Source organism: Tachyglossus aculeatus, chromosome 17, assembly GCF_015852505.1.
Source record: "Tachyglossus aculeatus isolate mTacAcu1 chromosome 17, mTacAcu1.pri, whole genome shotgun sequence".
In the NCBI taxonomy this organism is placed as follows: Eukaryota; Metazoa; Chordata; class Mammalia; order Monotremata; family Tachyglossidae; genus Tachyglossus; species Tachyglossus aculeatus.
In genome coordinates, this window is record NC_052082.1 from 35,517,864 (window position 1) to 35,627,218 (window position 109,355).

Below are 109,355 nucleotides of genomic sequence, written 5' to 3' on the forward strand. Positions count from 1 at the left end.
GCTCTGCACACAGTAAGTGCTCAATAAATACGATTGATTGATTGATTGATTGCGCTGCACCTAGTGAGCGCTCAATAAATACCACTAATCGATTGATCACTGAACAGGAGCCAACGATCCTATTCCCTTCTGAAGACTTGGGAAAATAAATTATAGGCGTGTAAATTGACTTTTGCTCCTTGAACAAAAAAAAGTAAGTGATTACTCGAGGGAGTAGTAATAATAATAATTATGACGGTATTTGTTAAGCGCTTACTGTGTGCCAAGCACTGTTCTAAGCGCTGAGGAAGATACAAGGTAATTAGGTGGTCCCACGGGGGGCTCACAGTCTTAATCCCCATTTGACCGACGAGGGAACTGAGGCCCAGAGAAGTCAAGTGACTTGCCCAAGGTCACACAGCTGACAAGGGGTGGAGCCGGGATTTGAACCCACGACCTCTGACTCCCAAGCCCGGGCTCTCTCCACCGAGCCACGCTGACTACGGAGTCGGTATCGGGAGAATTAATTTCCCAAGTGTCATCCCAGCGCTTAGGACAGTGCTTTGCACATAGTAAGCGCTTAATAAATAATAATAATAATAATGATGGCGTTTATTAAGCGCTTACTATGTGCAAAGCACCGTTCTAAGCGCTGGATGCCATCGTCACTATTATTATTATTATCTTCAGCTGCGATGGTGACTATTCCCATCTATGATCCATCTTCATTCTCTGGAAGCAGGGATCCCTTTTAGACTGGGAGCCCACTGTTGGGTAGGGACTGTCTCTATATGTTGCCAATTTGTACTTCCCAAGCGCTTAGTACAGTGCTCTGCACATAGTAGGTGCTCAATAAATACGATTGATGATGATCCCCCACTCTCCCAGATATTCGGTGAATTAATTAATGGTATTTACTGAGCACTTACTGTGGGCAGAACACTGTACTAAGCGCTTGGGAGAGTACGAGTTCCTCTACTGCGAGCTTACTCACTGTGCCCTGTGTGAACCCGCTGTTGGGTAGGGACCGTCTCTCTATGTTGCCAACTTGTCCTTCCCAAGCGCTTAGTACAGTGCTCTGCACATAGTAAGCGCTCAATAAATACGATTGAATGACTCATCGGTCTCGCCGCTGACCCCTTTCCCACATTCTCTCCTTAGCCTGTGACTCCCTCCCGCTCCATATCAATCAATCGTATTTATTGAGCGCTTACTGTGTGCAGAGCACTGTACTAAGCTCCATATATGCCAGACCACCACTCTCTTCACCTTCAAAGTATTATTAAGGTCCCATGTCTATTCTATTTATTTCATTTTGTTAATATGTTTGGTTTTGTTCTCTGTCCCCCCCTTCTAGACTGTTGGGTAGGGACTGTCTCTATATGTTGCCAACTTGGACTTCCCAAGCGCTTAGTACAGTGCTCTGCACACAGTAAGCGCTCAATAAATACGATTGATTGATTGATTGATTGATCTCCTCCAAGCGACCCGGATTAAGCATTTTTCCCCGGCTCGCTCTCCCTTCCGCGTCACCTATGCACTTCGATCTGTGACTTTTGCAAATTTGATATTCCCCCCAACCCCAACCCCACTGCACTTATTAGATATCTTTAAAATATATAAGTATATAAAATATATATCTTTAAAATATATACTATAAATTACATTTATTCATACTAATGTCAGTCTCCCCCTCCAGGCCGTAAGCCCGTTATGGGCAGGGAACATGTCTGCTAATTCGGCTGTATGGTACTCTCCCAGATGCCTAGTACAGTGCTCTGCACAGAGTAAGCGCTCAATAAATACCACTGATTGATTGATTACGATAGAGAAGCAGCGTGGCTCAGTGGAAAGAGACCGGGCTTTGGAGTCCGAGGTCCTGGGTTCAAATCCCGGCTCTGCCAATTGTCAGCTGTGTGACTTTGGGCAAGTCACTTCTCTGGGCCTCAGTTCCCTCATCTGTCAAATGGGGATGAAGACTGTGAGCCCCCCGTGGGACAACCTGATCACCTTGTAACCTCTCCAGCGCTTAGAACAGTGCTTTGCACAGAGTAAGTGCTTAATAAATGCTACCATTATTATACAACAAGCACCGATCCCGGCGCTGTGGTAGATACAATTAAAACCGGGTTGGACACAGCCCCCATCCCCCATGGGGCTCACAGTCTAAGGAAGGGGGACAACAGGTATCGAATCCCCATTTTGCAGGGAGGAAACTGAGGCCCAGAGGGGTTAAGTGACTCGCCCAGGATTATGCAACGGGTACTATGAGCCTGCCGTCGGGTAGGGACCGCCTCTATATGTTGCAAACCTGTACTTCCCAAGCGCTTAGTCCAGTGCTCTGCACACAGTGAGCGCTCAGTAAATACGATTGAATGAATGAATGAATGAAAGTGGCGGAGTCAGGATTTGAATCCAGGCCCTTGGATCCCAGGGCCGTGCTTTATCCACTAGGCCACGCAGCTTGAAAACAACATCTTGTTGGACAGCACATTCCTAGACCCGATTTCTTGCGGTTTCTGTTGCCGGATCCTGAACTAAGGAGCCCACGTTGATCATGTGAAGCAGCAGGAGAAGCAGCGTGGCTCAGTGGAAAGAGCCCGGGCTTTGGAGTCAGAGGTCCTGGGTTCAAATCCCGGCTCCGCCACTTGTCAGCTGGGTGACTTTGGGCAAGTCGCTTCACTTCTCTGGGCCTCAGTTATCTGTAAAATGGGGATTAAGACTATGAGCCCCATGTGGGACAACCTGATCACCTTGTAACCTCCCCAGCGCTTAGAACAGTGCTTTGCACATAGTAGGTGCTTAATAAATACCATTATTATTATTATTATTCTCTGGGCTTCAGTTATCCCATCTGTAAAATGGGGATTAAGACTGTGAACCCCATGTGGGACAACCTGATCACCTTGTAACCTCCCCAGCGCTTAGAACAGTGCTTTGCACATAGTAAGTGCTTAATACCATTATTATTATTATTGTTCTCTGGGCCTCAGTTATCTCATCTGTAAAATGGGGATTAAGACTGTGAGCCCCATGTGGGACAACCTGATCACCTTGTAACCTCCCCAGCGCTTAGAACAGTGCTTTGCACATAGTAAGTGCTTAATAAATACCATCATTATTATTATTATTATTATTCTCTGGGCCTCAGTTATCCCATCTGTAAAATGGGGATTAAGACTGTGAGCCCCATGTGGGACAACCTGATCACCTTGTAACCTCTCCAGCGCTTAGAACAGTGCTTTGCACATAGTAAGCGCTTAATAAATACCATTATTATTATTATTTCTACAAAGCTGGGCGGGACCAGGCTGCGGAGCAAATACCAAAATTAAAATATAAACTGGGGCTCACTTTAGCGGCCACCACGCATTCATTCATTCGGTCGTACTTATTGAGCGCTTACTGTGTGCAGAGCACTGTACTAAACGCTTGGGAAGTGCAAGTCGGCAACATATAGAGACGGTCTCTTCGCAACAGCGGGCTCACAGTCGAGAAGGGGGAGACAAAAGATGAAATGCCGAAACCCGGGATCGAATCAGGGACCTTTAGATCTTCAGTCTAACGCTCTTTCAGCTGAGTTATTTCGGCCCCGCGCCACCCCATTTTACAGCCTTCATCTCACCTTCCCGTGGCGTTCCTTGCCAACGCCGGCACGGGAACGAAATTTCAAATGAGCTAATCTGCGGTTCTCATATCATTGTGTTCCTTCAGGCGCTCACCAGAAATTCACCTATTGTGTGGCACTAATACGACCTCCCACCCGGTTCAAATTCCCGAAGTTTTTCTCCGGTAGCTTGGGAAATGAGGTCCTTTCAGCTGCTGAACAAAAAAAAACTCGGCGTCTAATCCAATTCCTTTGGCCGGAGTACAAACGCCAACGCGCTTGGATTCATTTGGGCCTCTCCTGTAGTCCGTCACAGGGGCGAGAGACATCAGCAGGCTTTTTGAACTACGCTTCGAAGAGAAAGCCGTTCAGGGATCTCCGATGGACTAAACCTCTTGGAGATTTCACAGCCTGATGCTTCTAATTGAGCTCACGATTTACCGTCTCGTGACGTGAACGCCGGCCAAAGGAGTTCCACCGGCAAAGAACCTTTTCCAGAAAAATGGTAATTAATCCCACAAGAGAGTGGCTTAGTGGAAAGAGCCCGGGCTTGGGAGTCAGAGGTCATGGGTTCTGTGACTTCGGGCAAGTCACCATCTCTGTGCCTCAGTTCCCTCATCGGGAAAATGGGGATGAAGACTGCGAGCCCCACGTGGGACAACCTGATTGCCCTGTATCTACCCCAGCGCTTAGAACAGTGCTTCCCACGTCGTAAGCGTTTAACAAATACCATCATCATCATTATTATTATTATTCACGTTACCGGTCAGATTCAGGAAACGTTTCGCCTTCAAATCCCATTAAATTGTACTTTCCCCAGCGCTTAGTAGAGTGCTCCGGTAAGTGCCCTGACTTGCATAAACTAGGCCTATGAGCCGAAGAGCGGCGTGACACTCCAGCTGCTCAAACGTTGGAACTCCGCGGCCTGCTCCGGGAAAAGGTGGCTGTCCATCATCATCATCATCAATCGTATTTATTGAGCGCTTACTATGTGCAGAGCACTGTACTAAGTACAAATTGGCAATATATAGAGATAGTCCCTACCCAACAGTGGGCTCCAGCCCTCGTGGCATCCAGGGATCCCGACCGGCGAACATGCCAGCGGCACGAGGCTCCGGGCTCCCTAGCATCCTGAGCTCCCGCTCCATCGGGGCGGGACGAAGTCCCGAAAGCAGCAGCAACTTTTTAGAGCATTGGCCTGCAGTCCTGGGTTCGGCCCGGGCTCAGACTTACCTTCCCCAAGCACCTCAGGAAGCCGCCGCGCTCTGGAAGCTCCGTCCCCCGCGGAGGCAGGCGGCGGACTGGACTTCATCAGCATCATCATCATCAATCGTATTTATTGAGCGCTTACTATGTGCAGAGCACTGGACTAAGCGCTTGGAAAGTACAAATTGGCAACATATAGAGACAGTCCCTACCCGTCTGGCTCAGATCCCCTTTCCACCGGGGCCTGGGGTCGGCCGGTGCCGCCCTGTGATGGGACCCGTCTCCCCATCACCCCCCGACCCAACAACCTACCTCTCAGACCCCGGGGCCGGGGTGATGGGGACGGGCAAGGTCGCTTCCTCTCCTTGACGGTGCCGTCGCCGTTAGAAGACTCTGCTCCTGTTAGCAACCTACTGTCGGCGTTCCTCCATCCAAGCCCGACCCAGATTGCGAGCCCCCACATGTTGTCCCCCATGGGGCTCACAGTCTTCATCCCCGTTTTACAGATGAGGGAACTGAGGCTCGGAGAAGTGAAGCGACTTGCCCGAGGACGGTGGGACGGCCGCCGTCTTGTTATAGTTTGGAGAAGCAGCGTGGCTCAGTGGAAAGAGCCCGGGCTTCGGAGTCAGAGGTCATGGGTTCAAATCCCAGCTCTGCCGACTGTCAGCAAGTCACTTAACTTCTCTGTGCCTCAGTGACCTCATCTGTAAAACGGGGATTAAAACTGTGAACCCCCCAGGACAACCTGATCACCTTTGCACATAGTAAGCGCTTAACAAATACCATCATCATTATTATTATTAATGCACATAGTAAGCACTTAAATACTATCATTATTATTACTATTATTTATGCACATAGTAAGCGCTTAACAAATACCGTCATTATTATTATTTAACTATTCCAGTGCTTAGCACACAGTGAAGGCATCAGAAATAATCTACCCCAGCACCTAATATAATGCTTGGCACATTTTTTAGACTGTGAGCCCACTGTTGGGTAGGGACTGTCTCTATATGTTGCCAATTTGTACTTCCCAAGCGCTTAGTACAGTGCTCTGCACATAGTAAGCGCTCAATAAATACGACCGATGATGATTTTAAGTGCTTAACACATACCACTTGCATCATTATTATTATTGCTATTATTATTATGCTGCCCCGATGCCCTGCTGTTGGTCCAGAGAACAAAGGCCGGCCCTGGGAACCAGGACACCTAGGTCTGGGACCAATTCTGCTCATGAGTGCTGGGACCAGGCCATTGGGAGGGAAGGAAGAACCACCTCGGGCGCTCCACGGGGATGGGCCCGGGGAATTCCGGACCCGTCACGGGCTGACGAGGGCGGCCAGCCAGAGGGTCGCTTAGCCAGAGACGGATCCTGAAGGCGATAAGCTTCTGAGGGGCCCTCTGCGATGCGCTGCATTCGTTCATTCAATTTGAGCACTTACTGTGTGCCGAGCACCGTACTAAGCGCTTGGGAAGTCCAGGTTGGCACCGTATAGAGACGGTCCCTACCCAACAGTGGGGCCGACTCGCCGCCTGAACTCCGCGGCTCAGGCGGAGTCATCCCGGCCGTGATTCTCCCCGGCCCGGGAGCCCGCTCCACGGACGCGCTCGGCCCCGTGAGGGCAACCCCGTGGCATTCTCCCGCGCAGAGTACTGGGCAGGGGAGAGCTCGCCTTTCCACCCCTTTGAGCCAGCGAGGGCCTGAGGGGAAGGCAAGATGTCAGCCCTTCCTTGGCCTGTGCCGGCAGGATTCATTCATTCATTCAATCGCATTTATTGAGTGCTTACTTGTGGTCTGGCCTGGGGGATGGCGGGGTCCCCACCGTTCTCACTGAACGGCAGAACGAGCCGGACTTGCCCTGGCCCTCCCCGCGGCTCCTGAGAGCCTGGCTGGGCCGCGGCGGCACCAGGGCACGCTGACAGCGGAAAAGGACAGCCCCACGCTGGGCCCTGGGCGCTCCCCGGATGTGCTGATGGAAAACAGTCCCCCCAGACGCGAGCCGGGTCTAGAGTGGCACAGAAGCGGGTGGAGGAGGAGGAGGGGGGGGGGAGAGGGTGGGGGAGAGGCAGCAACAGCACTTGGCGCTTAGAACAGTGCTTTGCACATAATAAGCGCTTAATAAATGCCATCATTATTATTAACAACAGGACTGATAGTTTGCCACTCCGGCACCTCCCCTCCCCGCTTCCCAAAGGGACCAGGACTGAGTTTGCCCTGCCTCTTTCCATCCCCTCCCTTCTCTCCCCACTCATCTGTTTAAATTGTACAACTTGCACACCATCTTGAAGGCGCACACAGCCCGGCTCTTTCCATCCCCTCCCTTCTCTCCCCGCTCATCTGTTTAAATTGTACAACTCGCACACCAACGTCTCGAAGGCGCACGCAGCCCGGCTCTCTTTTGCACGAAAAGGTTGCGGACCCACCCAATCGGCAGGGACCGGAGCGCGGATCGGAACCACTATCACTGCATTCGATTCCTTTCCGCAGATTCCCAGCCCCGACTGCGACTCCCCCATTGCCCTTGACCGGCGCCTCCGCCTCCGTCGGACTAACGGGGCCCTCTTGGCGATTCCCTGCATTTATAAAATCCTACACGGGGTGTCTTATTTTCATTTTATCCGCCCGTCCTCCCCAGAACCTTGGCACCGGGGTTAATAATACCGACCCACTTTACAGCCGAAAGAATGGAGATGTGGTGGAGAAAATGGCTTGTCGCAAGTGCCACAGGGAGAGTTAAAAGACACCGATAGTGGGAGGAATCAAAGCACTGACGACTCTGCCAGGGTCACGCAGCCCCCCGCCCTGTGCTGATCCTCTTTCTTGCCTTATCCGCACCTGCGGCAGAATACGGATCCGGGTTTTGAGCGGTTCTTCCAAAGCCCGGTCAGAATCGATACGCTAGAATTCGGGAATGTTCCTTCCATCCAAAAGGCTTCTCCTCAGCTCCCGCTCCTCCTCCTCGACCTCAGCCGGAGAACTATTCAGACGCAAGGGGCCGTCCCGTTCTAGCCAAACACAGCTGCTAGATGAAGCTCTCCGAAGAACAGTTTTAATGGGTCATTTTTCTATAAAGTCATGTGTAAAGTGAAAAGCGAAAAGACTTTAAAACGGGAAGATTTTATGTACAGAAATGGGCCGCTGTTTAAAAACGGAATAAGCGAGTCACACCAAAGATTATTTTCTACAGGAGAGGAGAGTCACCGGGGCAACCGGAGCTTCCCCACACTGCTTGATCTGCTTGATCTTCCTGAGGTTCGGGATTAATAGGGGCCCGTTCCTCTTCGTGGTTCCCCCATAGCGTTCGGTGATGATCTCAAAGCAGAGAGAAAAGTTGCATTCAAGCAGAAAGCCAAACTCGCCCCTGAATCACTTGTGGAGAAGCTGGGGCAGAGAGAAGACAGACCACGGCAGGCCGCTCAAATGCCTCCAAGGGAGAAATTTCCTACTTGATCTAGACGGGCCGTTAGGCTGACGCCTTCGCGGTGGAGGATCAATCCCCTTGCATCACGCGAACGTCGGACAGGTCCTCTACCCCCTCCAGCTTCAAATTCTGAGAAGGAAATACAAACACCAAACAGTCGGCAGCTAATCGTGACCCCACGGCAACAGCACGCACGACCCTGGCTAAAGTCAAGGGAAAGGAGGCGCTTTGGTTCCAGTAGGAGAGCGCGCAGGCCTGCGAGAGAGGAGGACCTGGGTTCCAATCCCGACACTTGTGACCTTGGACAAGTCATTTCGCTGCTCGAGGCATCAGTACTTTCATCTGCAACACGGGGATTCAATGCCTGTTCTCCCTCCTCCTCAGTCCGGGAGCCCCATGGGGGACCAGATGACCTTTAATCTACCCCAGCACTTAATATAATGCTTGGCACATTTTAAGCGCTTAACAAATACCACTTGTGTCATTATTATTATTGCTATTATTATTATGAGAGAGGTCAGTACCACTTGTGGTTAAACCTCACGACTATAAAATGGAATTTCATTCATTCATTCATTCATTCAATCATATTTATTGAGCGCTTACTGTGTGCAGAGCACTGTACTAAGCGCTTGGGAAGTACAAGTTGGCAACATAATAATGATGGCATTTATTAAGCACTTACTATGTGCAAAGCACTGTTCTAAGCGCTGGGGGGGATACAAGCTGTCCCACGGGGGGCTCAACATATATGACAGTGATAATAATAATAATAATGACGGCATTTGTTAAGTGCTTACTATGTGCAAAGCACTGTTCTAAGCGCTGGGGGGGATACAAGGTGATCAAGTTGTCCCACGGGGGGCTCACAGTCTTAATCCCCGTTTTATAGATGAGGCAACTGAGGCCCAGAGAAGTGAAGTGACTTGCCCCAAGTCACACAGCTGAGAAGTGGCGGAGCCGGGATTTGAACCCATGACCTCTGACGCCCGGGCTCTTTCCACTGAGCCACGCTGCTTCTCACTGTGATACGCTTCCCTATGTTATCCCTCTGGGGGTGACAGGAAAGGACACCTGACGACTAAGAAAAATAACCATGGATGCCAACTCAAAGTGATGTTTAAGGAAGCCAGTCGCGGCAAATCCACCAAAGACAGGAGAACAAAGGCGGGACAATATTCCTGATGGCCCACCCTTTTCTAGCAGTTTAAAAAACAATCCGACAACTGACTTGCTTTTAAAGTAGCTAGCTGGCATACTCTCCCGCCGACCAAATTATCTTAAACTGGACGGGTTCCCGTTTTCTCCTGATTTTAGAAAGGAGCCGAGTATTTAATCTGTTGCCGCTTATTTCTTTGTCGCAAAAGCGCTTCCCGGAGAAAGGCATCCTAAACAGGAGCCTTCTGCATCCCTGGAAATTACGGCCAACAGAATTCCCAGCCAAAAGCACCCAGCCCTTGGAGAGGGAAGGCCGAGAGAGGATGATCTTCAGGGATAAAGTTCCGGCGGACATTCGGGGGGGACAAGTAGATTTCCCCGGGTTCTGTGCTCTCAGGACCGTTTCGGGTAAATTACGGCAAAATCCCAGAGCAAACCCCCAAGCCCCTCTGGTTGTGCTTAAAGTTAAACTGTGACAAAAGCCTCACTGCTCTACCCAGGCTGGTTAGTGTGCAATTTGTCTCCCTTTCGTCAAATGCTGACTTTTCTCTGGGCCTATTTACCAAAGACAGCGGTATGGTCAGGTACTCTTGGACAGGCAGAAACAATTTGGCAGGCAGACAGTGTCTCCGCTCAGTCCAAACTTGTCATCACATATTTTAGGGCATCGTCACCCTCCGAGGGAAATTATTTCTGGTCAAACCACCGAGCGCCCCCGACGCTATGAGATTGCTACTCCCTTTCAGTGAAGCTGTGTTGGTTGTGATCCACGGGAGAGGTCTGAAAGACCTCCAGGAGAAAATGAACACTTCCACTTTAAGGGCAGCAACCTGGACTTGTACTGCCCAAGCGCTTAGTACAGTGCTCTGCACACAGTAAGCGCTCAATAAATACGATTGACTGTTTGGACAACTTGAATGCCAACGTCCCAGACGTTGTGATTTCAATGGCAGTTAATTCAATCGTTGGCACTGCTAAAACCAGGATGATGATGCGCTTACTATGTGCAAAGCGCTGTTCTAAGCGTTGGGGAGGTTACCAGGTGATCGGGTTGTCCCCCGGGGGGGCTCACAGTCTTAATCCCCATTTTACAGGTGAGGTAACTGAGGCACAGAGAAGTCGAGTGACTTGTCCAAAGTCACACAGCTGACAATTGGCGGAGCTGGGATTTCATTCATTCATTCAATCGTATTCATTGAGCGCTTACTGTGTGCTGAGCACTGTACAAAGCGCTTGGGAAGTACAAGTTGGCAACATGTAGAGACGGTCCCTACCCAACAGTGGGCTCACAGTCTAGAAGGGGGAGAAAGAGAACAAAACAAAACATATTAACAGAATAAAATAAATAGAATATGTACAAATAAAATAGAGTAATAAATACATACAAACATATATACATATATACTTTTGAACCCATGACCTCTGACTCCAAAGCCCGGGCTCTTTCCACTGAGCCACGCTGCTTCTCGGGCATTGTGTTGAGGATACAGGCATTGTGTTGGGGAGCAGAAACTACAGTGCATTTTAATGTGCTACTTTCCAAGGACAATTTGCACAGTTCCCAAAATATCACTCCGCACTCGTTTTTTATTAAAGGATGGGAGGCATCCAAGCATTTTCAGGGCATGCAATCGCCATAATAAGCAATCCAATGCTGCTTAAATTGAAGTACGTAGGTTTAGGGATAGGTTCTTCTTCTGACTGAGACTGTGAGCCCCGTGAGGGCCAGAGACTGCGTCTCACCTAATCAACAGGAGTCTACCCCAGCACCCTGCTTGACACGTGATAAGTGCTTAGAGAAGCAGCGTGACTCAGTGGAAAGAGCCCGGGCTTTGGAGTCAGAGGTCAGGGGTTCAAATCCTGGCTCCGCCAATTATCAGCTATGTCACTTCGCTTCTCTGGGCCTCAGTTCCCTCATCTGGAAAATGGGGATTAAGCCTGTGAGCCCCATGTGGGACAACCGGATCACCTTGCATCTCCCCAGCGCTTAGAACGGTGCTTTGCGCATAGTAAGCGCTTACCAAATACTATCATTACTATTATTAAAACACCACTGTTATTATCACCATTCTTCCATCACGGGCGGAATAATCCTGGAATTCGGCTTTCTCCCTTACGCACCTTTTCGTTCGCCAAATGCAAGAGGCAGGCAAATGCCAGGGGTACGGAGAGGTTCTGAGCCATCACGGAAGGAAGGCTGCAAAAAGGAGAGCAAATTCAGTACCCGAATAACAAGCCCTAAGGAGATGAAGACAGGGTTTTTTTTTTTGGTATACGGCATGCAGAAGTCCATAAACAAGGGCTGATTTTGCGGGAAGCTTACAGAAACATTTCAGATGTTTGTCACGGGCAGGTTTTTCCTGTTTCGTACAATGAAATTCCAAGTCCTTTATGTCAGTTGATACGCTTAGGGGGGAGGAAGAGAGTGAGTGAGTGAGTGTGTGTCTGTGTGTTTTGTTTGGGGGGAGATAATGCTGCTGTGGAAACATAAAATAGATGGTCCAGATGAACGGGGCAGGAAAGAAAGCTCTCAACGCAGCCCATCGCCCTGTCAGTTCAGGGACTAGCTACGCGGGTAGCAGGAGCATTTTTGAGCTGGTGTGATCAACGGGTTGAAGGAGAAGGACAGAGAAGTAGTGACGTCTCTAGATGTTGCCAACTTGTACTTCCCAAACGCTTAGTACAGTGCTCTGCACACAGTAAGCGCCAAATAAATACGATTGAACAAATGACTCTGAGCAAGTGCAGGAACTCGATACTGCAGTTGTAACATCATGCAGCTACTCGACTGGGGCTCCGTGAAGATTTCGACTTACTTGTGTTTCAGGTCCTTTGTAATGCCACTGAACACCTTCTCTCCTGCAACTGCCAATTCCTCTTCTCTCTCAATTCCTTCACTCTAGTTTAGGAAAAGAAGGGAGAAAGCGAAAGATCAAGGCCAGGCCCAAATTCCCAACTTTGTCTTAGTGGAGCTCTCCCGATTAAGCCTGCAAGACGCTAAACTGGACCTCCCAGCTGATTTTCTAACCGCGCTACACCGACGAGCCCTTCGGGTCTGGAGTTTGGAATTCGCTCTCCGGAGCGAAAAAGGTCAGGGTGGTGACCTCGTAAGCTTTTATTTCCACGGAGCCGACGAACAGGATGAGAGCTGTGAAGAGGAGGGTCGGAGCCGGTGATTTTGAAAACATAAAGGCTTCCTTGGAGAAGCAGCCAGCGTCCCCACCCAAAACAGGCCGACAGCTCCGTCTCCGCTGGGTTTTCTGGCTCAGTCTTCATCCCCATTATACAGATGAGGGAACTGAGGCCCAGAGAAGTGAAGTGACTTGCCCAAAGTCACCCAGCTGGCAATTGGCAGAGCTGGGATTGGAACCCATGACCTCGGACTCCAAAGCCCGGGCTCTTTCCACTGAGCCACGTTGCTTCTCTGATGTCTGTCTCCCTGCTTCTAGGCTGTAAGCCCAGAGTGTGGGGAGGGATTGTCTCTCTTTTTTCCTGACTTGTACTTTCGAAGCGCTTAGTACAGTGCACTGCACAAAGTAAGCGCTTAATAAATACGATTGAATGGATGAATAAGAACAGTTTAGGCTTAAATCAGATGCTCTTACTTTAAGCTGGGCTCAGCACAGGGCATATCCCTACCCGTAACGTCTCACCTCAGTAAAAATGTTGGCCCTCTGTAGATTTAATGCAAAGCATCTATTTGGAAAGGGAGCAGAAAAGAGGGAGTGAACGTGGAATGGAGTGAGGATAAGTAGGGCAGGAGGCCAGAAAGCCAATAAGTTCCATAACAAAATTCCCGCCTTATCAGAAGGATGACTGAGAGGGTGCCTCCAGTCCCTCTTATCCAGACTCCCAGAAACCTCTCCTCTATTGCCGAGGAGGGAGGACCAGGCAACAGTTGAGAAAACTGGGGAACCCGGGGCACCTGAGTCAGTCAAGGCAGTGAGTCAATCGTATTTACTGAGTGCTTACTGTGTGCAGAGCGCTGTACTAAGCGCTTGGGAGGGTACAATGCAACAATAAACGGACACATTCCCTTCCCACAGCGAGCTTGCAGTCTAGAGGGGGAGACAGATATTAATATAAATAACTACAGATAAGTGCTGTGGGGCTGGAAGGGGTGGGGGATGAATAAAGGGAGCAAGTCAGGACGACACAGAGGGAGAGGGAGAAGCGGAAAGGAGGGCTTAGTCGGGGAAGGTCTCTTGGAGGAGATGTGTTTTCAAGAAGGCTTTGAAGCGGTGGGGGGAGAGTCATTGCCTGTCAGATATGAGGGCTTGGTTGTAATAGGAGAGTTAGCGAGGTGAGGTAGGAGGGGGCAAGGTGATTGAGTGCTTAAAGCCAATGGTGAGGAGTTACTGTTTGATGCGGAGGTGGACGGGCAACCCCTGGAGTCTCTGGAGGAGTAGGGAAGCTCCTACTTTCCGACTAGAGCCGGGCTCAGGGCTGCCCAAACCAGCCTCCCCCAGGGCAAAGGACACCCCAGAGTCGGAAGTCAACCTCTACAGTTTTAAAATCCTGGGAGTGCTGTGATCGATGCTCTCGTACAGTTTTTCTGGGACTGTGCAGGGGGGAAAGGAGGGGTGTCAGAGGACTCCCACGTCCATTCTTTTCTTCCTCCTGACATACTGCTTGACACTGAGGTTAGGAAGGTGGCGGCTCCGTTCTGTTTGTAGCTACCCGGGGCTCAGTCCCAAGGCGGCATTAAATAAATACCATCACTGACCAAACACACGCTTGGATCACGAAGCGTGGCAATCCAGAGCGGAGCGTATTCGTTCGGAGAATTAGGCAACCCAGTCTTGGGTGAGATCGCATACCTCTTTAGCAGCTGGGTTTTTCTGGGTTTTGGTCAGCAGACTCCACATGCTCTGCTTTAATCTCTTCATATCCATCTTTTTGGCGGTCTTGGCGTAATGAATCTCGATTTTATTGACCTGCAACGGAGGAGGAGGACACGTGAGGAGGTGGAGCTGGGCCACGGTAGAAACGAATGCCCAGCAGAATGAAGAAATCCACTTACTCTAAACCACTGAGCCAATTGCATCCTGCTAGACAAGCTGTTCACTGCCCTGGTCCCTAGTTACAAACCCATTTTTCATGGCCTTGTCTTTCACAGCAGCCCAAAGACCCGAGAAGAAGCAGGCCTCAACAGCCGACCCGTTCCATGGATGAAACGGCTAAATGAAGAGGAACTTTCAGGCCTTATTCCCAAGCAATGAGTGGTAAGGCACCCTGGCTTCCCTGGCCATGCCTACGGCTCCTCTGACTATCCTGTATACTATCATCATCATCATCATCAATCGTATTTATTGAGCGCTTACTATGTGCAGAGCACTGTACTAAGCGCTTGGGAAGTACAACTTGGCAACATATAGAGACAGTCCCTACCCAACAGTGGGCTCACAGTCTAAAAGGGGAGACAGAGAACAAAACTAAACATACTAACAAAATAAAATAGAATAGATATGTACAAATAAAATAAATAAATAAATAGAGTAATAAATATGTGCAAACATATATACATATATATACTAGTATAGTATATATACTATACTATATACTATAGTATACTATATACTATATACTACTGTATACTACTATATACTATACTATATACTAGTATAGTATATATATATACATATATATGCATATATATATACATGTATGTATATATATATACTAATATTCAATTCATTCATTCAATCGTATTTATTGAGTGTTTATTATTATTAAAAGTAATAATGATAATAATAGTATTTGTTAAGCGATTACTATGTGCCAGGCGCCGTTCTAAGTACTGGGGTAGATACACGGTAATTGGGTTGGACACATTGGGCTCCCAGTCTTAATCCCCATTTTACAGATGAGGGCACTGAGGACCAGAGAAGTGAAGTGACTTGCCCGAGGTCCCACAGAAGACAAGTGGTGGAGCCGGGATTAGAACCCAGGTCCTTCTGACCCCAAGGCCCGTGCTCTAGCCACTAGGCCGTGCTGCTTTCGCTACTGCGTGCACTGCATTGAACTAGGGGCTTGGGAAGATACAATACAAAAATAAACAGACACGTTCCCTGCCCGCAATGAGCTTGCAGTCTAGAGGGGGCTAATAATAGCATTGGTATTTGGCAAGCGCTTACTACGTGTAGAACACTTTATTAATAATAATAATAATAATGATAATGATGGCACTTGTTAAGCGCTTACTATGTGCAAAACACTTTATTAATAATAATAATAATAATGATAATGATGGCATTTGTTAAGCGCTTACTATGTGCAAAGCACTGTTCTAAGCGCTGGGGAGGCTACAAGGTGATCAGATTGTCCCACGTGGGGCTCACCATTTTCATCCCCATTTTCCAGAGGGCCCAGAGAAGTGAAGTGACTTGCCCAAAGTCACACAGCTGACAGTTGGCGGAGCCGGGATTTGAACCCATGACCTCTTATTCCCAAGCCCGGGCTCTTCCCACTGAAACAAGTTAAGCGAGTCCCGTCCCACAGGGGACTCCCATTCTAAATAAGAGGGAACACAGGTATTGAAGCCCCGTTTTACAGGTGAGGAGACTAAGGCCCAGAGAAATGAGGTGACTTGCCCAGGGCCACACAGCATGCAAGCGCTCCGACTCCAAGGCCTGTGCTCTTTCCATTAGGCTACGTTGTTGTAGGGAGATAAGGACCCCCTCGAAATGCAGTCTCAATCTCTCTTTCTCTCTCCATCCTTCCTTCCTTTACTCCCTCCTTTCCTCCCTCTCTCTTCCCGGTCCCCCGACCCATCTCCATGGATTCTGGACCTCGGCTCTGAGCCCAGGCCAGGAGGTAGAACCTATTCCCTATCCCCTGCTAGAAGCTAGGAAAGGCCAGGCCCTCGACTTTGCAATCTGGGGCAAAAGAGGAAGACGGACGGGCTGGGGGGCAACGAGGAGGAGGAGGAGAAGGCTGCCACGGGAGCTCAAATCCATCCACAGAGTGGGAGCCCAGCAAGCCCCAGCCACAGTGTAGGTAAAGGCGAGGCAGCTGGCTCTGGAGCCAGGAAGCACGGTGAACATAAGGGAGACGCCACAACGGCAGACACCGAAGCCAGAACTGGGATTTGACCTCATCCAGTAAGGCCCCGAGACCACAGCGGCGGGGGCAAGGTCACGGAACCGGGGCCGAACCTGGCGGAAACCTTCGATGGTTAACCATCTGGGGTAGATCCTGCTCTTAATCGATAGGAACAAAAGCAGAATCTAAAGCACGGAGGTCGACCCAAAGGAGTCCTGCCTTTCCTATGTGTAGTAAGGACCGTGAGCCCCCCGTGGGACAACCTGATCACCTTGCAACCTCCCCAGCGCTTAGAACAGTGCTCTGCACACAGTAAGAGCTCAATAAATACGATTGATTGATTCTTGGCACATAGTAAGCGCTTAAAAAATGTTATTATTATTATTATTATTATACAAGTAGTAAAGCATTACTAATTTGAACAGTTCTGCCCCAAATCTGCTGCCTCCGTAGCCAGATTTTTTTATGGTATTTGTTCATTCAGTCAATCGTATTTATTGAGTGTTTACGGTGTGCAGAGCACTCTACTGAGCATTCACTCATTCAATCGCATTTATTGAGTGTTTACGGTGTGCAGAGCACTCTACTGAGCATTCACTCATTCAATCGTATTTATTGAGCGCTTACTGTGTGCAGAGCACTGTACGAAGAGCTTGGGAAGTCCAAGTTGGCAACATATAGAGACGGTCCCTAACCAACAATCAATCAATCGTATTTATTGAGCGCTTACTGTGTGCAGAGCACTGTACGAAGCGCTTGGGAAGTCCAAGTTGGCAACATATAGAGATGGTCCCTACCCAACAGCGGACTCACAGTGTAGAAGGGGGAGACAGGCGACAAAACAGAACATATTAACAAAATAAAATACATAGAATAAATATGTACAATTAAAATAAATAAGTAGCGTAATAAATATGTACAAACATATATACATATATACAGGTGCTGTGGGGAGGGGAAGGGGGGGAGGAGGGGGCTCAGTCTGGGACTTCCTATGAGCCAGGAACTGTACTAAGTGCTGGGGCAGATACCAGCTAACCAGGTTGAACACAGTCCTTGCCCCACGTGGGGCTCACAGCCTTAATCCCCATTTTCCAGATGTGGTGACTAAGGCACAGACAAATGAAGTGACTTGCCCAAGGCCACACAGCGGATAAGCGGCGGAGCCGGGATGAAACCCCAGGTCCTTCTGACCCCCAGGCCTGTGTTCTACCCAGTAGGCTCACAGATTCTCCTCAGCTGCAGTCGATAAGTGGTATTTATTGAGCGCTTACTTTGTGGCGCACTTGACACTTCAGCTACAATATGACAGAAGGCAAGCGGGAGTGATCGACGACGTGTCCCTCTCTTACCTGTCACGCGGGGGAGAAGTTAGAGGCGTCCTTCTTACCTAGCCATCTGGTTTCATGCCCCAAACTCACCGACCCGCTCAGAGCAGCAGGCAAGGAGAGAGCATGGCAGAATTCGGTCTCGAGCTAACTGATCCCCGCGCTGAAAGAGATCTCCCTCTCAGCTGTTCCTTACCTTCTGCGGCTCGGCTACCAGATTCAGCTCCCCGTACGTCACGATGTCAGCTCCGTTGCCGTCAGCGTGCCCTCCGTTTTCTTGTCCGTTCTCCTGTCCACAGCTGGGACGAGCCGTCCGGTCAAAGGGCCCGCTGGGGTCCGCACAGCCATCGGGTTCATCGTTCTCACTGTCAGCAGCCTGAGTAAAGAGACGGCTGGATTGGCCCCGGGCCTCGAAACGGCCAAAGCGCCGAGATTCCCGGCAGAAACCGCGTCCGCCTCATGAAGAGGATCACAGAACTGGAAGGGATCTTACAAGACGGTGCAGTTCTTCTCGTTCCCGTCCAACGGGACCCGGCCCTGTTTTTAAGGCCTTCAGCGGTGGAGGGGAAGCTGTCACAGTTCAAAATAAATGGAATTCCTCAAATGCCGCACGGCACTTGGTGGCTTAGAGATGCACTGCATCTCTGGATCAAAACACGCTGCCCACTTTCAAAAATCTCCCCGAGATATGGCAAGAGAACCAGCGCCTTGAGCAGCCCGGGGAAAAGGGGGATTGCCAAAGAGATTCTCCTCAGCTGCAATCAAATTGAGCGCTGACTCTGTGGCGCACTTGACACTTCAGACACAATACGACAGGAGGCAAGCGGGAGGGATCGACAATCTCTTACCTGTAACGCGGGGCAGAAGTTAGAGGCGTCGTTAGGATTGTCGTAATCGTAGTCCCCAACGTCCTCCTCCTCGTGTTCTGAGGAGGCACTCTGCATAACCATCTTCCTCAGCTACAACGGAGAAGGTTAGAAAGGCAGGGAGCGCTTTCTAGATCTGTTTCGAGGAACCATTAGTTCCTTATCTCGCCACGTCTCAAGAGCCTCCAGGGGTTGCCCGTCCACCTCCACATCAGACAGTCTTAACCATTGCCTTTAAAAGCGCTCATTCAGCTCACCCCCTCCTACCTCACCTCACCAAACTCATTCTTTCAGTCGTATTTATTGAGCGCTTACTGTGTGCAGAGCACTGTACTTAGCGCTTGGGAAGTCCAAGTTGGCAACATATAGAGACGGGCCCTACCCAACAGCGGGCTCACAGTCTAGAAGGGGGAGATGGACAACAAAACAAAACATATTAACAAAATAAAATAAATGGAATAGTAAATATGTACAACTCCTACTACAGCCCAGCCCACCCGCTCCACTCTAGCTGGCTCACTGTACCCCTACCGCGTCTATCTTGCCGCCGACCCCTTTGTCACGTCCTCCCTCTGGCCTGGACCTCCCTCGCCCTCCACAATCTCACCAGACCGGCACTCTCCCCCTTAAATGGTGGCATTTAAGTGCTTACTACGTGCCGAGCACTGTTCTAAGCGCCGGGGTAGATACGAGGTAATGAGGTGGTCCCACGTGGGGCTCCCGGTCTTCACCCCCATTTTACAGATGAGGGAACTGAGGCCCGGAGAAGTCAAGTGACAGGCCCAGGGTCACACAGCTGATCGGTGGCGGAGCTGGGATTAATGTCCCATCTCCAGGATGCCTTCCCTGATTAAGGCCTCTTTTCCTTGCCTTCTCCCTTCTGCATCACCCATGCACTTGGATCTGTGACCTCTGGACATTTGGCATTCACCCAACCTTCAGCCCTACAGCACTTATTCATTCAATCGTATTTATTGACAACTTGAACAATTGACAACTGTTCACTGTTCACAATGAACAACTCGTTCATTTCTATTACTGTCTGCTTCCCCCTCTAGACTTTACTGCGGGCGGAGGTGTCTACTAATTCCGCAGCAAGCGCTTAGTACAATTCTCCACGCACAGTAAACACTCAATGAATGCCATTGATTGGCTAAAAAGAAACGACTACTCCTAGTCAGAGAGAAAAACCTCATTCTCCAGGATCACTACCATTGTTGCTTAATTAATGGTATTTATTGAGCACTGCCTCTGTGCACTGTATTATGTGCTGTACTTAATCTATCTGCAGTTCCAAATGGACACACGTGTCATCTCCTGATAATCTTCCTTCCCTTCCTCACTGGCACTAGCTGACCAGAAGCACCATACACTAGGGAGTCCTTCATAAAACTGGATTTCTTCTGGAAATTCCCCAACTTCATCACCGCACGGCAAACCTCAGCCCTGAACTGACACTACAGGGAAGGTGACTTTTAAAGTGCCGAGCACGGGCCCGGGAATCAGAGGACCACCATCTGTCTGCTGTGTGACCTTGGGCAAGGCACTTCACTTCTCTGGGCTTCGGTTACCTCATCTGAGAAATGGGGATGAAGACTGTGAGCCTCCTGTGGGACGGGGACCGGGACCGACACGATGAGCTCGTGTCGACCCCACCGCTTAGTACAGAGCCTGGCAGGCGCGTGCTAAGCGCTTAACAAGTTCCAGGAAAAAAAATTTATAATAAAAACAATCAAAATATTATATCTATAATATATGTAATATATTATAATATATAAATATATAATATATGCAATATATTATAATATATAAATATATAATATATGTAATATATTATAATATATAAATATATAATATATGTAATATATTATAATATATAAATATGTAATATGTGTAATATATTATAATATATAAATATGTAATATATGTAATATGTTATAATATATAAATATATAATTTTATCTATAAATCGAAATATTATATAATGTATGTAATATATTATAATATATATAAATATATAATTCAAAATAACCCTGCCCCCAAAGCAACATATCAGCCACCTTACCCTGTTGCCTGGTTTGAGGTTCAGCTGAATTATGTTATCTGGCTCATAGTGAAAATCTGCCGGGAGCGTGGTGGCTTTCTGATTTTGATTCTCCAGTGTTCCTTTGGAGAGAGTGGTGGCAACCTGCTGAAAATAAGGAATAGCCGTAAGATCGCAGGGACCCTTAGCAGGAGCTGAGGGAGAGCCAACTATTTGGCGAGAGTGAAGAGTTTAAAGTGAAATCAAGCAGCAGGGTGACTATGCCTGCCATAGAGGAAGATGCGATTCAGCTCATTAGGAATCAACTGCCCGGTTGAAAAAGACGGCCTCATCTCGGAGACGCCGAAGTTCATACAGGGAAAGAAAGATATAGAAATACGCTATCCAAAATTCGGCATAAACCTTGGTTTTTCGGAAATACACATCAAAGCCAATGTCCTCTTCGAAGTTGAGTTCAAATGTCTTCTTTGCGCTCTTCTTCTTATTCTCTCGGGCATTTTGTTCCGCTGTAGAGAAAAGCCACAGTGAACATTCTGTGCTTTTGTGGACAGAAGTTGTTTAATTAATTAATTAATGATGGCATTTATAAAGCATTAATAAAGTTTATTTAAAAAGTTTACTCTTCATTATTACTCTATTTATTTTACTTGTACATATTTATTCTATTTATTTTATTCTGTTAATATGTTTTGTTCTCTGTCTCCCCCTTCTAGACTGTGAGCCCACTGTTGGGTAGGGACCGTCTCTATATGTTGCCAGCTTGTCCTTCCCAAGCGCTTAGTCCAGTGCTCTGCACACAGTAAGCGCTCAATAAATACGATTGAATGAATGAATGGATATGGGATTTTTTTTAGCCCTACTGACGTCAAGAAATCACTTGCTTTCAAAATACGCTGGATGAATTAGGAAGACGAGTCTGGCCTACCCGCAGACCGTCCTGGTAGGCATCCCGACTGGATTACCGCGTCAGTATCCGTTCTGATTTCCCAACTCCACCCCCCTCCCCGCCCCACAGAACTTGTGTGTATATATGTACTATAATTACCTATAGAATTACAATTCTATAGTACTAATTCTATAGTATAATTCTATAGAATTATATATATTATATATATTATATAGAATTATATATAAATATATATTATTATTATATAGAATTATAGCTATAATTCTATTCAATGTGATGCTACTGATGCCCGTTTACTTGTTTTAATGTCTGTCTCCCCCCTTCTAGACCGTGAGCCCATCGTGGGCAGGGACTGTCTCTGTTGCTGAATTGCACAGTGCTCGGCACGCGGTAAGCGCTCAATAAACATGATTGAGTGAATTTGCAAGGACAATTCGTCTTGCTACCCGAATTCAAGGCAGTCTACTCTAAAAACAGGCACTTCCCCGGCTTTTCAGGAAGACGGGATTAAAACAGAAGGGGAAGTTTTGACTCCGACCGACCCTCCGCTCAAGATTCAAGTCAACTCTCCGTCCGAGGACAGATCCGGTTCCTGATAGAGCTGTTTCTCTCCAACACACACGTACTCACGCACGCTTCCTCCCTTAAAATGCTCCCTGGCTGGACCGGCAAGCTGACGAGAGGCGTCGGTCACGCCTTCTCCCCCGTCCCTAAAGCCATCACACGGAAATACGTACGTTTGTGGCGGGGTTTAAAGCGCCAGTGGTCTGGGCCAGCCCACATTGACATGATCCGGGGACTGAAGTAGGAATATTCTCCGGGCTTCAGGGAAAGATGGAGGCACAGGGTCCCAATGTCTCCGTCACCGAGGGGTATCACATCTTTCCTGTAACACACGGAACGAGTTTCAATCTTATATGCTACGATTGGAACAGGGCTCCAGGACTCTGGATTCAGTAAGCGCTTGACGACCACTGTTACTGCTACTCCTCTTAATGATAATAATAATAAAAATGGCATTTATTAAGCACTTCCTATGTGCAAAGCACTGTTCTAAGCGTTAGGGAGGTTACAAGGTGATCAGGTCCCACGGGGGGCTCACAGTCTTAATCCCCATTTTACAGATAATAATAATAATGATGCTGGCATTTCTTAAGCGCTTACTATGTGCAAAGCACTGTTCTAAGCGCTGGGGAATTTACAAAGTGATCAGGTTGGCCCACGGGGGGGGGTCGCAGTATTAATCCCCATTTTACAGATGAGATAACTGAGGCCCATCATCATCATCATCATCAATCGTATTTATTGAGCGCTTACTATGTGCAGAGCACTGTACTAAGCGCTTGGGAAGTACAAATTGGCAACATATAGAGACGGTCCCTACCCAACAGTGGGCTCACAGTCTAAAAGGGGGAGACAGAGAACAAAACCAAACATACTAACAAAATAAAATCAATAGAATAGATATGGACAAGTAGAATAAATAGAGTAATAAATATGTACAACCATATATACATATATACAGGTGCTGTGGGGAAGGGAAGGAGGTAAGATGAGGGGGTGGATAGGGGGACAAGGGGGAGTACAAACAGTGCTCTGCACACAGTAAGTGCTCAATACGATTGATTGATTGATTGATTGACGGTGGTATCCGTGAAGTGCTCACTACGCGCCAGGCAGTGTACTAAGCGCTGGAGAGGACACGAGCCAATTGAGTCAGACACCGTCTCTGTCCCACGTGGGGCTCGTTTTACAGATTCGCTCAATCGTACTTATTGAGCGCCTACTGTGTGCTGAGCGCTGTACTAAGCAGATGAGGGAACTGGGGCCCAGAGAAGAGAAGTGGCTTGTCCAGGGTCACACGGCATTCATTCATTCATTCAATCGTATTTATTGAGCGCTTACTGGGTGCAGAGCACTGGACTAAGCGCTTGGAAAGTACAATTCGGCAACAAATAGAGACAATCCCTACCCAACAACAAGCTTACAGTCTAGAGGAGGGAGACAGACAACAAAACAAGTAGACAGGTGTCAATACCATCAGAATAGATAGAATTATAGATATATACACATCATTAATAAAATAGAGTAAATGGAGCACTGTACTAAATGCTTGGGAGAAGACAGTTGAACAATAAACAGACATATTCCCTGCCCACAGTGAGCTTACAGTCTAGAGGGGGGAGACGGACAACAAAACAAAACAAGTAGACAGGTGTCAATACCATCAGAATAGATAAATAGAATTATAGATATATACACAACATTAATAAAATCAATAGAATAAATGGAGCACTGTACTAAATGCTTGGGAGAAGACAGTTGAACAATAAACAGACATATTCCCTGCCCACAGTGAGCTTACAGTCTGGGGGGGGAGACAGACAACAAAACAAAACAAGTAGACAGGTGTCAATACCATCAGAAAATTATAGATATATACACATCATTAATAAAATCAATAGAATAAATGGAGCACTGTACTAAATGCTTGGGAGAAGACAGTTGAACAATAAACAGACATATTCCCTGCCCACAGTGAGCTTACAATCTGGGGGGGGAGACAGACAACAAAACAAAACAAGTAGACAGGTGTCAATACCATCAGAAAATTATAGATATATACACATCATTAATAAAATAAATAGAATAAATGGAGCACTGTACTAAATGCTTGGGAGAAGACAGTTGAACAATAAACAGGCATATTCCCTGCCCACAGTGAGCTTACAGTTTGGGGGGGAGACAGACAACAAAACAAAACAAGTAGACAGGAGTCAATACCATCAGAGTAGATAAATAGAATTATAGATATATACACATCATTAATAAAATAAATAGAATAAATGGAGCCCTGTACTAAATGCTTGGGAGAAGACAGTTGTACAATAAACAGACATGTTCCCTGCCCACAGTGAGCTTACAGTCTAGAGGGGGGAGACAGACAACAAAACAAGTAGACAGGTGTCAATACCATCAGAAAATTATAGCTATATACACATCATTAATAAAATAAATAGAATAAATGGAGCACTGTACTAAATGCTTGGGAGAAGACAGTTGAACAATAAACAGACACATCCCCTGCCCACAACGAGCTTACAGTCTACAGGAGGGAGACAGACAATAAAACAAAACAAGTGGTGGAGCCAGGAACAGAACCCACGACCTCCTGACTCCCGGGCGGTTATGGGATGTGTTTTAAAAATCTCCCACCCGGAGCTGAAAAGCTGGCAAGGGAAGTGCAGAGGAGGAAAGGACAAAAACCACACGCCCCAGGAAGCAAAGGGGGTGGTCTGCCTCGGTTTCCCAGGGGCCAACTTTTAGCACTCTGTCTAGCTTTAATGGCCCTTCCCGTCAACCCCCTGTTCCTTCCCCCTCCCTATCGGACGGACCATCTTCCCTCTCTCCCCATCTTCAAAGCCCTCCTAAAATCCCCTCTCCCGCAGGAAGTTTTCCCTAAGCGCTTGGGAAGTCCAGGTTGGCGACCTATAGAGACGGCCCCTACCCAACAGTGGGCTCACAGTCTAAAAATGTCCCCTGCCCACAACGAGCTTACAGTCCCGAGGGCTGTAGCCAGGGTCCATGGACTATTCTCAGTTACATGTATTCTATTTATTTTATTTTGTTAGCATGTTTGGTTTTGGTCTCTGTCTCCCCCTTTTAGACCGTGAGCCCGCTGTCGGGTAGGGACCGTCTCTAGATGCTGCCAACTTGGACTTCCCAAGCGCTTAGTCCAGTGCTCTGCGCCCAGTAAGCGCTCAATAAATACGATTGATTGATTGACAGTCAAATCCCCTTCTCGATCCAGATACATTCGTCAACTGCGCCGTCTTAATGGGCGTCCTCCGGGATCAGTCAACAAGCCGAACGACTTGTCCAAATCGAAGAGACTCCTCTGGTCTTTGTGTTATTTTTTTCCCCTCCTCTTTAAAAGCCTGTCTCTCTATGTTGCCAGTTTGTACTTCCCAAGAGCTTAGTCCAGTGCTCTGCACATAGTAAGCGCTCAATAAATACGATTGATGATGATGATGATGATGACGATGAAAAGCCACCCATTTCTAAAAGCCTTTCCCCCGTGACCCCTGTCCACGTGAGCGGAACCGAACTCTTCGTCTTCCCTCCTAAAGTCTCTCCTCCCGCAGCTTTCCCCTCACTGTTGACAACACTGCCAACTTGTACTTCCCAAGCGCTTAGTCCAGTGCTCTGCACGCAGTAAGCGCTCAATAAATACGATTGATTGATTCCCTGACTAATCCCTTCCACCTCCCCACGCTTTCTCCCTCTGTCCTGAGTCAACTCCGCACTTGGTTTTCCCATCCCTTCTAAGCCCATAGAACCGGCCCCGGGATCGCGGCTCAGCAAGTCCGTCCTAAGGGACGGGATACTCCTCCCTACCCGTTTCGGGGGCGCGTCCCCCATTGCAAGTGAAACTCAGGTGGAGTCTCACCCCAAAAGATAACAAGCCACAGTTCCTGCTCACGGCCATGAATCATCCGAGAGCTGATAGGGATCGGGGTGTTTTTTTCCCAGGCGGCAAGCCGAGACGGCCCAAAGACCGACAGAGGTGATTCGCGACCTAAGACGCTAAAAACGCCGAGATCGAGCTCGTCGAAACACGGGAAGATTTGGTCTCTGCGCTCCGGAGGGGATTAATCCAACGGAAGAAATGAGGTAGACTGCGGCAGAGGCCCACGGCAAACGAGAAGAGCTCCTTTGGGGAGCGGGCGGACTGAGGCTCTCTCGTGGACATCAATCAATTGTATTTATTGAGCACTTATTGGGTGCAGAGCACTGGACTAAGCGCTTGGGAAGTCCAAGTTGGCAACATATAGAGACAGTCCCTACCCAACAGTGGGCTCACGGTCTAAAAGGACATCGCCACATCCTCAGAGGTGGGATAGGAGGGAGGCATTCCCACCCCGATCTGGCCCGTGGGAATAATTGGGCCTGTCTCCACCGCAGGGTAGGAATTCTACTTGACTCCCTCAGAGGGCCAGGAGCAAATTATCGTTGGGACAATAGGGAGGGAAAGGAGAGACAAAGCTGCAAACTCTGCATTTGAACCAGATTCTGGGCCTTCTGGGGGGGCACTAGGAAGCCAGAGACCCTTTAAGTCCCTTAACCTCTCTGGACCTTTGTAAAATGTAAAATGAGGATAAAATCTCTGTTCCCTCTTTCTCAGGCCACGAGCCCCGTTTCGGCCCGATTATCTAGCACCGCAGCTTGGCGCCTGGCACACGATATGCATTTAATACTCGAATCTGTTGAAGCGTACTCTCCCAAGCATTGAGTACACCGAATAAGCGCTCAGTAAATACCCCTGATTGATTGATAAATAAATACCATCGTTATTATCCATGCCCCTGAATTCCAAAGACTTCCACATCGTGGCCCAAGAGAGGGGAAGCAGGCATCACGTCTAAAATCCGTCCTTTCTTCCCCATCCAAACCGCCCGAGGACTTATCCTATCCCGCCTTTATTACCGCATCAGCCGTGATGCCGCCCTCCTCCCCGCTTCCCGTCTCTCCCCACTGCAGTCCTAACTTCATCCTGCTGCCCGGATCATTATTCCGGAAAACCGTTCAGTCCGTCTCTCCCCACTCCACAAGAACTTCCAGGATACGGATGTGCCCATCCATCTCCACGTCAAATTCCTTACCGACGGCTTTAAAATACTGAAAGTCGCCTTGCCCCTTCTCATCTTACCTCACTGAGTTAGCGCGGCTCGGTGGAAAAGAGCCCGGGCTTTGGAGTCGGAGGTCACGGGTTCAAATCCCGACTCCGCCAATAATCAGCTGTGTGACTTTGGGCAAATCACTTGACTTCTCTGGGCCTCAGTTCCCTCAGCTGTAAAACGGGGATGAAGACTGTGAGCCCCCCGTGGGACAACCTCATCACCTTGAAACCTCCCCAGCGCTTAGAACAGTGCTTTGCACATAGTAAGCACTTAATAAATGCCATTATTATTATTATTATTATTATTATTATTATTATTATTATTATTACTGCAGCCTAGCAAGCAGATTTCACTCCTCTAACGCACACCTATACTCAATCGCACTCGATCGCTTCCGTCTCGCCACCAAGGTGAGCCTGGGAGCCACAGGGTTGTGGGTTCTAATCCTGCCTCTGCACTTGTCCGCTGTGTGACCTTGGGCAGGTCACTTTACTTCTCTGCGCCTCAGTCACCTCATCTGTCAAATGGGGATTGGGACCGTGAGCCCCACCTTGGACGGGGACTGTGTCCAACCCGATTCACTTGTATCTACCCCAGGGCTTAGTACAGTGCCTGGCACATAGTAAGCGCTTAACAAATACCATAATTATTATTTATTATTATTATTATTATTATTATTATCATCATCATCCTATTGGCTTCTTGCAGTTTCTGTTGCCAGATCCTGAACTGAGGAGCCCACACTGATCACGTGAAGCAGCAGGAGAAGCAGCGTGGCTCGGTGGGAAGAGCCCGGGCTTTGGAGTCGGAGGTCATGGGTTCAAATCCCGGCTCCGCCACTTGTCAGCTGGGTGATTTTGGGCAAGTCACTTCGCTTCTCTGGGCCTCAGTTATCTCATCGGGAAAATGGGGATTAAGACTGTGAGCCCCATGTGGGACAACCTGATCACCTTGTCACCTCCCCAGCGCTTAGAACAGTGCTTTGCACATAGGAAGCGCTTAATAAATGCCGTTATTATTATTATTATTCTCTGGGCCTCAGTGACCTCATCTGTAAAATGGGAATTAAGACTGTGAGCCCCCCCATGGGACAACCTGATCACCTTGTAACCTCCCCAGCACTTGGCACAGAGTAAGTGCTTAATAAATGCCATTATTATTATTATTATTCTCTGGGCCTCAGTGACCTCATCTGTAAAATGGGGATGAAGACTGGGAGCCCCCCCGTGGGACAACCTGATCACCTTGTAACCTCCCCAGCGCTTAGAACAGTGCTTTGCACAGAGTAAGCGCTTAATAAATGCCGTTATTATTATTATTATTCTCTGGGCCTCAGTGACCTCATCTGTAAAATGGGGATGAAGACTGTGAGCCCCCCGTGGGACAGCCTGATCACCTTGTAACCTCCCCAGCGCTTAGAACAGTGCTTTGCACAGAGTAAGCGCTTAATAAATGCCATTATTATTATTATTATTCTCTGGGCCTCAGTGACCTCATCTGTAAAATGGGGATGAAGACTGTGAGCCCCCCATGGGACAACCTGCTCACCTTGTAACCTCCCCAGCGCTTAGAACAGTGCTTTGCACAGAGTAAGCGCTTAATAAATGCCATTATTATTATTATTATTATTATTCTCTGGGCCTCAGTGACCTCATCTGTAAAATGGGGATGAAGACTGTGAGCCCCCCGTGGGACAGCCTGATCACCTTGTAACCTCCCCAGCACTTAGAACAGTGCTTTGCACAGAGTAAGCACTTAAGAAATGCCATTATTATTATTATTATTATTATTCTCTGGGCCTCAGTTCCCTCATCTGTAAAACAGGGATTAAGACTGTGAGCCCCCCGTGGGACAACCTGGTCACCTTGTAACCTCCCCAGTGCTTAGAACAGTGCTTTGCACATAGTAAGCGCTTAATAAATGCCATTATTATTATAATTATTCTCTGGGCCTCAGTTCCCTCATCTGTAAAACGGGGATTAAGACTGTGAGCTCCCCGTGGGACAACCTGGTCACCTTGTAACCTCCCCAGCGCTTAGAACAGTGCTTTGCACATAGTAAGCGCTTAATAAATGCCACTATTATCGTAATAATCGTACTCTCCCAAGTGCTTGCTCTGCACTCACAGTTGAGTATTCAATAAATACCACCGACTGAGCGATTGCGGGAGATAAAATCAATGAGTGACTGACTGAATCTGTGAGTTCTGCACTCACAGTTGAATGTTCAATAAATACCACCAATCGAGCGATTGCAGGAGATAAAATCAATACGAGTGACTGACTGACTGAATCTGTGAGCTCTACACTCACAGTTGAGTGTTCAATAAATACCACCGATCGAGCGATTGCGGGAGATAAAATCAATAAGAGTGACTGAATCTGTGAGTTCTGCACTCACAGTTGAGCGTTCAATAAATACCACCGATTGAGTGATTGCGGGAGATAAAATCAATAAGACTGACTGACTGACTGAATCTGTGAGCTCTGCACTCACAGTTGAGTGTTCAATAAACACCACCGATTGAGCGATTGCGGGAGATAAAATCAATAAGAGTGACTGAATCTGTGAGCTCTGCACTCACAGTTGAGCGTTCAATAAATACCACCGATCGAGCGATTGCGGGAGATAAAATCAATATGAGTGACTGAATCTGTGAGCTCTGCACTCACAGTTGAGTGTTCAATAAATACCACCGATTGAGCGATTGCGGGAGATAAAATCAATAAGAGTGACTGAATCTGTGAGTTCTGCACTCACAGTTGAGCGTTCAATAAATACCACCGATTGAGCGATTGCGGGAGATAAAATCAATGAGTGACTGAATCTGTGAGCTCTGCACTCACAGTTGAGTGTTCAATAAATACCACCGATTGAGCGATTGCGGGAGATAAAATCAATAAGAGTGACTGAATCTGTGAGTTCTGCACTCACAGTTGAGCGTTCAATAAATGCCACCGATTGAGCGATTGCGGGAGATAAAAATCAATACGAGTGACTGAATCTGTGAGTTCTGCACTCACAGTTGAGTGTTCAATAAATACCACTGATCGAGTGATTGCGGGAGATAAAATCAATAAGAGTGACTGAATCTGTGAGTTCTGCACTCACAGTTGAGTCTTCAATAAATACCACCAATCGAGCGATTGCGGGAGATAAAATCAATAAGAGTGACTGACTGAATCTGTGAGCTCTGCACTCACAGTTGAGTGTTCAATAAATACCACCAATTGAGCGATTGCGGGAGACAAAATCAATAAGAGTGACTGAATCTGTGAGCTCTGCACTCACAGTTGAGTGTTCAATAAATACCATCAATTGAGCGATTGCGGGAGATAAAATCAATAAGAGTGACTGACTGACTGAATCTGTGAGCTCTGCACTCACAGTTGAGTGTTCAATAAATACCACCGATTGAGCGATTGCGGGAGATAAAATCAATAAGAGTGACTGACTGACTGAATCTGTGAGCTCTGCACTCACAGTTGAGTATTCAATAAATACCACCGATTGAGCGATTGCGGGAGATAAAATCAATAAGAGTGACTGACTGACAATCTGTGAGCTCTGCACTCACAGTTGAGCGTTCAATAAATACCACCAATTGAGCGATTGCGGGAGATAAAATCAATAAGAGTGACTGAATCTGTGAGCTCTGCACTCACAGTTGAGCGTTCAATAAATACCACCGATCGAGCGATTGCGGGAGATAAAATCAATAAGAGTGACTGAATCTGTGAGTTCTGCACTCACAGTTGAGTGTTCAATAAATACCACCGATTGAGCGATTGTGGGAGCTAAAATCAATAAGAGTGACTGACTGAATCTGTGAGCTCTGCACTCAAAGTTGAGTGTTCAATAAATACCACCGATTGAGCGATTGCGGGAGATAAAATCAATAAGAGTGACTGACTGACAGAATCTGTGAGCTCTACACTCAGTTGAGTGTTCAATAAATACCACTGATTGAGCGATTGCGGGAGATAAAATCAATAAGAGTGACTGAATCTGTGAGTTCTGCACTCACAGTTGAGTGTTCAATAAATACCACCGATTGAGCGATTGCGGGAGATAAAATCAATGAGTGACTGAATATGTGAGCTCTGCACTCACAGTTGAGCGTTCAATAAATACCACCAATTGAGCGACTGCGGGAGATAAAATCAATAAGAGTGACTGAATCTGTGAGATCTGCACTCACAGTTGAGTGTTCAATAAATACCACCGATTGAGCGATTGCGGGAGATAAAAATCAATAAGAGTGACTGAATCTGTGAGTTCTGCACTCACAGTTGAGTGTTCAATAAATACCACCGATCGAGCGATTGTGGGAGATAAAATCAATAAGAGTGACTGACTGAATCTGTGAGCTCTGCACTCACAGTTGAGCGTTCAATAAATACCACCGATTGAGGGATTGCGGGAGATAAAATCAATAAGAGTGACTGAATCTGTGAGTTCTGCACTCACAGTTGAGCGTTCAATAAATACCACCGATTGAGCGATTGCGGGAGATAAAATCAATAAGAGTGACTGACTGAATCTGTGAGTTGAAGGAGAGAGATTGAAGGGGAGAGGTGAGCTGAGTACGCAGGCTTGCGAGACGGGAAGGATCAATCAATCAATCAATCGTATTTATTGAGCGCTTACTGTGTGCCGAGCACTGTACTAAGCGCTTGGGAAGTACAAGTTGGTAGTGTTGTCAACAGTGAGGGGAAAGCTGCGGGACTTTTGGAGGGAAGACGAAGAGTTCAGTTCCGCTCACGTGGACAGTGGTCACGGGGGGAAGGCTTTTAGAAATGGGTGGCTTTTCATCATCATCATCATCATCAATCGTATTTATTGAGCACTTACTATGTGCAGAGCACTGTACTAAGCGCTTGGGAAGTACAAATTGGCAACATATAGAGACAGGCTTTTAAAGAGGAGGGGACCCCTTCCTTCCTCTCCCCCTCGTCCCCCTCTCCATCCCCCCCATCTTACCTCCTTCCCTTCCCCACAGCACCTGTATATATGTATATATGTTTGTACATATTTATTACTCTATTTATTTATTTATTTTGCTTGTACCTATCTATTCTATTTATTTTATTTTGTTAGTATGTTTGGTTTTGTTCTCTGTCTCCCCCTTTTAGACTGTGAGCCCACTGTTGGGTAGGGACTGTCTCTATATGTTGCCAATGTGTACTTCCCAAGCGCTTAGTACAGTGCTCTGCACATAGTAAGCGCTCAATAAATACGATTGATGATGATGACCCTATGTAGTGGGGGAAAAAATAACACAAAGACCAGAGGAGTCTCTTCGATTTGGACAAGTCGTTCGGCTTGTTGACTGATCCCGGAGGACGCCCATTAAGACGGCGCAGTTGACAAACGCATCTGGATCGAGAAGGGGATTTGACTATCAATCAATCAATTGTATTTATTGAGTGCTTACTGTGTGCAGAGCACTGTACTAAGCGCTTGGGAAGTCCAAGTTGGCAGCATCTAGAGACGGTCCCTACCCGACAGCGGGCTCACGGTCTAAAAGGGGGAGACAGAGAACAAAACCAAACATACTAACAAAATAAAATAAATAGAATAGATATGTACAAGTAAAACAAATGGAGTAATAAATATGTACAAACATATATACATATATACAGGTGTATATATGCATATATATATATATATATACATATATACTATAGGAATAGTATTCCTATAATAGAATTCCTATGTATATACTATATATACATAGGAATGAACAATTCCTAGTTCATTCATTCCATTGTATTTATTGAGCGATTACTGTGTGCAGTGCACTGTAGTAAGTGCTGAATAATAATGGTATTTGTTAAGCGCTTCTTTTGTGCCAGACACTTTACTAAGCGCTGGGGTGGCTACAAGAAAATGGAGTTGGACACAGTCCCTGTCCCATGTGGGGCTCACATTTCGCCAACTTGTACTTCCCAAGCGCTTAGTACAGTGCTCTGCACACAGTGAGCGCTCAATAAATACGATTGAACGAATGAATGAGCCTGTTTACCAAATGGCTGTCCCCAAAAGGGCTCAGTGGGGGATGATCAGACGGTTGACATCCTCATCAAGGCAACTGGGTCCTTGCACGTGTTCCGCCATCTTTCTTCCCCTTATTCTTTTAAATGACCATGTCTTCTGAGGAGGGCCGTCCCCCGTTACGGAAGGAAGGCCTGGCCCCCCACTCTGCTGGGGCTGACTGGTGGGATGTTGGTGGCGGGGACAAAAATCTCCTCAAAACTCTCCAGTGGCTACCAATCAATCTGCGCATCAGGCAGAAACTCCTCACCCTGGGCTTCCAGGCTCCCCATCCCCTCGCCCCCTCCTACCTCACCTCCCTTCTCTCCTTCTCCAGCCCAGCCCGCACCCTCCGCTCCTCCACCGCTGATCTCCTCACCGTCCCTCGCTCTCGCCTGTCCCGCCATCGACCCCTGGCCCACGTCCTCCCCCGGGCCTGGAATGCCCTCCCTCTGCCCCTCCGCCAAGCTAGCTCTCTTCCTCCCTTCAAGGCCCTGCTGAGAGCTCACCTCCTCCAGGAGGCCTTCCCAGACTGAGCCCCTTCCTTCCTCTCCCCCTCATCTCCCTCTCCATCCCCCCCCCATCTTACCTCCTTCCCTTCCCCACAGCACCTGTATATGTGTATACATGGTTGTACATATTTATTACTCTATTTATTTATTTATCTTACTTGTACATTTCTATCCTATTTATTTTATTTTGTTGGTATGTTTGGTTCTGTTCTCTGTCTCCCCCTTTTAGACTGTGAGCCCACTGTTGGGTAGGGACTGTCTCTATGTGTTGCCAATTTGTACTTCCCAAGCGCTTAGTACAGTGCTCTGCACATAGTAAGCGCTCAATAAATACGATTGATTGATTGATTACTCTATTTGTTTATTTATTTATTCATTTTACTTGTACATATCTATTCTATTTATTTTATTTTGTTAGTATGTTTGGTTTTGTTCTCTGTCTCCCCCTTTTAGACTGTGAGCCCACTGTTGGGTAGGGACTGTCTCTATGTGTTGCCAATTTGTACTTCCCAAGCGCTTAGTACAGTGCTCTGCACATAGTAAGCGCTCAATACGATTGATTGATTGATTGATTACTCTATTTATTTATTCATTTTACTTGTACATATCTATTCTATTTATTTTATTTTGTTAGTATGTTTGGTTTTGTTCTCTGTCTCCCCCTTCTAGACTGTGAGCCCACTGTTGGGTAGGGACTGTCTCTATGTGATGCCAATTTGTACTTCCCAAGCGCTTAGTACAGTGCTCTGCACACAGTCAGCACTCAGTAAATACGATTGATCGATTGATTGATGGATTGACAACCCTTCGGATGTGGAAGGGAGTCCCTCCAAGGACCGCGCCGGCCAGGGACCGCGGGAGCCTCCACTAAGCAGCTCTCGTGGACAACTCTGGCGAGCCAAGGTGGAGGGGTGCCCGTTAGTGGTTGCCAACTTGTACTTCCCAAGCGCTTAGTACAGTGCTCTGCACACAGTAAGCGCTCAATAAATACGATTGATGATGATGACAATGGTGGACGCTCTAAAAGCCGCCACGCCGGTCTGGTTGAAAGCTGGCAAGGGAACCGCGGTGACAGAATGGTCAAAAACTACGTGGCCCTGAGAACAAAGGGGGTGGTTTGCCGCCATTTCCCAGAGGTCCCTGGGGAATTGTTGCCAACTTGCCCTTCCCAAGCGCTTAGTACAGTGCTCTGCACACAGGAAGTGCTCAATAAATACGATTGATTGATTGATTGATTGAATTCTGGGAGGGATTTGCCTCCTCTGCCAGAGGTTGAGAGGTTAGGAAGCAGCGTGGCCCAGTGGAAAGAGCCCGGGCTTGGGAGTCGGAGGTCGTGGGTTCTAATCCCGTCCCCTCCACCTGTCTGCTACGAGACCTTGGGAAAGTCACTTAACTTTTCTTTGCCTCAGTTACCTCATCTGTAAAATGGGGATTAATAATAATGACACAAGTGCTCACTATGTGCCAAGCACTGTTCTAAGCGCTGGGAGGCATACAAGGTGATCAGGTTGTCCCACGTGGGGCTCACAGTCTTAATCCCCATTTTACAAATTAGGCAACTGAGGCTCAGAGAAGTTAAGTGACTTGCCCAAGGTCACACAGCAGACATGTGGCGGAGCCGGGATTCGAACCCATGACTTCTAGACTGTTGGGTAGGGACCGTCTCTATATGTCGCCAACTTGTACTTCCCAAGCGCTTAGTACAGTGCTCTGCACACTGTAAGCGCTCAATAAATACGACTGATTGATTGATTGGCTTCTGACTCCAAAGCCCGGGCTCTTTCCACTGAGCCACGCTGCTTCTCTATTATTCATAGTAACACCAGAAACAATAATAATGACGGTATGATTAATTATTAATAATAACGATGGAGAAGCAACGTTGTTTTGTTGTCTGTCTCCCCCTTCTAGACTGGGAGCCCGTTGTTGGTCAGGGACCGTCTCTACCTGTTGCCCACTTGGACTTCCCAAGCGCTTAGTCCAATGCTCTGCACACAGTAAGCGCTCAATAAATAATAATGGTATTTGTTAAGTCCTTACTATGTGCAAAGCACTGCTTTAAGCGCTGGGGAGGATACAAGGTGATCAGGTTGTCCTACATGGGGCTCACAATCTTAATCCCCATTTTCCAGATGAGGTAATAATAATAATAATGATGGTATTTGTTAAGCGCTTACTATGTGCAAAACACTGTTCTAAGCGCAGGGGGGATACAAGGTGATCAGGTTGTCCCACGTGGGGCTCACAGTCTTAATCCCCATTTTCCAGATGAGGTAATAATAATAATGATGACGGTATTTGTTAAGCGCTTACTATGTGCAAAGCACTGTTCTAAGCGCTGGGGAGGAATAAGAGTCTCTTCTAGACTGTGAGCCCACTGTTGGGTAGGGACCGTCTCTATATGTTGCCAACTTGTACTTCCCAAGCGCTTAGTACAGTGCTCTGCACACAGTAAGCGCTCAATAAATACGATTGATTGATTGAGCCTCATGTGTGTCCAACCTGATTACTCTGTATCTATCGCAGCGCTTAGAACGGCGCTTGGCACACAGTAAGCACTTAAATACCGTAATTATTATTATCAATCAATCAATCAATCAATCGTATTTATTGAGCGCTTACTGGGTGCAGAGCACTGTACTAAGCGCTTGGGAAGTACAAGCTGGCAACATCTAGAGACGGTCCCTACCCGACAGTGGGCTCACAGTCTAGAAGGGGGAGACAGAATATTACACGGCCAAAGTCAATCAATCAACAGTATTTCTCGAGCACTAGCTGGGTGCAGAACACTGTACTAAGCGCTTGGGACAGCAGAATACGAAAGAGTAGGTCTAGACGGTCTCTGTCCACGAGGAGCTTGCAATCTAGAGGGGGAGATGGTCAAATTACGTCATCATCATCAATCATATTTATTGAGCGCTTACTATGTGCAGAGCACTGTACTAAGCGCTTGGGAAGTACAAATTGGCAACATCTAGAGACAGTCCCTACCCAACAGTGGGCTCACAGTCTAAAAATTACAGATAGGTAAGCGTTGCGGGGCGACTATCAAAGCGCTCGAGGGGAGTGGCTTCAAGTGCGCAGGTGATCCAACCGAGAGGGCTTAGTCCTGCCCGCTGGACGGAGCTCAGTGTTCGTAAGGAATTGTCCCACGGGAAAAGCCTTCTTTCCCAGCTCCGCCCTCATCCAAGCCAGCCTTGGATCCTGCCGGATGATTTCCACGTGGCGAGAGATCTCTCTCTTAATTTCCAGGTGGTGAGAGATCTCTCTCTCTCTCTCACTCTCTCCCCGTCTCTCTCCGGTACCTGTGGTCAAAAGGGTGAGGGAGATCTAATTTGGTGTTATTTCGATTTTAAACCATTTCCTCTCCCTTCCCCAAGGAAAATCCTTAGAGGGAGCGGGGGCCGTGTGTCCTGGAGTTTGGCCCCCAGCAATCAATCAATCAATCAATCGTATTTATTGAGCGCTTACTGTGTGCAGAGCACCGTACTAAGCGCTTGGGAAGTACAAGTTGGCAACATGTAGAGACAGTCCCTACCCAACAGTGGGCTCGCAGTCTAAAAGACGCTAAAAGCTGTCTGTACCTCTTCGCTAATCCCCGGGATTACAGTTTGACGTCTCAGCCTTCAGGACCCTCTGTTTCCTTTCCAATCGGCTCGAATCCCTTTATCTGCCAGTTTGTACTTCCCAAGCGCTTAGTACAGTGCTCTGCACATAGTAAGCGCTCAATAAATACGATTGATGATGATGATGATGATTAAAGCATCGATTCGGCCAGTTTGGAAGCCTAGTTCAGCCACGAATAGTAATAATGACGATGGCATTTGTTAAGCGCTTACTATGCGAAGCACCGTTCTAAGCGCTGGGGAGGATACAAGGCGATCAGGTTGTCCCACGTGGGGCTCCCGGTCTTCATCCCCATTTGACAGATGAAGTAACTGAGGCCCAGAGAAGGGCAGTGACTTGCTCAAAGTCACCCAGCTGACAGTTGGCGGAGGCGGGATTTGAACCCATGACCACTGACTCCAAAGCCCGGGCTCTTCCCACTGAGCCACGCTGCTTCTCTACACACCGCTCCTCTAACACCAACCTACTCTTTGAACCCCAATCCTGTCTATCCCTTGCTCATGTTATCCCCCGTCACACCCAACAGTCCACCTTCCAAACCCTGCTCCATTCACATCTCCTCCAAGAGGCCTTCCCTGATTGAGTCCTCATTTCCCCTATTCGTTCAATCGTATTTATTGAGCACTTACTGTGTGCGTAGCACTGTACTAAGCGCTTGGGAAGTCCAAGTGGGCAACATCTAGAGACAGCCCCTACCCAACAGTGGGCTCACAGTCTATGTTGCCGACTTGTGCTTCCCAACAGGGCTCCGCACACAGTAAGTGCTCAATAAATACGACTGATTGAATGGATTACATCTGAAGTTTCCCTAGGCTCAAATTTTTCATTTCCTTCTTAAATAGCATTCCCTGCGAAGCCGTTCTATTAAGTCAACGATCCCTTGAAAACCATCTTTTATGTACCGAACTTTAGAGCGGCCGAAGAATCCCGGCCAGTTAAACGGAGTCCGAGATGAACCCGATTGGCTTGATCCCAGTTTACCGTTAATTCAAACTTTTTGCCCCTCATCCCAAATTCCCTCAGCTGTTGAGGTATTTAGAGTGGAGACGGTCCTGAGGGTCCCACCGCCCCCCCGCCCCCGTGGACAGCGAGCCCCCACGCTGATCTGATCTCCGGGAGCGTTTGGTGTAACGGCCTCACGTAAACAATTTCTTCTATTGATCCATCCAGGGAGATTGACGCACGGTGACGGGGCAGATGGGAGGGTGTTTTTACCACTGGATTGGGAAGCCTCTTTCCCGGGGGGAATTTCCAGGGCCAATACGGCGATCGGGATCAGCAGGGGAAGCGGGTCTCCCTCTCTGCATTCAGGGGAGAAGGGTCAGTCATGGCGCGGGCCGGACCCACTACCATTATCCACAGGACGGGAAACTCGGTTTATCCTTTCTCCCTGTCACACTTGGCCACCTCCCGTAGTGGCCAAGTGGGACCGTATTAACCCAGGACAGGGAGCGTGGAGCGGCGCTTCAGCGGATGGAAACGCGTCCGCCGTGCCCGGGTGTACCTGGGGCTTCGGTAGACGCAGGCCTCCTGACTCCTGAAGGCCCCGTGATCCCCTGCCATCGTCTGCTCGGCCGCATCGGCATCGAAGTCATCCTCCCCCGGGGCACCCACGTAGCCTTCGGGATCGCTGTCGTCCACCTCCGCGTCAACGTCAAAAACCTGGTCGCTCTTCTTAAACTTGTCCAACAGGGCTGACACAGACTGGAGAGAACAAAGGGAAGTTAGGCCCCTGGGAATGGTGGCTCTCTCCTTGACATCAGAGTCTCGGGATTCACGCTTCCCAACCACACAGCCTTATAGGTCGGGCCTTTCCGTAGCGCATCGCGTTTCAAATCTCTGCTCCGAGCCCTGGGCCCATTCCTCATCCCTCTCTCTCCCCTCCAAGGGATCGCTCAATAAGTAGAGCTGAGGAAATCAAGTTTGTAAAGGTCCCGGACAGGGTGAGGTTGTACTGCTGCCAGGCACATACTGCGGCCCGTGAAACAGGAATCTGAATCCATTAGCTACGTGTTTAGAGAAAACAATTTTCCATGGAAACCAGGCTTAATGAGTAGGCTAAAGGCCCCAAGCTAAAAATAATACAGAGGCAAGATTTACACATTGCAATTTCTCAGGAAACGCGGTGCCAAGGGACATAACCTCAAAAAGCAGGAAATTCCTCAAGTCTCAGAGCAGCCTAGAGGACAGAGGCCACTGAAATAACCGCTAGCCAGGAGTTCACCTTTTTAGATTTAACTCCAAATGGCGAGCCTCCCGGAGTCCAATACAGAAGACAGGAGCGAGATGTGTCTTCTCCCGGGGGCAGAGCCCTGCTCTGGGAAACAGGAGGCCTGGGTTCTAATCCTCGTTCTGGGTTAATGTGGGTGAAGGCCGCCCCAGCACTGTGCCTTGGGCTTGCTCTCTTCTTCGCTCGGTGCCCCGGGTGGCGGGGAACAGAGTGCCGGAGTCTGCCCAAGCCGCTCACTAGCCCCGTGAGAGTCCCGATAACTGCGGACCAGGGCTCCGGATAAGGACGGAGACTCCGTCATTATCGTCTTCTAGGCTGTGAGCCCGTCGTTGGGTAGGGACCGTCTCTATATGTTGCCGACTTGTACTTCCCAAGAGCTTAGTCCAGTGCCCTGCACACAGTAAGCGCTCAATAAATACGACTGAATGAATGAATGAATGAATGAATCATCCTCGCTACCGTACTGTGAGGGTCTTTTGGGGTTAAACTCCCAGGTCTAATCCGCCAGAGAAAATATCCCTCTACCTAATCGATGAATAGGATTAGCATCGAGCTAATCCTTAGCCTTAGGAGGCCTTCCCAGACTGAGCCCCTTCCTTCCTCTCCCCCTCGTCCCCCCCCATCCCCCCAATCTTACCTCCTTCCTTTCCCCACAGCACCTGTATATATGTATATATGGTTGTACATATTTATTACTCTATTTATTTATTTATTTTACTTGTACTTATCTATCCTATTTATTTTACTTTGTTAGTATGTTTGATTTTGTTCTCTGTCTCCCCTTTTAGACTGTGAGCCCACTGTTGGGTAGGGACTGTCTCTATATGTTGCCAACTTGTACTTCCCAAGCGCTTAGTAACAGTGCTCTGCACACAGTAAGCGCTCAATACGATGATGATGATGTATATATGTTTGTACATATTTATTACTCTATTTATTTTTTTATTTTGCTTGTGCATATCTGTTCTATTTATTTTATTTTGTTAGCATGTTTGGTTTTGTTCTCTGTCTCCCCCTTTTAGACCGTGAGCCCACTGTTGGGTAGGGACTGTCTCTCTATGTTGCCAACTTGGACTTCCCAGGCACATAGTACAGTGCTCTGCACACAGTAAGCGCTCAATAAATACGATTGATGATGATGAGCCGCAGATCACAGCTCTTATCAGCGAGGAACCGTGGACACGGAGGGCTGGACAGATTCCAGGCGAGAGCCGCCTGAAACCGAAGTCCTCATCTGCAGACTTGGATTTCATCTCTGTTTTCAACTCACACAACAGAGGCACCGCTCTGCCTCAAAGAGGAAAACGCGCCGGGCCCAAAATCCCGAGCAGACACACCACCCCGACAATGGGCAACCATTCTGAGCAGACGGCGCCGTCCGCCGCTCCAGTCACGCGCGCACCCGTAAGTCGAGTTTCCTTGCAATGGCATCAGGTTGGAAGGTGAAGGGAACTCCGTCCGGTTCAACCAGAGAAGCAGCGCGATCTAGTGAGACGTACCATATCATCGAGGGGAAAGAGCACGGGCCTAAGAAGTCAGAGGATCTGCACATAGTAAGCGCTCAATAAATACGATTGATGATGATGATGACGATGATTCCAGCTCTGCCGCTTGCTTGCTGTACGACTTTGGACGCTTTGCAGAGTCCAGGTTTCATCACATGGGGATTCAGAGCCATTTGTCACAGGAACTGTGTCCAACCTGATTAACTTGTATCTACTCCAGTGCTTAGAACGGTGCTTGACACATAATAAGTGCTTAAAAGACGCCATTATCGTTAACCATAAAATGTCTTTCCACCTCAGGTTCTGACGGACTCTGATAGAGACCTTAGGGAATGTTTGTCCGACACCGCGAGAGTCTCTCTGGGTAAAGAGCGACGGGACGATGGTTTCTGCACGAGTGTGGGGCGTTAGACACAATGAGTACCACAGCGTAACTTTTTGCAAGTTTTTTTGCGGTAGGGACCATCGCTATACGTTGCCAACTTGTACTTCCCAAGCTGCACACAGTAAGCGCTCAATAAATACGATTGATTGATTGATTGCAAGAACTCACTTTCCCCCTTATAAGAAAACTGAAAGCAAGGCTGAACATAGAGTCCACTTCATCAGAAAAATCTCCTCTACTGTCTTTTTGATCACTCTGTCGATTCTACTTCCAAGACGTGGTTTTCTCCTCTTCTACCAATACTCTCGATCTTTCAGATTTAGGTCACAAATCAATCTCTTGTCAATTCCTACTTCCAAGACGCGTTTTTTTCCTCTTCTACCGATACTCTCGATCTTTCAGATTTAGGTCACAAATCAATCTCTTGTCAATTCCTACTTCCAAGACGCGGTTTTTTCCTCTTCTACCAATACTCTCGATCTTTCAGATTTAGGTCACAAATCAATCTCTTGTCAATTCCTACTTCCAAGACGCGGTTTTTTCCTCTTCTACCGATACTCTCGATCTTTTAGATTTAGGTCACAAATCAATCTCTTGTCAATTCCAACTTCCAAGACGCGGTTTTCTCCTCTTCTACCGATACTCTCGATCTTTTAGATTTAGGTCACAAATCAATCTCTTGTCAATTCCTATTTCCAAGACGCTGTTTTTTCCTCTTCTACCAATACTCTCCATCTTTTAGATTTAGGTCACAAATCAATCTCTAATCAATTCCTACTTCCAAGATGCGGTTTTTTCCTCTTCTACCAATACTCTCCATCTTTCAGATTTAGGTCACAAATCAATCTCTTGTCAATTCCTACTTCCAAGACGCGGTTTCTTCCTCTTCTACCCATACTCTCAATCTTTTAGATTTAGGTCACAAATCAATCTCTTGTCAATTCCTACTTCCAAGACGCGGTTTTTTCATCTTCTACCAATACCCTCCATCTTTTAGATTTAGGTCACAAATCAATCTCTTGTCAATTCCTACTTCCAAGACGCGGTTTTTTCCTCTTCTACCGATACTCTCGATCTTTCAGATTTAGGTCACAAATCAATCTCTTGTCAATTCCTACTTCCAAGACGCGGTTTCTTCCTCTTCTACCGATACTCTCGATCTTTCAGATTTAGGTCACAAATCAATCTCTTGTCAATTCCTACTTCCAAGACGCGGTTTTTTCCTCTTCTACCGATACTCTCGATCTTTTAGATTTCGGTCACAAATCAATCTCTTGTCAATTCCTACTTCCAAGATGCGGTTTTTTCCTCTTCTACCGATACTCTCGATCTTTTAGATTTAGGTCACAAATCAATCTCTTGTCAATTCCTACTTCCAAGACGCGGTTTTTTCCTCTTCTACCGATACTCTCGATCTCTTAGATTTAGGTCACAAATCAATCTCTTGTCAATTCCTACTTCCAAGACGCGGTTTTTTTCCTCTTCTATCAATACTCTCGATCTTTTAGATTTAGGTCACAAATCAATCTCTTGTCAATTCCTACTTCCAAGATGCGGTTTTTTCCTCTTCTACCAATACTCTCCATCTTTCAGATTTAGGTCACAAATCAATCTCTTGTCAATTCCTATTTCCAAGACGCTGTTTTTTCCTCTTCTACCGATACTCTCGATCTTTTAGATTTAGGTCACAAATCAATCTCTAGTCAATTCCTACTTCCAAGACGTGGTTTTTTCCTCTTCTACCAATACTCTCCATCCTTTAGATTTAGGTCACAAATCAATCTCTTGTCAATTCCTACTTCCAAGACGCGTTTTTTTCCTCTTCTACCGATACTCTCCATCTTTCAGATTTAGGTCACAAATCAATCTCTTGTCAATTCCTACTTCCAAGACGCGGTTTTTTCCTCTTCTACCGATACTCTCCATCTTTTAGATTTAGGTCACAAATCAATCTCTTGTCAATTCCTACGTCCAAGACGCGGTTTTTTCCTCTTCTACCGATACTCTCGATCTCTTAGATTTAGGTCACAAATCAATGGCAGTAAGCTTTTCGTGGGCAGGAAATGTGTCTATTTTTCTGCTGGACTCTCCCAAGCGCTCAGCACAGTGCTCTGCACCCAGTAAGCGCTCAATAAATACGACTGAACGAATGAATGGCGGGACTCTACTCAGAAACCTAACCCCTAAACTGCTGTAATTGTTCCCAAATGCATCTCTTGTTTCTGTTTTCCCTCCCTTCCTGATACACCTTGGTTCTGCCAGAACACCCATGTGTCTCGTGTCCCCGTTTTCACGCGTTTTGGCGAGAACGTGATTAGGGACTAGCCATCCCACACGCCCACCCTGCCTGGGCTTGGCCGGGAGCACCGTCAAAAGCACGCACGCTGCATCGGAACAGGTGCGTCCCGCATCACGGTTTCCCAAAAACCCAGCCTTCGTCTCCCAGGCGAGCCGCGTGGATTTACCAACCTCTTTGCCGGGGACGACTTAACCCACCCCTGTCCCCTTCTCCTTCCACTTCTTCAACTCTTGAACCTTTCGAGAGAGGCCTGGGCTGAATCTGACGAAGGCTAGGCAGTCGGAATGATCGCGGTCAAGGTCGGACTCCCTCTCCCCGTCCCGCCGTCAACCCCCGGCCCACGGTCTGTTTATTTTACCTGTACATATTTACTCTTCTATTTATTCTGTTAATGATGTGCATCTATCTTTAATTCTATTTGTTCTGACGACTTGACACCCGTCCACATGTTTCGTCTTGTGGTCCGTCTCCCCCTTCTAGACTGTGAGCCCGGTGTCGGGTAGGGACCATCTCTAGAGGTTGCCGACTTGTACTTCAATCAATCAATCAATCAATCGTATTTATTGAGCGCTTACTGTGTGCTCTGCACACAGTAAGCGCTCAATAAATACGATTGAATGAATGAGTGAATGAAGGTTGCCAGGGACGGGTGGGCTGGGGCCCGGGAAATGTCCACAAAATACACCCCTCCACTTGTCCCAGAGGTCAAATGCAGAGAGATCTATCCAAAAGGTACACTTAAATAAGACTATCTCAAACGGGATTCATTCATTCATTCAATCGTACTTATTGAGCGCTTACTGTGTGCAGAGCACTGTACTAAGCGCTTGGGAAGTCCAAGTTGGCAACATATAGAGACGGTTCCTACCCGCCAGCGGGCTCACAGTCTAGAAGGCTATCAATCAGTGGTATTTGTTGAGTTCTTATTATGCAGCAAGCACTGAACTAAGCACTTGGGCGAGCACAATACAACCAAGGGAACAGACGTGTCTCCTGCCCACAGTGAGCTTACAGTCTACAGGGAATGATTTGTACTTCCCAAGCGCTTAGTACGGTGCTCTGCACATAGGAAGCGCTCAATAAATACGATTGATGATGATCAGGAGTCCTAATCCTTATACCGTGATGTTGTCTATGTAAATTTTTTTTCAATCGTGTTAAACACTTACCATGTGCCAGGCACTAAGTGCGGAGGTGGATACGAGCTAATCAGGTTGGATACAGTCCATGTCACACTTCCCCTGCCTTCAAAGCCCTGATGATGACGGCATTTGTTAGGCGCTTACTAAGTGCCAAGCACTGTCCTAAGCGCTCCCCCCTGTCTAGACTGCAAGCCCATTTTGGGCAGGGATTGTCTCCATTTGTTGCTGAATGGCACTTTCCAAGTGCTTAGTAGAGTGCTCTGCACACATTCATTCATTCAATCAATCGTATTTATTGGGCGCTTACTGTGTGCAGGGCACTGTACTAAGCGCTTGCGAAGGACAAGTTGGCAACATATAGAGATGGTCCCTACCCAACAACGGACTCGCAGTCTAGAAGTAAGCGCTCAGTAAATGACTGAATGACTGAATGAATGAATGAATGTCCTGCATTCATTTATTCATTCAATCGTATTTATTGAGCGCTTACTGTGTGCAGGGCACTGTACTAAGCGCTTGCGAAGGACAAGTTGGCAACATATAGAGACGGTCCCTACCCAACAACGGACTCGCAGTCTAGAAGTAAGCGCTCAGTAATTGACTGACTGACTGAATGAATGAATGAATGGCCTGCATTCATTTAGTCATTCAATCGTATTTATTGAGCGCTTACTGTGTGCAGGGCACTGTACTAAGCGCTTGGGAAGTACAAGTTGGCAACATATAGAGACGGTCCCTACCCAACAGTGGACTCACAGTCTAGAAATGAGGCTCACAGTCTTACTCCCTGATTTACTGATGAGATCCTGCCATTATTATTATTATTATTATTATTATTATTATTATCCCTGAGGCACAGAGAAGTGAAGTGACTTGCCTGAAGTCACCCAGCAAACAGCCGAGTGAGAATCAGAACCCAGGTCCTTCTAACTCCCGGGGCCCACGTTCTATCCACTAGCCCATGCTGCTTCTCATATTGAATAGGATAGTTTGGATTAAAAAGAAATCTTTAAACAGGTTTTAAAAAGATATCAAGCCAAACAACTTGTGAATTGTCTCCACAGATCACCAGCCTGCCCTCAAAACCCACCCCACTCCACCCGAGCATCTGTCCCCATCCCTTCACACCTTATCAAACCACATTAATCCCAGTGCTTACCCTATACTGCCTTGACTACTGCATTAATCAATCAATCGTATTTATTGAGCGCTTACTGTGTGCAGAGCACTGTACTAAGCGCTTGGGAAGTCCAAGTTGGCAACATAGAGAGACGGTCCCTACCCGACAGTGGGCTCACAGTCTAGAAGCAGCGTGGCTCAGTGGAAAGAGGCCGGGCTTTGGAGTCAGAGGGCACGGGTTCAAATCCCGGCTCTGCCAATTGCCAGCTGTATGACTGTATCACTTCTCCGGGCCTCAGTTCCCTCATCTGTCAAATGGGGATGGAGACTGAGAGCCCCCCGGGGGACAACCTGAGCACCTTGTAACCTCAACAGTTTTTTGCACATAGTAAGCACTTAATAAATGCTAACATTATTATTATTATCAGCCTCCTTGCTGACCTCCCTGCCTCCCGTCTCTCTCCTCACTCCAGTCCATACTTCACTCTGCTGCCCGGATCATTTTTCTACAGAAACGCTCAGCGCAGGTTTCCCCGCTCCTCGAGAACCTCCAGCGGGTTGCCCATCCGCCTCCGCATCAAACAAAAACTCCTCACTGTGGACTTTAAAGCACTCCATCACCTCGCCCCCTCCTTCCTCACCCCGCTGCTCTCCTACTTCCACCCAGTCTGCCCACGTCGCTCCCCCGATGCCGACCGACTCACCGAACTCTTCTCCCAATCCCTTCCCTTCGCAGTCGGATTTGCGCCCTTTATTCACCCGTTCCCCGGCCCCACGGCACTTACGCACCGTACCCATCCGTAGTTTATTTATAGCAATCAATCAATCGTATTTATTGAGCGCTTACTGTGTGCAGAGCACTGTACTAAGCGCTTGGGAAGTACAAGTTGGCAACATATAGAGACAGTCCCTACCCAACAGTGGGCTCACAGTCTAAAAGGGGGAGACATCAATGCCCGTCTTCCTCTCTCGAGCTTCTAAGTTTGTTGTGGACAGGGAACACGTCTACCACCTCTACTATACTGTTAGGTCGTGCTCTCCCAAGCGCTTAGTACAGTGCTCTGCACACACTAAGCACTCAATAAATCCGACTGATTGTTTCCCCCACTAAGAGGATCCCCTAGGACGCAGCCTGGTGAAGAGGATAGAGGCTGGGCCTGAGCGTCACAAAGTCATGGGTTTTTTTGGGTTTTTTTTCATTTGTTAAGCGCTTACTATGTGCAAAGCACTGTTCTAAGCGCTGGGGAGGATACAGGGTGATCAGGTTGTCCCACGTGGGGCTCACAGTCTTAATCCCCATTTTACAGATGAGGTAACTGAGGCCCAGGGAAGTTAAGTGACTTACCCAAAGTCGCACAGTTGACAAGTGGCGGAGCCGAGATTCGAACCCACGACCTCTGACTCCAAAGCCCGGGCTCTTTCCACTGAGCCACTAATCCTGATTCCGCCACTTGTCTGCTGGGAGACCTTGGGCAAGTCGCTTCACTTCTCTGTTCCTCAGTTACCTCACCTGGACAGTGGGGACTGAAACCGAGCCCCACGCGCAACAGGGACTGGGTCCGGCCCGATTAACCTGTATCCGCCCCAGCGCTTAGTACAGTGCTTGGCGCATAGTAAGCGCTTCGCAGGTGCCATAGTTATAATTATGAGGGAACCAACCTCGTGCTTCTGTGGTACTCCCACGCAACTATCACTGGGCACTGCATTTAGTACCCCTGCTCTTATTAGTTTGGCCAAAATGGGGCTCACTCGATTGAAATGTTGAAATGATTTTGGAAAATGAGTTTTATCCGCCTCACCGGATTTCCCTGAAGCAAAAGAGTGGTCCGAAGGCCATGCCCGGGGCCCCAGAAGAGGGGAGCAGAAGGGAACCTTACCTCATTGTGGGTCTCACTGTCCCACTTGGTAAACTGGAACCCGGCCAGCGACGGGCAAATCTGGCTCCCGTTGGCACAGTGCAGCAAGGCGGCTGGAGGGCGGGGAGCAGTCCCCGAGAGGGACAACGGATCAGTTGACGTGCGGTGACGGCTCTCACGACCACGGCCGCTTCCCTCGCCCTTCCCCTCCCCGCTAAGAGGGCCGGGAGGAGAGGGGAGGTATCTGGCAACGTCGTCGGGAGTGTGAAGGAACAAACAGAGAGATCGAAAAAGATGGTGGGGGGGAGAGGGAAAGGAGAGTCCTGTGTGTTTCCCCACCGGTTCCGCTCAGCGGACTTTTTAAATGGGCTGCGTCCTAAGCAAACGAGGGCGCGCTCGCCCCGCATCTGGATTGAAACGTCCAGAAATGCCCCCGAGAGAGGCTGGAGTGGGGTCCACCTTTCGGTCTCCCCGGCAGATCCCTCCGTGGCTCTGCTCTTCCTCCCCTCCCGCCTCCCCCCAAACCCCGCCTGAACCCCGTTTAAAACCAGGGGAGACGGGACAGAGATCCGGGAACCGCGCTTTTGGGTGACCAGAGAGGAAACACTTTCGCTTCGCTACAGATTCCGCCAGGGAACCCCAGGCCAAAACCGTTTTTCCCAGACTATAAACACGGACCGCAAGTCCATCCGACCTCGGTACCCCGCTCGGCGTTGCACGCCGGCCTTAGGATTAAGTTTGTTAGGGAGAAGATTCCCATCTAGGGAAAAAGTGAACTTCCACACAAGAATGGGCACGCTCCCAGATTCTGGATGACCACAAAAAATCACAAAGGGCTACCTGATTCTCCAAGCTGGTGGGGCTGGGAAATGGGAATGTGCAGGGAAGCTTTCTAGCAACTCAGAGGCAGCAGTGGCGTTACTCGAACTTACTTCTTAAATCCTCCGCTTCCACAGAACCGGAGTCCGGCACCCCGGGGGGATCCGAAGCGGAGAGAGGCCGGACGTCTGAGTCGAAGAGGAGTTCGCTCCTGTAGTCGTGACAGTGGAGGGCGGACAGGAAAACCCCTGCGGTGCTGCATTCGTCAAAGGAAGCTGCCATCTTCTGGAACATGGGATCGATCTAGACGCAAGTACAATAAAGATCCACCGCTCAATCGACGATATTTATTGAGCGCTTATTGGGTGCCCTGCCTCCGAGAGTACGACACGGTAGAATCGGTAGAACCGATTCCTGCCCGCAAAGGGTTTACAATCTGGGGTTTGGCCCAAGAGAAGCGACGTTTGTGACGGGGGGCAATCTCCAAGCTCCAGCAATACTCACACATCTTTGCCTCATATCTTAGGATAATGCATTTATAATAATAATAACAATGATTACAGTTGTGGCATTCGTTAAGCGCTTCCTGTGTGTCGAGCACTGTGCTGAGCCCTGGGGTAGATATAAGATAATCAGATCAGAGTCCCCGTTCCACACGGGGTTCACAGCGTGGCTTAGTGAAAAGGACACGGGCTTGGGGGACCAGAGATCCCGCACTTGTCAGCTGCGTGACTTTGGGCAAGTCGCTTCGCTTCTCTGGGCCTCGGTCACCTCATCTGTAAAATGGGGATTAAGACCGCGAGCCCCCCGTGGGACAACCTGATCGCCTTCTATCTACCCCAGCGCTTAGGACCGTGCTTGGCACATAGTAAGCGCTTAAGAAATACTATCATCATTATTATTATTATTCACAGTCCGGGGAAGGGGGGAAGAGGGAGAAGTATGGAATCCCCATTTTATGGATGAGGAAACTGAGGCCCAGAGAAGTGAGGTGACTTGTCCAAGGTCACATAGCAGACAAGGGGCAGAGCGGGGTTAGAATCCAGGCTCTCAACTATGCCACACTGCTTCTCAAACAGAGGATAACAATAAAAGTGATGACAATAGTAATAGTTCAGCGCTTACTACGGATGGGTCAAGCCCCGTTGTAAGTGCTGGGGAAGCTACAGGATGATCAGAGCAGACACGGCGCCTGTCCCACAAGTAGGAGGGAAAAACAGATATTGAATCCCCATTTTACAGAAGGGGTAACCGAGGCCCAGAGAAGGGAAATGGTTAGCCCAAGGTCACACGGCAGAGCCGGGATTAGAACCCAAGTCCTCTGATTCCCAGGACCACGCTCCCTCCGCTGGGCCGCGTCGTTCCTCACCCCGTCTCCAGTCATAAGACCTGGGCGACTGCTTGGAAACCTTCAGACAATACTATAATAATAATAATAATAATAATAATAATAATAATGGCATTTGTTGAGTGCTTACTATACTTTACAGGCACCTCACAGAACTGCGACATGACGTTCAAGAATGGGGCGGACCCCGGCTAAGTGGGCCAGAGGTCTGATCAACGGTGGAGAGGGACCCGCATTCTCCGGGGCCTTGAGCCGACGATCGCTTCCTCACCTCACACTTGCGATCGGCCTCCGAGAGGTTCAGGTTATTTAGATTCTGTTCGATGGTTTTGGAGGAGTGCTTCTTTTTTGGCTTCTGCACTTTTTTGGCCGTCCCAGATTCTACCGGCGTTCCATCTAGGAAGAAGAAGGAGGAGAGAAAATGATGGCCGCGGCGGGTCAAGGCGGCTGAATTCTTTCTCTGCCTCTCTGCGTGTCTCTCTGTCACGGTGTGTCTCTTTTTCTGTCTGTCTCTGCCTCTCAACTGTCATGGTCTCTTTCCCTTTCTATCTCTCCCTTTCCGTGTGTCTCTCAGTGTTTGTCTCTGAGCCCCGTCCTTCCTCTCCCCCTCCTCATCCCCCCCGCCTTGCCTCCTTCCCCTCCCCACAGCACCTGTATATATGTATATATGTTTGTACGGATTTATTACTGTATTTATTTTATTTATTTCTTTTAGTTGTACGTATTTATTCTATTTATTTTACTTTGTTAGTATGTTTGGTTTTGTTCTCTGTCTCCCCCGTCTAGACTGTGAGCCCGCTGTTGGGTAGGGACCGTCCCTATATGTTGCCAACTTGACTTCCCAAGGGCTCAGTACAGTGCTCTGCGCACGGTAAGTGCTCAATAAATACGATTGAATGAATGAATTATCCTAAAATATTTCAGGAGATCAGAGAGAATTCAAGGCCCGAGCTCCCTCCCCTTCCAAACGCCACAATGCCTGGGTCTCCTTTGAGTAGGTGAAATGGTCTAAAAGCTACAGTCTCAAATACTCTGCAGTTTGCTCTCTGGTGATACAGAAGAAGAAGAAAGTTGCCAACTTGTACTTCCCAAGCGCTTAGTCAAGTGCTCTGCACACAGTAAGCGCTCAATAAATACGATCGAATGAATGAATGAATGAATGAAAGCTGCAAAAGTAATTGGATCAATCAATCAATGGTATTTATTGAGCGCTTACTGTGTGCAGAGCACTGTACTAAGCGCTTGGGAAGTACAGGTTGGCAACATATAGAGACAGTCCCTACCCAACAGTGGGCTCACAGTCTGTACAGTAGTTCAGAGGAAATATCTCTTCCCAGGAAGTTTCCAGTTGGCATCCCGCGACGCCTCTCCAAACCAGAGTCTGGATAATCCAAACTTCACCACTATGGCCAACTGTTCCTTGGAATCCTCAGGCAGCCTTTTATTGGTACATAATAGGATAAAAAAAGAATCTTGTGGTCCCTTATTCATGACCGTAATAGCATAAAGCCTTTCTATTACTTCCTACTTTTCCATATTTAATAACTCTAGAATGCGAACATTTTCCTCCCGGGAAAAAACCTCTTCATACTTCTGAATTCATTAGAACCAGCTCCGCTTTTCGCCAAGTGGCTTTAAATGCCTCTAATGAAATTTTGCCCAGCTCCACACCCAAAAAACGCAACCCCCCACAGATCAGTGAGCCCACTGTTGGGTAGGGACCGTCCCTATAAGTTGCCAACTTGTACTTCCCAAGCGCTTAGTACAGTGCTCTGCACACAGTAAGCGCTCAATAAATATCACTGATTGATTGATTGATCCAATTACTTTGGCAGCTTTCTTTCATTCATTCATTCATTCATTCAATCGTATTTATTGAGCGCTTACTGTGTGGAGTGCACCGGACTGGTTGATTGATCCAATTACTTTGGCAGCTTTCATTCATTCATTCAATTGCATTTATTGAGCGCTTACTGTGTGCAGAGCACTGCGCGAAGTGCTTGGGAAGTACAAGTTGGCAATTTTCATCTTCTTCTGCATCACCAGAGAGCAAACTGCAGAGTATTTGAGACCACAGCTTTTAGACCATTTCACCTACTCAAAGGAGACCCAGGCATTGTGAATGAATGAATGAATCAATGGTATTTATTGAGCGCTTACTGTATGCAGAGGAATAATAATGACGGTGTTTGTTAAGCGCTTACTATGTGCAAAGCACTGTTCTCAGCGCTGGGGAGGTTACAAGGTGCTCAGGTTGTCCGGGGGAGGGGGCTTACAGTTTTAATCCCCGTTTCGCCGATGAGGTAACTGAGGCCCAGAGAAGTGAAGTGACTTGCTCAAAGTCACACAACTGACAGTTGGCGGAACCGGGATTTGAACCCATGACCTCTGACTCCAAAGCCCGTGGTCTTTCCACTGATAAGCATTTGGAACAGAGCTGGTAGAAATGGTCCCCGCCAGAAGGATAGTATAGCCTAGAGGGTGAGGCGGATGTTAAAATAAATTAGAGAGGAAACGGCAGAGTTTGAGGGTTGAGGTGAGGGATTTGGGGGGGAGGTGAGTATCGAAGTGCTCGGGGGGGACAGATCCAAGTGATCAGGAAAGGAGGGAGAATAGAGTCGGGGAAAGGAGGGGCAGTCAAGGAAGGTTTCCGTGGAGATCCAATTTTAGCCGGGTTTTGAAGATGGAAGAGCAGTGGTCTGTGAGACACGACGGCGGGTTGGCGATAGTTCCAAGCCAAGAGGGAGGATGTGGGCCAGGGGTGGGCAGCGAGACGGATGAGATCGATTTACGGCACGGAGTTTGGCATTGCCGGGGCCGAGTGTGACTGCTGGGCTTGTAGCACGTGATCAGCGGGGTAAGGTGATAATAATTAAAATAATAATCACGCTATGTGTTAAGCACTTGTTACGTGCCAGGCACTGCACTAAGCGCTGGAGTGGATACGAGCAAAGTCAATCGTATTTATTGAGGGCTTACTGCGTGCGGAGCACACAGAGCGAAGCAGCGTGGCTCAGTGGAAAGAGCCCGGGCTTTGGAGTCAGAGGCCGTGGGTTCGAATCCCGGCTCCGCCACAGGTCTGCTGTGTGACTTTGGGCAAGTCACTTGACTTCTCTGTGCCTCTGTTACCTCAACTGTAAATCAATCAATCGCATTTATTGAGCGCTTACTGTGTGCAGAGCACTGTACTAGGCGCTTGGGAAGTACAAGGTGGCAACATATAGAGACGGTCCCTACCCAACAGTGGGCTCACAGTTGAGAACGAGTTGTCTACACGCGCTGCCTAGAATTCCTCAACAACAACTCTCTCCTCGACCCCCTCCAGTCTGGCTTCCGTCCCCTTCATTCCACGGAAACTGCCCTCTCAAAGGTCACCAGTGACCTCCTGCTTGCCAGATACAACGGCTCCTACTCTATCCTAATCCTCCTCAACCTCTCAGCTGCCTTCGACACTGTGGCCCACCCCCTTCTCCTCAACACGCTATCTGACCTTGGCTTCCCAGACTCCGTCCTCTCCTGGTTCTCCTCTTATCTCTCTGGTCGTTCTTTCTCAGTCTCTTCTGCAGGCTCCTCCTCCCCCTCCCATCCTCTTACTGTGGGGGTTCCCCAAGGTTCAGTGCTTGGTCCCCTTCTGTTCTCAATCTACACTCACTCCCTTGGTGACCTCATTCGCTCCCACGGCTTCAACTATCATCTCTACGCTGATGACACCCAGATCTCCATCTCTGCCCCTGCTCTCTCCCCCTCCCTCCAGGCTCGCATCTCCTCCTGCCTTCAGGACATCTCCATCTGGATGTCCGCCCGCCACCTAAAGCCCAACATGTCGAAGACTGAGCTCCTTGTCTTCCCTCCCAAACCTTGCCCTCTCCCTGACTTTCCCATCTCTGTTGACGGCACTACCATCCTTCCCGTCTCACAAGCCCGCAACCTTGGTGTCATCCTTGACTCCGCTCTCTCATTCACCCCTCACATCCAAGCCGTCACCAAAACCTGCCGGTCTCAGCTCCGCAACATTGCCAAGATCCACCCTTTCCTCCCCATCCCAACCGCTACCCTGCTCATTCAAGCTCTCATCCTATCCCATCTGGACTACTGCATCAGCCTTCTTTCTGATCTCCCATCCTCGTGTCTCTCTCCACTTCAATCCATACTTCATGCTGCTGCCCGGATTATCTTTGTCCAGAAACGCTCTGGGCATGTTACTCCCCTCCTCAAAAATCTCCAGTGGCTACCAATCAATCTGCGCATCAGGCAGAAACTCCTCACCCTGGGCTTCAAGGCTGTCCACCCATCCCCTCGCCCCCTCCTACCTCACCTCCCTTCTCTCCTTCTACTGCCCAGCCCGCAACCTCCGCTCCTCCGCCGCTGATTTCCTCCCCGTACCTCGTTCTCGCCTGTCCCGCCATCGACCCCCGGCCCACGTCATCCCCCGGGCCTGGAATGCCCTCCCTCTGCCCATCCGCCAAGCTCGCTCTCTTCCTCCCTTCAAGGCCCTGCTGAGAGCTCACCTCCTCCAGGAGGCCTTCCCAGACTGAGCCCCTTCCTTCCTCTCCCCCTCGTCCCCCCTCTCCATCCCCCCATCTTACCTCCTTCCCTTCCCCACAGCACCTGTATATATGCATATATGGTTGTACATATTTATTACTCTATTTATTTATTTATTTATTTATTTTACTTGTACATTTCTATCCTATTTATTTTATTTTGTTGGTATGCTTGGTTCTGTTCTCTGTCTCCCCCTTTTAGACTGTGAGCCCACTGTTGGGTAGGGACTGTCTCTATGTGTTGCCAATTTGTACTTCCCAAGCGCTTAGTACAGTGCTCTGCACATAGTAAGCGCTCAATAAATACGATTGATTGATTGATTGATTGAGAAGGGGGAGGCAGAGAACAAAACCAAACATATTAACAAAATAAAATAAATAGAATAGATATGTCCAAGTAAAAAAAAAAAAACAAATAAATAGAGTAATAAATATGTATAAACATATATACAGGTGCTGTGGGGAAGGGAAGGAGGTAAGATGGGGGGGATGGAGAGGGGGGACGAGCGCTTACTGTGTGCAGAACACTGTACTAAGCGCTTGGGAAGTCCAAGTTGGCAACATACAGAGACGGTCCCTACCCAACAGTGGGCTCACAGTCTAGAAATGATGGCATTTATTAAGCGCTTACCATCTCATCCCCATTTTACAGATAATAATAATGAAATGGGGGTGAAGACTGTGAGCCCCACGTAGGACAACCTGATGACCTTGTATCTATCCCAGCGCTTAGAACAGTGCTTGGCACATAGTAAGCGCTTCACAAATCCCATCATTATTATTATTATTCATCGTCAATCGTATTTATTGAGCGCTTACTATGTGCAGAGCACTGTAATAATTATTATTATTACTAAGCGCTTGGGAAGTCCAAGTTGGCAACATATAGAGACGGTCCCTACCCGACAACGGGCTCCCAGTCGAGAAGGGACAGATGGGACAGAGCCCCTGTCCCATGTGGGGCTCCCAGTCTCAATCTCCATCTTCCAGGTGAGCTGACCGAGGCACAGAGAAGTCAGGTGACTTGCCCGAGGTCACACAGCAGAGACAAAGTGGCCGAGCCGGGCCGAGTGCCTTAAAGCCAACGATAGAGAGTTTTTGTTCAGCGGGCGACCTCCAGAGATTCTCAAAGGGTGGGGAGGCGTGGACTGAACGCGTCTGAACTCTTCTAGACTGTGAGCCCACTGTCGGGTAGGGACCGTCTCTATATGTTGCCAACTTGGACCTCCCAAGCGCTTAGTCCAGTGCTCTGCACACAGTAAGCGCTCCATAAATACGATCGATTGATTGATTCTGAACCGAACTCTTCTAGACTGTGAACCCACTGTCGGGTAGGGACCGTCCCTATATGTTGCCAACTTGGACCTCCCAGGCGCTTAGTCCAGTGCTTTGCACACAGTAAGCGCTCCATAAATACGATTGATTGATTCTGAACCGAACTCTTCTAGACTGTGAGCCCACTGTCGGGTAGGGACCGTCTCTCTATGTTGCCAACTTGGACTTTCCAAGCGCTTAGTCCAGTGCTCTGCACACAGTAAGTGCTCAATAAATACGATTGATTGATTGTGAACCGAACTCTTCTAGACGGTGAGCCCACTGTCGGGTAGGGACCGTCTCTCTATGTTGCCAACTTGGACTTCCCAAGCGCTTAGTCCAGTGCTCTGCGCACAGTAAGTGTTCCATAAATACGATCGATTGATTGATTCTGAACGGAACTCTTCTAGACTGTGAGCCCACTGTCGCTATATGTTGCCAACTTGGACTTCCCAAGCGCTTAGTCCAGTGCTCTGCACACAGTAAGCGCTCAATAAATATGACTGATTGATTCTGAACCGAACTCTTCTAGACTGTGAGCCCACTGTCGGGTAGGGACCGTCTCTCTATGTTGCCAACTTGGAGTTCCCAAGCGCTTAGTCCAGTGCTCTGCACACAGTAAGCGCTCCATAAATACGACTGATTGATTCTGAACGGAATTATTCTAGACTGTGAGCCCACTGTCGCTATATGTTGCCAACTTGGACTTCCCAAGCGCTTAGTCCAGTGCTCTGCACACAGTAAGCGCTCCATAAATACGATTGATTGATTCTGAACCGAACTCTTCTAGACGGTGAGCCCACTGTCGCTCTATGTTGCCAACTTGTCCTTCCCAAGCGCTTAGCCCAGTGCTCTGCGCGCAGTAAGCGCTCCGTAAATCCGATCGATCGGTCTGCGCCCGGGCCGCCAAAGGAGGGGAGGGGCGGAGAGGGGCCGGCGAGGAGGCCCGAAGCCGCGGCGCGACGGAGAGCCGTCCCGCCGTCCCGTCCCCGCGTACCTGTCCCGGGGCCGCCCGCCCCGTCGGCGGCGGGGGGGTCTCGGCCCAGCCCTCCGAGGACCCGGTAGACGTCGGCGTGGACGGCGTCCACCCTCACCGCGTAGATCTTCGTGCTGGCGTCCAGGGTGCCGGCCGCCACCTAGTCAATCAATCAATCAATCAATCGTATTTATTGAGCGCTTACTATGTGCAGAGCACTGTACTAAGCGCTTGGGAAGTACAAATTGGCATCACATAGAGACAGTCCCTACCCAACAGTGGGCTCACAGTCTAAAGGGGGGAGACAGAGAACAGAACCAAACATACCAACAAAATAAAATAAGTAGGATAGAAATGTACAAGTAAAATAAATAAATAAATAAATAGAGTAATAAATATGTACAACCATATATACATATATATGTATATATATATACATATATATACATATATATACATATATACATATATATACATATATACCCAACCCAACATGGCTGAGTCGGTTAACGTGAGGAGGGACACCGTTCCTCCGCCAGCGGCCCAACTTTCCATCTCCCGACCGACCCCCCGCCGCTTCCTGTGCCTTCCGGGAGCCTGGAAAGTCCAAGGAAGCTCCAGTCTGACTAGGAATTGTTTCCTTTCCCCGTGAGACGCCGCGTTCGCTACCAGGTTTTGCGGTCCCGGCCCTGCCTCTCCCCAGGCCGGGGTTTCTGCAGGTTTCCCAGACAATGATAAATAATAATGATGGCATCTATTAAGCGCTTACTACGTGCCAAGCACTGTTCTAAGCGCTGGGGAGGTTACGAGGTGATCAGGTGGTCCCATGTGGGGCTCGCAGTCTTCATCCCCATTTTACAGATAACTGAGGCCCAGAGAATAAGAATAATAATAATAATAATAATAATAATAATAATAATAGACTGTGAGCTCACTGTTGGGTAGGGACTGTCTCCCAGAGAATAATAATAGTGGTATTTATTAAGCGCTTACTATGTGCAAAGCACTGTTCTAAGCGCTGGGGAGGTTACGAGGTCCCATATGGGGCTCACAGTCTTCATCCCCATTTTACAGATAACTGAGGCCCAGAGAATAATAATAATAATAATAATAATAATAATGATGATAATGGACTGTGAACCCACTGTTGGGTAGGGACCGTCTCTAGATGTTGCCAACTTGTACTTCCCAAGCACTTAGTACAGTGCTCTGCACACAGTAAGCGCTCAATAAATACGATTGATTGAGTGATTGATTATTAAGCGGTTACTATGTGCAAAGCACTGTTCTAAGCGCTGGGGAGGTTACGAGGTGATCAGGTGGTCCCACGGGGGGCTCACAGTCTTCATCCCCATTTTACAGATAACTGAGGCCCACAGAATAATAATAATAATAATAATAATAATAATGGACTGTGAACCCACTGTTGGGTAGGGACTGCCTCCCAGAGAATAATAATAGTGGTATTTATTAAGCGCTTACTACGTGCAAAGCACTGTTCTAAGCCCTGGGGAGGTTACGAGGTGATCAGGTGGTCCCATATGGGGCTCACAGTCTTCATCCCCATTTTACAGATAACTGAGGCCCAGAGAATAATAATATTAATAATAATAATAATAATAATAATAATGATAATGGACTGTGAACCCACTGTTGGGTAGGGACTGTCTCTATATGTCGCCGACTTGTACTTCCCAAGCACTTAGTACAGTGCTCTGCACACAGTAAGCACTCAAATACGATTGATTGATTGATTGATTGATTGATTATTAAGCGGTTACCATGTGCAAAGCACTGTTCTAAGCGCTGGGGAGGTTACGAGGTGATCAGGTGGTCCCATATGGGGCTCACGGTCAATCCCCATTTTACAGGTGAGATAACTGAGGCCCAGAGAATAATAATAATAATAATAATAATGATAATAATAATAATGGTAATTATTAAGCGCTTACTATGTGCAAAGCACTGTTCTAAGCCCTGGGGAGGTTACAAGGTGATCAGGTTGTCCCACAAGGGGCTCACAGTCTTCATCCCCATTTTACAGATAACTGAGGTCCAGAGAATAATAATAATAATAATAATAATAATAATAATAATAATGATAATGGACTGTGAACCCACTGTTGGGTAGGGACCGTCTCTATATGTTGCCAACTTGGACTTCCCAAGCACTTAGTACAGTGCTCTGCACACAGTAAGCGCTCAATAAATACTATTGATTGAGTGATTGATTATTAAGCGGTTACTATGTGCAAAGCACTGTTCTAAGCGCTGGGGAGGTTACGAGGTGATCAGGTGGTCCCATATGGGGCTCACAGTCTTCATCCCCATTTTACAGATAACTGAGGCCCAGAGAATAATAATAATAATAACAATAATGATAATAATAATAATAATAATGGACTGTGAGCCCACTGTTGGGTAGGGACTGTCTCCCAGAGAATAATAATAGTGGTATTTATTAAGCGCTTACTATGTGCAAAGCACTGTTCTAAGCGCTGGGGAGGTTACAAGGTGACCAGGTGGTCCCATGTGGGGCTCACGGTCAATCCCCATTTTACAGGTGAGATAACTGAGGCCCAGAGAATAATAATAATAATAATAATAATAATAATGGTATTTATTAAGCTCTTACAATGTGCAAAGCACTGTTCTAAGCGCTGGGGAGGTTACAAGGTGATCAGGTTGTCCCATATGGGGCTCACAGTCTTAATCCCCATTTTACAGATGAGATAACTGAGGCCCAGAGAATAATAATAATAATAATAATGGTATTTATTAAGCGCTTACTATGTGCAAAGCACTGTTCTAAGCGCTGGGGAGGTTACAAGGTGATCAGGTTGTCTCACGTGGGACTCACAGTCTTAATCCCCATTTTACAGATGAGATAACTGAGGCCCAGAGAATAATAATAATAATAATAATAATGGACTGCGAGCCCACTGTTGGGTAGGGACTGTCTCTATATGTTGCCAACTTGTACTTCCCAAGCGCTTAGTACAGTGCCCTGCACACCGTAAGCGCTCAAATACGATTGATTGATTGATTGATTGATTATTAAGTGGTTACTATGTGCAAAGCACTGTTCTAAGCGCTGGGGAGGTTACAAGGTGATCAGGTTGTCCCACAGGGGGCTCACAGTCTTAATCCCCATTTTACAGATGAGGGAACTGTGGTCCAGGGAAGAATAATAATAATAATAATAATGGTATGTATTAAGCGCTTACTATGTGCAAAGCACTGTTCTAAGAGCTGGGGAGGTTACAAGGTGATCAGGTTGTCCCACATGGGGCTCACAGTCTTCAGCCCCATTTTCCAGATGAGGGAACTGAGGCCCAGAGAATAATAATAATAATAATAATAATAATAATAATAATAATAATAATAATGGTACTTATTAAACGCTTACTACGTGGAAAGCACTGTTCTAAGCGCTGGGGAGGTTACAAGGTGATCAGGTTGTCCCACATGGGGCTCACAGTCTTCAGCCCCATTTTCCAGATGAGGGAACTGAGGCCCAGAGAATAATAATGATAACAATAATAATAATAATAATAATAATAACAATAATAATAATAATAGACTGTGAGCCCACTGTTGGGTAGGGACTGTCTCTATATGTTGCCAACTTGTACTTCCCAAGCGCTTAGTACAGTGCTCTGCACACAGTAAGCACTCAATAAATACGATTGATTGATTGATTATTAAGCGGTTACTATGTGCAAAGCACTGTTCTAAGCGCTGGGGAGGTTACAAGGTGATCAGGTTGTCCCACATGGGGCTCACAGTCTTAATCCCCATTTTACAGATGAGGTAACTGAGGCCCAGATAATAATAACAATAATAATAATAATAATAATAATAATAATAATGGTATGTATTAAGTGCTTACTATGTGTAAAGCACTGTTCTAAGTGCTGGGGAGGTTACAAGGTGATCAGGTTGTCCCACATGGGGCACACCGTCTTCAGCCCCATTTTCCAGATGAGGGAACTGAGGCCCAGAGAATAATAATAATAATGGTATTTATTAAGCGCTTATTATGTGCAAAGCACTGTTCTAAGCGCTGGGGAGGTTACAAGGTGATCAGGTTGTCCCACATGGGGCTCACAATCTTAATCCCTATTTTACAGATGAGGTAACTGAGGCACAGAGAATAATAATAATAATAATAATGGTAATTATTAAGCGCTTACTATGTGCAAAGCACTGTTCTAAGCGCTGGGGAGGTTACAAGGTGATCAGGTTGTCCCACATGGGGCTCACAGTCTTAATCCCCATTTTACAGATGAGGGAACTGAGGCCCAGAGAAGTGAAGCGACTTGCCCAAAGTCACACAGCTGACAAGTGGCGGAGCCGGGATTTGAACCCAGGACCTCTGACCCCAAAGCCCGGGCTCTTTCCACCGAGCCACGCTGCTTCTCCTGCTGCTCCACGTGATCAGCGTGGGCTCCTCAGTTCAGGATCCCGGCAACGGAAACTGCAGGAAGCCAAGAGAGAATGGGACCCTTCCTCACCTTGAAGTTGGTCAATTCGGAATCTTTCTGTTTCAGGATCTCAGTCATGTAATCGATCAGGTGCAGGCCAAAAGCATTCTTGGTGGTGATTTTCTGGAAACAGAAACGTGGGGAAGGGTATTTATTCGAAGCAATCGGGTTCCTTAGCAGAAAATGTACCCTTTGGAGGGCTTGTTCGATGCCACCGAGGCACAGCATCGACAGAGAGCGCGTTCACCGACAAACTCACTTTCCCGAGTTTGGCGGGGATATCCCAAGCACAGAGACGCCTTCCTTCCCTCCCCATCCCCAGCATTTGGTCGGATTTGCCGCTTACGGACGACCGCCGGTCGGGAACCGGGAGGGACCGCGGCGGGAACCCTTCCCGCGCTGCAGAAACCCGGGAGAGAGTTTCGTGACCCATTTCTCATCCGGGGCTGAAAGGCCGTATCTCGGCGTTCCCCGAAGCGGGGTGGGAAACTGAGGCCCGGGGGAAGGGGCGCCCAAGCCGGATCGGAAGATGCCACCTTCCCCCTGCTGGGAACTCACGTTTTCCGTTGACAGCTTGATGCAGGTGGAATAGTGCTCTGAAATCTGTGTATTTGTGAGTTTGGGGACCGTGGCCGTGGGAGTTTCCGCTCGCCTGCGGGGACAGAACCGTTTAGGGTGCGCTGTGCTCCTCTTTCCCCGTCTCCATCATCAATCGTATTTATTGAGCGCTTACTATATGCAGAGCACTGTACTAAGCGCTTGGGAAGTACAAATTGGCAACATATAGAGACGGTCCCTACCCAACAGTGGGCTCACAGTCTAAAAGGGGGAGACGGAGAACAAAACCAAACATACTAACAAAATAAAATAAATAGAATAGATGTGTACCAGTAAAATAGAGTAATAAATATGTACAAACATATATACAGGTCCTGTGGGGAAGGGAAGGAGGTAAGATGGGGGGGATGGAGAGGGGGACGAGGGGGAGAGGAAGGAAGGGGCTCAGTCTGGGAAGGCCTCCTGGAGGAGGTGAGCTCTCAGCAGGGCCTTGAAGGGAGGAAGAGAGCTAGTTCGGCGGATGGGCAGAGGGAGGCCATTCCAGGCCCGGGGGAGGACGTGGGCCGGGGGTCGATGGCGGGACAGGCGAGAGCGAGGTACGGTGAGGAGATCGGCGGTGGAGGAGCGGAGGGTGCGGGCTGGGCCGGAGAAGGACAGAAGGGAGGTGAGGTAGGAGGGGGCGAGGTGAGGGACAGCCTTGAAGCCCAGGGTGAGGAGTTTCTGCCTGATGCACAGATTGATTGGTAGCCACTGGAGATTTTTGAGGAGGGGAGTGATATGCCCAGAGCGTTTCTGGACAAAGATAATCCGGGCAGCAGCATGAAGTATGGATTGAAGTGGAGAGAGACGCGAGGATGGGAGATCAGAGAGAAGGCTGATGCAGTAGTCCAGACGGGCTAGGAGGAGAGCTTGAATGAGCAGGGTAGCGGTTGGGATGGAGAGGAAAGGGCGGAGCTTGGCAATGTTGTGGAGCTGAGATCGGCAGGTTTTGGTCACGGCTTAGATGTGGATGTCTCCAACTTATGTCGACGACTTCCCAAGAGCTTAGTACAGTGCTCTGCACACAGTAAGCCCTCGGTAAATACGACTGAATGAATGAATCTCCCGCCCGCAAAGCTGGGCCGGAACAGCGGCCCGCCGCCTCACCTGGCAGCCGGGGAGGCCGAGGAGCCGGGGGAGTCGGTGCTGCTGAGCCGCAGGTCCACCACCCTGGACCGCCGCCGCTGCTTCCTCTCCTGCTCGTCATCGTTCTGGAGGAAGCTCCGGAGATCCCGGGCGTTGGAAACGCTGAGAGCGGGATGCCTGATCCTGGGAGACGCGAACGTACCGTCCGGAGGGGTGGTGCCACCGCCAGAAGTCCCGGGGGACGGCGGCGTGCTCGGGGCCGCTAAGGAAAGAAAAGCCAAGCGTGGTCTTTGCTCGGAAAACATCATCAACCTGTATATATGTATGTACATATTTATTACTCTATTTATTTTACTTGTACATATCTATTCAATTTATTTTATTTTGTTAGTATGTTTGGTTTTGTTCTCTGTCTCCCCCTTTTCGACTGGGAGCCCGCTGTTGGGTAGGGACCGTCTCTAGATGTTGCCAACTTGGACTTCCCAAGCGCTTAGTACAGAGCTCTGCACACAGCAAGCGCTCAATAAATATGACAGATTGATTGATTGAATGAATGAAATGAAACACAACGCATACCATTTCGATATATTAATTATATTACACACACACATATATATCATATATACTCATATATGTACATATATGTACGTATGTATACAATTGAATTGTTTGTACATATTTATTACTCTATTTATTTATCTTACTTGTACATATCTATTCAATTTATTTTATTGTGTTAGTATGTTTGGTTTTGTTCTCTGTCTCCCCCTTTTCGACTGTGAGCCCGCTCTTGGGTAGGGACCGTCTCTAGATGTTGCCAACTTGGACTTCCCAAGCGCTTAGTACAGTGCTCTGCACACAGTAAGCGCTCAATAAATACGACAGATTGATTGATTGAATGAATGAAACAAAACACAACGCATACCATTTCAATATATTAATGATATTACACACACACATATATATCAGATATACTCATATATGTACATATGTATATGTTCGTATGTACGTACATGTACATATATGTACGTATGTATACAATTGAATTGTTTGTACATATTTATTACTCTATTTATTTTACTTGTACATATCTATTCTATTTATTTTATTTTGTTAGTATGTTTGGTTTTGTTCTCTGTCTCCCCCTTTTCGACTGGGAGCCCGCTGTTGGGTAGGGACTGTCTCTAGATGTTGCCAACTTGGACTTCCCAAGCGCTTAGTACAGAGCTCTGCACACAGCAAGCGCTCAATAAATACGATAGATTGATTGATTGAATGAATGAAACGAAACACAACGCATACCATTTCGATATATTAATTATATTACACACACACATATATATATCAGATATACTCATATATGTACATATGTATATGTACATATATGTACGTACATGTACATATATGTGCGTATGTATACGATTGAATTGTTTGTACATATTTATTACTCTATTTATTTATTTTACTTGTACATATCTATTCTATTTATTTTATTTGTTAGTATGTTTGGTTTTGTTCTCTGTCTCCCCCTTTTAGACTGTGAGCCCACTGTTGGGTAGGGACTGTCTCTATATGTTGCCAATGTGTACTTCCCAAGCGCTTAGTACAGTGCTCTGCACACAGTAAGGGCTCAATAAATATGATTGAATCGTTTGTACATATTTATTACTCTATTTATTTATTTATCTTACTTGGACATATCTATTCTATTTATTTTATTTTGTTAGTATGTTTGGTTTTGTTCTCTGTCTCCCCCTTTCCGACTGTGAGCCCACTGTTGGGTAGGGACTGTCTCTATATGTTGCCAATGTGTACTTCCCAAGCGCTTAGTACAGTGCTCTGCACATAGTAAGCGCTCAATAAATACGATTGATGAAATACGATTGATCAACCAATCGTATTTATTGAGCGCTTACTGTGTGCAGAGCACTGTACTAAGCGCTTGTACTAAACATCCAACAGGTTAGACAGACGCCGGGGCCGAATGCGATGCTTGGCACAGAGGCAGCACTTTTACACATTTACTATTCTATTTATTTTGTTAATGACGTGCTTGTAGCTTTAAGTCTATTTGTTCTGACGATTTTGACACCCGTCTACGTGTTTTATTTTGTTGCCTGTCTCCCCCGTCTAGACTGTGAGCCCACTGGTGGGTAGGGACGTCTCTATACGTTGCCGACTTGTATTTCCCAAGCGCTTAGTACAGTGCTGTGCACACAGCAAGGGCTCAATAAATACGATAGAATTGTTTGTACATATTTATTACTCTATTTATTTATTTATCTTACTTGTACATATCTATTCTATTTATTTTCTTTTGTTAGTATGTTTGGTTTTGTTCTCTGTCTCCCCCTTTTAGACTGCGAGCCCACTGTTGGGTAGGGACTGTCTCTAGATGTTGCCAACTTGTATTTCCCAAGGGCTTAGTACAGAGCTCTGCACACAGCAAGCGCTCAATAAATACGATTGATTGATTGATTGAATGAATGAAACGAAACACAACGCATACCATTTCGATATATTAATTATATTACAAACACACATATATATATCATATATACTTATATATGTACATATGTATATGTACGTATGTACGTACATGTACATATATGTACGTATCAATCAATCAATCAATCAATCGTATTTATTGAGCGCTTACTATGTGCAGAGCACTGTACTAAGCGCTTGGGAAGTACAAATTGGCATCACATAGAGACAGTCCCTACCCAACAGTGGGCTCACAGTCTAAAATGTATACGATTGAATTGTTTGTACATATTTATTACTCTATTTATTTATTTATTTTACTTGTACATATCATCTATTCTATTCATTTTCTTTTGTTAGTATGTTTGGTTTTGTTCTCTGTCTCCCCCTTTTAGACTGTGAGCCCACTGTTGGGTAGGGACTGTCTCTATCTGTTGCCAACTTGGACTTCCCAAGCGCTTAGTACAGTGCTCTGCACACAGCAAGCGCTCAATAAATACGATTGATTAATTGATTGAATGAATGAATAAAACAAAACAATGCATACCATTTCGATATATTAATTATATTACACACACATATATATCATATATACTTGTATATGTACATATGTATATGTACGTATGTACATGTACGTATATGTACGTATGTATATATGGATATATATACATATATATATGTATATATGGATATATATATATATATATATACATATATATATATATATATATATATATATATATATATATATATATAAAAGAACCTTGTCAAAATCTAATGGGGGAGACAGCCACTAAAATAATTTTCCAGACGAGCAGCAGCATGGCCAAGTGGGAAGAGCATGGATCTGGGAAACTGGAGACCTGAGTTAAAATCCCAGTTCTGTCCCCGGCCTACTGTGTGACAATCTCTCTGGGCCTCAGTTTCCTCACCTGCAAAATGGGGATTAGACAGCATGCTAGCCCCACGGGGAATAGGGTCTGTGCCTAAACTCAATTTTCTATCAACCCCAGGGTTTAGCATGTTGTAAGCACTTACTAAATGGATTATCACAATTAAGAGGAAAAAGGGGATGTGTGCGTGAATTAGCGCTCACATCAAATGGATCAAATTGAATGTAAAATAGAATCATAAGGACCATGGGGTGGTAAGGGCCTAGGTTAATTCATTCATTCAATCGTATTTATGGAACACGTACTGTGTGCAAAGCACTGTACTAAGCACTTAGGAGAGGGCGATTCAACAACAAACAGACACATATCCTGCCCACAACAAGCTCACAGTCTAGAGGGGGGGACTGACCTTAATATATGTAAATAAATACGTAAATTGCAGAAATATACACATGTGTTGTGGGGGTGGGAGAGGGGATGAACGAAGGAAGCAAGTCAGGGCAACGCAGATGGGAGTGGGAGAAGAGGAGAGAAGTCCTTAGTCAAGGAAGGCTTCTCGGAGGAGATGGGCCTTCAATAAGGCTACGAAGTGGGAGGGAGCAATTACCCGTCTGACATGAGGAGGGAGGACATGCCAAGCCAGAGGTAGGATGTGGGCGAGAGGTCATTCATTCATTTCAGTCAATTGTATTTATTGAGCGCTTACTGTATGCAGAGGACTGTGCTAAGCGGGGTGGTGAGATAGATGTACTTCCCAAGCACTTTGTACAGTGCTCTGCACATAGTAAGTGCTCAATAAATACGATTGATGATGATGATGATAGATGAGAGTGAGGTACAATGCGGTTAGTAGCAGAGGAACAAAGCGTGCAGGCTGGGTTGCAGTTAGAGAGTAGCTAGGCGAGGTAGGAGGGGGCAATGGTGAGGAGTTGTTGTCGGATGCGGAGGTGGATGGGCAACCACCGGAGTTTCCTGAGAAGCGGGGAAACACGGTCCGAACGTTTTTGAAGGAAAATGATCCGGGCAACAGAGTGGAGTATGGACGGAAGCGGGGAGAGACAGGAGGCAGGGAGGCTGATACAATAATCCAGGTGGGATAGGATAAATGCCTGGATTCACGGGGTAGCAGCTTGGATGGAGAAGGAGGGGCAGATTTTAGCGATATTGTGCACGTAGAACTGACAGGATTTACCGGTGGCTTGAATACATCATCATCATCATCAATCGTATTTATTGAGCGCTTACTATGTGCAGAGCACTGTACTAAGCGCTTGGGAAGTACAGATTGGCAACACACAGAGACAGTCCCTACTCAACAGTGGGCTCACAGTCTAAAAGGGGGAGACAGAGAACTAAACCAAACATAGTAACAAAATAAAATAAATAGACTAGATATGTACAAGTAAAATAAATAGATTAATTAATAGAGTAATAAATATGTACAAACATATATACGGGTGCTGTGGGGAAGGGAAGGAGGTAAGATGGGGTGACGAGGGGGAGAGGAAGTAAGGGGCTCAGTCTGGGAAGGGGCTCGACTGCGAGCCCATTGTCAGGTGGGGGTCGTCTCTAGATGTTGCCGACTTGGACGTCCCAAGCGCTTAGTACAGTGCTCTGCACACAGTAAGCGCTCCATAAATATGACTGAATGAATGAATGCCCGGAAACGGAAAGTGGAAAGCTGGTTTTGAATCGAGGGAGCTGTCGGGGTGACGAGATTCGGCGAGGACGCCCGGGAGTCAGAAGGACCCGGGTTTTCGCCGTGTGACCGTGGGCAAGTCACCTCACTTCACACCGAGAAGCAGCGTGGCTCAGTGGAAAGAGCCCGGGCAAAGGAGTCAGAGGTCATGGGTTCAAATCCTGACTCCACCACTTTGGGCGAGTCACTTCACTTCTCTGTGCCTCAGTGACCTACATGTAGGTCGAATCAGAGAGGCAACAGTTAGCAGGGTGGCTGTGACCTGCGGAGATGAGGGATTAGTCAGGGAAGGCCTCCTGAAGGAGCTGGGATTTCCCAAGGGCCGGAGAAGACGGGGAGGCCCGCATCGCTTTTGAAGTCGGCAATCTACCTCAGTATTTAGCACTTCCAAGAGCCCTATCTATTAATATTATTTGTATCACTGTTATTATTCAGCCTACGGGAAAGGAAGGTGAAGGGGTTACTAAAAATTACTTGTATTAGGAGAATAACGGCCGCATGTTCTGTTTCCAGCGAGGAGAGAGAAGAGGAAATGGATTGAAATTGCAGCAGGAAGCATTTAAGGGAGACTGGATAAAGAACTTCCTAAATGTAGCAGGGCCCGGTGGAAAGAACCCAAGGCTGAGAGTTGAGAAGACCCAAGTTCAAGTCCCAGGCCACCTCTGGGCCTGCGTGACCTGGTGAGCAAGTCACAAAATTGGGAATGAGATGAACCGTGAGTCCCCTGGGGACACTGTGTCTAACCTGGTATCTACCCCAGCGCTTGGGACGGGGCTTAACATTCAGGTAGTGCTCGATAAATGCCATCGGATCAAAGAGTGAGGAAGAAAAGAGTCAAATTGGGGTGGATCGAGCGGGAATGTAGAAGGGACAGAGAAAGCAAACGGTCAGGAGTTTCTGCTTGATGAGAGAGGGAATGGGTTGCCATTGGAAAGACGCTAATCTCCTCACCGTACCTCGCTCTCGCCCGTCCCGCCATCGACCCCCGGCCCACGTCATCCCCCGGGCCTGGAATGCCCTCCCTCTGCCCATCCGCCAAGCTAGCTCTCTTCCTCCCTTCAAGGCCCTGCTGAGAGCTCACCTCCTCCAGGAGGCCTTCCCAGACTGAGCCCCTTCCTTTCTCTCCCCCTCGTCCCCCTCTCCATCCCCCCATCTTACCTCCTTCCCTTCCCCACAGCACCTGTATATATACGTTTGTACATATTTACTACTCTATTTATTTATTTTATTTGTACGTATCTATTCTATTTATTTTATTTTGTTAGTATGTTCGGTTTTGTTCTCTGTCTCCCCCCTTTTAGACTGAGAGCCCACTGTTGGGTAGGGACTGTCTCTCTATGTTGCCAATTTGTACTTCCCAAGCGCTTAGAACAGTGCTCTGCACATAGTAAGCGCTCAATAAATACGATTGATGAGGATGATGATTGGAGGATCCGAAGAGTGGGGAGAAGCGTGCAGAATGCCGTTTTAGAAAATGATTCGGGGAGCGGGCTGAAGTCTGGACTGGGGGCAGGAAGACAAATTTACACTCACTCCCTGGGGAAGCTCATCTGCTCCCAGGGTTTCACCTGTGATCGCTCTGCGGATGACTCCCAAAATCTAGCTCGCTAACCCGGACCTCTCTCTTTCCCGGCAATCTCACGTTTCCTCCCGCCTCCGGGACGTCTCTTCCTGGATGACCTCAAGACTGTACTCATCTTGCCTCACGAATCCCTCTCCTCCGCCTCACTTCCCCATCCCATCGCCATCACTCCTGCCCGTCTCTCGAGCCCAGCGTCGAGCCCAACAAAAAAAATCAAGTCGCAGCAATGCAGCACAAGGGGTTTTTGTACTGCACTATAAATACAGATCTACATAGGTGAGGCCAGACAGCGTCTGTGGCCCTAAAAACGGGCTCAACCTCAATACTGAAAGGTGGACGAGGTGGCTAGTTATAGTCCGTGGTGGGCATATGGTGTTTCTTCACACCAACTGATCCGATCAAGTGTGACTGCAATTTTCTTAACAGATGACAGGATACGGGCGGAACCGATGGCAGGGGAAGGTCTGGATGAGTCGCGATTTAGGAAAACAAGGTAGATTAATGCAAAATGGAGACTGAAAACAGAATGTTAAGAGTTGGCTTCCGCACCATCCTCTGGGCATTGAACCTTGAAGCCTTCTACGCCTAAACCGCCTTTTTCCTCACTCCCTCTCCCTTCTGTGACAACTGTGACATCTGTGAGATTAATAAGGACGGTGATGGCATTTGTTAAGTGCTTCCCAGGTGCCAAGCACCGCTCTAAGCGCTGGGGTAGACACGTTGTCCCGCGTGGGGCTCGCCGTCATAATGCCCATTTTCCAGATGAGGTGACTGAGGCACAGAGCAGTCAAGTGACTTGCCCAAAGTCACCCGGATGACAAGGGGCAGGGTTGGGACCTCTGACTCCACGGAGCCACGCTGCTTCTCCACGCTGTGATCCTTTCGGGAACCTGGTATTCGCCCCACAGCACTTCGGCACATATCCATCAATTTCTTATTTCTATTAATGCCTGTTTCCCCTTCTAGACTGTAAGATCAGTGTGGAGCTTACAACAATTCCATCGTATTGTGCTCCCAAGTGCTTAGTTCAGTGCTCTGCACACAAGAAGCGCTCATTACCACTGACTGATTGATGGATCGCTTGACTGATTTCAACAGAGCATCCCCAGAATCTATCCCTTCCCCTGGCCACCACTCTAGGAACTTGTCCTAACCAATCAATCAATCAATCGTGTTTATTGAGCGCTTACTGTGTGCACAGCACTGTACTAAGCACTTGGGAAGCACAAGTCGGTAACACACAGAGATGGTCCCTACCCAACAGTGGGCTCACAGTCTAGAAGGGGGAGACAGAGAACAAAACCAACACATTAACAAAATAAAATAAATAGAATAGATACGTACAAGTAAAATAAGTATATAGAGTAATAAATATGTACAAACATATATGCAGGTTGATTCCTCTCTAAGCTCCTTTACACTATAAACTCCTCAATCTACTCTTCCGCGCTCAGTGCAGTGCTCCGCTCACAGTAAGCACTCAATAAACACCACTGATTTATCGATAACCTCATTAATACAGTGCTGTGCACACAGTAAGCGCTCAATAAATACGATTGATGATTAGCCTCCTGGCTGACCACCCTGCCTCCCGCAATTCCCTGTATAGGCCGCCCAGGCTTTGCCGCCTGTCTCGTTTCTCCTAAAGCACGGCCTAACGGATAGAACCTAGGCCTGGGACTTGAGTTCTAATCCTGCCTCTGCCAACTGTCTGCTGCGCGACTCGGAGCAAGTCGCTTCATCTCACCATGCCTCCGTTACTCATCTGAAGAAAGGGGATTAAGGTCGTGAGCAGCGTTTGGGACGGGGACTGTGTCCGACCCGCTTTCCCTGTCCTTATTCATTCGGTCGTATTTATTAAGCGCTTACTGTGTGCACAGCACTGTACTGAGCACTTGGGAAAGTACAATACAGCAATAAGGAGCGGCAATCCCTGCCCACAACGAGCTCACAGTCTACGGGGTGAGGGGGAGAGGCAGACGTCAATATAAATAAACGCACCAATATAAATAAATAAAATGACAGGTCTAACCACGAGTCCTGAGGAGCGGGGAGCGGGGGGAAGAGGAAAGGGAGCAAGTCAGGGTGATGCAGGAAGAAGTGGGAGATGAGGAAAAATGGGGCATCATCATCATCAATCGTATTTATTGAGCGCTTACTATGTGCAGAGCACTGTACTAAGCGCTTGGGAAGTACAAATTGGCAACACATAGAGACAGTCCCTACCCAACAGTGGGCTCACAGTCTAAAAGGGGGAGACAGAGAACAAAACCAAACATACTAACAAAATAAAATAAATAGGATAGATATGTACAAGTAAAATAAATAAATAAATAGAGTAATAAATATGTACAACCATATATACATATATACAGGTGCTGTGGGGAAGGGAAGGAGGTAAGATGGGGGGGATGGAGAGGGGGCATAATCAGGGAAGGCCTCTTGGAGGAGATGTGCCTTCAGTAAGGCTTTGATGGGCAACCACTGGAGATTTTGGAGGAGGGGGGTGACACGTCCCGAATGTTTCTCCAGAAAGACGATCCGGGCAGCGGAGCGAAGTACGGACCGGAGTGGGGAGAGGCGGGAGGTTCCGAGGCCAGCAAGGAGAGGCTGATAAGAGTAATCGAGGCGGGAAAGGATGAGTGTATTAACGGAGCAGCAGCTCGGATGGAGAGGAAAGGGCGGATTTTAGCGATGTTGTGAAGGTGGGACCGACGGGTTTGTACATATCTATTACTCTATTTATTTTACTTGTACCTATCTATTCTATTCATTTTATTTGGTTAGTCTGTTTGGTTTTGTTCTCCGTCTCCCCCTTCTAGACTGGGAGCCCACTGTTGGGTAGGGACCGTCTCTAGATGTTGCCAGCTTGGACTTCCCAAGCGCTTCGTCCAGTGCTCTGCACACAGTAAGCGCTCAATAAATACGATTGATTGATTGATTGATGGACTGAATATAGAGAGGCGTCAGAGATAACGCCAAGGTTACGGGCTCGTGAGACGGGAAGGACGGTGGTGCCGTCTATTTGTTTTCACCCAGACGTTTAGTATAGTGACTGGCACGTAGCAAACGGCTAACAAATACAATTATTAGTTATTAGTATTATATTAGGCCTCAAAATTCTCCACTGGCTGCCCATTTCTCTTTCCATGGAGCTGAAATTCTGGACCATTGGCTTTAAAGCTCTCTCCCTTCTGCTTATCCACTCGTTACCCCTGAGCTCACAATCTTTGTTCCTCTCAAGCTAACCTACTCCTTGTGATAATAATAATAATAATAATAATAATAATAATAATAATAATAATAATGTTGGTATTTGTTAAGCGCTTACTATGTGCGAAGCACTGTTCTAAGCGCTGGGGGGGACACAAGGTAATCAGGTCGCCCCACGTGGGGCTCACAGTCTTAATCCCCATTTTACAGATGAGGCAACTGAGGCCCAGAGAGGAGCGTGTGGCTCAGTGGCAAGAGCCCGGGCTTTGGAGTCAGAGGTCGTGGGTTCAAATCCCGGCTCTGCCACTTGTCAGCTGTGCGACTTTGGGCAAGTCACTTCACTTCTCTGGGCCTCAGTTCCCGCATCTGTAAAATGGGGATGAAAACTGTGAGTCCCACGTGGGACAACCTGATCACCTTGTATCTACCCCAGCGCTCAGAACAGTGCTTTGCACATAGTAAGCGCTTAACAAATACCAACATTATTATTATTATTATTACTATTAAGTGACTTGCCCAACGTCACACAGCAGACAAGTGGCGGAGCTGGGATTTGAACCCATGACCTCTGACTCCCAAGCTTGTGGTTTGTTCTCCTCTCCCTCTCCCACTTCTCCCTCAATCGGTCAGCTATATTTTTTGAGTCCTTACTGTGCGCAGCGCACTGTACCAAGTGCTCGGGAGAGAACAACTTTGTTACAATGCAACAAACACATCCCCTGCCCACAGTGAGCTTACAGTCTAGAGGCGGAGACAGACGTTAATATAAATAAAGAAAATTTCAGATAAGAACATGAAGCGCTGTGGGGCTGTGATGGGGATGAATAAAGGGAGCAAGTCAGGACGACACGGAAGGGAGTGGGAAGGGAGGAAAGTCAGGGAAGACGTCTTGGAAATGTGCCTTCCATACGGATTGGAAGGTGGGGAGAGTAATAGTCTGATCGGATGAAGAGGGAGGGTGCTTCATCCTCCTGCTTCGGAGCAGCAGCGTGGCTCAGTGGAAAGAGCCCGGGCTTTGGAGACGGAGGTCACGGGTTCAAATCCCGGCTCCGCCAACTGCCAGCTGGGTGACTTTGGGCAAGTCACTTCACTTCTCTGGGCCTCAGTTCCCTCATCTGCAAAGTGGGGATGAAGACTGCGAGCCCCCCCTGGGACAACCTAATCACCTTGTAACCTCCCCGGCGCTTAGAACAGCGCTTTGCACACAGCAAGCGCTTAATAAATGCTTTCATTATTATATCTGGCAGATCACAGCTCTCCCCAACTTCAAAACCCTTCTAAGACCACATTATTACCTCATCTTATCTCATCTGCAAAATGGGGATGAAGACTGCGAGCCCCCCGTGGGACAACCTGATCACCCTGTAACCTCCCCAGCGCTTAGAACAGCGCTTTGCGCACAGTAAGAGCTTAATAAATGCTACCATTATTATATCTGGCAGATCACAGCTCTCCCCAACTTCAAAACCCTTCTAAGATCACATTATCACCTCATCTTATCTCATCTGCAAAATGGGGATGAAGACTGCGAGCCCCACATGGGACAACCTAATCGCCTTGTAGCCTCCCCAGCGCTTAGAACAGCGCTTTGCACACAGCAAGCGCTTAATAAATGCTATCATTATTATATCTGGCAGATCACAGCTCTCCCCAACTTCAAAACCCTTCTAAGGTCACATTATTACCTCACCTGTATTACCTGTATTACCTCATCTTATCTCATCTGTAAAATACGATTGATTGATTGATTGATTAAAATGGGGATGAAGACTGCGAGCCCCCCGTGGGACAACCTAATCGCCTTGTAACCTCCCCAGCGCTTAGAACGGCGCTTGGCACACAGTAAGCGCTTAATAAATGCTATCATTATTATATCTGGCAGATCACAGCTCTCCCCAACTTCAAAACCCTTCTAAGGTCACATTATTACCTCACCTGTATTACCTCATCTTACCTTATCTGTAAAATATGATTGATTGATTAAAATGGGGATGAAGACTGCGAGCCCCCCGTGGGACAACCTAATCGCCTTGTAACCTCCCCAGCGCTTAGAACAGCGCTTTGCACATAGTAAGCGCTTAATAAATGCCATTATCATCGTCATCATCATTATTAGTGGTAAGTCGCGATTTCGTTTGACCCTCAGTTTGGGTTTAGAAAGGAAACTTCTCCACTTTCCTGGGAAAACTGAAAAAAAAGACGATTGAAGAAAAACAACAACTAACCCACAGAATCGTGGCAGTGGGGCATAAGCAGGCAAGAGAAATGGGTTCAGGGGCTGGCTGAACTCGTTACTCGTTACCCCTGAGCTCACAATCTTTGTTCCTCTCAAGCTAACCCAGTCCTTGTGATGATGATGATGGTATTTGTTAAGCGCTTAACTCTGTGCGAGGCACTGTTCTAAGCGCCGGGGGGGGGATACAAGGTAATCAGGTCACCCCACGTGGGGCTCACAGTCTTCATCCCCATTTGACAGATGAGGGAACTGAGGCCCAGAGAGTTAAGCCCCTGGAAACCGCTTCTGTACCCGGCTCTACATCACACTTGGGAATGAAGACGCCGACGCCGACCGCGAAACTGCCCGGGTGAACGTGGGCCCGAAAACGCAGTTAATAAGGGAGCCCCGGTTGCGGCCAGGTGGTAATAATAATAATAATAATAATAATAATAATAATAATAATAATAATAATAATAATAATAGCATTTATTAAGCGCTTACCGTGTGCAAAGTACTGTTCTAAGTGCTAGATGTGCACAGACGCGTTGTGTTGCCGTGTGAACCGTCGGCGGGGCCTGGCGATGACGGCATTTTTGCTTTCCTGTCCTTTTTAAAACTCGTGCTCATTTCCTGACTGCCGGCCTGTCTGCGGCAACTGTCGCTCAATCAATCAATCAATCGTATTTATTGAGCGCTTACTGTGTGCAGAGCACTGGACTAAGCGCTTGGGAAGTCCAAGTCGGCAACATCTAGAGACGGTCCCTACCCGACAGCGGGCTCACAGTCTAGAAGGGGGAGACGGAGAACAAAACCAAACATATTAACAAAATAAAATAAAGAGAATAGATAGGTACGAGTAAAATAAATAGAGTAATAAATATATTAGTGGTTTATAATAATATACCTGGTTTCTGGGTATCTTGAAATCGTTTCTTGTCCTCCTTGCAGGTGTGGGGTGTTGTCCGTGTGCCTGTGTGTGTTGGGGGGTGAGGGAGGGTCTTTAGAGAGGCAAGCAAAAAGCCCAGCGAGTGAAATGATTCCTCCCCTGACTGCGGGCTTTCCACTTGGCTCTGTGGAAAGAGCCCGGGCTTTGGAGTCCGGGGTCACGGGTTCAAATCCCAGCTCCGCCAATTGTCAGCTGGGTGACTTTGGGCAAGTCACTTCACTTCCCTGGGCCTCAGTTCCCTCATCCGGAAAATGGGGCTGAAGACGGTGAGCCCCCCGGGGGACAACCTGATCACCTTGTATCCTCCCCAGTGCTTGGCATACAGTAAGCGCTTAACAAATGCCATCATTATTATTTTTATTATTATTCTCTGGGCCTCAGTGGCTTCATCTGGAAAACGGGGATGAAGAAGGTGAGGGAACTGAGGCCTAGGGAATAATAATAAAAATAATAATGATGGCATTTGTTAAGCGCTTACTTTGTGCCAAGCACTGTTCTAAGTGCTGGGGAGGTTACAAGGTCATCAGGTTGTCCCACGGGGGGGCTCACAGTCTTCATCCCCATTTGACAGGTGAGGGAACTGAGGCCCAGAGAATAATAATAAAAATAATAATAATGATGGCATTTGTTAAGCGCTTACTACGTGCCAAGCACTGTTCTAAGCGCTGGGGAGGTTACAAGGTGATCAGGTTGTCCCACGGGGGGCTCACAGTCTTCATCCCCATTTGACAGGTGAGGGAACTGAGGCCCAGAGAATAATAATAAAAATAATAATGATGGCATTTGTTAAGCGCTTACTATGTGCCAAGCACTGTTCTGAGCGCTGGGGGGGATACAAGGGGATCAGGTCGTCCCACGGGGGGCTCACAGTCTTCATCCCCATTTGACAGGTGAGGGAACTGAGGCCCAGAGAATAATAATAAAAATAATAATGATGGCATTTGTTAAGCACTTACTACATGCCAAGCACTGTTCTAAGCGCTGGGGGGGATACAAGGGGATCAGGTTGTCCCACGGGGGGCTCACAGTCTTCATCCCCATTTGACAGGTGAGGGAACTGAGGCCCATAGAATAATAAAAATAATAATGATGGCATTTGTTAAGCGCTTACTATGTGCGGAGCACTGTTCTAAGCGCTGGGGAGGTTACAAGGCGATCAGGTTGTCCCACGGGGGGCTCACAGTCTTCATCCCCATTTGACAGGTGAGGGAACTGAGGCCCAGAGAATAATAATAAAAATAATAATGATGGCATTTGTTAAGCGCTTACTACGTGCCAAGCACTGTTCTAAGCACTGGGGGGGGAGACAAGGGGATCAGGTGGTCCCACGGGGGGCTCACAGTTTTCATCCCCAGGAGGCCTTCCCAGACTGAGCCCCTTCCTTCCTCTCCCCCTCGTCCCCTCTCCATCCCCCCATCTTACCTCCTTCCCCCCTTCCCCACAGCACCTGTATATATGTATATATGTTTGTACATATTTATTACTCTATTTATTTATTTTACTTGTACATATTTATTCTATTAATTTTATTCTGTTAATATGTTTTGTTTTGTTCTCTGTCTCTCCCTTCTAGACTGTGAGCCCGCTGTTGGGTAGGGACCGTCTCTAGATGTTGCCAACTTGGACTTCCCTAGCGCTTAGTACAGCACTCTGCACACAGTAAGCGCTCAACAAATACGACTGAATGAATGAATGAATCCCCATTTGACAGATGAGGTCACTGAGGCCCAGAGAAGTGAAGACTGTGAGCCCCGCCGTGGGACCACCTGATCCCCTTGTAACCTCCCCAGCGCTTAGAACGGTGCTTAGCATGTAGTAAGTGCTTCATAAATGTCATCATCATTATTATTATTATTACTAATAATAATAAATAAAATGAAAATAAATAAAAACATAAAAATGAATGAATATGTTGCCAACTTGTACTTCCCAAGCGCTTAGTCCAGTGCTCTGCACACAGTAAGCGCTCAATAAATACGATTGAATGAATGAATGGATCCCCATTTGACAGATGAGGTCACTGAGGCCCAGAGAAGTGAAGACTGTGGGACCACCTGATCCCCTTGTAACCTCCCCAGCGCTTAGAACAGTGCTTAGCATGTAGTAAGCGCTTCACAAATGTCATCATCATTATTATTAATAATAAAAATGAAAATGAAAATAAATAAAAATGAATGAATATGTTGCCAACTTGACCTTCCCAAGCGCTTAGTCCAGTGCTCTGCACACAGTAAGCACTCAATAAATCCGATTGAATGAATGAATGAATGGATCCCCATTTGACAGATGAGGTCACTGAGGCCCAGAGAAGTGAAGACTGTGAGCCCTGCTGTGGGACCACCTGGTGCTTAGCACGTAGTACGCGCTTCATAAATGTCATCATCATTATTAATAATAATAATAATACATAAAATGAAAATGAATAAAAATGAATATGTTGCCAACTTGTCCTTCCCAAGCGTTTAGTCCAGTGCTCTGCACACAGTAAGCGCTCAACAAATACGACTGAATGAATGAATGAATGGATCCCCATTTGACAGATGAGGTCACTGAGTCCCAGAGAAGTGAAGACTGTGAGCCCTGCTGTGGGACCACCTGGTGCTTAGCACGTAGTAAGCGTTTCACAAATGTCATCATCATCATTAATAGTAATAATAATAATAATAAATAAAATGAAAATAAATAAAAATGAATGAATATGTTGCCAACTTGTGCTTCCCAAGCGCTTAGTACAGTGCTCTGCACATAGTAAGCGCTCAACAAATACGATTGAATGAATGAATGGATTCCCATTTGACAGATGAGGTCACTGAGGCCCAGAGAAGACTGTGCGCCCCGCTGTGGGACCACCTGGTGCTTAGCACGTAGTAAGCGCTTCACAAATGTCATCATCATCATTATTATTAATAATAATAAATAAAGTGATAATAAATAAAAATGAATGAATAGGTTGCCAACTTGTCCTTCCCAAGCGCTTAGTCCAGTGCTCTGCACACAGTACGCACTCAACAAATACGACTGAATGAATGAATGAATGAATCCCCATTTGACAGATGAGGTCACTGAGGCCCAGAGAAGTGAAGACTGTGGGACCACCTGATCCCCCTGTAACCTCCCCAGTGCTTAGGACGGTGCTTAGCACGTAGTAAGCACTTCATAAATGTCATCATCATCATTAATAATAATAATAATAATAATAAATAAAATGAAAATAAATAAAAATGAATGAATAGGTTGCCAATTTGTCCTTCCCAAGCGCTTAGTCCAGTGCTCTGCACACAGTAAGCGCTCAACAAATACGATTGAATGAATGAATGAATCCCCATTTGACAGATGAGGTCACTGAGGCCCAGAGAAGTGAAGACTGTGAGCCCTGCTGTGGGACCACCTGGTGCTTAGCACGTAGTACGCGCTTCATAAATGTCATCATTATCATTATTAATAATAATAATAAATAAAATGAAAATAAATAAAAATGAATGAATATGCTGCCAAACTTGTCCTTCCCAAGCGCTTAGTCCAGTGCTCTGCACGCAGTAAGTGCTCAATAAATAGGATTGATGATGATGATGATGACTGAATGAATGGATGAATGAATGGCGGCCCAGGCTGAGGGGCTTCATAAATGCCATCATCATCATTAATAATAATAATAATAAATAAAATGAAAATAAATAAAAATGAATGAATAGGCTGCCAGCTTGTCCTTCCCAAGCGCTTAGTCCAGTGCTCTGCACATAGTAAGCGCTCAATAAATACGATTGATGATGATGATTGATTGAATGAATGAATGGATGAATGAATGGCGGGCCAGGCTGAGGGGCTTCATAAATGTCATCATCATCATTAATAATAATAATAACAAATAAAATGAAAATAAATAAAAATGACTGAATAGGTTGCCAGCTTGTCCTTCCCAAGCGCTTAGTCCAGTGCTCTGCACGCAGTAAGCGCTCAATAAATAGGATTGATGATGATGATGATTGATTGAATGAATGAATGGATGAATGAATGGCTGGCCAGGCTGAGGGGCTTCATAAATGTCATCATCATCATTAATAATAATAATAATAATAAATAAAATGAAAATAAATAAAAATGACTGAATAGGTTGCCAGCTTGTCCTTCCCAAGCGCTTAGTCCAGTGCTCTGCACGCAGTAAGCGCTCAATAAATAGGATTGATGATGATGATGATTGATTGAATGAATGAATGGATGAATGAATGGCGGGCCAGGCTGAGGGGCTTCATAAATGTCATCATCATCATTAATAATAATAACAAATAAAATGAAAATAAATAAAAATGACTGAATAGGTTGCCAGCTTGTCCTTCCCAAGCGCTTAGTCCAGTGCTCTGCACGCAGTAAGCGCTCAATAAATAGGATTGATGATGATGATGATTGATTGAATGAATGAATGGATGAATGAATGGCTGGCCAGGCTGAGGGGCTTCATAAATGTCATCATCATCATTAATAATAATAATAATAATAAATAAAATGAAAATAAATAAAAATGAATGAATAGGTTGCCAACGTGTCCTTCCCAAGCGCTTAGTCCAGTGCTCTGCACGCAGTAAGCGCTCAATAAATAGGATTGATGATGATGATTGATTGAATGAATGAATGAATGGATGAATGAATGGATGAATGGATGAATGGCGGTCCAGGCTGAGGGGCGGCGCGCCCTGATTGGCTGAGGGAGCCGCCAGCCCGTCCTTCCCGCCATCCCCCGCGCGCACGCGCATGCGCGCTCACGGGGCCGGCGCGCGCATGTACCCTCTTTCCTCCTTCTTTCTTTCCCTCCCTCCCTCCCTCCCTTTCTCCCTCGTGCCCTCCACGATCTGCCCGGCCCCGGCTTGCCCGTCCGCCCGTCCGCTCGCTCGCTCACCGGATCGCGGGGGTCCCATCTTCCCGCTCGGGCCGCTCCTCTCCTGCTCCCCGCCAAATATTTGAAATCTCGCGCGCGCGCATGCGCGCGTGACGTCCTAATGCCGGGCAACGACTCCGGCGGGAGGGGGCGGTGTCCCCCCGGCGGGACGCGCATGCGCCGCGGCGCGAGGGGCTCGTGAAGGGGCGGGGCTGCCCCCCCCGGCGGAACGCGCATGCGCCGCGGCGCGCGAGGGGCTCGTGGCGGCGCGCGTGCGCGCACGGCCTGCCCGCCGTTTTCATTCATTCATTCATCAATCAATCAATCAATGGTATTTATTGAGCGCTTACTGTGTGCAGAGCACTGGACTAAGCGCTTGGGAAGGACAAGGTGGCAACATATGGAGACGGTCCCTACCCAACAGTGGGCTCACAGTCTAGAAGGGGGAGACAGAGAACAAAACAAAACATAATAACAAAATAAAATCAATCAATCAATCAATCAGTCGTATTTATTGAGCGCTTACTGTGTGCAGAGCACTGTACTAAGCGCTTGGGAAGTCCAAGTCGGCAACATATAGAGACGGTCTCTACCCAACAGTGGGCTCACAGTCTAAAAGACAATCAATCAATCAATCAATCAATCGTATTTATTGAGCGCTTACTGTGTGCAGAGCACTGTACTAAGCGCTTGGGAAGGACAAGGTGGCAACATATAGAGATGGTCCCTACCCAACAGTGGGCTCACAGTCTAGAAGGGGGAGACAGAGAACAAAACCAAACATATTAACAAAATAAAATCAATCAATCAATCGTATTTATTGAGCGCTTACTGTGTGCAGAGCACTGTACTAAGTGCTTGGGAAGTACAAGGTGGCAACATATAGAGACGGTCCCTACCCAACAGTGGGCTCACAGTCTAAAAGACAATCAATCGTATTTATTGAGCACTTACGGTGTGCAGAGCACTGTACTTAGCGCTTGGGAAGGACAAGGTGGCAACATATAGAGATGGTCCCTACCCAACAGTGGGCTCACAGTCTAAAAGAATCAATCAATCAATCAATCGTATTTATTGAGCGCTTACTGTGTGCAGAGCACTGTACTAAGCACTTGGGAAGGACAAGGTGGCAACATAGAGGGACGGTCCCTACCCAACAGTGGGCTCACAGTCTAAAAGACAATCAATCAATCGTATTTATTGAGCGCTTACTGTGTGCAGAGCACTGTACTAAGCGCTTGGGATGGACAAGGTGGCAACATCTAGAGACGGTCCCTACCCAACAGCGGGCTCACAGTCTAAAAGGGGGAGACAGGGAACCAAACCAAACATATTAACAAAATAAAATGAATAGAATAGATATGTACAAGTAAAATAAATAAATAAATAGAGTAATAAATATGTATAAACATATATACAGGTGCTGTGGGGAAGGGAAGGAGGTAAGACGGGGGGATGGAGAGGGGGACGAGCGCTTACTGTGTGCAGAACACTGTACTAAGCGCTTGGGAAGTACAAGTTGGCAACATACAGAGACGGTCTCTACCCAACAGTGGGCTCACAGTCTAGAAATGATGGCATTAATTAAGCGCTTACCATCCCATCCCCATTTTACAGATAATAATAATGATGATGGTATTTGTTAAGCGCTTACTATGTGTCCAGCACTGTTCTAAGCGCTGGGATAGACTCAAGGTGATCAGGTTGTCCCACGGGGAGCTCACAGTCTTCATCCCCATTTGACAGATGAGGGAACCGAGGCCCAGAGAAGTGAAGTAACTTGCCCAAAGTCACACAGCTGACAATAATAATAAAGATGGCATTTATTAAACGCTTACTATGTGTGAAGCACCGTTCTAAGCGCTGGGGAGGTTACAAGGTGATCAGGTTGTCCCACGGGGGGCTCACAGTCTTCATCCCCATTTGACAGATGAGGGAACTGAGGCCCAGAGAAGTGAAGTGACTTGCCCAAAGTCCCACAGCTGACAACAATAATAATGATGGCATTTATTAAACGCATACTATGTGCCCAGCACTGTTCTAAGCACCCGGGGGTGGCGGGGGATACAAGGTGATGAGGTTGTCCCACGTGGGGCTCACAGTCTTCCTCCCCATTTTACAGATGAGGGAACTGAGGCCCAGAGAAGTGAAGTGACTTGCCCAGAGTCCCACGGCTGACAATAATAATAATGATGGCACTTATTAAATGCCCAAAGTCACACAGCTGACGTTTGGCGGGGCGGGATTAGAACCCCTGACCTCTGACTCCAAAGCCCGGGCTCTTTCCACTGAGCCACGCTGCTTCTCTTCTTAGCCATTTGTTAAGCGCTCACGATGTGCCGCACACTGTACTAAGCGCTGGGGTGGATCCAAGTGAATTGGGTTGGGCACAGTCCCTGCCCCCACCATGGGGCTCACAGTCTCCATCCCCATTTTACAGATAATAATAATAATGATGGTATTTGTTAAGTGTTTACTATGTGCCAAGCACTATTCTAAGCGCTGGGGCTAATGCAAAGTAGTCAGGTTGTCCCACGGGGGCCTCACAGTTTTAATCCCCATTTTACAGATGAGGGAACTGAGGCCCAGAGAAGTGAAGTGACTTGACCAAAGTTCCACAGCTGACAACAATAATAATGATGGCATTTATTAAGTGCTTACTATGTGCAAAGCACTGTTCTAAGCGTTGGGAAGGTTACAAGGTGATCGGGGGGCTCACAGTCTTCAGTCCCATTTTACAGATGAGGGAACTGAGGCCCAGAGAAGTGAAGTGACTTGCCCAAAGTCCCACAGCTGACAAGTGGCGGAGCCAGGATTAGAACCCATGACCTCGGACTCCCAAGCCCGGGCTCTGTCCACTAAGCCACAGTGCTTCTCCAACATTATTAATAACATTATTAATGATAATGTCGGTATTTGTTAAGCACATAGTGTGTGCCAAGCACTCTTCTAAGCGCTGGGGGAGATACAAGATCATCAAATTGTCCCCCGTGGGGCTCGCAGTCTTCATCCCCATTTCGCAGATGAGGGAACTGAGGCCCAGAGAAGTGAAGTGACTTACCCAAGGTCACAAAACTGACAAGTGGCGGAGTCGGGATTGGAACCCACAACCTCGGACTCCAAAGCCCTGGCTCTTTCCGCTGAGCCACGCTGCTTCTCCAGATGAGGTCACTGAAGCACAGAGAAGTGAAGCGATTTGCCCAAGGCCACACAGCAGACAGCCGGCAGCGCGGGATTAGAACCCATGACCTTCTGACTCCCAAGGCCTGTTCCCTATCCACCACGCCATGCTGCTTCCCATGGTCTCGGGTTCTATTCCCGGCTCTGCGGCTTAGCTGTGTGACTTCAGGGAAGTCACTAAACTTCTCTGGGCCTCAGTTCCTTCATCTGTAAAATGGGGACGAAGACTGTGAGCCCCCCGTGGGACAACCTGTTTACCTTGTATCTACCCCCGGCGCTTAGAACAGTGCTTCGCACATAGTAAGCGCTTAACAGATACCATTATTATTATTATTATTATTATTGTATCTACCCCAGCGCCTTGAACATAGTAAGCGCTTAACAGATACCACTATTATTATTATTATTATTGTATCTATCCCAGTGCCTGGCACATAGTAAGCGCTTAACAAATACCATTATTATTATTATTATTGTATCTACCCCAGCGCCTCGCACATAGTAAGCGCTTAACAGATACCATTATTATTATTATTATTGTATCTACCCCAGGGCCTTGCACATAGTAAGCGCTTAACAGATACCATTGTTATTATTATTATTATTGTATCTACCCCAGTGCCTGGCACATACTAACCGCTTAACAAATATCATCATCATTATTATTATTATTCCCAATAGGAGACTTCCACACGAGCCCGCCTGAAGGCCTTCCTTTCCGGATAGATCCCCTCCGTTGGAATTTGATTCTTCTTTTGTTTCTTCTTTTAAAAAAAAAAATGTTATGAAGAACTTACTACGTGCTAGAGACTGTACTGAGCGCTGGGGCAGAAGCAGCGTGGCTCAGCGGAAAGAGCCCGGGCTTTGGAGTCGAATCCCGGCTCCGCCGATCGTCAGCTGTGTGACTTTGGGCAAGTCACCGCACTTCTCCGGGCCTCGGCGACCTCATCTGTAAAATGGGGATGAAGGCTGTGAGCTCCCTAACCCGATCGCCTTGGAGCCTCCCCGGCGCTGAGAACAGTGCTTTGCGCGTAGTAAGCGCTTAATAAATGCCATCATTAATTACCCAACTACCCAACTTGGACTTCCCAAGCGCTTAGTACGGTGCTCTGCACACAGTAAGCGCCCAATAAATACGATTGATCGATTAATTCGTTCATGAATGGAGAGGAAAGGGCAGATGTTGGCGGTATTATGAAGTTTGAACTGTCAAGATTCAGTGGCAGGCTGAATATGGTGATAAAAGGAAAGATGACGGGCTGGTGAGACAGGGAGGACGACGGCAGCGCCGAAAGTGAACGGAAAATTGCGGGGGAAGGACAGGATTTCGGTGGGAAGACAAGAAATTCCGTTTTGGATGGGTTAAGTTCGAGGTTTGTCTTCTTATACAAGCTAATCAGGTCATCCCCCGTGGGGCTCCCAGTCTCAATCAGATGAGAAAAGTGGACTCGCCCAAGGTCATACGGCGGACAAGTGGCAGGATCACATTTGAATCCAGGTCAATCAATCAATCGCATTTATTGAGCGCTTACTGTGTGCGGAGCACTGGACTAAGCGCTCGGGAAGGACAAGTTGGCGACATATAGAGACGGTCCCTACCCAACAGTGGGCTCACAGTCTATCATTAACAGATGGTCTTCCTACATCATTTTAATTTGTCGGTGTAACATTTCACTTTGCCTGATTTGTTTATTTCTTTCATTTCACTTTGCCTGATTTATTTATTTATTTATTTATTTATTTATTAAGCTTGTACGTATTTATTCTACTTGTTTCGTTAATATGTTTTGTTTTGTTGTCTGTCTCCCCCTTCTAGACTGTGAGCCTGCCGTTTGTTGGGTAGGGACCGTCTCTATACGTTGCCGACTTGTACCTCCCAAGCGCTCAGTCCAGTGCTCTGCACACGGTAAGCGCTCAATAAGTAGGATTGGATGAATGAATGAATGAATAGTAAATATGTACAAGTAAAATAAATATCTCCCAGCCCCGTGCGCTATCCATTTGGCAATGCGGCTTCTCTATTGTGGGTATTGAGTCAGTTTTTCTCCCCCTTTAAACCTCTTCAGGCTCCTTGGCGTCTACTTTTATTGCATTTTCTGAAGCAACTAGCACTAGCTTTCCCTAATTAATTTCCCACTAGCCTAAGCCCTATTAGAATAATAATAATAATGATGGCATTTATTAAGCGCTTACTATGTGCAAAGCTCTACTTTCCCCTGCTCTGCACCTGATCCCCTTGTAACCTCCCCAGCGCTCAGAACGGTGCTTAGCACGTAGTAAGCGCTTCACAAATGTCATCATCATTATTATTAATAATAATAAATAAAATGAAAATAAATAAAAATGAATGAATACGTTGCCAACTTGTCCTTCCCAAGCGCTTAGTCCAGTGTTCTGCACACAGTAAGCGCTCAAAGCGCTTACATTTGTATAGTAAGTACTCAATAAGTGCATTGATTTATTGCACTGACTGATTTTAAATGCATTTTTGAATGATTTATCAGCACTATGTGCCAACACTACTAAGCGCCGGGGTAGATACCAGCTACTTGGGTGGGACCCGATCCCTGTCCTTCATAGGGCTCGCCCTCTTAATCCCCAGTTTACAGTTGAGGGAACTGACGCACAGCACAGAGAAGTTCAGAGGCTTGCCCAGGGTCACACAGTGGCAGAGTCAGGATTAGAACCCAGATCCTCTGACTCCCAGTCCCGAGCTCTTCCCATCCTGGGCACGATGCTTCTTCTCGTTGATGTTGATTATTGTGGTACCCAGTGCTTACTTTAATAATAATACTAATATATGTATATATGTATATCACCTGTATATATGTATGTTTGTACATATTTATTACTCTATTTATTTTACCTGTACATATCTATTCTATTTATTTTATTTTGTTAGTATGTTTGGTTTTGTTCTCTGTCTCCCCCTTTTAGACTGTGAGCCCACTGTTGGGTAGGGACCGTCTCTATATGTTGCCAACTTGGACTTCCCAAGCGCTTAGTACAGTGCTCTGCACACAGTCAGCGCTCAATAAATACGATTGATTGATTGACTGATTAATAATAATGGCATTTATTAAGCGCTTACTTTGTGGAAGCACTGTTCTAAGCGCAGAGGAGTTTACAAGGTGATCAGGTTGTCCCACGTGGGGCTCACGGTCTTCATCCCCATTTTCCAGATGAGGTAACTGAGGCACAGAGAAGAGAAGTGACTTGCCCAAAGTCACACAGCTGACAAGCGGCGGAGCCGGGATTTGAACCGATGACCTCTGATTCCCAAGCCCGGGCTCTTTCCACTGAGCCACGCTACTTTACCAGGCAGGCAGAGACGAAGGGCTCTTCACTCTTCCTTTTTTTATGGCATTTATTAAGCGCTTACTGTGTGCAAAGCACTGTTCTAAGCGCTGACGGAGGAGAAAAGGGGCATCCACGCCGAAGAGGAGCCATTAGTTCCCTGAAGACAGAGCCTGCAGCAGAGGGAGAGGAAAGCAACTGATCCCTTGGGAGTCTCCTAATGGTAACTGCCTGTCCCGTCTCTCTCCACCGCACAGTCCACAGGATATCAATCAATCAATCGTATTTATTGAGCGCTTACTATGTGCAGAGCACTGTACTAAGCGCTTGGGAAGTACAAATTGGCAACATATAGAGACGGTCCCTACCCAACAGTGGGCTCACAGTCTAAAAGGGGGAGACAGAGAACAAAACTAAACATACTAACAAAATAAAATAAATAGAATAGATATGTACAAATAAAATAAATAAATAAATAAATAGAGTAAAAAATATGTACAAACATATATACATATATACAGGTGCTGTGGGGAAGGGAAGGAGGTAAGATGGGGGGGATGGAGAGGGGGACGAGGGGGAGAGGAAGGAAGGGGCTCAGTCTGGGAAGGCCTCCTGGAGGAGGTGAGCTCTCAGCAGGGCCTTGAAGGGAGGAAGAGAGCTAGCTTGGCGGAGGGGCAGAGGGAGGGCATTCCAGGCCCGGGGGAGGACGTGGGCCGGGGGTCGACGGTGGGACGGGCGAGAGCGAGGTACAGTGAGGAGATTAGTGGTGGAGGAGCGGAGGGTGCGGGCTGGGCAGTGGAAGGAGAGAAGGGAGGTGAGGTAGGAGGGGGCGAGGGGATGGATGGACAGCCTTGAATCCAAGGGTGAGGAGTTTCTGCCTGATGCGTAGGTTGATTGGTAGCCACTGGAGATTTTTGAGGAGGGGAGTAATATACCCAGAGCGTTTCTGGACAAAGATAATCCGGGCAGCAGCATGAAGTATGGGGCAGCAGCATGAAGTATGGCTGTGGGATATGGCTTTGGAGAGATAAGGAGTGCAAAACTGGGGATGCAATACTCCATAGCTCGAAACCATCAAAATCTCCTCATCTCAAAATCTCCTCATCTCAAAATCTCCATAATCTCAAAATCTCCAGTGGTTGACAGGTCAACCTACAAATCAAGCGAAAACACACCTCCCTCTCGGCTCCAAGGCTGTCCATCCCCTCGCCCCCTTCTACCTCCCCTCCCTTCTCTCCTTCTCCAGCCCAGCCCGCACCCTCCGCTCCTCTGCCGCTCACCTCCTCAGTGGGCCTCGTTTTCTCCCGTCCCGCCATCATCATCATCATCATCAATCGTATTTACTGAGCGCTTACTATGTGCAGAGCACTGGACTAAGCGCTTGGGAAGTACAAATTGGCAACATCTAGAGACAGTCCCTACCCAACAGGGGGCTCACAGTCTATAAGGGGAAGACAGAGAACAAAACCAAACATACTAACAAAATAAAATAAATAGAATAGATATGTCAACCCCCAGCCCACGTCCTCCCCCTGGCCCGGAATGCCCTCCCTCCGCAAATCCGCCAAACTAACTCTCTTCCCCCCTTCAAAGCCCCATTGAGAGCTCACCTCCTCCAGGAGGCCTTCCCAGACTGAGCCCCCTATTTTCCTCACCTCCTTCCCCTCCCCACAGCACTTGTATATATCTCTACAGATTTATTACTCTATTTATTTTACCTGTACATATTTCCTATTCTATTTTGTTAACGATGTGCCTAGAGCTATAATTCCACCTGTTCTGACGACTCCAACACCCGTCTACCCGTTTTGTTTCGTCGGCCCTCTCCCCCTCCTAGACCGTGAGCCCGTTGCCGGGCCGGGACCGTCTCCATCTGTTGCCAACTTGTCCTTCCCAAGCGCTTCGTCCAGTGCTCCGCACACAGTAAGCGCTCGGTAAATACAATCGAATAAATGAATCACTGAGCGCTCCGGCCCTTTGGATCTCACTTCCTTTCTTCTGTCGTTCTCTCTGCACGCTCCTTCGGCCTCTGTTTCGATAGAGGCGTCCAGGGAGCCTGCCAATAGCTTTGATCGCGCCTAAGGAGCCCGATAATAGCTTCGAGGCATTCCAGCAAGTTGTGTTTATTCAGGAAAAAAAGTGGCAATGGGATTCTTCCCTGCCTTAGCACTCTCAGCCTGCCCCTCCACAAAAAAATACAAAAAAATGGTCACTATTCCACACTCCTCTCCCCACCTCTCCTCCCCGCTAAGCAACAAAGAGAAACGTTTCTTCATCCTGGGCCAACTGGCAGAACCGCCTGCTTGTTTCCACCTTAGCTGGCAGAACCCTTTCGAAACAGAAAACAAATGAGAGAACTGTGTCCTTTCGCCAGAGGAGTGAGTCTCTGGGAAGCGGCTTAGCAAAAGCACCGCGAGGAAATGCTCACCGCCCTCTCGGCCTCTGCGTTAAAGCCTTCAGATTCCGCACGGAATTCCCGCCCTGCCAGGAACGAGGCTGGAAGTCAAACGTGTACTTTTCCAGGGCCGCCGGAGAGCAACATTCCTCCATCAGGATTGACTCCAGTTGGAATTCTAGTCGGGGACCTGAAGGTGAACGGCTGTCAGCCTCACTGCTAAATCCCTGGCACTTAGTAAGCGCTCAACAAATACCTAAAAAAAAAGCGCTTATTATGTGCCCGATACTCTCCTGAGCGCTGCAGTGTCTACAAGGTTGGACACAGTTCGGTGACACTCTGAGCGGAAGCATAGAATCCCCGTTTGATCCAGGAAGAAGCTGAGGCACAGAGAAGTTAAGTGACTTGTCCAAGGTCACGCGGCAGGCAAGTGAGCATTAGCACCCAGGTTGTTAGGCTCTGAGGCCTCAGGGTCATCATCATCATCAATCATCAATCGTATTTATTGAGCGCTTACTATGTGCAGAGCACTGTACTAAGCGCTTGGGAAGTACAAATTGGCAACATATAGAGACAGTCCCTACCCAACAGCGGGCTCACAGTCTAAAAGGGGGAGACAGAGAACAAAACCAAACATACGAACAAAATAAAATAAATAGAACAGATATGTATAAGTAAAATAAATAATAGAGTAATAAATATGTACAAATATGCTTGTCCTTCCCGAGCGCCTAGTCCAGTCCTCCGCACACAGCAAGCGCTCAACAAATACGACCGAATGAAGGCAGATTTGTATATATGTTTGTACATATTTACCACTCTATATCTTTATTCTATTTGTACATATTTATTTTATTTTGTCAATACGTTTGGTTCTGTTGTGTCCCGTGCTCTTTCCACTAGACTGTGAGCCCACTGTTGGGTAGGGCCTGTCTCTAGATGTTGCCAACTTGTACTTCCCAAGCGCTCAGTACAGTGCTCTGCACACAGTAAGCGCTCAATAAATACGATCGATTGATTGATTAGGCCTCGCTGAGCTTCGGAAGAGTTTCCTTTCTCACTGCAGAAAGTTGATGTCGTCCCCCCGCTCCCTGCCAGGGCTCTCTGGAGTTCTTGCAACTCCCGAAAGAGCTTGTTTTCTTTCCTCCATCCCCGCTCACACCCTCAGCACCACCCAAGCTTCACTGACTGCTCTCTTTGTCTGCGACACCCACTCACATTTGACAATCTCCTTATGCCTCCTGTTCCCCGGGGCTTCAGGGCTGGGCGTTTGTGTGCTTTGGAGCCCCACAGACTTTTGATTTGGCAAGAGATGTGCTACGGAACGAATAACAGTAACGCCACCATATGTAATAAATAAACATCATTTGATCATCATCGTTTGCTCCTCCGCGCAATGACTACGCTTTGGGGAAAAGCTCAAGACAGACCGGCGGGGCGGGCGGGACGTCTTCGGGATCGCCCCGTGGGTCCTACTGATACCGGCCGCATTTAGGCTAGATTCAACGTTTTACAGAAAATAGTTGGTTTTAATGAATCCAAAATAGAGTACATTTTTGTTCCCCCCAACAGCCCTACAGGAAAAAAAAATCAACATGAAGTTTCCATTTATATATCACCACTGCAACTTCCCTTGAAGGCAACTCTTACAAATCCTAGCCGGCGTCCCGGAGGCAAGCTCGGTTCACGTCTGTAATTTATTTATTTGTATTGACGTCCGTCTCCCCACCTCTAGACTGTGAGTTTGTCCAGGCGGGGCATAGGTTGTATGAAACTCTCCCAAGCTCAGCGCTCTGCTAAGCGCTCAATAAATACGACTGGATGAAGCCAACCGACTGGATGAAGGAATATTGGGATCGAGGGGGATTCCCAGCCCTGATTTCGTTAGTTTGACCCACCTGGGTAATCGGGTTCTTGTTTTCTAGAAACTAGCATTCGGCATATCCACCAGAGATCAGAGGACAACGTTTAGAACAATGCTACCTGGCGTGCTTTGCACATAGTAAGCGCTTAATAAATGCCATCAAAAAAAAAAAAAGTGCTTTCTATGTTCCTAGTGCGAGGGCTACAGGATGACTGGACTAGACTCCCAATCCCCGTCCCAAAATAGGCTTCCCATCTAAGAGGGAGGGAGAACAGGTATTTTATCCCCATTTTACCAGGGAGGAAGTTGCGGCCCAGAGAAGGGAAGTGACTAGCCCAAGGTCACACAGTAAGCAAATGGCGGAGCCGGAATTAGAAGGTGGGTTTCCCGACTCATTCATTCAGTCGTATTTATTGAGCGCTTACTGGGTGCAGAGCACTGGACTAAGCGCTTGGGAAGTACAAGTCGGCAACACAGAGAGACGGTCCCTACCCAACAACGGGCTCACAGTCTATTTGTACATATTTATCCTATTTATTTTATTTTAATATGTTTTGTTGTGTTGTCTGTCTCCCCCTTCTAATAATAATAATGATAGCATTTATTAAGCGCTTACTATGTGCAAAGCACTGTTCTAAGCGCTGGGGAAGTTCCAAGGTGATCGCAGTCTTAATCCCCATTTTCCAGATGAGGGAACTGAGGCACAGAGAAGCCAAGTGCCCAAGGTCACCCAGCTGACAAGCGGCGGAGCCGGGATTTGAACCCGTGGCCTCTGACTCCAAAGCCTGGGCTCTTTCCACTGAGCCGCGCTGCTTCTCCCTCAAGAAGCTGCTTCTCCCTTCTAGACTGTGAGCCCGCTGTCGGGTCTCTATATGTTGCCGACTTGGACTTCCCAAGCGCTCAGTACGTGCTCTGCACGCAGTAAGCGCTCAATAAATACGACTGAATGAATGAATAATATAATAATTACGGCATTTATTAAGCGCTTACTATGTGCGATGAATAGACAACAAAACAAATCAAGTGGCCAGGTGTCAAGAGGTCAGAACATAATAGAATTAAAGCTAGTCCCAAACCTGGACTGTTTCCGCGCCGCTGAATCCACACCGCTCTATCCCCTAAAAGAGTGTTCACTCCCTCTTTTTTTCCGCCCCGCAAAACAGCTCCGGCAGCGATTCCTGAGATTTCAGACGGAGGACCAAATCAACCCCAGCCCCTCTCCGGGGTCAGACGGGCTCCTTCCCGAGTCCTTCCAGCCCCCAAAATAGCCACACTTTGGTTCCTGCCCAAAGCAGAGTCTTTCATTCCCCCTTCACATTCAGTATATATGCATATTTGTACGTATTTATTACTCTATTTATTTTACTTGTACATATCTACTCTATTTATTTTATAAATAGAAGGCCCTGCTGAGAGCTCACCTCCTCCAGGAGGCCTTCCCAGACTGAGCCCCTTCCTTCCTCTCCCCCTTGTCCCCCTCTCCATCCCCCCCATCTTACCTCCTTCCCTTCCCCACAGCACCTGTATATATGTATATATGTTTGTACATATTTATTACTCTATTTATTTGTTTATTTATTTATTTATTTATTTTACTTGTACATAGCTATTCTATTTATTTTATTTTGTTAGTATGCTTGGTTTTGTTCTCTGTCTCCCCCTTTTAGACTGTGAGCCCACTGTTGGGTAGGGACCGTCTCTATATGTCGCCAACTCGGACTTCCCAAGCGCTTAGTACAGTGCTCTGCACACAGTAAGCGCTCAATAAATACGATTGAATGAATGATGATAAATGCCATTATTACTATTACTACTACACTTATTATTCCTACTATTTGGATTTTATTTGTACATATTTATTCTATTTATTTTATCTTGTTAATATGTTTTGTTTTGTTGTCTGTCTCCCCCTTCTAGACTGTGAGCCCGCTGTTGGGTAGGGACCGTCTCTCTATGTTGCCGACCTGTACTTCCCAAGCGCTTAGTGCAGTGCTTGGCACACCGTAAGCGCTCAATAAATACGATTGAATGAATGAATAATGATAAATGCCACTATTACTATTACTACTATGTTTACTATTCCTACTATTTGGATTTTATTTGTACGTATTTATTCTACTTATTTTATTTTAATATGTTTTGTTTTGTTGTCTGTCTCCCCCTTCTAGACTGCGAGCCCGCTGTTGGGAAGGGCCCGTCTCTCTATGTTGCCGACTTGGACTTCCCAAGTGCTTAGTGCAGTGCTCTGCACACCGTAAGTGCTCAATAAATACGACTGAATGAATGAATGAACCATGATGCAGAACGTTTAGCGTCCACACAAACACACAGCGATTCCTCCCCTCTTCCACGCAGAACACGCCTGCCGGGCCTCCAAGGTATTCATCGGGAGACAGACACCATCTCTAGGGTAACGGGGAACGCGCCTGGGAATGCCGACCCAAATCCCACACCCCACGAGCCGGGATAACGAGGGGGGAAGAGGGGGACAGAGATGGGATCCGAGGAGGGGAAAAGCGAAGGGAAAACAGAACGGGAGGAAGGACGAGACCAGCTAACTGGGACAAAACCCGGCTAATTCACCAATTTACCATCATCACGCCGGAAGAGTCTTTAGCTGTGCTGTCTGAGCACCTTCTGGACGCAGAATGCCGAAGCGGTCGCCTAGTCTGGGCGTGAAAAACACACGATCCCAAAAGCCTGTACCCGTCTGGGCAAGTCACAACTTCTCTGTGCCTCAGTTCCCTCATCTGTAAAAGGGGGATCGGCTTTACGCGGGGCTCAGCGCTGTGCTCGGCATCTGGTCGGCAGTCGACACCCTAAACGGGCGGTCCGGATCCCCGCGGGCCCTGGAAAGCCACTCGCCAACCGCGGTAACTAAACCGGCTCGGGTGAGCTTCGACGTTCGCCCGGTGCCGCGAATGCCCGGGTTAGTGTCAGTGAAGTCAGATAAACAGACCGTCCCCCCGAGACGCAGGGGAGAACTCCGCGATGTCGACAACTCCCACGTCCGGCCCCCCGGACCCGGCCCGTCCGCCCCGGCGGGGCCCGAGCGACAGACGGAGCCCCGGTCCGGAGAGACGCGTACCCTCTCTGGTTTAATGGCCGTCACGCGTCCCGGGCGGGCGGGCGGAGGCCCGCGGCCTTCACCCGGCCGACGAGGTCCCGGAACTCGAGGACGGCCCGCGCGAGGAGCCGGGGGTCCCGCTCCAGGTGTCCGAAGAGATTGAGGGGCCGGGCGCCGCGCAGGGCCTCGGGGACGGGGACCGTGAGGGGCAGGCGGTCGTTGCCCGTCCAGAAGTGCGGCAGGCGGCGCTCCCGCAGGCCGCGGGCCAGGCAGGAGAGGACGTCCCGCACCCGCTGGGACAGCAGCTCGGGCTTCCAGGCGGACAGGGGCAGGAGCAGCAGCTGGTGCATGAGGGCCGTCTTCAAGTGGTAGGGCGTGAGGACGGGCGGGCCGGGCCGGGAGCCCCCCGGCGGGTCCCGGAGCCAGTCGAGGACCTGCAGGCAGCGGAGGTGGCAGGACTCCGGCGGGGCGCAGCGGCCCACCAGCTTGAGGAAGATCTGCTCGCAGGCGGCGCAGGACTCGGGCCAGTCCAGCCCGCTCGGGGGCTCCGGCCCCTCCGCCGGCCCGTCCTCCCGGCTGGCCAGGTAGACCAGGGACTCGTCCCACTGCACGCCCAGGACCACGCTGACGTCCAGGCGGCGGCCCGAGCGGTAGCCCAGCCGCAGCCGGCAGCAGGTGGTCGGGGCCAGGACGCTGAGGCCGAAGTCGTACTTGTGGGCCACCCGGGCCCAGGCCTCAGCCACCAGGCGGCTGAACCAGCGCACGGTCTTCAGCCGGTCCAGGTGGCGGCCGCTGCAGAGGGTGGCCTCCAGCGGCGAGGGGCCCGGCCCGGCCCCCGGCCGGTGCAGCAGGCACAGCACGTCCCCCGGGACCTCCCGGCGCTCGCACTGGCACTCCGGCCCCACGGCGACGCGGCCGGCGCCCGGCCGGACCCGCGGCTCCGGGACCAGGGCCCTGCCCGGCGGGGGCAGCAGGGGCACCAGCACCCGCAGCCGGGGCGGGCCCCGCAGGGGGCCCCACCGCTCGTAGGCCGCCCCCAGCCCCAGGCAGTCCTCCAGCTGCAGGAGCGCTTCCCGGCCGGCCAGCCCCCGGCAGGCGTCCAGCAGGTCGTCCACGAAGCTCTCCACGAACTCGCAGGTGCCGGGCCGGACCCGGGAGGAGGCCTCGAGGCGCTGCTCCAGGAAGCCGGCCAGGGCCTCGCTGCTGGGCAAGTCCCCCAGCCAGCTGCCGAGGCCCTCGGGGAGCCTCGGCTCCGTCGCCGCCGCCGCCTCGACCTCCCCTCCCCGGCCGTCGTCGTCGTCCTCCTCCTCCCCGTCGTCCTCGTCGCTGCTGCCCGCGTCGAAGGACGCTCCGTGCTGCAGGTTCTGCCGCACGACCTCGAAGAGCAGGAAGAGGCCCAAGAGGCCCAGGTTCCCCAGGTTGCTCAGGATCCAGCCGGACACCTTCCCGGCCCGGTCACCCGTCCGGGGCGCCCGTCCGCCGGCACCGCCGCCATCCTTCCCGGGCATCCCCGGGGCACCTCCCGGCGGCGGAGGGAGCGGCCGCCGTCGCTCCTCGAACTCCCGCTCCAGCCGCCTCATCTCCCGGTTGCTCAACTTCTCCAGCCGGCGGCACCGGGCCAGGGTGTCCACGTCCAACCTGTCACTGACCATCAAGGGCCGCTGCACGATGGCCATCACGGCCAGGAACAGGAGGCCCACCAAAGCCATGGAGGCCGTCCGCATCTACGGCGGGGGGGAGTCGGTGCTGACCCCCGCGGCCTTCCCGCGGGGCGGGATCCGACCCGAGTGGCAGGGAGGGCCGGAAGAGAGCCGGGCCCGCCGGGAATCTGGGCTCCGGCCGTGCCGGGCCCGCGGATCCCCTACCACGGAGAGGCGGCGCGGCCCGGGATTCGCGACGCCCGGACTCGGGTCCCGTCTCCGCCTCTGGCCCGCCGGCCGACCCGGTGAGTCCCGGAGCCCCCCCGGGCCCGCCTCTTCACCTGTAAAATGGAGCCAAATCAATCAATCGTATTTATTGAGCGCCTACCGTGTGCAGAGCACCGGACCGAGCGCTTGGGAAGTCCAAGTCGGCGACATATGGAGACGGTCCCTACCCTAACAGTGGGCTCAAAAAGGACTCGCCAGGCCCTCCCTCGCCGAGCGGGCGCCGGGTCAGAACGAGACGCGTGGGACGAAGGCATCGGGGAAGACGCGCCACGCTTCCCGGGAGGCAACTCGGGAACGAGGAAGGCCCGCTTTAGCCCCGGGCGGCCGTCGGACACGCCGGGAGGCCCGTCCCCTGAGCGGGCCCGGAGAGACGGACCGCGCTACGGGGAGAAGGCCGACTTGGGCCGGGGACGGGAAGGAGGGAAGGAAGGAAGGAAGGAAGGAGGGAGGGCTCACTGATTCGTCGGGTGACCGAGGAGGAGGCCGAGTAGACGTGACTCCTTTCCCACGGGCGTTAGCCCCCGGCTTGGGGAGCCCGGCCACGGCACAAGCACCCCCTCGGTGGCCCAGACTGGCCCCCGACCACTGGCCGCACACTGTGACATCACAAGACGCCCCCAAGGCCGACCGCTCCCCACCTGGGGCACCGGGCCTCGGGATGACGGCGGGACCCCTCGGCCGTGGCGAAGGCGTCCCCTCCCCGGGGGGGCCCCGAGCCCCCCGCTCCCTCCAGCCGCCACCCCCACTTCAAGGAGTGGGGGAAGCAGCGTGGCTCAGTGGAAAGAGCCCGGGCTTTGGAGTCAGAGGTCACGGGTTCAAATCTCGGCTCCGCCAACTGTGACTTTGGGCAAGTCACTTCACTTCTCTGGGCCTCAGTTACCTCATCTGGAAAATGGGGATTGACTGTAAGCCCCCCGTGGGACAACCTGATCACCTTGCAACCTCCCCAGCGCTTAGAACAGTGGTTTGCACGTAGTAAGTGCTTAATAAATGCCATTATTAACAAGTACCATCATCCTCATTATTATTAGCACAGTGGTTGGCACATAGTAGGCGCTTAACAAGTACCATCATCCTCATTATTATTAGCACAGTGGTTGGCACATAGTAGGCGCTTAACAAGTACCATCATCCTTATTATTATTAGCACAGTGGTTGGCACATAGTTACGCTTAACAAGTACCATCACCATTATTATTATGAGCGCAGTGGTTGGCACATAGGAAGCGCTTAACAAGTACCATCGTCATTATTTTGATTAGCACAGTGGTTGGCACATAGTAAGCGCTTCATACACGCCGTGATTATCACTGTGGAGGCCTTCCCAGACTGAGCCCCCTCCTTTCTCTCCCCCTCGTCCCCCTCTCCATCCCCCCCATCTTACCTCCTTCCCTTCCCCACAGCACCTGTATATATGTATATATGTTTGTACCTATTTATTACTCTATTTATCTTACTTGTACATATCTATTCTATTTATTTTATTTTGTTAGTATGTTTGGTTTTGTTCCCTGTCTCCCCCTTTTAGACTGTGAGCCCACTGTCGGGTAGGGACCGTCTCTATATGTTGCCAATTTGTACTTCCCAAGCGCTTAGTACAGTGCTCTGCACATAGTAAGCGCTCAATAAATACGATTGATTGATGAAGGAGTCGGGGGGCCGTCCCGCTGACCTCAGAGGGGCTCCCCCGGAGACCGTGCCTCCGATCCCGCGGGGAACTCGCCTTCCCTGGCAAACTGGCTCTTGCCGACGAAGCCGCGCGGCCTAGCGGGAAGATCCCGGGCTCGGGAGTCGGAGGTCGTGGGTTCTAATCCCGGCTCCGCCGCTTGTCAGCTGGGTGGCTTCGGGTGGGTCGCTTAACTTCTCTGGGCCTCATCTGGAAAATGGGGATGAAGACTGTGAGCCCCACGATGACCTTGGGTCTACCCTGGCGTGTAGAACAGTACTGGGCACGTAGTAAGCGCTTAACAGGTGCTACTATTTGTAGTATCGGACTATTTATTTATTTATTATTACTCTATTTATTTATTTTACTTGTACATATCTATTCTATTTATTTTATTTTGTTAGTATGTTTGGTTTTGTTCTCTGTCTCCCCCTTTTAGACTGTGAGCCCACTGTTGGGTAGGGACTGTCTCTATATGTTGCCAACTTGGACTTCCCAAGGAATTAGTACAGTGCTCTGCACACAGTAAGCGCTCAATAAATACGATCGATGATGATGATATTTATTGAGGTCTTGCTATGTGCAGATATCTGCATTATACACTTGGGAGAGTACAATAAAACTGAGTTGGTAGACATGTTCTCTGTCCACAATAAGTTTATAGTCTAAAGGGAGAGACGGACATAAATACACATAATTTACCATCTTGTACTTCCCAAGCGCTTAGTACAGTGCTCTGCACACAGTAAGCGCTCAATAAATACGATTGATGATGATATTTATTGAGGTCTTGCTATGTGCAGATTTCTGCATTATACACTTGGGAGAGTACAATAAAACTGAGTTGGTAGACACGTTCTCTGTCCACAATAAGTTTATAGTCTAAAGGGAGAGACAGACATAAATACACATAATTTGCCATCTTGTACTTCCCAAGCGCTTAGTACAGTGCTCTGCACACAGTAAGCGCTCAATAAATACGATTGATGATGATGATATTTACTGAGGTCTTGCTATGTGCAGATATCTGCATTATACACTTGGGAGAGTACGATAAAACTGAGTTGGTAGACATGTTCTCTGTCCACAATAAGTTTATAGTCTAAAGGGAGAGACAGACATAAATACACATAATTTACCACCTTGTACTTCCCAAGCGCTTAGTACAGTGCTCTGCACACAGTAAGCGCTCAATAAATACGATTGATTGATTGATTGATTGATTGGAGTCCAGCCTGGGATCCTGTTGTTGGGTGGGGACCATCTCTAGGGGAAGCAGCGTGGCTCAGCGGAAAGAGCCCGGGCTTGGGAGTCAGAAGTCATGGGTTCGAATCCCGGCTCCGCCACTTGTCAGCCGGGTGACTTTGGGCAAGTCACTTCACTTCTCTGGGCCTCAGTTCCCTCATCTGGAAAATGGGGATTAAGATTGTGAGCCCCACGTGGGACAACCTGATCACCTTGTATTCCCCCAGCGCTTAGAACAGTGCTTGGCATATAGTAGGCGCTTAACAAATACCAACATTATTATTATCATAAGTTGCCGACTCGTCCTTCCCAAGCGCTTAGTCCAGTGCTCTGCACACTGTAAGTGCTCCATAAATACGATCGAATGAATATTATTATGATGATGATGATGATTATTCGCTCCGCGCGGGTGTCCCTGTGGCTCTGCGGATCCCTGGCAGGGCCAGGTGGCTGGAGGTTTGGGAATGTGGGATCCCACAACCCTGATCACCCAAATCCCGGCTCTGCCACTTGTCAGCTGTGTGACTTTGGGCCAGTCACTTCACTTCTCTGGGCCTCAGTCACCTCATCTGTCTAATGGGGATGAAGACCGTGAGCCCCACGAGGGACAACCTGATCACCTTGTAACCTCCCCAGTGCTTAGAACAGTGCTTTGCACATAGTAAGCACTTAATAAATGCCATCATTATTATTATTATTGTATCCCCCTCAGTGCTTAGAACAGTGCTTTGCACATAGTAAGCGCTTAATAAATGCCATCGTTATGACTAGAAGCAGTGTGGCTCAGTGGAAGGAGCGAGGGCTTGGGAGTCAGAGGTCACGGGTTCGAATCCCAGCTCCGCCACTTGTCAGCTGTGTGACCTTGGGCAAGCCACTTCACTTCTCTGGGCCTCAGTTACCTCATCTGTAAAATGGGGATGAAGACTGTGAGCCCCACGTGGGACAACCTGATCGCCTTGTTTCCCCCCAAGCGCTTAGAACAGTGCTTTGCCTATAGTAAGCGCTTAACAAATACCATCATTATTATTATTATTATTACTATTATCGTATCCCCCCAGAGCTCAGAACGGTGCTTTGCACATAGTAAGCGCTTAATAAATGCCATCGTTATTACTATTACTGCATCCCCCCAGCGCTTAGAACGGTACTTTGCTCATAGTAAGTGCTTAATAAATGCCACCGTTATGACTGTTATTTTATCCCCCCAGTTAGAACGGTGCTTTGCACATAGTAAGCGCTTAATAAATGCCATCATTATTACTATTATTGCATCCCCTCAGCGCTTAGAACGGTGCTTCGCACGTAGTAAACGCTTAATAAATGCCATCATTATTACTATTATTGCATCCCCCCAGCGCTTAGAACGGTGCTTCGCACATAGTAAGCGCTTAATAGATGCCATCATTATGACTATTATTGCATCCCCCCAGCGTTTAGAACAGTGTTTCGCACACAATAAGCGCTTAATAAATGCCATCATTATTACTATTATTGTATCCCCCCCGCGCTTGGAACGGTGCTTCGCACATAGTAAGCGCTTAATAAATGCCATCATTATTACTATTATTGCATCCCCCCAGCGCTTAGAACGGTGCTTCGCACATAGTAAGCGCTTAATAAACGCCATCGTTATTACTACTATTGTATCCCCCAGCTCTTAGAACGGTGCTTCGCACATAGTAAGCGCTTAATAAATGCCATCATTATTACTATTATTGCATCCCCCCAGTTAGAAAGCTGCTTTGCACATAGTAAGCGCTTAAGAAATGCCATCGTTATTACTATTATTGCATCCCCCCAGTTAGAACGGTGCTTTGCACATAGTAAGCGCTTAACAAATGCCATCATTATTACTATTATCGTATCCCCCCCAGCGCTTAGAACGGTGCTTCGCACATAGTAAGCGCTTAAGAAATGCCATCGTTATGACTATTATTTTATCCCCCCAGTTAGAACGGTGCTTTGCACGTAATAAGCGCTTAATAAATGCCATCGTTATTACTATTATTTTATCCCCCCAGAAAGAACGGTGCTTCGCACATAATAAGCGCTTAACAAATGCCATCATTATTACTATTATCGTATCCCCCAGCGCTTAGAACGGTGCTTTGCACATAGTAAGCGCTTAACAAATCCCATCATTATTACTATTATCGTATCCCCCAGCGCTTAGAACGGTGCTTCGCACATAGTAAGCGCTTAACAAATGCCTTCATTATTACTATTATTGCATCCCCCCAGGGCACAGAACGGTGCTTCGCACATAGTAAGCGCTTAATAAATGCCATTGTTATTACTATTATTGCAACCCCCCAGCGCTTAGAACGGTGCTTCGCACATAGTAAGCGCTTAATAAATGCCATCGTAAGCGCTTAATAAATGCCATCATTATTACTATTATTGCATCCCCCCAGCGCTTAGAACGGTGCTTCGCACATAGTAAACGCTTAATAAATGCCATCATTATTACTATTATTGTATCCCCCCAGCGTTTAGAACGGTGTTTTGCACACAGTAAGCGCTTAATAAATGCCATCATTATCACTATTATTGTATCCCCCAGCGCTTAGAACGGTGCTTCGCACATAGTAAGCGCTTAATAAATGCCATCGTTATTACTATTATTGCATCCCCCCCAGCGCTTAGAACGGTGCTTCGCACATAGTAAGCGCTTAATAAATGCCATTGTTATTACTATTATTGCAACCCCCAGCGCTTAGAACGGTGCTTCGCACATAGTAAGCGCTTAATAAATGCCATTGTTATTACTATTATTGCAACCCCCCAGCGCTTAGAACGGTGCTTTGCACATAGTAAGCGCTTAATAAATGCCATCATTATTACTATTATTGCATCCCCCCAGCGCTTAGAACGGTGCTTCGCACATAGTAAACGCTTAATAAATGCCATCATTATTACTATTATTGTATCCCCCCAGCGTTTAGAACGGTGTTTTGCACACAGTAAGCGCTTAATAAATGCCATCATTATTACTATTATCGTATCCCCCCCAGCGCTTAGAACGGTGCTTCGCACATAGTAAGCGCTTAATAAATGCCATCGTTATGACTATTATTTTATCCCCCCAGTTAGAACGGTGCTTTGCACATAATAAGCGCTTAACAAATGCCATCATTATTACTACTATCGTATCCCCCAGCGCTTAGGACGGTGCTTTGCACATAGTAAGCGCTTAATAAATGCCATCGCTATGACTATTATTTTATCCCCCCAGTTAGAACGGTGCTTTGCACATAATAAGCGCTTAATAAATGCCATCGTTATTACTATTATTTTATCCCCCCAGTCAGAACGGTGCTTCGCACATAGTAAGCGCTTAACAAATACCATCGTTATTACTATTATCGTATCCCCCCCAGCGCTTAGAACGGTGCTTCGCACATAGTAAGCGCTTAATAAATGCCATCGTTATTACTATTATTGCATCCCCCCCAGCGCTTAGAACGGTGCTTCGCACATAGTAAGCGCTTAATAAATGCCATCGTTGTTACTATTATTGTATCCCCCCAGCGCTTAGAACGGTGCTTCGCACATAGTAAACGCTTAATAAATGCCATCATTATTACTATTATTGTATCCCCCCAGTCCTTAGAACGGTGTTTCGCACAAAGTAAGCGCTCAATAAATACAATTGAATGAATGAATAGTAAGCGCTTAACAAATGCCACGATCATCATCATCATTATTATTATTATTATTATTATTATTATTATTATTGTTGTTGTTGTCCCCCCCGTCCCCCGCGGTGACCGGCCGACCTCCCCACCTGTGTGTGTCTGTCTGTCTGTCTGTCTGTCTGTCTGTCTGTCTGTCTGTCTGTCTGTCCGTCCGTCCGTCCGTCCGTCCGTCCGTCCGTCCGTCCGTCCGTCCGCCCGCCCGCCCCGCTCTCCGGAGCCCCAATGCCCTGCCCCGCAGCCCCCGCCCACATTTGACGGCCCGCCAGCGGCCCGAGCCCCGCCCACTCTACTCCGATTGGCTGCCGTCCCAACAAGCCCCGCCCACGCGCCTCTGATTGGTTGCCGCCCCGGCAAGCCCCGCCCATCGCATCTCTCTCTACTAAGCCCTGCCCACTTACCGCTGATTGGCTGCAGTTCCAGCAAGCCCCGCCCACCTCCTTTCATAAGCCGCGCCCGCTCACCGCTGCTTGACTGCCAGCCCCGCCCACACCGCGCCCCCTACCAAGCCCCGCCCACTCCCCTCTGGTTGGCTGCCGTCCGAACAAGCCCCGCCCACTCACCGATGATTGGCTGCCTTTCCAGCAAGCCCCGCCCACCATTGACCTCCTCCCCTCTTTACTAAGCCCCGCCCACTCCCCCTCTGGTTGGCTGCCGTCCCCGCCCTCTCACCTCTGGTTGGCGAGCCCCGCCCACCCCTGCCCCCCCGTATAAAGCCCCGCCCACCCACCTCTGATTGGCGACCATCCGACCGAGCCTCGCCCATTCACCTCTGATTGGCTGCCGTCCTCCCAAGCCCCGCCCACCTGAGGCCGGCTGCCACCCCTCAGGGCCCCGCCTACTTCCATTGAATGTCGCTATTGGTTAAGCGCTTACTATGTGCCAGGCGCTGTTCTAAGCGCTGGGATAGATACAAGGTCATCAAGTGGTCCCAGTTGGGGCTCCCAGCCTTGATCCCCATTTTGCAGATAATAATAATAATAATGTTGGTATTTGTTAAGCGCTTACTATGTGCCAAGCACTGTTCTAAGCGCTGGGGTAGATACAAGGTCATCAGGTTGTCCCATGTGGGGCTCACAGTCTTAATCCCCATTTTCCAGATGAGGGAACTGAGGCCCAGTGAAGTGACTTGCCCAAAGTCGCACATTTGACAAGCGGTGGAGGTGGGATAATAATAATAATAATAATGATGGTATTTGTTAAGCGCTTACTATGTGCCAAGCACTGTTCTAAGCACTGGGGTAGCTACAAGGTCATCAGGTTGTCCCATGTGGGGCTCACGGTCTTAATCCCCATTTTACAGATGAGGGAACTGAGGCCCAGACAAGTGAAGTGACTTGCCCAAAGCCACACAGCTGAGAGTTGGCGGAGTCGGGATTTGAACCCATGACCTCTGACTCCAAAGCCCGGGCTCTTTCCACTGAGCCACGCAGATGAGGTCACTGAGGCCCAGAGAAGTTAAGTGACTTGCCCAAAGTCACACAGCTGCCAGTTGGCGGAGCCAGGATTTGAACCCATGACCTCTGACTCCAAAGCCCGGGATCTTTCTACTGAGCCACGCAGATGAGGTCACTGAGGCCCAGAAAAGTGAAGGGACTTGCCCAAAGTCACACAGCTGACAAGTGGTGGAGCCAGGATTTGAACCCCATGACCTCTGACTCCAAAGCCCCCGCTCTTTCCACTGAGCCACGCAGATGAGGTCACTAAGGCCCAGAAAAGTGAAGGGACTTGCCCAAAATCACACAGCTGACAAGCGGCGGAGGTGGGATAATAATAATAATAATAATGGTATTTGTTAAGTGCTTACTATGTGCCAAGCACTGTTCTAAGCACTGGGATAGATACAAGGTGATCAGGTGGTCCCACGTTGGTCACAGTCTTCATCCCCATTTTCTAGATGAGGTCACTGAGGCCCACAGAAGTGAAGTGACTTGCCCAAAGTCACACAGCTGACAAATGGCGAAGCCGGAATTAGAACCCACGACCCTTGACTCCCACCTCGGGCTCTTTCCGTTAAACTGCGCCTACTTCTCGTCGACAGCTTTATCACTCGATTTATTTCACTTGGACATATTTACCGTTCTATTTATTTTATTTTGTCGATACGTTTCGTTTTGTCGTCCGTCTCCCCCTTCCAGACCGTGAGCCCGCTGTGGGTCGGGACCGTCTCTGTGTGCTGCCGACTTGGACTTCCCAAGCGCTCAGTACAGTGCTCTGCACACAGTAAGCGCTCAATAAATACGATTGAATGAATGAATGACAGCTCAGCCTACAGACAATTCACCAAGCCCCGCCGGCTCCCAGATCCAAATGGGCAAGTGAAATTGGCGGAGCCCTGGGCCAAGGTCAAAGGGGAAATTAATGCACATAGTAAGCGCTTAATAAATGCCATTATTATTATTACTAGCCATTGCGGTTGCAGTGTAGTGAACACCGTCCCCTCTGTACAGGCCGGTCCGCGCCTGTGGCCCTCCCGGGAGCAGCCCGGCTCTGGGCTGGGGGAGGTGACGGGGCCTCAGCCCCGGATGGCGCATCGTCCCTCCCTCAGGACTAATAACAATAATAATAATAATAATAATAATAATGATGGCATTTATTAAGCGCTCACTATGTACAAAGCACTGTTCTAAGCTCTGGGGGGATACAAGGTCATGAGGTTGTCCCACATGGGGCTCCCAGTCTTCATCCCCACTTTCCAGATGAGGGAACTGAGGCCCAGAGAAGTGAAGTGACATCATCATCATCATCGATCGTATTTATTGAGCGCTTACTGTGTGCAGAGCACTGTACTGAGCGCTTGGGAAGTCCAAGTTGGCAACATATAGAGACGGTCCCTACCCAACAGTGGGCTCACAGTCTAAAAGGGGGAGACAGAGAACATAACCAAACATACTAACAAAATAAAATAAATAGAATAGATATGTACAAGTAAAATAGAGTAACAAATATGTACAAACATATATACAGGTGATATGCATATATACAGGTAACCTGCCCAAAGTCACCCAGCTGACAAGTGGCGGAGCCGGGATTTGAACCCATGACCTCTGACTCCAAAGCCCGGGCTCTTTTCCACTGAGCCACGCTGCTTCTCCTAGTTCCCAGGACCGAGGAACGCGGAGACGCGGGATTCCGGCTCGCCTTCCTCGCCCCATCGAAGTAGCTTTTTCCTGGGCCTTTAAAAATAATAATAATAATAATGATACCGATGGCATTTGTTAAGCGCTTACTATGTGCGAAGCACTGTTCTAAGCGCTGGGGGGATACGAGGTGATCAGGTTGTCCCATGTGGGGCTCACAGTCTTCATCCCCATTTTACAGATGAGGTAACTGAGGCTCAGAGAAGTTAATAATAATAACGATGATGGCATTTGTTAAGCGCTTACTATGTGCGAAGCACTGTTCTAAGCGCTGGGGGGATACGAGGTGATCAGGTTGTCCCATGTGGGGCTCACAGTCTTAATCCCATTTTACAGATGAGGGAACTGAGGCTCAGAGACATTAATAATAATAATGATGATGGCATTTGTTAAGCGCTTACTATGTGCAAAGCACTGTTCTAAGCGCTGGGGGGATACGAGGTGATCAGGTTGTCCCACGTGGGGCTCACAGTCTTAATCCCCATTTTACAGATGAGGTAACTGAGGCTCAGAGAAGTTAATAATAATAACGATGATGGCATTTGTTAAGCGCTTATTATGTGCAAAGCACTTCTAAGCCCTGGGGGGGATATGAGGTGATCAGGTTGTCCCATGTGGGCCTTACAGTCTTAATCCCCATTTTACAGATGAGGTAACTGAGGCTCAGAGAAGTTAATAATAATAACGATGATGGCATTTGTTAAGCGCTTATTATGTGCGAAGCACTGTTCTAAGCCCTGGGGGGGATATGAGGTGATCAGGTTGTCCCATGTGGGCCTTACAGTCTTAATCCCCATTTTACAGATGAGGTAACTGAGGCTCAGAGAAGTTAATAATAATAACGATGATGGCATTTGTTAAGCGCTTACTATGTGCCAAGCACTGTTCTAAGCGCCGGGGGGATACAAGGTGATCAGGTTGTCCCATGTGGGGCTCACAGTCTTAATCCCCATTTTACAGATGAGGGAACTGAGGCTCAGAGAAGTTAATAATAATAACGATGATGGCATTTGTTAAGTGCTTACTATGTGTGAAGCACTGTTCTAAGCGCTGGGGGGGATATGAGGTGATCAGGTTGTCCCATGTGGGGCTCACAGTCTTAATCCCCATTTTACAGATGAGGGAACTGAGGCTCAGAGAAGTTAAGTGACTTGCTCAAGGTCACACAGCAGACGTGGCGGAGTCGGGATCATGACCTCCGACTCCCAAACTCTTTCCACTGAGCCACGCTGCTTCTCTGAGGTCATTTACAGGTCATTTACAGGTCATTGTGAAAGAGCCCCCCACCACCACCACCCCCAGTCCTGGCCACACTAAACGCCCCCCATTTACCTGCTGGGTGACCTTCAGCAAGTCACTTCACTTCTCTGTGCCTCAGTTCCCTCATCTGCTGAATGCGGATTCAATCCCTGTTTCCCTCATTCATTCATTCATTCATTCAATCGTATTTATTGAGCGCCTAGAAGGGGGAGACAGACAACAAAACAAAACAAGTCAAAATAAACAGAATTATTATCAATCTACTCACATCATTAATAAAATCAATAGAACAATAAATATATACAAATACACATAAGCGCTGTGGGGCGGGGAAGGGAGTAGAGCCGAGGGAGAGCCCCATATAAGAGCTGATTATAATAATAATGTTGTTATACTTATATTATAATATAATGCTGATTATAATAATAATATTATTATATATTATTAATTATAATAATTAATTGTTATTATTAATATTATATTATAATATAATAATAAGTGCTTACTATGTGCAAAGCACTGTTCTAAGCGCTGGGGTAGAGACAAGGCAATCAGGTTGGCCCATGAGGGGCTCACAGTCTTCATCCCCATTTTACGGATGAGGGAACTGAGGCCCAGAGAAGTGAAGTGACTTGCCCAAAGTCACCCAGCTGACAAGCGGCGGGGCCGGGATTTGAACCCGCGACCTCTGACTCCAAAGCCCGGGCTCTTTCCACTGAGCCACTCTGCTTCCCTATCCCAGGGTTTAGTACAGTGCTGGTCTCTGGAGCCCCCTCCGGGCCCGCGGCCCGGCCCCTGACTTTCCCATCACTGTAGACAGCACCACCTGTCTCACGAGCCAATAACCTTGGCGTCATCCTCCGTGAATCCTTCTCACACAACTCACGCGTTCAATCCGTCACCAAATCCCTTTCCCATCACTGTAGACGGCACCACCTGTCTCACGAGCCAATAACCTTGGCGTCATCCTCCATGAATCCTTCTCACACAACTCAGTCATTCAATCCGTCACCAAATCCCTTTCCCATCACTGTAGACGGCACCACCTGTCTCACGAGCCAATAACCTTGGCGTCATCCTCCGTGAATCCTTCTCACACAATTCACGCGTTCGATCCGTCACCAAATCCCTTTCCCATCACTGTAGACGGCTCCACCTGTCTCACGAGCCAATAACCTTGGCGTCATCCTCCGTGAATCCTTCTCACTCAACTCACGCGTTCGATCCGTCACCAAATCCTTTTCCCGTCACTGTAGACGCCACCACCTGTCTCACGAGCCAATAACCTTGGCGTCATCCTCCGTGAATCCTTCTCACACAATTCACGTGTTCGATCCGTCACCAAATCCCTTTCCCATCACTGTAGACGGCTCCACCTGTCTCACGAGCCAATAACCTTGGTGTCATCCTCCGTGAATCCTTCTCATGCGACTCACGCGTTCAATCCATCACCAAATCCCTTTCCCATCACTGTAGACGGCACCACCTGTCTCACGAGCCAATAACCTTGGCGTCATCCTCCGTGAATCCTTCTCACACAACTCACGCGTTCAATCCGTCACCAAATCCGTAATTATTGA

At 48.1% G+C, this 109,355-nt stretch overlaps 2 protein-coding genes and 1 non-coding gene across 5 annotated transcripts; all 3 read right to left on the bottom strand.

Annotated features, from left to right (window-relative positions):
* Nucleotides 1–3,497: 3,497 nt before the first annotated feature.
* Nucleotides 3,498–3,570, bottom strand: TRNAF-GAA. The gene has a single exon. It is a non-coding gene; the product is annotated as a tRNA-Phe (tRNA).
* Nucleotides 3,571–7,847: 4,277 nt separating this feature from the next.
* On the bottom strand, nucleotides 7,848–81,101 carry NCAPH (non-SMC condensin I complex subunit H). 3 transcript variants are annotated; one of them, XM_038759278.1, is made up of 19 exons: nucleotides 81,060–81,101; nucleotides 76,127–76,192; nucleotides 63,152–63,392; nucleotides 62,006–62,099; nucleotides 61,478–61,570; nucleotides 56,982–57,120; nucleotides 50,398–50,522; nucleotides 48,892–49,081; nucleotides 47,981–48,072; nucleotides 38,928–39,127; nucleotides 22,305–22,453; nucleotides 21,063–21,166; nucleotides 20,682–20,804; nucleotides 18,599–18,709; nucleotides 17,947–18,126; nucleotides 14,199–14,315; nucleotides 12,195–12,277; nucleotides 11,500–11,575; nucleotides 7,848–8,349 (listed from the first exon to the last, which is right to left on the bottom strand). In XM_038759278.1, the coding sequence occupies exons 1-19, from the start codon at nucleotides 81,076–81,078 to the stop codon at nucleotides 8,290–8,292; spliced, it is 2,262 nt and encodes a 753-aa protein (XP_038615206.1). In that variant the 5' UTR covers nucleotides 81,079–81,101; the 3' UTR covers nucleotides 7,848–8,289. The 3 variants fall into 3 exon arrangements, with proteins under 3 accessions (XP_038615206.1, XP_038615205.1, XP_038615207.1); XM_038759277.1 differs by having other exon boundaries at nucleotides 20,682–20,807; XM_038759279.1 differs by lacking the exon at nucleotides 81,060–81,101 and having other exon boundaries at nucleotides 20,682–20,807; nucleotides 76,127–76,251.
* A 13,752-nt stretch (nucleotides 81,102–94,853) lies between these two features.
* ITPRIPL1 (ITPRIP like 1) lies at nucleotides 94,854–98,482 on the bottom strand. Its single transcript, XM_038759757.1, has 2 exons — nucleotides 98,442–98,482; nucleotides 94,854–96,822 (listed from the first exon to the last, which is right to left on the bottom strand). The coding sequence occupies exon 2, from the start codon at nucleotides 96,563–96,565 to the stop codon at nucleotides 94,883–94,885; it is 1,683 nt and encodes a 560-aa protein (XP_038615685.1). The 5' UTR covers nucleotides 96,566–96,822; nucleotides 98,442–98,482; the 3' UTR covers nucleotides 94,854–94,882.
* Nucleotides 98,483–109,355: the final 10,873 nt, after the last annotated feature.

Bases quoted from the DNA above. Each gene is read 5' to 3' on its own strand.
- NCAPH (XM_038759277.1), bottom strand. The intron at 49,082-50,397 runs GTGAGGAAGCGA...ACTTGCGTCTAG, and splicing joins AGGCCGATCGCAAGTGTGAG to ATCGATCCCATGTTCCAGAA. The intron at 11,576-12,194 runs GTAAGTCGAAAT...TCCTTTTTGCAG, and splicing joins ACAAAGGACCTGAAACACAA to CCTTCCTTCCGTGATGGCTC.
- ITPRIPL1 (XM_038759757.1), bottom strand. From the start codon at position 96,565: ATGCGGACGGCCTCCATGGCTTTGGTGGGCCTCCTGTTCCTGGCCGTG.